The sequence below is a fragment of the Rhipicephalus microplus genome, chromosome 4 (assembly GCF_043290135.1).
Source record: "Rhipicephalus microplus isolate Deutch F79 chromosome 4, USDA_Rmic, whole genome shotgun sequence".
NCBI lineage: Eukaryota > Metazoa > Arthropoda > Arachnida > Ixodida > Ixodidae > Rhipicephalus > Rhipicephalus microplus.
The window spans coordinates 51,804,077-51,948,255 of NC_134703.1; the positions used below are offsets into that span (position 1 = coordinate 51,804,077).

General features: G+C 46.4%; 1 protein-coding gene across 1 annotated transcript; it reads right to left on the reverse strand.

Annotated features, from left to right (window-relative positions):
• Positions 1-7,514: 7,514 nt before the first annotated feature.
• LOC119171963 (uncharacterized) lies at positions 7,515-120,027 on the reverse strand. The gene is made up of 8 exons (XM_037422878.2): positions 119,426-120,027; positions 75,722-76,025; positions 68,146-68,297; positions 67,224-67,356; positions 64,951-65,120; positions 59,275-59,440; positions 31,582-31,665; positions 7,515-10,473 (listed from the first exon to the last, which is right to left on the reverse strand). The coding sequence occupies exons 1-8, from the start codon at positions 119,660-119,662 to the stop codon at positions 10,079-10,081; spliced, it is 1,641 nt and encodes a 546-aa protein (XP_037278775.2). The 5' UTR covers positions 119,663-120,027; the 3' UTR covers positions 7,515-10,078.
• Between the last annotated feature and the right edge of the window lie 24,152 nt (positions 120,028-144,179).

Consider the following 144,179-nt stretch of genomic DNA (forward strand, 5'->3'; position numbering starts at 1 on the left):
GATTTATGTTTATAGAAAAACTCTTCATAGTCTTTGAACGATTCTTGCATAACACCAACCATACGACTTTCTGGCTCTTTACGTGCACTGTAGATTAACGTCGCGCATTTTTTGCGCAAAAAGACCGAAGACGAAAGAAGTATGCCACTCACTGTAGCATGATCACTAGGCCACTCATCGTTCTTGCGTCTTTCTTTGTCCATGTTTCCTATTGTAGAGATATTTCCTATTGTAGATATGTTCCTATTGTAGACACACAGGAATAGAGGTATTTTGTGTAAGTTCCCCGAAATCAGAGTGGCGGCGCTAGAGTTCACTCGCAAAGATTATTTTTCGGGGTGTGCTCATTTCCGCATTGAAAGAAAGGGATCAAAAAAGGAATCTGAAATACTTATCTCTTATCTTACCCTTTAGCACAACACTCGCACACACTCCAAAGACCAAGCAAGAAAAAATGTACGAGTGTTTTGTCCTCATCTCAAGAAATAAAACTGACAAATGTTCAGCTGTGTGCACAGTTCCTTTGTCAAATTGTGAGCGTATCGTGGTTTATCAACACCGGGAATCACCAACCAGTGTGTTTTCCTCCTCCTTTTCTTTGCCTTGTCTGCGTTTTCCACAGAGGGCTGCTGTAGGTCTCCATACGTAACGACCCACATAGTCCGGATTTGATGGTCAAGCAGCGAAACCGCGACAAGGCGCCGAGATTGAAAGCGAACGTCTTCTTGTGGCCAACAGGCCGGCGAGCTGCAAGACCTCCGGGCAGGCGTCATCAGCATGCACGGTGCAGAGCGTGTTTTTTAGTAGACCACAGACCCTCACTCGTTTCCAGCGGGTCCCGCTTTACGACCAAGTTGTAAAAATGGGGAGAAAGGAAAGGCAGCGAACGCGCTTCCGCGATAAGGAAAAGCGACTGTCCCTGCAGAACAAGAACTCAAACAGAAGAATAACAAGTGGAACTTAGCTCTACTGGCCACAGCCGCCACCACCGGAGCAGTGAATTTGTAGAACACGACGGGCCGTTTCTCAGTCTCAGTTTCTTCACGATTCGACAGTAAATCATCGAGGCAACAAGGTGAAGCCGACTACAAAGTACGCCGACGCCGCTTTCACCGAAGGGCGACGGGGAGAAGGCATATATACGCGCCTCTCCGGACGTGCACGGCTGCGTGAACTGACGCACACAGTGTACAGCAGCGACACTATGCGCGCTCACTCGGCTTTCTTCTTATCTCTGCTACGCCAGTGGTCAGTACCGGTCCGCGGCTTCGGGAGTCCGCTCGCGCGGCACTTACGGCGCGACGAAGTAGACCTTGTTTAATGGCCGCATCTGACACTTCTACGCCGAGAATACCAAGTGAGCTCCCAAGCTGCGGGCTCATTGGGAGGTGAGAGCGGGAGGTGGCTGGGACCCTCGACCCTCATGTCTCCACGCCAGCGCATTACAGCATACGATTCCTTTTCATTGCTTTTCCTTGCCTCTCTCTCTGTCGTCCGTACAGTCCCGCACGTTATATACTTATCCAAGACCGAAGAGTTTGAGATAAGGCGCCTAGAGCGCGCTCGTATGCAGCTAAAGTCTATGCGTATACCAGTATACTTTAAGCGGCGCTTAGCGAGAAGTCCATATAGCAACGGCGGCTCAAACGAGAGTATGGCATGCCTTCGCTGTTCAGGCGCTAGTTCGTCAGCGCACCGCAGCGATGCGAATCTTTTTTCTAAGCCACCTACATAGCAAGCAGACTGGTGTTTTCGTTGGCCGGTGGTTGCCCGTGGAACAAGTGCCGGCGAGCGAATTCCTCCTTTTGGCGTTTACGAGGGCTTGCGTGTGGCGAGCATTAAATCACCACAGTGATAGAATGACCCAGCGAAAAAAGAGCGTTTTTTTTTAGTTATTCCGATGAGAAAACACCATACGTCTGGTGAATCCCGATGCAATTGATTGAGTACAGCATCTTTTTTTGTGTAACACGGGCAATACCTCTTGAATGCCGAGAGAACCATTAATGCTTGCTTCTTGTGGGGGCTTCTGAAGTATCGACATCTTCTAAGGCTATAGCATACACTATCATAAGCAGTTCAAATATCAACAGATACGAACAATGAATACATGCACAGCTCTCACTACCTAAACTATACTGACCTGTTTGGTAACATTTTTCTCTTTCATACTAGAATGAGAATAGAACTGAGGCGGGAATAGGAAAAGGGCAGTTACGCCCAAGCTCACAGCCCTTAAACTGACAGCAAAACTCAGTCATGCTCATTCTAAGTACAGGTACGCTATTCTGCAGCGGTGACATTACGTGCGCTGATGAGATAGCGAAACAGCACTTTTCCAAGCATTTTTGACTTGTTGAAATCTTTTGGTTGAAAAAATAAGTTAAGCTTGATTGCTTTTTTTACTACGACATTTATTATGTTGGTGCTAAGTAAAGCTACTTTGGTAGACAGAAGAATTCTGCAGTGTAACCGGATCAAGAGTGGAGGCTTTTCAGGATGACTCAAGGTAACTGCGCCCCTGCGCATTCGGCTCCAGAGCGGTGCGGTTGTCTCATACTGTTCCCATAGTAGAGTACCTAGTACTCTAAATCCTTACCCACTTTTTTCTAAACACAGTTAGTTGTTCAGTTTTGTTAAAATAATTGCGCACAGCCGCGCAAGTTTTCGCCCTGGAGAACCCAGAAATGCGTATCGTTTCACCGGGGCAGTTTATAGCTCTCCCATAGTAGGGCGCGTATATATAGCGCTGTAAAGCGCTGACACTTTCTTTTTCCTACATCGATGCAGTGGAAGATCGTTAAGGCTCTGATGGCAAGGTGAGCACTCTGGATCGGCAATCTTTTTGCTGAACAAACATCTTCGAAACTGTATCGATGGCCCACTGCTCTGGACTAGTATCATATAGAGCACTCTGAATTGTCAACTATTGTTTTTGCCAAACATACAGCTATCAATACGTTATTAACCCTTTTTTCTGCAGCCATGCAGACAATGTCTTTATAAACGTTGCGAGACGGCTGACTGTACGCGATGAGTGCAGTTCACGCGTCAGCTGAGTGCCTTGGAAAGGTTCGTGACACTAAATGTGAGAAGACAAGAACACGAGGCGAAGATGGCTCGCGAGAAGGCGGCGTTAGACAAGAAAATTTTGTCGCTTCGCTTGCATCTTGCGGAGGCTGAGGTACGTTGCGGTAGGCGCGAAGACACAACAATCATAACCGATCGTTCCGAGCCGTCACAAATATGCCCTGTCCAAACGGCGCCTGCACATGAAGAAAAACGGGGTGATTTTATTCATTCGTCTGAACTATCCAAAGTGGTGCGAACAGGACAGCTATCGCCTGTAGATAAGCTGTCCGCACCGAGCACCCTTCCAGCTGGCGACCAGGAGACTAAGAAAGGTCCGGGTGAGCCCTTGAAAGAAAAAGGTAGACCCTGAAGAGAGAAATCGATTATTTTCTCAGCGGAAAAAGACCGAGCACATTAAAGGAAGAGGCAGGACTACCTCTATACAGCTCCATTGAAGGAGCGATAGAATGTCACTGGCACGATAACGGCGAGTGACGAGGAAAAAGTTCTGAGGTTATGGCCGATGTTGATTGTTCACCTTTGGATACTGTAACAGGGGCCACAAGCATGGTCGAAGTCGATGCGCACAACTCCCTCATAGATTCATTGTGAAGTGACCTCTCCCAGTGAACAGGGGAAGAGGAGGTGTTCATTCGGCGAGAAGCAGGGTGGAGGCTGTTCTCCAGCGTCACGTCACGGTCGTGGTTTGCCACGAGTGCCTGGAAGACTTCAAGAAAGGCAGCGGCCTGTTTCGCTTGACCTCAGGCTTCGATGGTCCATGGAGTCAACGGGAGGCTACCGCAGCCACCGGGTCCACTGTCGGGTGTTAGCCCGGTTGCTTGGCTGTCGCCCCTGGTCCGCGCGTCCGAAATAAAGACTGCCTGACTTCGTTGGCCCTGTCTTCGGCACTTATCCGCTCCGTCGTTCCTACATCTGAGCGTTGCCCTGCTCTTCGACTGACTCCTCCGACGACGGCATCTCTGTGCACGCATCTACTCGCCAAAGACATCTCGACACCTCAGTATACTAGCACTCACCAGTGAAACTGTTCCGGTTACGGTTGGACTAGACTTGCTGATGTGTCCACTTAAGGCTCTTTACATAGGTTGTGAAAAGTTTTGTTAACAGTACAACGTGTTGTGTGTCTCATGTTTGTGTGTGGTTTCGATAAAGTGAGGGAAACAGAAAGCAGCCTCGCCGTCTTTCATACGGACGTTTTGGTCAATGACGCAAGGAAATCCGTTTAATTCAAATATTTCAAAGAACACCATCACACTCATAACCTCTCCCATAGTTGTTAGCATAGCACCAGTTTAAGTACTTATTGTACCGCTGTACTGCGGTGATGCAGTAAATTGTATAGTCTCTATCGTAATGCGATAGTGTTACTTGGTTCATTGCGTCACACGCCAAAAAGCCGCAGCACAAAAGATGAACATACACTATGCCTCAAGTCAGAGGGCACGGGCGTAGTTCGGAAATCAAACGTTCAAATGCCAGACATTTACTGGCGATTGAATATATAATGCCAATCTCCCCTGACATAGGCAGAGTAGGCCTGGTTATCTACAGCTATGTGGTGTTTAAGGATGACCTATTAACTTTTTAGGGGTGAAGCTCCTTGTGGTTGAGTCTTGTTCGTTAGCGCTGGTGTTGTGTACCTTAGCCACCGCATGACGAAGATTCTGATGACCGCTAAGAACAAGTGCATTCCGACACATTCTCTTTCTGTTATCACGGTACAGCATACGCGAGGCGCGCACTACGTCATGGCATTGACGATAACACTGATGACGATGAAGATCAAGCGTGTTCAGGCCACACATTCTTTCTGCCAGCGCAGCACATGCAAGGTACCCATTATACGCTATGATGCTGAAGATGATAACGATGATGATTGTGAACAACGACTGGCTAGTTCAGTATATGAAATCTCAAAATGCTCTACGATGCATTTCGTATAATCTCCAAAAACCAACAACCACCAGGAGAACGTACACAGACCTCGTCACAGACCTCGTGCCCAGACGGGCAGAAGCACGGGCGAATGGACGGACGGGTGAACGAATGGACACACGGACGGACTGACGGATGGACGCTTCGCCCCAGTCATCATCATTCACTCCGTGGATAAGCTGTGATTTTTTATTTTTTTTTTTTTGTCGCGGCTGTCGCACTCCAAGCAGTAAATGGCACAGAAAGACCCTTGATGCATGCGGGAGGGACACTTATTCAGCGACGAGGCGTAATCCGCTAACACGATAAGAAGAGGCAAAGCACGTAACTGCGTCTTCTCCGAGCCGAATCATCCAGTATGCCACATTTCACTAACCGCAGAGTTTTCTGCAATATTGCTCCTAAAATCCTGGTTGTGCTGAAACAACCCAATCACTTCTTGTGCCATGATTCTGCACTTGAATTTACCGCGCCAGGATGCTTATACTGCCTCCACCAACCAAGAGTATGGTGTGAGGGAGAAAATGTGAGAGACTTGAGACGCGTTTGTGGAGCCCCGTGCATGTGCGTATATAGCTGGCGCCTTGGGTAGAGCCATTAGAGTTTTCTAAAATTAACTAGACGAGACTCTGGCATTGCAGTCGTTTAGCGGCCATGGGAGGGATGGGTAGTACACGGATTTGCCTAATTTTATACTTGCTGGTGGTAAATCACACTTGTGACTTCGTTTATTTCTGTGTTCCAGTTTTGTTTCGAAGAAAAGAACGAATCCTTTTGCACTCCGTGACCCGATTTGAGAAGGTAAGAATAAAGGAATAAGATGGTGAAGCGCAACCCCTGAACATTTCCTGACTTTTGTTTCGTGAGAAAACAGCTCCAAACCACACGAAAACACATGCAGACAGAAGTACGAAGATTACACAAATCCGTGTACCACCCATCATTCCCATGCTCGATGAAGTGCCGTGCGTTGCAGCTCCCATAGACACAAGCGCCAGAGTTCCCTCTAGTGTACATTTAGGAATCTCTATGGGTAAAGAACCCCATATAGTTTCCAATTAATAAAAATAGAGGAAGCTCTGAAGCTAGAGTCAAAGGGAGCTGCAACATACGGTGCTTCAGTGGGTATGAGAATGATGGGTAGTACACATATTTCTCGTCGTACTTCTGGCTCCGTTTGACATTGCGTGGCTTGAAAGTGCTTTGTCACAAAGCAAAACTAGAAAATGTTCAGCAGTTGCACTTCACCGCCTTAACCATTTAGGCTTATCAATTCAAATCATGCGCGCGTGTTCTGCTGAATGTGCTGTGTTTATCTCTCTTCCTTCTCTCCTCTGTATCTTTCATCTTCCCCATCCCCCTCCCATGCGCAGGGTAGCACATCGGCTGCCTATTGGCTGGTTAACCTCCCTGCCGTTCTTTTCCTCCTATTTTCCTTCCTTCCTTCCAATTGAAATCAGGACACGAACTTTACAGTCGTCTGTTGTTTTATTTTAAACGATATCGAAACACCGCAATAAACAAATACACGTTTGCGTTTGAAGCGCGCAAGCATGAAAAGTTGATTGATTGATTGATTGATTGATTGATTGATTGATTGATTTGTGGGGTTTAACGTCCCAAAACCACCATTTGATTATGAGAGACGCCGTAGTGGAGGGCTCCGTAAATTTTGACCACCTGGGGTTCTTTAACGTGCACCCAAATCTGAGTACACGGGCCTACAACATTTCCGCCTCCATCGGAAATGCAGCCGCCGCAGCCGGAAAGCAAGCATGAAAAGTAAGCAACTTTATGTGCTACTAATCATTTTCATGGTCGCTGGGCAGCACCAGAGTCCCCTCTAGCTAATTTTGGAAAGCTTCATGAATCACCAGGCACATATCATCGTGGACTGAGAGTTCGTGTTTGACTACCAGGTCATCAGAATCAACAAGAACTTTTGTTCAAACTTTGTTGAAATTTATTTAGGCCGTCTTACCAACGTCACTTCCGTGCTGGAAATGATGTCAGTGAAATATTGGTAGACCCCTGCATGAAAGACTCTCGTGTTAAAATAAAATGGCTGCATATCAAGAGTGCCGGAAAATCTAGTGCACTGACTGTTGCATACATTGCACGTTGCCGTGTAGACTTCACCACGAACCTGAGCAAAAGTTGAATTACATGCTGTGCGTCTACGTTTCCTACGAAATCGTTGCCATTTCACTTCTGATGACCGGCTATATCTCATTTAGTGCGTGGCGGGACGCCATTTCTTTGAAGTACGAATAATTAGCGAGTGGTACTTGCAACTGCAAAACATTCATCACTTCTATTTTTAACTGGATACCCGTAAATTTCATCCTAGCACGCTCAACGATGGATGCCGAGCTCATACGATACAGTCATGTAGCAGAAATCACCCATTGGCATTACGGGAAGTCGGCGATGCAGTTAATCAAAACTTAAGACGATATATGATGAACGAACACGTAGCACACTACTGCGTTTTGACTCTGTCGATGTTTATTTCCATCCCAAAAAGTACTAAATACAATGCAACAGGAAGACAAGGCACATAGGTGAATAGACTAGATACTCGTAAACAACTTCTTCGATCTCAGCTTTGAGCGTATGTACACTGTGGAGCACTGAAAGGCATCGTGCAAGACTTGAAGCGGACACTTTGCACGGAACAGGGTGCGTGCCAGACAGAACTGCAGCATTGGCAGGACGGGTTGTCAGCACAACTGTGCGCACACGTCACGACTCGTATTGTTTTTCTTTTCATTGATCAGCTAAGGGTAAACACGCTCAGTTCACATCTGTTTCTGTCACGGAGAAAAATTTGCTCCCCCGTTCCAATCTGTGCTTCTTGCTCTCGGCACTGGTTTTCTTGCTGACGCTTGGATTTTGCACGGGAAAACTTTGTCGCAATGAGGTATGCGCAACGGTACATTTTAATATTGTTCAATGCGCATTCGAGTTGACGAGAGATCGCAAATGCTTGATGGAATACCCCGACTGCATGTTAGATGCCACAAAATTAAAATTAAAATGAGAAAAGCCGACTTGTTGCAGGTATACTTTTAATTGGAGAAGCTCGCCGCCTTCATAAGGTCTTATTAAACCACATTTGTAACACCTGTATTTTTATTTTCACAGCGAAGCAATTTTGCATGTACGCTGTATTTCAGTGGGGTAATTTTGTTAGTTGCTAGACGGGCGAAGATTTCAAAATGACGAAGTCGTTGTAAAGGTGCTGCCACAAAACTATTTTAGTATATGTCGCCTCCGCCTGGTCCGTATGAATACACAGTTTATCTACTAGAACTTGCACAGTACGCCGATAACGTTGAAAGTTCTCATAAAGTGAAGTGAGACGCCGTGGTGTCATTGCGTTGTTATCACAGGAGTTACTACCTCGAGCAATAATCGTTGCCTCTCGATCTACCTTCGAATTGAAAACAAAAAAAAAACGTTTTAAACTAAGAACATTGTAGTTCGAAGTCACCACAAATGTTAGGTGATATCTTCGTCAGAAGACACGTGTTGTAGACACAACGTCTAGATTTAGCATCACAAGCGTAATGGCACTGTAGTTTTTCTCTCGCTTGAAACGTCCATCCTAGCATACACCCTTCTATTGCAGGTGACGGACAAACAAAGAAAGTCGTAGGAACAACGCCTTATTAAACAGAACCTCGTGGGACTCGTCGATGTTTGATTTTCATCTATGTGTCCACCGAAACAAACAATGATGAATTTCACAAGGAATACACAAATATTAGTATTTGATCACGGCAACACCCAGATTACCTGCACTCAAAAAAAATTTCTTTTCATCTTTCGCGCTCATAATGTTATTCAAAAATACTTATTGTATGTGCTGCGTGGCTCTACAAGTAACCTAACTTGTTAAGCTAGCAGAAATATATATACATTACTTCTCTCGAACCGCGTCTCGCGCCTAGTAGCACATTCGCTGTACAAACTAGCATAATATATGTGTTTATAAAAATTAAGTAACATCTGTACGTGTAAGGCATACAATAAGGCACTGATGTGTAAGACATCGTCAAAAATAGTTTTTAATGTCGCGTGTGATAAGTGTAAGTCACAGTAACATATCCTCAATGCTACTTCACTTCATGCGCTATCCTCCACAGAGTTGTTGTTTTACTCATTAAATTGACACGTACTGTCCTTCTCATATTTACGTCAAGAAGAACGTTTTTACGACCCATTTTAGCCCAAGGAAATGCCGCAAAGCAAAACGCACTCTGGTCGTTTCACATTACTATAAACAAAACGCTCGTATTGTAAGAAGGCATCGTCTTGCCAGAAGTATAGATTGTCGAAGACAGCGATATACGTTCTGATCGGCCCCCTTAGTGGTGTGGTTCTTTAAAACACATGGCGCCGTCATGGATGATACTTCGTCCTACGTTTGTTATATTATCACCGGGAATATCAAGCACGCATACGTAGAAAAGATTTTGCACTTCTTCCTGGCGCCCAGGAACCTGTTAGGATAACAACACGGCCTCGCAGCTCCTTTTGACACATTTGTTGGCGAAGTACTAAACACCAATATGTACACAGGCTCTATTTGCATCTCCCGCCAAAGGGGCAGTTACGCCATTATCCAATAATCGTCTTGGCAAACGGGAAACCAGGATAGAAAAAAAGTACTATCAATGGGCTTAACAAGGAATGGCCCTAACTATTATGTCATGTGACCTCATGACCTCCCGAACAGACTTCATTCCACGGATCAAATGCGTACCAGAGGAAACACACATACAAATGTCACTCCAATGGGGAAGAATGGTACAGAACGCGACGCTAAAACTGGTCCCAGTTCGCCGAACACTGAAAGTCCGCAGTGTCGGCCACTACAGAGCACGCACAAGAAGTCTGAGATCACGCCATCTTCTCTTCATTCTCTTTTTCTCATCGGGGACCACTCCAACGGTGTTGATTCGAAGCCACGCGCGATCACAACACGAGTTTGTCACATGTCGGGTCAGTATATCATCGACCAGCCGACACTTCGGGCGTGTCGTCAAGGTGTGAGCATGGACGCGCCTTCCAAGAACTTCATGGTCGGTAAGGAGGGTGGCAGGAAGGCCTGAGCTGACTGCCGGTAGCGCATCATCATCTGGTCCAGCACACCGAACAGAAGCCGTGGTGGCGGAGGCGGCGTGGTGGGTGACGACGCGACCCCCAGGTCAGGGTTCGAACGCGAGCTGCCCTTGCTGTCCTCGTTGGAGTCGAGTGTGGGCGACTTCGGAGGCTCGGCTTCGTAGTGGCCCGTCTTGGCCGATGACGAGAGACCGTTGCCGGCCAGGGTGCCCAGGCATGTCGGGCAGTAGCCGCGTCCCAGAAACCTGCCCGCGCCGCCGGTTGCGCCCACGGAGTAGGACTTGCCGCAGCCCGAACACTTCTCCTGGTGTTCTCCTGGTAAAGGAAGAGATAAGGAAAGAACGCGGTTAATGCAAATAGTAAAAGGTTCTGGCAGGCTAGTTGGCTCATTGCTTTTATTCTTTAGTACATTGTGCGAAAAGATTAGGACACAAGTAAAAAATACACTGGAACATAAGCTCGTTGTGTCCTGCGTGTTTCTTACTTGTGTCTTCATCTCTTCGCACTGTTTCAATAACGTTTAAAACATAAATAGGTTAGCGTAAGCGTATCGTCGTTGTCGTCATTAGAACAATTGCCTCCGCTACGACCAATGCCACCACCACCTTCTTTGATACTATGTCCGAAGCATCCGAAGTCACGACTGGCTGGAGTCTGCACCTACAGAAGAATTTATGAGACATGCACTTTCTTAACAAAAGTCCTTTTCGAGTAAGGCGAAACGCAAGCATTCCGCGTACCCTATGACGTCATTCTGCGTTGCACAGCAGATAGAGTGAGAGCCCTCTACCACGACGTTACTCATAATCGCATAGTGTTTTCAACATTTCCAGATATTATCATCAACAAGAGCCCTGCGTTGTCACAACGGCCATATGATACGCCGCTGAAGCCATGTGGAAACTTCACTGCACCGAATGATACCAGGTTTATCACAACCTGCTGATGACTTCAGACTTCATTTAATTCTGAAATAAAATAGCTTTGAAGGGCACAGCAGGGAGTCATATAATATTGTTCAGTAGTGTGTGCCAAGGTAAAATGACACTTCACTTTTTTTTTTCTTGCTTCATTTCGGAGAGTAGCACCGAGGGTGCTGACTTGGAAAACTCGCACTCGCATTCATCCTGAGCTTGTATCTTTACCTCCGCATAACTTCGGGCAAGACAAAAGCTGGCGGTGAAAGGAAGGAAGACTTCCTGGACATTAACAAAAAGTGCGACACGCGAGGCTTCTAGCGAGAGGCCGCACACAATGAGCGGCGTAGAACGGGAGCAAGAAGAGATAACATCTCGAAAATCTGCGAACTCCTAGAGAGGCGGTGGCAACAAAGGCGGCCATCAGTCAAGGCTTGAACAGCTCGTCGGGTTCGCGAACTCATTTCCCTCCGAGAACCGGTACGCGCTTCAGTAATGGCTCGTGATCACTCTACTGCTACGGCGTTTAGTGTTCGGTCAAATGAAATCACATTGCTTTTCATCGTGCCCAGCGCCAACAACATTTATGTTAATTAGGCGTTATTGCTAATATTAATTACCTCACTAAAAAAGTGATTGATAGAATGAAGCCTTAACACCCTGGCAACATTTTTTTTTTACTTTCAGCTATGATACCTCTACGTTAGTCCAAAGATGGTCTCGCTAACTATTCGGTATATACTTTCCGATATGTTATATCCGGTACGCGGTAAGCGAGCTTATCAGCCTATCACTGTCGGCTTCTCCGCACCCGCCAACACCACGGCATATCGGAGATCTTCTCGGTTTAAAGCCCAACCATTAAATATAGCTTTTCTTTGCCGAAGTGCTCCAATGGCCATATATTTTGTGTGGAGCCTTACGCGTGTTGAATGATAAGGCAAACTGGTTCGGTAAGTTGTCTTGCTGTTTATGTGGCCATTTCGATGCTCTTCAATCTCCGTATGTTGCTAACAAGCAATATGAGAAATATGCGGAAGTTATGTTGGCTGTCACTGAAGCTGAAAAACAGCGCGTGAAGAAGATGGTTCCTACAGACAAAGTGAATTGAAAAAAAAAAAAAATCTGGCGCATTCCTCTTCAATGCTGTGAGAAGCGAAACAGGTAGCTTCCGTGTGCAACCGTCCATCCCCCCTCTGCGCTCGGTATTGTTTTTGTTGATAAAATATACATTTGGGTAGGTTTAGTACCGGGCACTGAAGAAGCATCTACACTTCAAAAAATGATAAAATATAGCGTAACTACGCACAGGTATGCCTATCGCACAACTCATCAGAGAACAGACCAAAGCGGCCGAAGCATTCACTATAAGCGTAATAAATAAAACACGTACACGCACTGGTAAACGTACGGCAAGGAGAAAGTAGGTCAAGCCAGCCGTGAAAGTAAGATGCAGCTTTACTTTACAATAAACTTTAGTTTCCAGTCATGCCTGTTTACTGTGTGTTCTTTGCGGTGTCCGTTGTACTTGCGCTACTCTCCGACATGAATATATTCCAAATCACATAGCACTTTACGTTGCTTCAGCTTATCAACGATTGCTGAGAGACACACCTTGTTTCATGCCTTGGGTAATGAGTGGAGTTTTAACCTGGACCTCACAAATTTATTTTAATAAGTTTACTGTAACCTCACTTTCAGGCTTTAGCTGCATGCCAGGTAAACAGAATAAATAAATAAATAAATAAATAAATAAATAAATGAATAAATATGTGGTAGAATAACGGTGACAATGCTACAAGATGAACACTATGCACGAAATATAAAAACAAAACAAGGAAACGGCACTGTTGAAGCGGGGACGATTGCCTTCTCTTCTGCGCAAGAATGCATGGGCGTCGCGCTATTTCGAAATCACGTTTCTTGCGCGCCACGCTCGTGTGCGCTTAATAGGCGTGCCCAATACTGCGTAGATAGAGAACCAACTGTGCCTCAAAAGACGACTACGACGACGATGACGAAGCCGTGGGCGTATTCCGCGTGCGTTACAGAGCAGGACGAGCCAGCCATTAACCACGGTGGTGAAACGCGCGCGGCGATAGCCTGAGACGTTCGCCCCCTCGACTACGATGTCTCGAACAAGAGCAACGACTGAAGCCAGAGCATCTGAAAAGAACGTAGCCCGCGATGCATTCACGGCGCTACGTGAAGCTGGGGAGAAAGAACGACACCCACGCTCAGTTTTTGCCTTCCTTTGGACGCGTGTAAAGAACCGGCATGAGTGTGCAACGAACACGAAAACAAAACAAATAAAGAAAAGGACAGCAGAACACTTCCGATGAACGAGCATATTGTATACATGGGAAGGAGTATAGTTCTATAGATATACGAAATGGATAAGTCTTGAGGCAGATCTGCCCCGCCACGGTGGTCTAGTGGCTAAGGTACTCGGCTGCTGACCCGCAGGTCGCGGGATCAAATCCCGGCTGTGGCGGCTGCATTTCCGATGGAGGCGGAAATGTTGTAGGCCCGTGTACTCAGATTTGGGTGCACGTTAAAGAACCCCAGGTGGTCAAAATTTCCGGAGCCCTCCACTACGGCGTCTCTCATAATCAAATAGTGGTTTTGGGACGTTAAACCCCACAAATCAAATCAAATCAAATCATTGAGGCAGATCAAAAGAAGTAGAGATAGAGAAAGAAAACAAAAACGATCCTCAGAACGATTCGCCGACCGTTTTTACTCATCTACAATATGCGCTCATTCTATCCGTCCTACTCATTGGTAATATGTTGAGTCTCTTCAGAGTGGAGTGAATCAAGTTGTAAAGCTATGGGGCATAGGGCATAATATTTGCCGTACTTAAACCTCGTGACGCGTTATGCTATAGATGAGAGAGGTAAATGCGTTATTTAGCTTTCAAAATAGTTTTTGGAATGACATCTGCAAATGTATATATACTGTGACCGATGGCCTTTATTTTCTGGCTACTACTATAAAAGTGCTTTCTCCTTTAAAGCTTCTTTTACATGGCATTGTTTCCGTATAAATATCAATAAAATCGACTCACTAGCAATTAAATCGTCGAATATAATTAGCTCAGAATAGTCGATCGTTCATCGAAATATTTCTGTGTTAACAAACCGCCCACTCAAGGTTACAGTGAGAAACATGCAAGGCAAAGGTTATATTGGGATTCGCAGGCACATAGTAAGAGACTGCCATCTAATATAACCGGTACTCGGCTTCTCGCGTGCCTAAAAAACAAAACAAAAAGACACTTGTAGACGTATATCTGCAAACAAAGTTGCAACTATGGCTCAAAGAATCACGAGCCCTGTACATATTAACATGTACATATATGTACATATGTACATATGTCCATATGTCAGATGTGCATATGTATATATGAGCTTATGAACATGGGGCGTCACCGCTGCTGTCTGCAAACAAAGTTGCAACTATGGCTGAAAGAATCACGAGCCCTATATATGTACATATGTCCATATGTCAAATGTGCTTATGTACATATGAGCTTATGAACATCTGGCGTCGCCGCTGTAATGCCCTGTACACACGATCGTGTGGCACGTGTCAACGTCTAGAATGGAGTCACTGCCCATACATTCGCGCATAAGCGACACTCGTGAGGTCAGCGCGCATGACTCTGCGACGAGGTAAGTCTCCAGCTGCTCACCGAGACAAAGACGACGAGGGGGCAAGACACCAAGAAAAGAAAAGGAGGTGAAACCAAAGCAAATATCAGTCCTAGAGTGGGCAATAGCGAGGCTATGCAGGGTACGTACGGTACGCGAGCGGAAGATGACGAAGGCGCGGCGAAGAAACGAAGGCGCGGCGCGAGCGACAGGGCGTGCTGTGGGGAGTGTCGCGCCTGGCGCGTGCGGCTGAGTGGGGAGCGCGCCACGGTACGGCACGCTTCTGGCGGCGGTTACACCCGCGTCCAAATGACGGCGGGGCAACGAGAGAAAATGGCTTCGCCACGGGAAACCACGAGAAGAAATAAACGCCAAGTAAAATGACGAACGGCGAACAAGAGATAAACGAGATTGAACGAGAAGTCGGATGAAAGGGAGAAGAAAAAGAGAGCAGAATTCCTCCGCCCTTACTGCGAGTTCGTCTACGCAGTGCCAGCGCCACGCATTGGCAGTGCGTTCTTTATGTGTACTACTCTCGGTTCGCGGCATGAAAAGAAGAAGAAGAAGGCGAAATCGCGTGTGCGGCGTCGGGCGCGATCTCCCGAGACTGGCTTAAATATACACGTACGCCCTCTCAATTTGTAGTCCGCGCGCGTGCGCACACACTCCCGCCTCGTGCGGGCGACAGCGCTGCGTGCCTTATCGCTTAGTAAGGTGCACGTACAGGCGTAGCCGAAGATACACTGCGCCGACGACGAAGTCGCTTGCCGATTCTCCGGTCGCGCTTACGCGTGCGCGAGAGATATGGGAAAACGTGCGCGCGATTCAAGCCCCTGATGAAATGCTAAGACAAGCGTCACGGCCTGTGCTCTGCTGATGCCGCATGTTTGGACAACTCTGTTTCGTTGGCCGAATCAAGAGAGATAGCTTAAGAGGCAAGCTTTAAAGATTACTCCTGTGATCTGTACGCGATATCGTCACGAGCTCACAGCGCGGCGACACGACGAGTAAATTAGGCGCAGGTGTTGTAACATCTGTCAGCTTTAACCGCTGTATTGAATCTTCACGGCTAGTGCTTATTCGGCTAGTGCGGTCCGTTTATTGCGGCGTGTATTCCGCCATTAAGCTGAGGCGCCCAAGCAAGAGCGACTGCAAAAAAAAAAAAAAATGAAGGAAAGCACAAGTCTGTTCGACTACACTCCACTTCTTAGTCCCGATACAGTGATCCTTACAAGAAGTGAAAAAAAGAGAAAAAGACAAGGTCCTGAACAACACTAATTTATAAAAATTGTGAACTAATAAAACCTCGTTGATGACAAAAATAAAAGGACCAGTACTTATATCATGATAACTTCCTGTTAAACATACTGTACTACCTGCAATTTTTTAAAGGTTCTGCATAAAGATTTTATGCAAAGTATTGTGAGTAGATGTCCTGAAGTTGTTATCACGTGTATTTTCGTAGGCATGCCAATGACGTGGAAGGAAGAAGGAGCAGTCAAGTTTGAGAATAGAGAGCATATCACGCTGGGAGGCTTGCGACGAATGTGGGATATTCAATTCACAATTGAAGCGAACCTACTCAATACAATTTTGTGCTTATTATTATTTCGCTGTTTTGTTTTCTTTTGAGAACGCTTTCACACTGATTCATTGCCAGGGGTGGTGGCATATATGGAATTGAAAAAGAAGATCCAGTAAACTCCCGCAAAAGTGCTTGTATATCTCTCCATTTAGAACGGTTTAATTCACTAAAAACTCCCCCTCTGTAATTTCTCTTTTTTGGTCAACCCTGACTATACCACGCAATGCGAACCACGTCATTCGGTGCCTCATTGGTGGCGGTGGGAATACAAGATAATTATTAATCACTATTCGTTTGCGCCGTCTTCCTCGTCCCGCCAGCTGCAGTAAACCGTTCAAACCACGCATCCGATTAAGTTTTGCTCTGTGGCCACCCAAGTTCGATTGGGAAGCCGGCGCCCAAAGCAGCCTTCTCCAGACCACTCATCAGCATTCCATTAGTACAATCGCTCTATTCTATGCGAGCAGCAGTCGGGAGCGCTCGTCCGTCTTGATATCAGCGGCCGGTTTCGTTATATTGACCGCGAGATACGACAAGCAAGACGAACAGGAGATGCAAATGGCTATGGCAAGGAAAGAGGAGCGGTATTTTAGAGATGTGGACGCTTCTATATCTCGAGTATAGCTCCGTGCTGACCAGTCTCGGACAAACAAATGGGTTGGCTCCTCTGCGCGAAATAGGAATATCTCGTCTACCGTTAAATGCGGATATTGATTGCCTCTTGGATTACGCCGGTACAGCCAGAGTCAGGGTCTCCCCTAGAATCCGTGTGGGACACTCCAATGAGAGGCAGTCGGTCTGGCCGTACGAAAAAAAAAGACAAAAACAAAGATAGAAAAGAGCCTGGCCGATAGAAAATGCAAATATGCCGCTAAAGCCGAATGCGGCGGTCACAGTACGGTAAGTGGCCTCGCTTCCCTTGTTATCGCCTCTTTCTAAGCCGGCGCGAGTTCACTTCGCGGAACATACGCGTCTGTTTCAGTACGGCCGGCAGTAGGCGAAATAATAGACAGGCCCTCCATTCTACACTGGGTGAGCCGATGTTTTGCCCTTCCAACCGGATTATAAATGGCTCACTCCATTCCCAAATGGTGGTGTCGTACCAGTGCGGCAGATCGACTCACAAGTGTAGAAGGGGCCACTAGCCTCGTAGAAAGCAACTTGTCTCGCGAAGGAATCAGAGCCGAGTTGTCTGCAGAGAGCCAGGAGCCGCCATATCTGTATACGGTTCGGCACGAAATGAGAAAAGAAGCCGGCAGCTTGGTTTTCGCCTTTTGGTGACAGAAAATAAAAGAAAGAAACGGGCGCTCGGAATACATGCAAACAAGAAACGGGCGTTCCGCATACAGGAAACAAACCACTGCTGCCGAGAGGTAGCAGAACGGGTTGCCGATTGCTGTCGGCCCCACTCGGCAATTAACGGACCACCGAGCAAAAGTGCTTTCCTGTGTTTCCCGCCTTGGGCAAACCCTCTCGCCACCATTCAGAGCGCCTACAGCGTTCTTTTTTGTTTCTTCTTCTTTCCTTTTCTCTTTACTTCTTTTTTTTATTATAGAGACCGTGCTATTGCTGGTGCTCGTTGGGGAGAATGACCCAGCTGCGCTTAACAAACTGTGTGCTTTGCAACTTCGGGCAGCTAAGCCGCATGCCTTGCTCTTTTCATGGTCAAGGTTTCGCCTTACGTCGTACTTAGCACTTGTGTATTAACTGGTGTAGCCACGTATTAGGCTAGCCTCATTCATATTTATCACCCGGCTTCACACGCACACATTCGGGGCTTTTCCCTGTGAACAAATACTATACGTAGCTTTACCTTGTTATATATATATATATATATATATATATATATATATATATATATATATATATATATATATATATATATATATATATATATATATATATATATATATATATATATATATATATATATATATATATATACATGGGATATGGCACAACGGGAGCGTTGTCAACAAGGATAAATATATTTATTTCCCAACAGTTCCGGGAGGGGTCCTCCCTTCATCAGGGGATGAGTTATACTCATCCCCTGATGAAGGGAGGACCCCTCCCGAAACTGTTGGAAATAAATATATTTATCCTTGTTGACAACGCTCCCGTTGTGCCATATCCCATACCTTCACGAAGACTAACTGGCCCATTGAATTATTACTCCCACTATATATATATATATATATATATATATATATATATATATATATATATATATATATATATATATATATATATATATATATATATATATATATATATATATATATATATATATATATTGCCTTCACCAGTGTGCCTTGAGTTCTCTGTGCGTATGGGTGCACTGAATATTTTTCCCATTTTATTTCAGGTTTTATTGCAAAAGGTAATGGCCAAAATCGATAAACTGATAGCAAGCTTGTTTTCTTTTACGATGGTTTAATATCCTTCAAAAGTGTGTGTGTGTGTGTGTGTGTGTGTGTGTGTGTGTGTGTGTGTGTGTGTGTGTGTGTGTGTGTGTGTGTGTGTGCTTTCGACAGATTAGGAATTTCAGTTGCGTATGCACTTGCACGATCTCTTACAATATTCGTGAACAGAAGAGGTGTGACAAACGCTCCGCGAATTATTAGTGGCTCATTTCGCGGTGAACGTGAAATTAGCCACCCACACAACTCAGTCGCACACACAGCTAGAATCACTTTGACTGTAGTCATCACTTCCAAACAAACCTATCGCCGAATGCATGGCCTCAACTGGGACTTCGTATTGAAGGAACGGCCGCAACTCCACGTTAAAGGCGTGACTAGCAGTGAAGGATCATCTTTTCCTATGATTCCACGTACGCAAGAGGCTCGCTCGGTCAAGCCCGTCGTCAACAGGCTCAGTAAAGTATAGCGAGGAATCGGGCAGCAGTGGCAGAGCCATTTTCGCGGAGCTCCGCGGGAGTTGTGGCATTATAAGCCACCTACGGTATATATACGTTGGTGCAGATAAGCCCGCGCTAGAATCGGCGCACACGCGAAGACGCGGAGGTGAGCAGCGCACAGCCTGATAGAGTCTTTCTTACGAAATGTGATCGATCACTGGGCGTCTCCTTCCTTCTCTCCTTAGAACCGTGGCTGCCCACCTCTGGCCCGCGCTCAAAGAACCACCAAATCGCACCGGTAGCGGGTAGCTCTGTCGCGACGGGGCACGTACACCCGGTTGAGGGGCTACCGCGCAGAGGTGGGCGTGGCCCGTGCGGACACGGTCGCCCCGTCGGGACATGACGGCGATGGCCGCCGCAGTCGCCGAAGCAAGCCCCGCTGACCAGTTGGGGGGCCGAAACGTCCCTCGAGCGGCCGTATTTATGGCCTACTTTCGTAAGCTATCTATGCACGCGGTGCGCACACCGTGGCCACCGAGCTCCGTGATACTCTTATCGATCCTCGTCGCCTGTCCCCAGAGATCCTGTCCCACTTTTTTATAGCCGTGCTCGGCGATGGTTGTTGGTGTAGTCTGTAGTGGCTGCAGGCTACGGTCTGAGGCCATGATAGGAAGCTTTGGCTTCATTTCGCACGTTACGTTTCCGAGCACAGTATACTCGATTAATATTGCATTTTTATTCGGCAGAAGCGTGATGATACGGAGCTCGACGAATTAGAACTGTGAGCCCTGATTTAGGAGTTCCAAGACGTGAAAAAGTATGGAGACGTGGCCGTTTTTAGGGGTTTGAAGGCTAGCACAGTTGAGACGGAAATCGGCAAAACGAAGCAGAGCACGCCAGCAGGTTTACCATCGTCAGTTCTTGAGCCAGAAAGACATGCGAAATGAGCCCCTCCCCCCCCCCCCCCCAAAAAAAAAAAGAAGGATAAGAAAATTGGCAGATCCCACGTACCTGGAAATCGACGTCATGTGAAGCATGTGGAAGCAAGGTGACCGTGTTGCCATTTATTCATTAAGCGACACGTCATAAAATTACGCATGTACAGACATATGTTGAAGAGTTTCAGATGTTTATATAACCAGTTGTTTGCACTTGCGCAACGACGACAACTGGAACATGCGTATTAGCAACACCAGAAGCTGGTATGAAGCGCTGATGCTTGCGAGGATCATTCCTGGACACTGCTACATAAATCAACTTCAGCGCATGGCAACTAACCACAATACGTTAACCCGACGTGACGGCTGTATCAAAGAAGTACATATCTATTGTTTATAACATTTTGTAGGCAGCAGTGCAACCGCTATTGACGTTTCACGAAGATTAGCATCTATTTGAAAAATAGTTCCGAGACCTGGCACAGTTCTGTAGTAATATGCTTCACTGCCCCGCAGAAGGCTTGGGTTCGATTCCAGCTGGGACCCTGACATTTATTCTTTGCATTCATGGGGTCGACGCTACCGATGCCAGGTATTTCTTAACGCTCGCACGTTAACATTGCCCATGTGTGTTCTCGTCGTTCCTGGGTAGACACTAAGTGTCAATCACCTGTGGCATATACCCGCATACCAGTGGCACATATATACCCACCCGAGAGTATGTGCTGCTGTCTGGCGGCAAGTGTTTGACGATGTACGGGACGGGATTGAGACATTATTCATGTCTTGACTAACGCGTCATATTTGTCATACCATCTTACCCTCCCATGCTACTTTTTGTTCTCGACAAGTTAAGAAGGTGACCACGAGAGCACCCAAACGTAAGTGCCTAGATAGATAGATAGATAGATAGATAGATAGATAGATAGATAGATAGATAGATAGATAGATAGATAGATAGATAGATAGATAGATAGATAGATAGATAGATAGATAGATAGATAGATAGATAGATAGATAGATAGATAGATAGATAGATAGATAGATAGATAGATGCAAAGTTGCTGAAGTTCACTAAGAAGTGCTTCGCATTTAAAATTTGCGACGTAAGACACTCTCGATTAAACCTTGACGTTGTTCTTCGTAAAGCTCGCCTTGAGCACTAAAGCTCTAGCTCCGTGATCAAAGGAATTCATATTAGTAAGATAATCACTTTATGTAAGATTGGAGTGAGAGACGTCAGTTGTCGCACCACCGTACGATGTGCATTAAGACTCGCTAATAATATAAGTGCTGTATAATTCATAGATCCACGGTGCCATTAGTACATACTGCCAGCGAGGCAACAGAGGGGCTTGCGTGGTGTTGCAAGAACATCGTTAGAAATGCCGGCATTTTCCTAGTCATTAATTCAACCCAACCAACACGGAAGTAATGGTGTATATGGACATAAGTTAGGTACCGGTTACCTCAGTACAACCATCACGTTTTGAACTGTGACGTAAACAAGGAAATGAAATATGTGCATGAGCTGCGACGTGACGGCATTAGCTTTTATTGCGGATTCATGGAGAGTTATTCGGGTGCCGTTGATAGTGGTTCACGACAGAAATTGTCTGGAATGTCAAGACAGTGAACTTTGCGTGTTAATTGGACAAGAAGTGATTGTAATTAGCGGTTCATTTACATTTGAAAGGTTAAGACGTGCGCTGCTACTCAAGAGAAGTCACGTTCCCACAAAATACGTATTTCGGGTACACTATATGTTTGACTAAGATTTCAGAATAAAAGCAATAATGAGACGTTTGACATTGAAATTTTTCCTGTGTCTTCCACAATTTCGCTTTGCGGTTTTATTTATGCAGAAAATCAGCTCTTGGTTAGACCACAAACCACACACGCTTGCAAAGCGGCGTACTTCTATCAGTCTTAACTATTCTCTGCTTAAAGCCCTACATATAGTCAGGACACTATATACGGAAACTTTCTAGTCTCCTGATTATAGCCAGCTGTTCAAGCGGGAGCTAGTGAATTATAGCAAAACTGAGTAATCCGATCAATTATCCCTGTGATCGCCGTTCCTTGAAACGAACACTTGCGAACATCCTGCGTATATTATTAGCTTCATAAATGAACCGCTAGTACGGTGTTGGAGAGTGCACGGCCTCAAAAGCGTACGACTAAAACGACGAAGCAAGTTCAGTCGGTTACGCCTTACGCATGTCACGTATCTGCGCTGTACTTATAACTGGAGTTGATCGTGTTGTGCCGGATCAAGCGTACCTGTCCTCTGCCCTTAATAGGCGATCTTCCTAATGTCCAAACGAGAGCGGTGCTCCGGGGTCAGTCAATTGGGCCGACTCGCCCAAAGCTGTGCGTTCAGTACCGCGGACTACATGAAGCAGAGGTTATTACAAGCTGAGCGTATCCGGTACTGCAGGCTGAATTCAATGCGCAATTAAGTAGAAGCTGGTCTACATAAAGGCTATGACAACCAAATATTATCGTTAGCCAGAAGGTATTTTAGGTGTCCGTTTGCATGTCTGACCTAAATTTGCAAGACGCCAGCTTAGCGTGGGCATTGTTGACGTCTTTGCGCTTAACGTGCTGAATGCAGATGTCATAACTGAAGCTTTGCGGTGTGGAATACCTTCACGTGAAAGCTTTAAATGAGAAAAGCAGGAAAATTTCATCAGAACATATATCAGTATATTCCTACTGCACCTTAATGACACGCAACATTTGGTAGCGGAACAGAAAGCTGTGCTTCGGCGATTATACCCGTCGCGATACAGTTGATAGACACGTTAAAATAAACCTGTTTGGCGGGTGCTGAATCTATAGCTTGCGCAGGAGAGCACGTTACTTATGTCTTTCCAACGATTCCGTTCCGACTGCAGGTGCCTTCTTTCGCTTCAACTCATCTATTCTCTCGCACGTTGCTCCTTGCTTTGCCGTCTTATACGTCAACATAAATCAGAACAGTTCCCAACACTGAAATGGGGGCGCTAACTTTTTTTCACATGTACGTAAATCAACCTTGCTCTCGTGCAATCTCAACCTAAAACAGCTACGCTCTCATTCCTCGATCTATAGTGCGCCAGCCTCAGTCCCCACTGAAGCATTTGCTATCGCGTCCCGAATCGAGTTGTAATTGAGTTCTTTTTTTACACCCCGCCACCTATAAGACACGGCCGAGCCGTTGCGAAGACACCAGTGCGGTACGTTTAATAGCGAACACATCTCTGCGCTGCTCGCAATTAACACTTGGCGCTAATGAAACGCTATAATAGCCCAAGAAGAACGCAAAATAATCGGCTGACCATGCGTGTGTACTTTATAAATGTACCGTTCACCGCCCACTGTCCTCCAAGCGGCCGAACGGGGCGATGATGACCGTCGGGGTTCCCGCATCACGAGGAAGTCTAATGCCAGCTCCGTTTGTCTCGCCCGGCATGTCTCGAAAGCGCAATGCCCGCGGGCTACACGGGCGGCGAGCACGGTATTGTAGAATAAGAGCAGCAACAAGTTACAATACTTGCACTGCTTACACGCACTCGTTTCTTCAGCAGAGGTGTCCGGCTTTCCCATCTCCGTGCACCCAAATGATGCGAAGGCACGAAACAGTGCCTTGAATGAATCACACTGTCCCGATGTTTAATGTCAGCGTTGTTGCCAACGCTGCTCGATGGTACCGAGCCTGCGCTTCTGTGATTAGAGGCGCAGTGCAGACGGTCACAAGTGGCAGTCGCAGAGGGCGGCCATTGACTGCGCCGTAGTAATCGCTCGCAGAAAATGAAGTGGGATGGAAGCAGATGCGACACCATCCACTTTGCGGAGAATAAATAAACCAAGTACACGAGAGGCGCATATATAGAAATAATGTCACCCGTTAACGCGCGCTAGCAGAATGGACATGCTGTACAATTTCCCTGTCTTTGTGGTCTTCCCTGGCGTCTCCCGATGACTTCATTCTCTAAAAAGACTATGGAGAAGCATTGGGACTGTTCTCCGTGGGCGACTGGTCTAACGTTGACAGATATAAGTGGCGGTGTATGCGGGTTAAGAGCTTCGTGACTGATTGCTTCCTGAGAGATTATCAACTATTTCTGCGGCAGTGAACCATGCCTTATTTGACTGCTTGTACGCTCTAGCAAGGCGTTAACAATCGCTTCTACCATTGCAGCTTCTCTCAATTGTCGTCAGCACATGCGCACTGCTGTGTAATTTCGAACGACTCCCAGTCGATCAAGTGGTCGGTCATGTGAGCGGCAATGCCGTACTGAGGTAAAAAAAATCACTACTTTATGGAATATTTTCGTGGGATTCTGAGTCACTGCTAACGTAGTACCATCGCTCATTGAAAAAGGAACCCCACAGTACTGCCGAAGTTAAAAAGAGCTTACAGTTCATTGCACGAATTGGTTCAGTTCGACCTGCACTGCTTTTCAGTCTCAAAACCAGAAAACCTGTACAAAAGAGTGTGTTATCTTTTGTTTCAGTTGGCTAAGAATGCCCAAAATAACTGACAGAGCTTGACGAAGACATTATGGGAGAAATATTTTATTTCGATTGTTAATCATTTTATTGAATAGTAATAAACACGAAATTACGACAGTTGTTATACCTATTATAATAGTATCTAACCTCGTTGTCGTCGTTTCATCATTACCATTATTATTACTATTGTTAATACAAGGAAAATGCACTTATCGACGCATTGATTGATTTATATGTGGGGTTTAACGTCCCCAAACCACCATATGATTATGAGAGACGCCCACTTATCGACGCAAAGCATACAAAATTTCCTTAGAGTAGCGCGGTTATGCGTATGTAAAAAAAGACAACGACAATAGGCCCTGTAACAATGAAGGCGATGGAATGAGCGAGAAAGTAGACAAATACGACGTTTATGCTAGAGAGATATTCCAGTGTGCTCGGCTGCTGGCCCGAAAGTAGTGAGTTGGATCTTGGGCACGATGATCTCATTTTACGATGGAGGTGATAATGACAAAGGTCCCTTATTTAGATTTAGGCGCGCGTTAAAGAGACTCGGGTTGTCGAAATTTCTGGAGCCTTCCTCTAACGGCGAGCCTCCTAATGCTATCGTGTGTTCGGAAAGTAAAACCCCAGCAATTATTAGAATTATTCGAGCGAAGTCTTTGTATGGCTCACTTCTGGGGAAGTTCAATTTGAGTCTTCCTGCAGCTGCGCAGACGCCATTGCTTTTCCGGCGATCGTACGGCCACCGTTCAACGGTGGCCGTACGCATAAAGCGTGGCCGAGAGAAGATAAAGACCGCGCCATGCGAAAGGTACGCGCGCATGACGCAAAATGTCCTTGAGCGATTCACCGGACGGTGCGATTTACAAAGCTTAGGAAGCGCGGATCGCGTTTATGGCTTCCGAACCAGCAAGCACACGTCATTGGTGGAGGGCCTCCCCCATCGCGTATATGATTCCAGCTGAGGACATTCCAATTTGGCCGATGCGACGACGGCGACACATAGCGTGTGCAGCGATGGGATCAGAAGGAAATAAAAAAGGACGAACAAAAAAAAAATTGTGGCAATCAGCTATATAGGCCCGCTGGTCATTTTTATCGGCAGCTTCTCATCGCCGATTCAAGGCCTTCATTAGAGGCGATACGCGAACTGCTTCTGCTGTATACCCGCGCTCTTCCTTCATATGTCCAGCTGCGTGTTATTGCGTCGCAGCCGCGCCTGCATCGGCCACGCCAGCGGTTTGCCCGAGAATCCTCGGGTGGTGGTTTGTCCCCTCCCTTTGCACACACGCGCAGACGAACACACGCTCTGCGTGGGCTGGGTCGCCGATCATATCTGGACGCCTTTTCCCAAGGCGACGACGAAGACGACGACCATAGGACTGTCTGGCTCGGCGTCGCTCATGCAACGCTCACCCTACCTGCTGTCCGGTAAAACGAAGTGTGTGAGAGAGACTACTCGCTTTTCGGACGCGTTATATCGGAGTGGCCAACATGCGAGGCTCGCACGCGGCCCCCTTCGCGCTTGGGCGAACAGACCGCGGTCGCGCCGCAGCGTGTCGGTGTGTTCCCTCGCCAGTAATTGGGCGCCGCATCTACGACCGCGATGGTGGAACCAGATAGAGACGCGCACACACACACACACGTGCGCGCGCTGTTCGACTGGATTTCCGCGCCAACTGCGTGTAAGGGCTCCTCGTCTCATATAGACGCACAAACACAACCACCACGCCCGCGGGAACACGAGGCGTGAGTAAGAGAGGCAACGCTGCACCTCCGTGTGTATCGTCTTGGGAGAGTATAGTTATACGAGCGTGTTCTTCACGGACAGGCAACGGGAAGTCTTGGCTCGGATCCAAAGTCACTGCCTTGGTAAACAGCCATTGGTTTGGAAACGACGGTGGTGTGATCACGTGCGTACGCGATGCGCGATAAACAGAAATTCGGAAATTGATAAGGCACCCGCTCCTGTTTGCTCCGTTCTACACGACTGACCCCCGTATTCACAAACGCTCCTCGACTCGACCTTCACCCTTCACTTGAAAGAGTTGAGCCCTGCGCCGCACGTCGGCTGAAAATGACGCTGTGGTACTTAAGAATAGCAGCAAATTATCACTGATATGCAGTGACTTGCCCTGCCTAAAGATGGCGCTCCCATCGGCTTTCTCAAGTGAAGGTGGAGCGTTGAGTTAAGGGGCGATCTAGAATACGGTGGTGAGTGACGCGTACACTAAGTGGCGAAGAAAAACCACAGGCAAGTTACTGCCCTCGGGCTAAGAGTCTGAGCCTAGTTCTGCCTATTTTCGTCCTCCATTCAAGGTTACCTCTCCACAGCAGTAGAAGTGGAATACGTTACACGCCTTCAGATTCCTATCCAGCTGACCTTTGTGTGTGGTTTTGGAATTTCCCGGCTTAGCCGGAGCAGTCACCGCCATCTTTTATTCTAATGTTAACCTTGGGAAAAAACTACGGCGTAAAAGGGAGGCAGTGTTGTTTCGCAGACTCCGTACAGAAAAATGTTCTGAAATATGCTGCTTGTCGTTTGCTCGCAATAGCGCAGCTAACTAGTTCGCCAACCTCTGTCTACCATTCCTTCTCGTCAAACTAGGTAGATTGAAGTAGTTAATCGATATATACATGACCCAGTCAGAGCAGCTTGTCTGTTTACATACATATCAAGCTCTTCGCCTAATGCTAAGGTGCTACCTATTGTATGTTTTAACGAATTAAATTGAGAGCCCGATTGCTAATAGCAAGGTTTACAAATGTGACGGGTTGACCGTATAGCCTAGTGTGCATACAGCGCATGCTGTCCCGAACCAGGCAACCTTGAACAAGGTAATAGTTATTTTTTTCTGGTTCATGCGCAAGACCAATCATAGCACGAACATTTGTGCAATTAGTTTGCTTGGAGAGAGTCCAGCTCGTCAAGTGCTTCTGTAGAAAATGAGCTTTCCAATGGTAGAATCTTAATTTTATTCCGCGTTGTGCGCATAGATTACCAGGCGTTGCCTAAGAAAAGGACATGTGCTGCGTTTAGCTGAGTGTCTCTGCAGCTTGTAAAAATAGTTGACATCACAGGCGTTACTCTTAGTTTAGTTTTTTTTTTCGATGAATTCACCAGCACGTAATTCCAGTGTTCAGGCTTGTTACATCACCTTTATCACAAATTTCTCATATGCTTGAAAAATGAGTGCGAAATCAAATGGGAGCGCAGTAGAATTCAGGGTAATAAAACAGCCAGGGTAACGATAAACATTTATTTTCGTGAAAAGTTTGAGAGATTACTGACATACCAGATGTCGCAATGAACCGGGCTTGTTTCAGTTATTCTAGCGCAGAAATGTCGATCTAGATAGCCAAGTGATGTTCTTGTGAGCCAAGCTTGTCAGATAGGCATTATCATTCATTTTTTTTTCTTAGTGCATGTCCCATGCTATACACGTGAAAATCACACACAATGCGACCAGTGTACTACGACGTCACTTCCTTCAAGTCTTTTTGAACTCTCCCAACAACAAGTACAGAAGCAACATCACGCATAGGGATGAACCTAGTGATTATGAACGCTATTAGGCTGTGCATCATTTACATATATTCATGCCCGTATAAGGTCTTTACCCTCTTGTCACCACAGTTTTCGAAGCTCTTTTCCCCGCATTGCGTGGACACCCAGAGGCACATTAAACGAAGGCGAACAGGGATCACTGATCGAGAAATCCACCGCTAATTTCTTTCTTATCGGGTCTTTACTAAATCAGGAGGAGCAATATCTGCACAAGTCTGCAGAAATCTACGGAAGCCGGAAAGTAATGGCGAAATATCTAGCGGCGAGGAAATGAAATCTCACCGTGAGACCGCTCCGGCGCAGACAGGGGACACGATATAATTGTAAAAGAAGAAAACGAAAAGCAGCATTGGGTATAGGAAGCGATGCATTATATAGCAGCGCTTCGGGGACTGACAGCCAAAAACGGCGAATACGCCTGGAATAAAGAAAGTGAAGACGGAGAGAGAACGAACCGGCGGCATTCGGTCGGCCCCTTGTCGCCCATCTGGCGCGGTGGCAATCAGTGCTCGCCCAGTCGCACAGCGTTGCGATGCCGTCGTGCCTCGGCTGCCCCACCCTTGCATTTAGCCCCTCGCGTCGTCGTCCACGCGGGATATAGGCCGAACAGCCGCAGAAGCCGAGATACGGGTCGCGTGGCCAAGCGCGCTCTTGCCTTCGCGTACGTAGACGTATAGCTCCGAGGCACGGCTTCGCACGGGAGCACCGCTACACTGCGCTTATAGCGCGGTGGGAACGGCCCTGTCGAGCCTCAAAGGGGCACTGCTAGAAACCGACTGTGTGTTTGTTGCTTCGGGCCGAAGAGATACGTGAAACACGGACGCGCGCTTTCGGCGACGCTTGCAGGGGCGTGTACGGGAGAGCCAACACAGATGACTATGGCGATGTGGTGCACGTGTATGGTTTGCTCCAGTAGTCGCATTCGTGGCAGTGGTAGTAGTGAGACAAACCGCCTCGCGGACGCACTTCGTATTAAATCGCTGTCTTGCGTTACTACAAATCGCTCCTCGCCCTAGAGCAACGCGAGTTCCTCGAAGTTGCCATACTGAGAACTGTGTCGCATTCGTCGTCGTGACCGCGGAGTGCGGTCGCATGTATGCTTACATGTCAGTGAGAGCGCAGTAAGAAGAGAGCCGGATTCGAACTAGACGCGGATATAGCGATAATGAACAACGTCCCTTTGGTCGCCTGGTGGGGAAGTTAGGTTTAGGGTTGTTCTTGCGAGGATTCAATAGACGAGACAAAACGAAATAAAAGGCGTAAGGCCAAATTGAGCATATAGATTATACGCAAGGCGTCAGTAATGGATGCTAAAAACGTATTTGTATACGGGCGGATGATTTTCATGGGTGTCGCTGTCATGTTAGGCTTGTGTCGCTTCGGTGATGAATCGAAATAAAAAGACGTCATTACCAAACCAATGTGTAATAGGACGCCTTATACTCTCTTTTATGCACCTCCCGCCTCGTGAATGACCCATCACGTTGAGGTTTGCTAGTTAGTTTAACCAACCATAATATCAATCATTGTCACCCTAAAACGACTAGCGCCCAAAGTGATCGGCATGTAAGTAACAGAAAAATATAGAAGAGCAGAAGTATAAGCTAATCTCTAACTGGCTTTCAGGCTGCATATTTGTGCAGTTCACGTTGCCGGACACTTCAGGAAGCTTTTCTTTGACCAAAGAGCTCAATCGAAACGATGTGGGTGATCGGCGAAACATATCGTAAGCCTCTTCGGAAACGAACCTAACGACACGTCAAGCGGCAGGCGTAAAAACGCTCCCAACTCCCGTAACAACCCCCACGAATTGGTCTTGATAGCATACCGTATATATGGCCGCAGAGACAGACTTGGAGAAAAACAGTGGGACTGAGAAAAATAAATAACAAACACGAGTCGAGATTGAGCGTCGTATAACACAAGAAATACTGGGCCACTTTTACTGCAATCCTGGCGACGCTGCTGGACTGGCCGCCCATGCGAACGCCGTAAATGTCAGCGATGGGCCGGACTCCAGGCAGCCGCTGAGGCATTGGGAAGCAACGCGCGGGGCTTTCTTTGCCCCGGCGACAGCATCGGGAGGGTGTTCGGTTCCGATAGACTACGCGCCCAATTTTCACTCTCTCTTTTCTTTGTCGTCTTTACACTTTTTTTCGTGAGCTCTCCTTCGCAATCGTAAACCCGGGTAAAACGTCAGGTGAACTACCTTGCCGTGGATCTCCTCCGAAGGTCGGTGTCTATAGCCTCGAATGACCACCGCAGTTTCGTTCGCAGGGAGCTTATACACGTCGGATAGGCAACTTTCGCCCGCATTTCTCGAAAATCGCTGCACGGCTGCTGATGCGTGAAAACATGGTGCTTTGGAAATTACTTGAATAGGCAAGTATACGCGCATTTCTCGTTCTTTCTTCGCTTCTTTCTTTCTTTCTTTCTTTCTTTCTTTCTTTCTTTCTTTCTTTCTTTCTTTCTTTCTTTCTTTCTTTCTTTCTTTCTCTCTTTTCTTTTTTTTTCAGTAGCTGAGATCCTACGGGCAGGTGGCTGAACTTCTATATACACACACGCACGGGGCTCACGTGTGTATATAGATTTAATAAACTGATGGGTCGCAACAAAGAATATGTTTATATATCACAGTCTACAAGCTTATGCAAGCAAAACTCACTTTGTGCCTTCCTTTTAGTTCTCGTTCTTTCATATGACTTGAAAAGAGCCGACGTAAAAATAGAACTGGCATGTAAAGACGTGGTTTTGGGGGCCTTCGTGGCGAATTTCCACCGACTACAAAATATTAAAGAGCAAGACGCTGACTAAATATGTCCTCTTTTTTTTCTTACTTTTTTATCTACTTACGTGATTCACCGGAGTTGGCTTTACAAATGTGTCGAAATCTAAATTTGAAACTACGATAGAGCGCTAGAAATGCACCAAAACCAATTTTTTTTTGTTAATGTTGCTAAAAAGAACAAGAGTGTATTACAGCTTTCAGGAGTGAGCATTACCAGGAATGATATATTTCTTGGAATCGAAGCTGAGAAGTTAACAAAAATGAACCCAACTATTTTTGAGCCTCTATATTGTGATATAGCTTGTTTTAGTATGTGATTAAAACATTAACCATTAGTCATACTGTTCGTGCGTTTGTGCTATGAAAAGTATATATTATTCCCACAGACGCCCTGGTTTTAGAATTATTTCTGAATTTTCGCTAAAGGTACAGAATGAGAAAGAAATATAGATAAGCGGTCGCGGAAATCAGCAAGACCTCCTGCGGCACATCAAGTGTATATAACTGCATCTGAAACGCGACAGAAGCTTGTTATGATGCAGCCCCATTCGTGCAGGTGTATGAAGACACGCGATAATAATTGTGGGAGCATCACTTCATACCTTCGTGGGTTTTAAGGTGAGCTCGCAGGTTGCAGGCCAAGGCGAACCTCTTTTGGCAGTACTCGCATATGTGCGGCTTATCACCTGCGACAAGTGAAAGGAGGGGAAAGAGAGATAAAAGGAAAACCAAAATGTTTAGTAAGGGAAGTGCAAGCAATCTGCCATGCTTTTTGCGCATTTGCTTCTTGTTGGCTCTCCGTGTTATAAAATCGAAATTTCGTCAGACTCTATGAAAACATGTTAGGATAATCCACACTAACATCTTGGTCATGTGATGTATTTTAGTTGTTGAAATTATTTCACGTTATTTTGTTGAACTAGCTTTCTCAAACCGATACACCTGCGTTCAAAATTTTACTATAGTGTCCTCTTATAAGAGATGCTTGTTTTCATTGACGTGCATGTATATTATTAATTTGCCAAAAACAAAAACACTACGACTATAATTTAGGGACACATATTACCAGCTGATATAACCGGTGTCATTAACGTCATCACATACTTCATCAGTGAGTGAGACACCCGCCTTTCTAGAAACAACTAAATGCTCGTCAGTGCATTGAGTGTCGGACCACTGCGCGATAGAGCTTCGGCGACCGTAGAAAGTCAGAACGGTGGCGTTCTGCGCGCGTCCGCAACAACCGATGCAACGCGTGTGCATAATCACTCCTTCCACGTAGTGCAAAGGTGCTCAGTAAACCGAACATTCTAGGAAACGACAAAATAAAACAAAGAAAAAAAAGATCGACCAAACGCGCACTCCCATTTTGTTTTTAGGTAAAGACTACCGCTCGCAGCCCTGCTCCGCCACGCATCCCCCAAGTCGCCTCTTCCCCGCAACCACCTCACGTACGAAGAGCAATCATCTTCCGCGCTGACAGGCGCAGCCTCGATTCGCCCCAACGCAAAGCGAGCGCGTGTTTGCAGCGCGCGTCCGCCTGTGCCAGCGAATGACGATTCCAGCGCGTTCTGCGTGGGAGGATCGAGAGGCCAAGCGACGACGACCCTGCATGTCGACGGCACGCGCTGATCTTTCGGGTAGCGCCCGGACACACACGCAAATAAGCGGAGATAAAAACAAAGGGAGTGAATTGCAGCGGCGCAGTGGCAAGTCGGTTTCGCGGCCTCACATCGAGGAGGGGGAAACGTGGCGAGCAACGCACCTACAATATACAAATCAACATACAAACGCTGCCTTCGACTGAAGCAGCCCAGCGAACGACTCCGTCTCTCTTATATCTACACGCCTAAAGAGCCACGCGCTGCAGACGCCCCCGTGCGTTGCACGGTGGAACGCCGTGAGTGACGAGTGTGCCGTGCCCGCCGGCATATTCCTCAGAAACAAAAGGCGCGCTCGCCGCAACAGATGGGCGATTTAACCCGTGACGAGTGGCCCGCGCGTACGTGCATGCATGCTGCGGCGAATGTTCGCTACACTTCCGGGGCAGGGAGCCGCGCGCGCCCTACCTGGCACGTGCGTGTCGTCAAGGCAACGAGTGCAGTGTCCCAGAAGACGCGCTATTCTCGCGAGTTGTTATCGATGGTACTGACAGTGAAGAGGATGCTCATCGTCCCGTGGTTAGTCGTCAAAGGGAGGTCTGAATCTTTCAGCAGTCCCTCCCTGGTGGAAATGAAATTCTACGAAATGGATCCTGATTCTACCTTAAACGATGCTTCCTGCTGCAAACCCTAATGTACTTTTCTACACGAGAGTGTGTAAACCGTGCTTGTGTATGTGCCGTGTTAAGACGAGTACTTTTGAACTCACCGAATTCGTGACTGTACAAGTTTATACATGTATACCGTGAACCCTCACTTGAGTGAACCTAATGGGACCTAAGGATACAGTTCACCTAAATGAAAGTTGATTAAACTGATTATTCACTGGAATACGAAACAACATCGTACGCTTCTAAAATAAAGTCAAACATGTGAAATGCAACCTATTTTGAAAAGCATTCTGTGATATTATTTTGAACTGCCGCCCTTTAAGCGCAATATGAGACGAAGCTGCCCAGACAGTCAACGTTTCCGTACACTGGCACGGCTTGTTGCTGTGACACACTGTCGCAACTATCTAATATATTCTACAGCCTCGACAAGAGATAACATAATTTGAAGCTGCCTCAGCCAATACCACTTGGTCACACTCTTGTTAGGCGAGCGCTGGATACAATTTCTAAATCTGATAGCTCGGCATAGGTAATGAAGCGCAAAGGCCTCGCTTTCGTCTCCCGCACGGTCGCTTTGCCGCGGCGCCACTGCATGTTCCGATTAGTATGTTGTACCGTAGCCGATTTATAGGCGATTATAGGCGGCACACATCGGCTACACAAGGGCTGCAGAGAGCAAAACTTCACTGACTTTATGTCCAAAACGAGCCCGGGTCACTGCAGATCAAGTTCATTCAACTCAAATATTCCTTATTGAGAAGTTCGTTTGAACGATTTATGTTTGCATAGAATGCATCGGAAAACAAGCAGAGATTTTCTAAAGGTTCGTTATTCTGAATTATTCGTTGAAAGAACGTTCTTACAACTGAGAGTTTATAGACAGAGGAATTTTTATTCGAACAACCAAGCGAAAACAAATAGCCATCGTTCAGAGCTTGCGACAACTTGCGAGTAGTATAAACGGGACTTGCTCTTTTCGCAGAGCTTTGCGATATTTTGTGTGACTTAAAATGTCTCCTTTTGTTTTCGACGGTCTCAGCCTTCTTCTTAAAGAAAAGTGTAAATGTTGGCTTTCCGTGATTAATAGTTACGACCTTTGATAAGGTGCATCAGCCATCAAACTTAATAAAATTAAACACACCTAGGCTTCCATACGGGAGCCTTGTGGAAGATTGTGAACAAGGCCCTGATATAGGAAAGCTGACGAAAGCTTAATATTCCTAAACTTATATGCACAGGCTGGGTCAGATTGCCGCGTGACTCGGCTAAGTTATAATTGCAACAGTGTTTTTGCTGGGACGGTATACTATTCCATAGTAGAGTACCATACACTATATGGAGTTACACTTTTTCTAAACGCACCTTTTCCTGTTGTCACATATGCGGGAAAACTATGATTTAATTTGAAGCTGCATGTGAGCCGAACTGAGGCGGCGCCACATGCGTTTGCCACACGCTGAAGTATACGTGCGCAGCAGTTGCAAATAGGTGTGTCTATTTTTCCACGTGTGATCAGTAACCTGCTATGGTACCCCGCCACGTGGCTAAGGTGCCCATGGCTGCTAGCGTGCAAGTCGCGGGATCGAATCTAGGCTGCGGCGGTTGTATTTTCAATGGAGGCAAAAATGCTGTTGGCCCGTGTGCTCAGATTTGGGTGCACGGTAAAGAACCCCAAGTGATTGAAATTTCCGTAGCCTCTACGGCATCTCCCATAATCATATAGTGGTTTTGGGGCGTTAAACACCACATATCAATCAATCAACCTGTTAAGGTGTGTTATGGTGCAAGCAACACACGTGATATATGCGTCTACATGTGTGTCAGCTTGTCGTTCGTCCGATGCATTCGTTATCTGACGTGGCTATGGTCACCTGAAATGTGGTTACTAGTTCCCAATAAAAGTCTCTGTGTTGTAACTCTCATGCGTCTCTTGGTTAACGGGTTTCCGTACAACTCTTGACTTCCGCGATAATTGTTGCTGCCGGGCATACTGTGAGTATCATTGCACGCCATTTGTATCGCGGGAAACAATCGACAAGCTTTACTAGGTAGTTTGTTAAAATGCCCAGCAGGCCATGGCGACGTGCCTGCATAAACCCACTATCTTTGTAAAGGCACAATCGCTTAACAAATAAATAATTTTCTCTAGAGACTGCAAATAGTTTACCGGCATTCCAGGCTTTGTTTCATCACCACCACCTTAATGCTCGTCATCAACATCTTCTGTATCTCCTATTTTCTCCCCGCCTCATCATTTCCTAACGCTGATTAGAAGGTCAGAAAAGCGATTCTGGCTGAACTCTCAGCTTTTCTGTCGCAACAAACCTCGCTCTCTCTCTCTCTTTCTCTCTTCTAATCTCAGCCTCACCTCGAGATGTCATACACCCGCTATTTCTTGCGCATTAACGTTCAACAGAATGTCTTCGTAGCCTCCTTCAAACGGAGAAACATTACTCTTACGTGACTAAAACCAGACGGTGGACCATGCTGGCCTTCTCGATTACTATGATGCACCGGAAGGACATGCAGCACAAACAGCGCTATGTAGTAGCGCGCAAGCAACGAAACATCTTTCCCCCACCATGTGCTGGCACCGACTGCCTCCGGTGCCGTAGAGGCACACGTGCGCAAGCCATACGCTGACCAGCGCTTATACGCGTGCCTAACAGCCAGTGGAGCGAAACGACGCCATACTGCTCAGTGCGTTCCGACAGAGCGCGTCCGAGGACAGCGCGAACAACAAACCTGCTCTCATATATATATATATATATATATATATATATATATATATATATATATATATATATATATATATATATATATATATATATATATATATATATATATATGTATATATATATATATATATATATATATATATATATATATATATATATATATATATATATATATATATATATATATATATATATATATATATATATCGCAAGTTGCCAGTAGCATGTGCAAGCAGTAGCAGTATAGCGAGTTGCAACGGTCGGAGCACGCGAGCGCCTCATTTATAGTAATCGGAGGGAAGCGCCGAGAGGTGAGCCGAAGGAGAAGGCGAAAAAATTGCCTCACTGCGCAGCGTGCATCGACGGCGAGAAGATGCGCGAGATGGCAGCGCGGGGAAGAGGAGGCGACAGCCAGGAGCCACCCGTATTACACGCACAAACACGCGCACATGCACGCACGCACGTCCAGTAGCTGAAGGTGGCTACAGGGCCGTGGCGACGCCGCTGGTGGAAATTTCGGCGACCGCCTCGGGAGCGTGGCGGCCGGTCGCCGCAGCGGCTCGTCTACGCTATCGAGGCGACATCTTGGCGACGACCGCCGTGCCCTTACCCTCTTTCCAATACCCCGCACCCGTCTGGACACCAAAACGGCCGTCGATCATCATCGGAGAGGGGGAGGCAGGCCCGAGGCTTGCTCGGACCGAAACGAGACACACCATCCCTCGGCCAGCCGCACTCTTTCGGCCGCAGTCGGTTGTGTCGCATCGCCCGGGGCGTACCTTGTTTTTGTTGTTTTAGAGTCGCAGCAATTAACCGGTGCGGGGATGAAACGCAGAAGAAAACATAAGATGGTCGCGCAGCGCAAAAGGGGATGACGAAGAACAAGCCCTAAGGGGTGGGACGGCCTGGCGAGGGGACACATTTGGCCGGGGCTCTATGGTTATGTCGCGGCCGCGCCCTCTCATCAGGGATGCTCTGCAAAAGGAAGAACGCTCTGGGCAAGGCTTTGGCGGAGAACGCGCACGACGCGCGCTCCAGGACACGCCGTTGTGCAGTCCAAGGGAAGTTTCGTGTCGCTACCTCAATTTTCGTGGCTTCGCGCATCGCGACCCGCCGGGGTGACGCCCAGAGTTCGCAAGCCTGACTGGCGCCGGCACGTGCGTCTTGCGGGAGAGGGCTGACATGGGACCAACGTGCATTATACTGTACTACGTCGTCTGGCGGCCACGCGGTGACCATAGTTCACGTCCGAGTGATAATGGCACGCAGAAACACAGGTGCAAGGTGTGCAGAAAATCCACACCGTAATTTGTAGTCACAAATCGTGTTTACAATTTGTTAGGTTTACTGACACTACACCTAAAAGAAAATCTGTTGGCCATGGCGTAACGATGTTGTGCAATACAGCTGTCATTTTCAAACAAATAGAAAGTTACAGTTAGCTCTAAGTAATATGCTAAGTGCTCTTATGACAGACATGGTGAACACTGTACATAAGCAAGCTTCCAAAAGTTCTCTGACGTTCTTGATTGCTTTAGCAACGTATGTATACAGGCGAAGAAGCAAAGCAGTCCCGCTGCGGTGGTCTAGTGGCTAAGTTACTCGGCTGCCGACCCGCAGGTCGCGGTATCAAGTCCTGGCTGCGGCGGCTGCATTTTCGATGAAGGCGAAAATGCTGTAGGCCCATGTGCTCAGATTTGGGTGCACGTTAAAGAACCCCAGGTGGTCGAAATTTCCGGAGCCCTCCACTACGGCGTCGCTCATAATCATAAGGTGGTTTGGTGACGTTAAACCCCACATATCAATTATCAAGAAGAAAAGTACTTATGTACTATATGTGTTTGTTTGTCTACTTCCACCTAATGTGCCATTAAGTTGTTTTATAGCATAAGGTTTTCTTTAAAGTTTGTCGGATCCTGTAGGCTATCTGTAACCAGATGAATGGATGGATGAAAGAACTTTATTACTGTCGTAACCCAAAACGGGCTAGGACCAGATGCGAAATTTTTTTACTACACTCTTCTTTTAGCAACATAGACGGAAGTGTGTCACCCGGTAGGAAACCAGAAAATAGAAATAATATTAATTGTTGGGGTTTAACGTCCCAAAACCACGATAAGATCACGACGCATGCCATAGTGGAAGTCTCCAGAAATTTTGTCCAGCTAAGGTTCTTTGATGTGCACCCAAGTCTAAGTACACATGTCTCAAGTACTTTGCCTCCATCAAAAATGCAGCCACCGTGGCCGGTAATCAGTCCCGTTCATCATTCGAGTACCATAACCCCTATAGACTACCGTGGCGGTTAAACACTCAAAAGCGAAATACGAGAGAATGGACGAGACCGCTCTGTCTGATTTTTTTTTCATTCTTTTGTTTTTCTTCACATGCGTATAAGGGTAGCCAGCTTTCATAGAAAGCTTGCGCATGGTCTCTCCTTCCTCCTCCTTTCTCTTCTTAAGGTCTTCAATTCTTGTATCAAGGCAAGCTTGTTAGGTTTTGACATCTTTTGCGGCATTGTGGTCTGCGACAGTTCTCGATGTAGAGCACATTACCTGTTTGTAATCGGAGGGAGGGGGGGGGGCAACGTCATTTGGAGCCGCTGCCGTGAAAAGCTTGCCCGTTTTTCGAAAAAAAAAAATTGAAGAAAAAGTTCGAAAAAAAAAAACGTTGAGATGAAACATAGCCTAAGCAACGCAAAATTTACCCCAGACGTACCAGGCAGAAGGTCGCTAATGCCAGGTTATAAAACACTCTTGCGTCGTGCGTGCGCCCTGTACGGCCGTCTCTCACAACCACCTGCGGACACGAGGAACCGAAACCACCTGCGCATTTTCGGACTCGAAGCGAAGGCCGGAGCCAAAGCTGTGCCTGCAGTAGCACGGGATGGAACGCTACGCGGTTGTTGCTGTATACGTGTACACCCGAGAGCGACAATGCTGGCGGACCCTGCAATTTCGGTCCTTCGACCACGTTCGGTCGCCTCCTCCCGGTGCTGAACGCGCGCGCTGAGAGCGCGCGAATTCGACAACGATGACGACGCCGTCGAAGGTCTCGTGCGTTGCAAGGCGAAGCTACCGGGTGCTGCCGCGACGCTCGTCGATAGAGGCGCCTATTTGGCCTCGTCAGAGCCGATCGAGCACCCATTCTGGGGTGGATAGAAAACCACGACGGTTGCGGTCGAGAAAAAAGAAGCAAATGTCAAGCATGTTATTTCTTTGCTTCGAAGAGTGTCCTTTCCCTGTCCGCGTATCGTTGTGCCTGGCAGTCGAGTGCTATAAAAACCATTGTTTCGTGTCCTTTGAGCCACGTCTTAGAGGACACAGTATAGTTCCGCCCACAAGAGGGTTTTGATGCAGCGAGAGAAACAGAGGGAGCACAACAAAACTTTTGGTGGTTATGTTGATAGTCTGACATATACTTTTTCTTTTACACAAAGAAGGAAAACAGCTAGGAGGATGAATCGACAGGAAGTCAGCGGGTGCCAAAGCTTCTGTGCGTCGTTTCAACGCTTACTGAAAACGTGGCTTACACGCACAGATTGCTTGCTAGTTCCTTAATCGCCCCGCCGCGGTGGTCTAGTGGCTAAGGTACTCGGCTGCTGACCCGAAGGACGCGGGATCGAATCCCGGCTGCGGCGGCTGCATTTCCGATGGAGGCGGAAATGTTGTAGGCCCGTGTGCTCAGATATGGGTGCACGTTAAAGAACCCCAGGCGGTCGAAATTTCCGGAGCCCTCCACTAGGGTGTCTCTCATAATTATATGGTGGTTTTGGGACGGTAAACCCGACATATCAATGAGTTTCTTAATCCTTGCATAACACTGGAACTGCATAACACTGGCAAGAACTTTCCCAATTTAGAAGGTAAGCAAGGGCTAACAGGTGTCATATCCTGCTACCGATATACACGAGTTGTGTTTCATGGTCCGCCTTGGCGGATCAATGGCTAATATGCTCGACTGCTGGCCCGAAGGTCACGGGTTCGATCCCCACTGTGGCGGTAACTTTTACATGGAGGCGAAATGGTAGAGGCCCATGTACTGTGCAATGTCAGTTCACGTTAAAGAGCATCTGATGGTCGAAATTTCCAGAGCCCACTACGGCGTCTCCCATCACCATACGGTCGTTTTGGTACGCAAAACCCCAGAGATTTCATGATCGTACTCTGGCTTTTTACCTTTCTGGTTAAGTTTCCCCACAACTCGAAATCACAAGTCCGCAAAGCCAGATGTATATTAACGAGTTGCAGTTATTGTCATTTCCCTGAGTTTAAAACACAGGTGTCAGGCTTTGCACGCTGTCGTGCCCACCCAGCTTCCAACGTATTTTATATAGTTTACCAGTGAAACAGCAGCGAACACTTGTACGTACGCACCGCTTGGTATGTACACTGCAGCTTACTTGTCGTTGCTGAAAGCCCCCTCACAGTGCTGCGAGGCAGCCGAGTTAGCGTGCATTGAAGAATGGGGGTGGTGGGGGTCTAGAAGGAAGACTCGTTTGGGCGCTCTTCTGTAATTTAGTGTGGCTAGACCATGGGTGCTTCGCAAGGAGGCAGCATCTCTTGGAAAGAAACAATGTACGCAGTACTACGCCAACGCCATCGAGAACTCGGCGTTTTACAGCGCTTGGGAAGAAGCGACCAGCAAAACAGACTAAAATGAATAAACAGCAAAAGCGTAAGGGTGAAGTACAACGACGCGCGTGCTGGCGCGTGTAGCGCCAGCGAAATTGTGATACGTCGAGAAGAAAAGAGGAAAGGAAAAGGGAACAATAGACAAACAAGAAAAACGCACCCCGCTCGCTTGATGCCGCAGCAGCGCGTGTAATGATATTCACGCTGCATTGCGCCCTGCGCGCGCGCGCGCAACAGGTTTCAGCTCTTTTGGAGCGCGCGCCTTCCCGTCTCTGCGAGCAGTGGGCGCCACAGACCCGCGTGGCACAAAGCCCTCTGACCCAGTGAGGCGACGTGCAGGACGACGCAGTAAGCATACGAGGTGAACGAGAGGGTCCTTGCATCGACGGTTGCCCGACTCGGGTAATTGCCAGAATGCGTCTCCCTAGCGAGCGAGCGAGCGAGCGAGCGATCAAGCGAGCGCGGCGTTATGTATACGAGCACTTAACTTGTCACGCCGCAATAATGCGCTTTCCGGACCGGCAAAAGGATATGCGCCTTCTCTTATAACACTGACACCGGAGTTGCGAGATAGCATGCGACATTGTGTGGTCGTATACTGGCACAGGTACACAGGCGAGACCCGCGCTGTTCCCGTGCTTCTCAACTCGCTGCCGATCTATGGAAAGGCGTGGAGGCGGGAAAGGGAGGAAAAATTACACAGGGTTTCGAGCAAGGGGGTGACGTTTGATGTCGCTCGTGTAAAGCAGGGCTTCGAAGAGTTGCAACGCCAGGGGCCTCGCTCCCTTCGAACACATTTCCTCGGTGGCATTACGGTGAACTGTATCATTGACTGCGGGTTGACGCTGTTGCCCAGCTGTCTCGCTCGCTGAAGATCAATGCGTGTCGACTGCTTTGCCTTGAGCGAAGAGAGCGCGGAGGAATTCGTTTTTCGTGCACCAGATGCCGCCTTATAGGTTCGCATTGGACTGGACGTTCGGGGGCGAGCACACAAAAGCTCTCCTGTAATCTCGTACCGCCCCAAGGACCTTTGTACTCCACGAAGGAAAACATCAGTTTTGGAATGTGGTGTTTGTTGAATAAGACCAAGCGGCTGCATAGAGCTCTGGAATATGCTTTATAGCAGTGAGTGTTCGAATACCAGGCGATCGACTTGTGTTCATCGGCAAGTTGTTTGCCTCTTTGTAAAGCACTTATATCACTGACCGCGTCATTTCTGGCGCAATAAACCTAACATGTCAGATCATCATGCTCAAAACGCTATATAGATGTTCATCGCTGTTGAGGACTACATTTTGAACAGCGCACCCTCGCTCAGTTGGGGAAGCTATTCGCTTACCGCCGGAAGCGAAGCTGAGAATCTTTCTGCGAACCTGTACTGCGGGTTACGGCTATACGTCTACATTATCGAGCGTAAACAAAGAGAACGACACAAACTTGTATTTTATAACATCGAGAGCAATTGACGAACATTATACATCCTGCTGTTCAACGTAGATGTAAGAGGTCAGCATGAACACCTGTACAAATGTTGAACTCGCATGCAACATGATTCTTTCCTCACTGTCGTCTCGAATGTTTATTTTTATCTTTCGTGAGAAGCAATTATGAAATGCCAACTGTTACGTTGTGTTGTGTCGTGATATCGACGTAATGGGTGTGGCTGTAAACCTCCCTGCCGACATTTTGCCTTGCATTCCCCCCCCCCCCCCATTTGGCACAAAAATGTTTCCATGAGTACTTCGGCACACGTGGACGGAGTAGCATAACAACCAGCGCTTCGAGGAATACGGAACTTGATCACAATCGCATTAGCAATGCCATAGCATTATTAGGTTCACGTAAATACGTGTCACCTCTCCTTTATTATCGCTGTTTTCGTTCCACAATCGGCATTAAGCAACAGTTAGACTGGTGCTGACAAATCTTTTAGAAGTATCCAAGGCAGTCTAGCTGGAACCATACTATTTCCTTTGTATTTTATAAATAAGTTATTTCCTCATACATGCAGGCGATCGATGATTGGCCTCATTTCGGAATGTGCATAACCAGGGTGTAGTAAAACGTTTCCCCGGTCTTTCCTACCAATCTTGGCGTCGAGCCATGATATCCACACCGATATCTTCTCCAAGTTCGGCGAAACTAATATCTGCCCGCATCGGAATTCGCGGAGAGCCCCGACACACCTGGTCTTGTATATATGATGCTCATTAGGCGCTCAACGCCCAACTCGCTATCGTAACTTTCCACCTTGGCTCGCCTCTGCGGCGCTCCAACGTGCTATAACACGTTTATCGAAAACCGCGTGCGCAGCACGAGCGCTTGCTATTGGTAAAAGGCAAAAATCCAATCGAGGACGAGCGCACGATTTTTGCTCATTTAGTGCCGTCGCCACGTGCGCATTGCGCGCCAACGTCGCCCACGCGACGTGCCGGGGTGCGACAGGCACCTTGGTGTCAAAACCGAGGAAATGGCCGCGCCCACTCGACCAAAAAGACGATATAGCGACGGTGTTGCGCGCAGTCGCACGCCCTCGGGCATTCTCGCTTTCGGGGGACGGAAAGAAAAAGAAGGCTTGACAGCGCATGCCTTCCCGTCGGGCTCGCGGGCATAAAGTAATTAGTGACGACGGAGAATTGCCCGCTTTTTTTCTTCAGCTCAGCAGCGGGCGGGCGTTTCACGCTAGCGGTAACGCATCGTCGCCTCCACGTCGAGCCAGATTTCGCTGCGCGAAGCTCGCGCGCTACAGCTTTGCGAAGTCTGCAACGATAAGCACCGACCAACGCCTTTTGCCGTTCGCTTGCTTCTCTGAATTGCCTGCCATTCTCTATGTGCTGCGGGAAACTCGAAAGAGAGAGAAAGGCGTGAGAGATGTTCGACATCTCCGCTACACTCTTCCACAGTATAGTGTTCACGTTACTGCAGCGCTGCCATGCAACCGAATCACCGTGGGCGTATGCAAAGTAGAGACGGGGGGGGGGGGGGGGGTGTAATCATGTATTGGATACGCCAAGTCAGCCTCACAACTTACTGTGTCGCACAAGTTGTGTCATTGTTTGAAACGTTCTGATCATATAGAGTTTTGATGATAATTGCGACCGTGGCAAGAACTAACTTCTCAACTTTACCCTCGGAAAGCCTGGTACCAAAGCTAGGGAATCGTGACCAACACGTCATATCTTCATTTTTTTTTTTGCACGCATTACACCATTTCGGACTTGACCAATAGAGCGGGGTTTGGGTGGTGGGGGGCTGCGGTAAAAGTTTCCCCTCCCCCACTGTTTTTAATGGAGTACTCTCTGCAAGCTTATGCGAGTCACGGAATAACTGCAGGTGTTCCAGCTATTGGCGCCGCCTGGACTCGGCAGTGAATGCCTGCGACAGATTGTCGTCGTATACAGTGGCGACAGAAGCAGTAATCCGCTCAATCCCTTTTATTGGCCGCGCAGCACACGTACCCAGAGCATAGATGGACACGCAGAAAGCCCCGCTAACGGTACCCGAAGCAGAGCGGATGAAGCCAACCTTCGGGATAGAGAGTGGAAGAGGAGGAAGGACTTGTAGCAAGAAGAGAGAGAGAGAGAAGACTGCCAACCGTCGCCGAGAGGCCGGCTATCTTTTCAGATTGCGTCTAATTGCTGCCAATGGGCCATGTACTATATTTGAGTGTTTGGAACGGTAAACTGCCGCACTTTGCAGCGGCGGCTGACGCGTTCCTGCTGATACGGCGGCGGCGGCGGCAAGACACCCGCGGGAATGATGACGACGGTGGCTGAAGCTTTTAAGCCACCACAGCACGAAGGAAGACAATTACACGATGGGCTGTGAGGATAGTGGACGCGTCGTTATCGCCAAACAATCACACGCACTCTAGTTTACAGTCCGTACAGAGTCGTTCATGGTCCTTCTTCGCGGTGAGCCCGTGCACGTCCATGTCCTGCCGGCGTCATTCGAGGGGTCGCTCTTTTATACATGTTTTACGATCTGGGATTAACGAGACGCGACTCTCACGGACTCTAGGCACTCGCACAGACCAGAAGTGCTGAGCACGACTAAAGTTGAGCCGTTTAGGACGATGGCCATCCATCGCCGCGCAGCCGGACTGCACGACTGGTGCGTCAGCACATTTGAGGCCCGCTGTGTGCGCGCGCGGAGTAAAAACGCTGTCGCCAAGTTTGCTGCCTTGGCGCGGTCGCGATTACAAGCGGCGCGAATTGCTGGTCTTAACGACAGGCCTGTTGGGCGTGTATGCAGGCACGGCGGAAGTTTTCGAGCAAGATGTAGGAATCTGTGAGCTCCATTTACACGATGGGACGTAAGTTGTAGAGCTTCATAGATGTTGTATCTAGAAACAAACCTTTTTTTTTTCATTACCTTCGGGCGGAATGCTGCAGTGACGTTAGATACGACGTTAAACATAAGACTTCTAAAAATTCCAGAAAAGATCTAGCAACCAACAGCCTTCCAGAATCATAGAAGTGTGGCAGCTTGGGCTAGTTGGTATGGCATGACGATAGTTATAGCGCGAGAACAAAACGACGACACAGAGACAAGAAGGACACGAAAGACACGAGCGCTCGTGTCTTTCGTGCCCTTCTTGTCTCTGTGTCGTCGTTTTGTTCTCGCGCTATAACTATCGTCATTCCAGTATCAGGCTAGAAAAAAAAAAGTAGCAACGTACTATCACCGAATAGACACGAAAGAAGAGAGGGAGAGAGAAAGGCAGAAAAAAGGCACGGGTTGAAGTTACCATTATCCATCTACGATAAGCGCCCGTGATACGTTGTGATAGAACGCGTGCAAAGAAGGAGTGAAACAGAGACAGCAATAGTTAAATAAATTCGTGTAGAAAAGAACTGCCTGTACTGTTACAAGGTATACCGCGTTAAATAGTAGCCCTCACAAAGACACAATTAGTATTTCAGACGGATGAATATCGTACCCTACACATGTGGAAGAAGAGCGTATGCAAGCTCACAAGAGCACCTTCTGGTAGCCATAGGCCACTGCAGGCTGTGTTTTATGTACACAAAAAAAGATGAATTTTGAATAACAGACTGAATAGAAACAAAATCACAGCATACCGCGAAGCTTATACGCCCTTTTTGTGATTAATATAATCACTTTTAAAGAATTATATAAACTACGCAGAAAAAGATTGCTCAGAACGCAACACGCAAAATAAAAGAACGTGAAAGATCTTACGCTGCTGTAAAGTTTCTTTTTGTTTCATTTTGTGAGATGTTTTTGCTTACAGTATAATGAAAGCATAACGTTTTCTTTCTCTTTGCTTGCCCAAGCTAAGTGTCGGGGTTTGTATGTCTTGCTTTCGCGCGATAATAAAGCACGGTGTCAGTGTCTAGAGCGCATGGTATCTTACCAAAAATGCGCGTCTTCAGCGAAGAACCAGCGCTGCCTGTCCTACCCATCCTCAGAGAGTGACAGAAAGGTCTTGGCAAGGCTAGTCATTACATCTCAAGACATGTCATCTTACGCCGTAACCACAGTTTACTCCTTCTACGATGCGGCGCAGATCTACTCCGTAGGACGACGCTTCAATTTCTCGACTTGAGTTGTCACACTGCGTGAAGAGTGTTCGTGACCCGCTAACTGTAATCTGTGAGCTGACCTGTGCAGGGAATGGTCCTGTCACATTGTCTCACACTGTACTCGTATAATCACGCACAGCTACGGCAAAACTAATAACTTTTAAACTTAGTTGTAGTATATATGGCCGGGATAAAATATTCAGTTAGAGAAAGACAGCCTTGCGAAGCTTCTGTTGCCCCCTTTTGAAGACTTGTAGTTCCCCCTTTCAATAATGAAGAAGTTGTATTAGTTGAATAAATAAGCCACATGCTACAGTGATATCAAGACGCAATAAAAACTCTCATAAATCAAAAGCGTATTTCATGTAGAGTGCCAAACCTATAACAGTTTAAAAACAAAGTTTTTCTGTGACAAATTAAGCCAGTATAATGAAAACATATAGACAGATTGTGCTACATGGGGCCACGGGACAGTGTGTGTAAAACTATTGATCTAGGTACCATTTCGTCGACTTTGTGGAGAAATAAAACGAACTCTCTGAGTACATCCACCGCTTCATTAACTTTATATTCATGTGAGTTCTGCACAATTCCTCAATTTCCTAGGTCTTCCCACCGTGCTCATATAGTTGCGCAAGTGTATACATCATAAATTGCCAAGAAGAATCAAGATTATTTCTCCCACGAATAGAACAGGCCTCTCCTGCTCCTTCTGTTCTCTCCTCCTCTCCTTCTCACTTTCACTCTCTTCATCAGTTCGTTAGTGTTGTCTTGTTTAAAGGCAGGCGATCGACTGAAACATTTTTACATACGCAGTCGAGACAGCGGTAATAGAGAGAGGTTGCGGAATTTTTGAACAATTGTCACAAGTCATTTTACGACTCAGTGCCTCCGAGAAACAGGCGCAATAAACGAACGAAGGCCATCCATTTCAGCAGAAAAGAAAAGCGTGGGTCACTCTTCACGCAGCCCATATATGCGCTGCATGCGAGGGCGAAAGAGATGGGTTTATCCGGCAATGGACGACTTGTCCGCTGCTCAGTCGACCAGTCAGAGGTGCGGTTTCTGCGCGGCAACAGCAGCAATGGTGGCAAGCGCAGCACTCGAATGCTAATAGGGCGAGGCTCCGAGCCGATCTCGACCGCATGTAAGCGCGCCGGCAAAAGGTGTGTCGTTATTAAGGCTGCCGGCCGGCCGGCGCGTAAGGCAGGTAGCGGGTCTCAGCGGTGGCGTGGTGGTGGATAAGGTACTTGGTCATCAACGCAGAAAAAAAAAAGAGCCATTCTTCATCTGGCTCTGTGCTTTGCCTCTTTGAGTCATGCTGCTCTTTTTGCTTATTCGATCAGCTTTGCACCACTTGTTCGTTTTTTTTATCTTGCTTTCTCACTTATTCTCTTGCTGGCTGCCTGGGCTCTCCATCAGAACACGTCCTCGACGAGCAAACGAGTCCGCGCGGGCTACTGAAAATGCACGGGAAGAAAGATTGGTGACGATCGCTTCTGAGCAGTGCCGGCTGCGGAAAAGATTACGAGCTCTCCATTCGCCCGGTGTTCTTGTTTGTTTTTATCTTTGTGTATATTTATTTTCGTAGAACTTCATGAAGACAAATGCGCAGCACGGAAACTGTGGATGGTATTATCGAGCTCTTAAGCATCGTCAGTGATTGGAGGGGTGTGCGAATTAGATCTTAATTTGCATCCTAATGTTGGTTTTATAACAAGGTGGGCTAACATAAGATCTTTCGCAGCTAGAGCATGAGCATTCAGGCTACTTCAAATGCAATGCGTACGCTTTTCTTTGTTTTTTAAATTAATTGGTTGTAAGATGTTGACGCACCAATAAGGCACCAGCTTAGCTATTGAGGGAACAGAAAATACGAACGCATAGAATTTGTAATAGCAGATCAGACAACGATGGTGTACCCAAAAGACAAAATAGAGGTAAAACATTACAACAGAAAGTGACTGATTCCCTCTTGAATGCTTGCTTAGAATATTATAATTTGCTCGTCGAGAGCAATGTTTGTTAGTTTTGGTTTCTCCTTCTTGTCTCAAATTTAGCGTTAGAGGCAACAACGTCGGCAGCTGCTGGAAGCAGCGCATCAGTGCAACAAAAAAGTGGGAAGGAAGGAAGGAAAATGGGAGGAAAAGAACGGCAGGGAGGTTAATCAGCCCATAGGCAGCCGGTTTGCTACCCTGAGCATGGGAGGGGGACGGGGGAGATGAAAGATTTAGAGCAGAGAGGGAAGAGAGATAAACACGGAACGTTAGGCAGCACACGCGCGCTACCCATTTATGTACAATAGAACTATGCACTTCAAAACGCCAGTAGAAAGTGCATGCAGTAGGTGTGCCACTTCGAGCGCGTGTCTGGCTACGGTTATGCGCGCCCACGTGAGACTATTTCGGAGCTCGATCGCGTGATCGCACGCATGCTCGCAAAATCCGGTGCTTCCCGTTTCGGTAGCAGCGAAAGGAAGCGCTCCAAGAACAGTGACCGGCAAAACTGAAATCAAGACGGTTGAAGGAAAAATCACCGTCGGCTGCTTCGCTAGCTTCCCTGCCGTATCCACGCAACATCCACGTCATAAGGCAGACAGCCAGCAGTCCAATAGGATCACAAGTAAAAGGAGCAGACAAGGGGTTTCTGCATGCACCAATGAAAAGAAGAAAAAAAAAAAGCTCCGTGGGGCTGAATATAGTGCTTCAGAACTTTTTTTTCTTTTGTAACTCGCGCTTGTGTGTAAGCGAACGGCTGCTAATTCTTGCGGAACGTGTGGCGTGAGACACGCATACGCCACAACTACCGTCTATCACGCACGTATGGCTTCACGCCCCCAACAGGTGGCTGTTTTACATGTTGCTGCCCATGGACACTCTTCTCTAGGAACTCACACACTTCTGATAAGATTATTTCAACGCCCCATTACGTGCTGACAACATCGGCATGCAACGCTAAGCTTTTGTTCTTTCTGTGGTGTCAGCAGTCAACTTTTCCTAAATATTCGTCTTTTGCAGTTTTGAAAGCAACTTACTCCTTCAAGAATCTTCAACAAACGTGTTGAGTGAGTACGATACAGGTCTCTAATCTATTCTGATAGCTCCCCAGTTTCATCATAGCCTCCCACATCACAAAAAAGGGACTCATTAGCCAACCCTAATCTTTAGGTCGCGCGTGTAAGAAGCCAACCACCAAACGATAGTAGCACCCCCCATATATGTTCTACTTGTAATGACACCAGCGAGTTGCACAGCAGCAAACACGGTATCGAAGGACTTCGGGCCTCTCCGAGTAATTAGTTTGCCGAAGAGTTCCACAGCAATGCGGCGATACGGCGATTGCAAAAGTGCCAGCCTCGAACGAAAGCCCACGTTCGCGTCAAATTTACGCGACACTATTGGAGAATGTCCAGCCCTCACGACACGTGGAAGCGAAGGCGCACCGCGCTTGAGCGAGCGCGCATATAGACGCCGCAGGTGTGGCATATTATCGCGTCTCCGCTCAAGGTTGCCCTTCGCAATCCACCAGCAAGCAGCACGCTGCCCAGAAGAGCGAACAGAGGCCGTTCGTTGCGCATACGGCGCGCTGCGAGGAAGCACTCGAGATATAGGTATGCGAACGCGGGTGTACACACAGGTCCGGACGGCAGCAACCACGCATACCTCGAGATTACTGTGTGCGCACGCCAACCACGACGTCGATTTAAAAGGGTTGGTGAAGGAGACGGTGCACGCGCCCATGCAGTCGGGGAAAATATTGAAAGCCTTCGGAGTCTAATCAGTGAAGGAAGCAAGGAGTGGGGGGCAAAGACAGTGCGATACGCACCCGTAAATTGATTGGTTCGGTGCCGCGCACGCAGCAGCAAATGCGGAATTCGTGTAATGTATGAGCTTCAGATACGTATGCGCCCACGTTATTTCGCTAGAGGCGATATCACAACATTGCGTTATTGCCTGCAACACGGGTATTGCAGTACCGTAACGCCAGATAAGGTCGATTGACCGGGGTATAGTTTGTGCGCGATTCGTACACAGCTGCAAAAACAATTTGACGTCGATTGCGGAACTGGTCTTCATGTTCCCGCTCATTTCAGCCTGTCCACTTGTGCCGTATCTGTGTCCGATTCTGCGAATATGAGGCGGAGGTAATTTGCCTGTCGAAGAACAAAGTGTAATAATTATTTGTGCCACCCTCTTTATTTTTCTTTTGCATTTATGCAACCTTTCTGTTTTATTTCCGGATATATATGAAACATTAACAACCGTGTGTCCCAAGAAAATTGAAGTGACTCCTATTAATCTATAAGCGGCTCCTCCCTACGCCGATGCGCATTTTTCATTTCAGGTCAGCTTATGTGTCCATGCAGTTGCGGACAATGCCCACAAGTACCTTCAGATGTCTGCTCCCTCGTTTTCATCTGCGTCGTCTCATAGCTCCCGAATTATTTGAGTGCTGCATGCACAGCACATCATCATTCTCAGTGTACTGCTTAAATTAAAAAAAAAGAGTATCGTGCCGGCACTTAAATCAACTTTCGAGGGCCTATGCTGTCAACCCACTTTTTTTGTCGGCAGCAGTGGTCTACATAAAGTCAGCGCTTGTCATGGCATAATGGTCTAGATTGATGGGCTAACGTAAGCAGAGCAAGTGCACTTATTTTGCTCACGTGACATCAACGGTGCACAAATACGATGCTATGAGCAACATTAACGCTTTTCTTTTGTCTTCTACCGTTAATGCGACAAACAACGCTAAAACATGGTTGGGGGCGAGTTGGTTTGCATCCATGTATTGTGAGTACGCGCGAACGGACAAGGACGTTGGGGAGAACTGTCGCGGACAGAGTGCGGCTACTTTCAACTGATCTGATCAGTTGAAAGTAGCGCTCTGTCCACGTCAGTTTTCTTCTACGTACTTGCCTGTTTGCGCTTACTCAAAATTCGTGGGTGTCAAACGACCTTCCTCTGTTTTCAGTGAAGCTTCGTTCCTGTATGATGACTTCACGAGGTCGTCATCCTTTCGCGTCAGCCGCTCCTTGGTTTGCCAATTGCTCAGACAATGTGCTCGTCAAAGATGAGCACGACACGATGACTCGCGGTTACGCGCCACTTGTTCCGCGAGTCATTCGTGCATCCCATGCTCGGATTACCAGCAGCAGGACGAAGCGGCGGCGCTCACCCAAGCGGTTCCGCTGTCTCGCCGGTCGCAGCGACTCGCCGCGCGACACACAGACCCAGAGGACGCGCCCCGGCGCCGCCGACGGCGGCGAAGTGACTGGCCGGCCGATTATCAGGCCAGGCCGGCGGTAGCCCTGCGAAGCCGGGTCCACCTATGACCTCAGAGGGTCGCCCGGTGCGAGCGGTCTGGCGCGTACCCTTCTCCTAAGCCTCTCTCCCATTCCTGTAACGCAAAACTGTCCGCCTCGATCAGCTACCGGTCATGCCTGCTCGCGCGCTCGTTCGGCGCCCCGGCTTGAAGAAGTGTAGCGCGAACCGGCTCCTCAGCGAAGCACTGCGTTCGCGAAGGAAGCCAGCGGTCAGCGAGCGAGCTGAGCTGAAGAAAACGCCGCAGCCTCGGGCGACGTCCAAATGGAAAGGTTTCGGCCATGTGGAATCTCGTCGGAGGAAGCTGCGGCCAAAGTGCTGCCGCGCCATGGCTGCAGCAACACCAGCAACGCCAATGCTGACTGCAGCCTCCCCGACCGCCACCGGAGAACTAGCTTTCTTGCTTGCCGGGGAAAGAAGATGGAGTCTGGAGCGGCCAGTCTCAATTTTAGTTTTGCCCTGGTTGTGTTTGCGTGTCCGCGGCGCGGGCGCCGGCGTGGCGTCGGCGCGCGGATAATAGACGGGAGGTGTGGCGATCTGGGCCCCGGAGGAGGGCGGTTGCGTCCGATGGCCCGCGCACGATCCTCCCGGGGCGATCGCGGGGCAATTTGGCGCTCGGCTGCGGTCCTTTCCCGCAGCTCCCGTCGCTCACCTTTCGGGAGGGCCGCCAGGGGTCAACTTTGAAGGGGCGCAACCGCTCCTTGTACTACACGCCGCTGAGGACGCCTCCTCGTTCTTTTGTTTTCTCGCGACTTATCGCTGCTCAAGGGAGAGGGAGGTGCACTTTGCTGCCTTGTTCACCTGTGCGGCATCGTCTCCTCCATGCTTTTGTTTTCACTCGTACTCGGCTTCTGTGCATTTTCGTGGTGGAAGGTGTCTTCCATGTGTTAAACGTTCTCATGGAAAATTCTCAAGAACTCGCGATATCAAGCACCTTGCAGTTTAAGGGACAGGCATGTGGAATGGCATTGCAGCTTGCTTACGCGAATTCTACTCATGTGGTTTCAGAGCCTGGGTAATCGCAAGCGGTAATTAACTGCAATGCCAGAAAAAATATAATAAGCGGACATGCTTTTCTGTAAGTGCGTACTATGCCAGGGTTAGGATATCCTGAACGCTTATTGTGCTATAAGCTGCCAGACTGCGTTAGGAAAAAAAAAACAACCCGATTTTAAGTACTTCCACGTGGACACAGACTGCGGAAATAAGTATAATTGGTGGTACAGACAATCACAATCGCACTTTAACGCCACAATCAATCATGAAAACCATTGCACTTGCTTTCTTCGCTAATGTACTTTGCAGAGCTATGCTTTATTAAGCTTCCCATTTCTCATACATTATAGTTACTTGGCTTGATAATGTTATGAACCGACTTCGAGATCAAAACACCATACTTGTAGGGACTCGGGGGAGGACGGTACGTAGGCACATACCTGAAGAAAAACAGCGCACGAGCATACCTGTGAACAGTTCCGGCCGCTCATACTTGCCGCTGTGCGGGGATATGCTCCTTTCCACTGGAGTGAACGCAGTTCGGCTGTTGGACCTGTTATTTCGCTAATGAATTTGGGCGTACCTGGACTTCCTCTCGAAGCCGTGGAATTTCTATTACACGGTATACGCAGGGCTACTGTGCTGGTTAACGGCCTTTCAAGGTGCATTTCAGAGACAGAATGGTCATGGTGCTTGCAATGTAGCCTCACCCGGAGCCTAGACACTTACAAGAAAAGTTATGTTCATGGTTTGACGGCGGGCATGTTGAGTCGTTATGGCATTGGTAGAGGGCGTCACCTAACAACGCATTTTGTTGGGCCTGTAAGTCCTTCTGTTCTATTACGCGAACGCTTACCGCCGCATAACACATTTTTAAGCAGACTGGATATTCAAGATTAAGAAAAAGGTAATAATTAGCGACATTTAATTAGCTAAACCGGCACTGTAAACCGGCACTGTGAGTGTGACTGACCACTCGAAGTCGGTCAGTCATACTCACTCACTGACTGACTCATTTACTAGCTCAAGTACCAGCCTCGGTCTAACGCCCAATGAATCTGGGTGATGAATAGCCACCGGTGACATCAAGAGAATACTAAGGGGAGAACATGCAAAAAAAAAAAACAATGAAAAGAGAGAAAGTTTCTGAACAAGTGTCTTGTCCCATAAGGCATATACCTCGAAAGAAAGTCCGAGCACCGAAGTGGCAGGGACGGCCTGGAATATCTAAGGCGGTGCGGGGATGTGCGCATCGCGTGACCAGTGCGATGGTGCGAGCCTGCCGCGTGAAATGACCAAGCGCCTAGTATGTACCATTCCTCGCCCGCATCTCGAGCAGCGGCTGAAGAAGAAAAGCTGCCGCGTATTCCCGGTACGCCCCGGCAGTATTAATCCGCTGACAGAGAGCCCCGCCGCGGAAAGCGCAGGGAGAGCTGGATACGCGCCTCGCAGCTCGCGCAGGCACACACGCACCCGACAGAAATGCCGTCCACACAAAAGGCGAGGCAAGGCCAAGGAGCAGCGCGCTCTCACTGTGTGTTTGTGCAAGGGACAAGGCGCGCCGCTCAAACACACACACGTCACAGGATGTTCCGTAGCGACCGGAGGCGCGGCGGTCCGAGTGCGGTGCATAATTCACGTGCGCTCACTCCGCTCAATGCCGAAAATGCCACGAGAAAGAAAGCAATACGTAAATAATAAACAAAAAGATAATAACACGCAACGCCCCGCGAGGTTGAGAGCGCACGTTATGTGTCTACGCGCGCCTGTGTTGTGGACGTGCTTCGAGCCGACGTGTTCGTTCTTTTTATTTATTTATTTTCGTTCCTCGAGATGGCAGCCAAGTGGGCGCGAGGAACAAGCGAACCTTCTACAGAGCCTCTTTCTTCTTCTCAACGCCCTCCGGTGAAGCCCGGCGGTCTTTTTGTGTGTGGCGCTCGCGCTTGAGCACACGCGGCATCATCCCATGAAGAAGGGAAGCCGCATCAGCGGAGCCTATGCGCATCGCGTGCCTACATCCCATAGGTATCGCCGCAACGTCGCCGCGCCCGCCGCCGGAGCCGCCGCTGTCTTCCCGTAATGACCGCAGCGATTCGCGCCGGGTCCGGCCCGCACGCGAGGTCCCGTCGACATGGCAATGCAGGATCGGAGCAGCCACCTCTGATGTATACTGCATGCGAACGTGTGTACACGAGTGCGCGCGCTTTAAAGCGCCCCCACACTCTGGTTCCTATACAAAAGTGACGGCCAGCACATCAATAGGCGTCGGGGCCTCTGAGCTACCTCACAGGGCAGAGAGCATCACGATTCCGTGGCTTGAAACGAGCCATGCATGCGACTGGTTCGGTGCGGGACAGGTGCGAACGTAGCCAAATAAATGTGCGGCGTTGTACACGTGACTATAGGACAGGAAGTATTCGGGGCCCACGTTCCCGAACTTCGGTATAATTATGAAGCACGCTGTTGTAGAGGGCTCCGAAGTTTTAGACCATCCGATGACATCCAACGTGCACATCGTCACGAGGTCTAGACACTGTGACAACCATAGTGACCAGACCTCTACCACTGAGCCTCCGCTCAGTGGTAGAGGTCCGTTGTCCACCGAAAGTTGACCACCGAGACCGGGATGTAGCCCAAGATGTTTGGAGCTGCAGCTGGGCACTGTAAGCACTATACCTCCACAACTGACTAAATAAACCTTTTGGTAAGGACAAGTTGATTCACTGTTGCAATGAATACGGCACGGAACACGAAGGAGAACAGGTGAATGACACACACACACAGACGCGGGCGCCTTTGCTGGTGTTCAAGAACTATTGCAGCTCTTTCCAGTTCCTGTTTTTTTTTTTCAGACACAGTTATTTTTCTTTAGAGAACGGTGTACGTTACAGTCCGCAAGTACCCCTATGTACACTTCGTAAAATACCGTTTTGAGCATCCACTTACCTATAACATAGGTTCTTATTTTTCAACGTTTCTGCGGCCAAGTTAAGAGCTGTGCCTCATTAGAAAATGACTCGCTCGGACCAAGCCCATGCACTATCACCTCATAACGCGTTATTTTCAGCCGCTGCGCCAGAATGAAGCGTCTGTTCCGTACATGTTATATATCGCGAGCGTCAATTATATGCGCGAAATACATATCGATGAAATCTCGGTAACGGAGCGGCGTTATCGAAACATACTTATTTTTCTCCCCAGTTCGTCTTGTCTATCTCTTATCATGCCTATCAGGCTCCTTTTTGTGCAGTCTTTCTTTCACGTTGGTTCGTCTTCCAGGCAAGCCATTTCTCCCGTGAAAGTCGAACACCTTCTTTCCTGGAATTCTACACTTCCTGCAGAGTATAGTCCTACTCATATGATACGGTTTCCTCCGGGTGGGTCTCCCTTTTGAGAACTGCTGCACCGGAGTCGCCCTCCACGCGATCACTGTTCCTTCAACCTCTTTTCTTTTGTCTCGTCCCACTAAGTTTTTCTAAACAAGACAAGTGGCACGCAAACAAGCGGCTCCAGTGGCACGGAATGGAGCGTGTGGATGATACTGCCGCACCTTCGCTTTATCCGAAGTTCTTTTTCTTCTTTCCTTTTTCTTTTAATGGTGCAGGCGTCTTTTATTTCCTTTCTCGCTCGGTTTAACTCCCGTGCGTGTTCTGATTAGTCGTGCTTTCGTGAAGGAAAGTGCCCCGAGGAAAGGCGATAATTGAGCCTCTAAAGTCGGCAGGCTGGAGGGGAAGAAAGGAGGCTCACGTTGTATACCTTCTGCAACACGCGACGCGTGCATCTACGCAGCCTATCCTAACCCTATTCGAAGCCTATTCGAAACCATATCGCGGGCCTCCGAAGTGGAGAGTGCATTTAGTCGGTAACATGCGATAGCTTGCAGCGTGAAAGCCGAACAGTCCAATTTTCCGACACAGCGCGGCGCGGTTGGAGATGCCGAATAATTGAGGCCGCCCGTATTTTTACCTGACGCTGCCAAATATAATGCTGCCACGCAACCACGCTTTGGGTCTTGCGCCTTGTTTTGCCTTTATTTGCTGTATCAGAAGCGGCACTGCTTCTTTTGCTTTTGTTGGTTTTCTCCTCAGTTAGCAGAAAAGCAGTGAGCGTAATCGAATGTATCAACGTGAAGGCATAATGTTAGCGTTCACGAGATGCAGAATAGTGCTTCAGGGGGGTTAAATGTCCATCCACCAATTTGTAACGTTCAGATCTGATGTTTAGAGAATTGTCGAGTATAGCGTAGGAAACTTCACGAATGTCGACTGAATAAAATCCATTGTACTCTTATATGGAAATTCTGAACAGTAATATGGTTGTAAGACATTTACCGTGCAATCAGTGCCACAGGAAATATGGCCGAGACAGGCAGATTGACCCATACAGCTTTCTACGAACAGGCGATACAAAGTGTTACCTAGCCAGACGAATTAAGAGACCTCCGTATGGAAACACACGCAATGACACACATGAGTGGACGCAACACGAAGATGGCGATGCAGTGCTTGTAGCATTATAACCGCGCCACCAACAAGACCCTTGAAGCACATGGTTTGCAGAGCCTATAGAAACGTACACCTCATTTGCGAGCTGCCCAATTACGCGCCACTGGGCCTATATTTCAATCTGCGTGTTCGCGGTCCCTCTTTGCGATATGGACCGTGGCGACTTCCGCCGTCTTCCCGCAGTCACGATTCCAGAGGGCGCCGTGAACGGGATGACAGAGAAGAGCGAGATTTCGGGGCTACCTCTCCGCGTGCGAACGCAGGGCGGCAGCGATACACGCGGGGCTTCGAAAAAAAATCACGCCGCACCCAAAGCCGTAATTCAGGCGTGCGCAGGCATCCATATGGCGCGCCCCGCGTGCAGCGGGAGCAGCGGAAACGCAAAATGGGAAAGCTCGAAGACAACACCTGTCCGCCCTTGTATGGCCAGGCTGCTGCACGCCCGAGTGAACCGAGCCAACGAGCACGCCGGCATAAAAGCTGTCGGTCACTGAGCGACGGTCAGCCAAGCTGCGCGGGGAGGAGGGCTGGGAACGCTTTCTCCGTAGCGCACCGGTGGCACCAGTTTAGAGAGTAATTACCCATCTTCCCCGTAAGGCACGCTACGCGTCAGTAGGCTTCATCATCGTGCCTCGTTTACGGTGTAAGCTTTTGCGCCCGGAGCTGTTCCATTTGCCTGGTCTTTCGCTCCTGTTCCACCTTTTTTTTTTTCGCATTTGTATCGGAACTGCTTTTGATGAAAAGAATTAATTTGTAAGATTAGCGCAAGTAGGGAGCGCGAAGGCTTGAACATTACGACGGCCATCGCAGTAGCGTGCAAAACGAATTATGTTTTGTCTTTGACTGCATCTTATAATAACGTCGTGCGTGCTTGAAAGCTCGAGCATCCCGTGTGCCTTTCAGTATATTAAGTACGATCGAGGGTCACGCATTGTAATACAATGCTTTAAGTGTGACGGAGTGTGAGCATTAGAGGAAATCGCTGCCTTTCGGAGACTGAGTGCCTAGCACTCATTTAAGTGAAAGCAACCATGAATTAAAAAAAAAAAAGAAACTGTGAAAAACAAGCGTGTCTTACGCACTGCTTGTACATGTGGAGGGCAGAGGAGGAGGAAAGTTTGAACGGAAGGACAGGGAGGTTAGCCAGTTCTTAGACCGGCTTGCTACCCTGGTGTGGAAAGGAGTGAGGGAAAAGATGATAAAAAAAGTTGCGAATAGAGAGAGAGAGAGAAATTACCGAAAAAATAGCGACAGAGGAAAGGCAACATCAAAGAGCATTAGACACAGAAGTCTGTTTCTGAGGCCAGTTGTCCGCAAAAAGCGTAGCAGAGCTTTCAAAGCCTTCTGGGCTGAGGACGGGTTCGGCCAATGACGACATATTTTTTCACTATAGTGAGGAGGTCCGTCTTCACAACTTCAATAAGTCTTACACGACCTATTCTTCGTGCGTGCGGCAAAACATACAGTCGTCTCAGATGAGATCTTTTCGGTTACTGGTCACAAGTTTCAGGCGAATTTCCGTACCTTTTTTTTTTCGTGTCTTTCTAGCCACTCGCGTGTAGTTTTGCATTTCCTACGAAGATTTATTACACCTATTTCACGACAAAGCTATATATAGGGAACATTCGGTGATAGTAGTACACATGTTCGCACTGTGAACGTTCCGTGTTTCCTGTAGCGTCAACATTTACTTCGATATCTCGCACGTCTTGCATGCAGCGGCGGGGCTTAGCTATTACGTTGCACTGATAATCGCGAATTCACTCCCTTAAGCGTTCGGCACCGTGCTCGTTTTGACTTCGATGTTGTCGGCGTGTTAAAACTGTATCGTTATATAACTCATACACACTTAAAAAGAAAATAAGCGAAGGAAGAACAATAATCGGACGAAAGCTGAGGCATACAACTTACTGTTTTTCTTAAGTACAGACCCCTAACATAATGTCACCACAGTTTACATTTTATTTATGTATCTTGATGTTAAGTTTGCGTAGTGATCGTACGGTGATTGTCGTAACGCAATAGGGCACGCTGGGCCCGAATAAGAATAGGTGGTTGCTTTCAACTTTATAGTAAACTTCGGACTTTCGGTTGAACGACGATTGGTTTTTGAACTAGCGCTGAAGGGCAGCAAATTTTGGAATTGGACTTCATAGTTTACACCTTAGCGACATTGACATGCATGCATCATTCGATGGCGATTAAAATTGCCCGCCGCAGCTTTTTAACGAGAATAGTGTGCTCTTACATGCATGCTGAATCACATGCTCTTACCGGTGTGTAGGAACAGATGGTTCTTGAGGTTTGTCTGCTTGCTGAAGCCCCGGTTGCAAATGTGGCACTTGAAAGGCCACGAACCACTGTGAACGTACATGTGACTCTTCAGGTCTCCGGGAGTCGGGAAGGACTTGGAACACAACGTGCACTTGTGTGGCTTCTCCTGCGAACACAAAGTACAAACAAAAGGGCCGCAGCGTTGAAGTTCCGTTTATAGTAGATCAGAATGAAGGTTTTTATGAGCACTGCCTTGCTTCTAGGCGGTGCTGCTGTCATGCCTTCATAGTGTTGTGATAAACTGTCTTCTCCTCTGTCAGTCTTTCCCACCCACTTTCCCTTTCACATGTACGTTGTGTCTAACCGGAGATTTCCTCTGGTTAACCTGCCTGTTTCTCTCTAGTATACCTTTCTCTCTCGCTCTTCGAAGTGGCTTCACAGATGTAGCCGTAATATATTTACCCTTTTACAACAAACTGAGCATGTCCTGCTTAGGAACCCCCCCCCCCCTTATTTTGAAATGAAACAAGCACAATGTTATTCACTTAAAAAACACTTAGCACATAAATTCACCTTATTGCGACTGATATAGAAAAATATTTTGTAGTGAAAAAGTAGGGAAACTAGAGTGAAGGGTGTGAAAAATTCATAACAGCAAACTTGTTTAGCTCATACAATAACAGTCGATGTATTATAATCAATGTACTGTGTAATATCGGCTTCAAAATTCAGATAGTCTATTTCCCATTGTTTGCTTTCCAAATTTTGCCAGGCCTGGCGTCGACATGTTTCCACACGTAAAACGCTCACGTCATGTATGATATAGTGCAAGTATCAATTTCAAGCGCAGCTGGTATACACATGAAAAATATGCTAGGGGTTTCAGATACGAGAAACTAGACCATGGAGGTCACTTATGTCTTCACAGGTATGTTCTCAAAGCTTTCCTAACTTTGATAACACTGTTTGGACAAAGTTATACTCTTTTATTGTAAAATTTATTATTTAAGTGTGAATAAACGACAAGCAAAGAATATGCGCTCAAAGCAATATATATTAGTGCCGATTTGCTCGTGCATTTTGTTGGAAGGACGCATCAAATAAACCTACCAACGAATCCCTTAGTTATAGCGTCTTTCTATATGTAGCTTTGCAATTGCGAGGTGTACGTTGTATGCATAGTGTATGAACACCGTGTGCCAATCTGAACAATTATTTCGTCGTTTCCGTTCCCCCCCCCCCCCCCCCCCCATTATGGTAATCTAACAAGCAACAAGAAAAAGAAGGGCATACGTAGATTCCCTAGGATATGTTCTTAATTTTGGTTGGAAAAGTTTCTGTGAGCGTGCTTCATAGCTCCGTTTAACAATTTCAGCACTCATAGGAAGAACAAGTTGATTGTATCTAATAGTGCCGCACGTAGATATACTCAATGTGCACGCACGCCTGTTGGGGAGCTGGATCATTTACGTTGGGGACACAGTGGGAACCTATAGGCAACGTCGAGGGATAATAACAGCCATAAGAGCTATACCGAATATCAGATTGATTGATTGATTGACTGATTGATTGATTTGTGGGGTTTAACGTCCCAAAACCACTATATGATTATGAGAGACGCCGTAGTGGAGGGCTCCGGAAATTTAGACCACCTGGGGTTCTTTAACGTGCACCCAAATCTGAGTACACGGGCCTACAACATTTCCGCCTCCATCGGAAATGCAGCCGCCGCAGCCGGGATTCGAACCCGCGCCCTGCGGGTCAGCAGCCGAGTACCTTAGCCACTAGACCACCGCGGCGGGGCATACCGAATATCAGGTTTTGAACTTAGTACCACAAACAGCGCATGATAGCCCTTATTGTAAAGACCCCTTTGTGGTGTTTACTAAGAGATAACAAGTTAATAAGTATAGTCACATGTGCGCCTATGTCGATCATCTTGTTTGAGCTTCCCCTGACAAGTGACGGAAATAAAAATCGAATAAATGCTCGGCAGCTTTCACTGAATGACAGCTTCGATATCTCATAACACGTCAGCTGGGTATGTTAGCTGATCCACACTTCCTTTACTATTTTCTTTTGTTGTAGCTCTTTTGGCACGCGTAAAAACCCTGTGACCATGCATGCAAGCAGCGGGAAGGCTTTTCACGACCTCCTCGATCTGCTGTCGCGATGCTGCCGACTGAGTGCAGACAGCCCGGTCTCAGTATACTATTACCCCTTCCACGTCTATACGGTGTCAAAGCTTCAAGCGTAACGCAGCCAATAAATTACTAGGAGGTTAACAATAATCACAGTAGAGCAAACACTTTCAACCGTTCCTGTTATTTAGTCTCTTGATCACCGAAACGATCGTGGGGCGCCCGCCAGCACTCGCCAAACCGCGGAAAAATAAAAGAAGGACCCTTCGAAGCGTCGATCAAGTGCGGTCGCCGTAGGTTCGCAGCCGTACATCGGGCGGAGCACCGGCATCAGCGGAGGCGTGGACCAACGTGCCGCGTTCGTTCGCGGTCATCGCAGCTGACACTAGCGGTTAAAAGGCCATGCTCACTCACGGTCAGTGTCCACAGCGTCGCGCTGCCGCTATATAGCTCTCTGAACAGCCAGGAAAGGGCGCATGAGGAGCTCTGAAGCGATAAGAAAGAAAAACATTTTGATCGACCAGCTACCGCGCACCGCTGTACACCGCAGAGTCAGGCGGCCTGGTTGCCCGGGCTTCTCATTTATGTGGCCTGCCTCTTTCCAATCCTCCTCCGTGCCACGCCGAAGGAGACAGATAAGAAACTACTAATTGTATGTCAGGGATCAAGAGAAAACTGCCTTCGAGCGCCTCCGCCCCCTTCTTTCGCGCGGTCGCCCGACATGTCTGCGCGTTCGGCCCAGCGGGAAAGCGCACGTTTCCAATCGCTCCGCCTCCCCTCTTCGAGATGCAGAGTCGCCCTTCCTGGAAACCCAGAGCCCCGTCGCCGCTTGCTGCTACAGTCCCGCGCATGCCTTCTTCTCACGCGCTCGTACTTTATCAGGCGACCGACCACTCACCCAGGAATGTCGTCTTGCGAACCACTTTCCATCTGGCTGCCGCACATACGCGCTGCTTGCGCGCGCGCGCAGACCGTCGGCATGTAATATCGATCACGCGTCCGTTCGGGAGAGGCCCCGCTACGCACGAAGCCATCGCGAGCCTCGCCAGCCAAGCACTGCGCTTCGATCACGATTTTGATGATGACGTCGGCGCGATGCGGCTGTCTTCTCCCGTGCCACGACTACCCCCCTCCCTTTGCTCACATCTACACCTTCCTGCCCACCTCCTCCACCACTCTGGCTCACTATGTTTTTCTTTATTTTATTTCCCGTCCATTCCGAGCGTCTCGCAACCAGGCACTGTGGCGCCTCAAGTGTAGAAGCTAAGGGATCGGGAGGGCGGTCGGTCGGAGCGACGTCTTGTCTGCCACCGGGCACTATCAAGGCCTTGTACAGGCAACCAACCGAAGGCGGTTTGCCAATTTGGGCTATATAGCGCCGATGGGACGGACCGAAGTGCTTTAAAGGGACTGCCGCTTGCCCCACGAAGATGAGGGATTAAAAGGGGATGCTGAAGAGGCTTCGGAAGAGCGGTTCGGAGGAGCAGGAAGGTGATTGTTCTTATAATCCGGCGGTGGCAGGCCGTCGAGCAATTAGGGTCCGCCGTAAAATCTGAGCTAGACCACGCAAATGACTTCCCGTGTGAGAGCATTCCATAGCGGAAAGTGGCGTTGCAAGAGTGCGCTTTTACGTTAAGACGGAGAAAGTATATATGATATACGCAGAACAGTGTTCATCGCGCCATTATTATGCGTTATTAGGTGCTCCCTCTGATGAAGATATTATCTGTGTATACTGTATAGTTTTCTCCCGCACATATAAGGAGCCGTGGCCTAAAGAGAGCGTGTTGTCCATATGATAATCTAATTTTCTTATGTAATACATTTAGCAAGCGATGCCACTCAAGCTTCACCGGGAGGTGAAGAAGGTGGGAAGTTGATTAGATAGTTAACTGAAGAAAAGCTATTTGGGAACTCTAGGGAAGCGCATGAGAGGCGCAAGCTTGGAAATAAAAAGAAGGAAAAAAAGAAAACACATAATAACGTTTGAAAGGCGGCCACGATTACAAAAAGCGGAAACAAGAACCGCAAATAGGACACACCCGGTGGTATACTTTGTCCCATGCTTGGGACTATAATTACGTGCAATAAAAACAAGCAAGGCGTGTTCATGGGCGCCTGGGTGAACGCTTATTTATTTTCTTTTTTAAGTATGCATGCTCTTCGATCGCAAGAGAGTCACCATGTGGCTGTAAATCATGTTTCTCCAACCAACACCAGAAGAAAGCTCACTTCTTGGCTGTCGAAGCCAGGAAGCGAATCGCCACCTGTTGCGCATCATGTATTCGCCACCTTTCACACGCTCTTATGCATGGATGGGAATCCTCCGACAGCAACCCATATTACGTATTTTTCTTCTTCTTTTTTCTTTATTAGGGGCGTGGCAGGAGGTGCCAGATGGTATTCGGGCGCGCCCCTATATGCATGCTTCTTGTATTCTCGTGTTTTTAGACTCGGTGTGGTGTAAACTATCGCGAAGCACTCCAATGGACCCTAAAGGGCTGAAATGTTATAGAACACACATTACTGATCTTATAAAAGGATGCGTATTTTTGTTTATCGTTGTCTTTATTAATCATGCACCATTATAACATTAGGCCACTTGAGTTCTAGATTCGACTCACATCTACGTTGTCTATTATTGCTAGAATCAGCGTACTTGGTAGTGTAGATCGTACATTGCCAATGTCCACCACGATCTTTTTTTGCTTAGCCATTATCACTTTCTTCTGATAGCCTTTATGATCCCTGACTGTATACAGCCATCACCCGATTGAGCTTGGGCCGGGTCTGTGGAAGAACGGCTTTTTAGCACTCCCAGCTATAGTCGGCTTACATTTTGCGTACCTATGGAGGCGCGTCAAGATCGACTTCCTTTTTTGTTAACTTCCTGCCACCATTGAGCTATGCATTCCGGTCTCCGTCGTCTCTCGGCTACCTGTACAAGGATGGAAGCTTCGGACGCTGACTCTTCCACTCTAGCTTTAACTTTCGCTCACTAACGAAATCCATTGCATTGCCCTCTTGCAAAGTAAGAAGCGTCGCGTCCCCTCTGTGAGTTTGGGTAGGATGAAAAGCACTTCATGGATTGCAACATAGCTTGAATTTAGATAGACTAGGTTCATTAAGAAGTCAAACGAACCAGAGCGAAGCAGGCGCTTGAAGGTTGCAATAAAATATTGAACACTTGATCACTTTATACTCACAATATTGCTTTTTTATGTTAATTAAGCTCCTAGGTTTGTCTTCACAAACTTAATACATTCACAAGTACATTCACAAAATGACGTCACAGTATTAAAGCGACTTATCACATTGGATTTGGCCAGTGCGCAATGACTTCTTTATGCCAGTTTTTGCTTGCTCGGACACCTTTCTTTGAATTGACGCGAAATATAAGGACCTCCTGTTAAGTGTCTACGCTTCACTCGATGCAGCATCACATTAGGGTATGCAAACACACGTCTTAAGTACAGCGGCGTTACGGCGCGGCGGTTACGCAAGCGTGTCAGCCTTTTCACATGTTGCCACTCACCTTGGAATGCGTCATGCGATGATAGTAGAGATTGGAGGAAGCTGTAAACCTCTTTCCGCACACGTGACACTGGTGCGGTTTCTCCCCCGAATGAATGCGTCGATGTGTGTTGAGGGAGCTGGATGTGCTGAACCCTTTGCCGCAGACATCGCACACGTGCGGCTTTTCTCCTGCGTCATGGAAAAAGCAAAAGAGAGCAAGCAGAGGAAGGCACTTTAAATTTCTTGCTCATTCACTGAAGAGGACGGCCTGAAATTTCATTCAAGTATTAAATTGACAAGAGCCCACTTGGAAAAGGTCGGACTATATATTTGTCGTGCACTGAAGCTGCTGTGGTTATGCCGCTAAGTGTGATTGCACGAGTTCGAATTGCAGCCGCGGCAGTCGCATTTCTATCGCTGAGGGCGAAATTAAAAAACAAAACAAAACTAAAGCGCGTCTATTTAGATCTGCGTGTGTTATATGGGCAGTAATATTGCACGTGATCAAGTTAATCTTGATCGGTGTGCATTACCCTATAGGGCGTGCGTCGTAATCACATCGTGGTAGAAGCACGTGAAGTACAAAAATTTGATTATGCATTGCTGAGCGAAACTCAAGTGACTTTGAGCTCAACTGTGTTCCTTTCTTTTTCCTGACTCTATCTCTCGACACACACACACACACACACACACACACACACACACACACACACACACACACACACACACACACACACACACACACACACACACACACACACACACACACACATGTTTGGTGGGTACTGTCATACCCACCAAACAAAACCAATGCGTTACGAATGCGAGAAAATAAGTGGCATGACTTCCCCGTCTACGCTCCACCGAATAATATAAGCATCTCCCGCGGGTCTTGACCGGCCATTATTCGCTTTCTCAGATTTTTCTGCGTGATGTTGATACGTGCACATGTCCGTGTAGAAGCGGAGTTGCAAATTCTGCGTACATATAAATATTAAAAAAAAAAGTAAACGCACCAGGGTCTTGAAACCTCCACATGAGTGCCTCGTGATATCACGGCGGACCGGTAAAAACGCTTTAAGCCAAATCGTTCCGCGCGACGCGATAATGCTTTGTGTGTCGCCACGACAGCCGGTTCATTGGCGTCCTGCTTCCTGTCTCGGATGGTGAGGCATTTGCATGGCGTACTAGATTAGCATATTGGCGTTCTCACGTTTCGCACATGGCACACGCTCTCAGTTTATATTCAGCTTACGTAAGGTGGATTTTGTTGTAGTTGTACAGTTACTCTGGGAACCACGGACGTTAAAACAAATCTCCAATCGTACCACTGACGCGGTTGACAGCGAACTCGCATCGAAAACTAAAAATGCGAGTGAAATATTTCACAAAGCATAAAAATGAAGTGCTGACAAGTTGTTTTTCGGCAGAGAAAATTGAAAATCGGTGGAGAAAATTGAAAAGTTTTTGTACTGATTCATTTTCAAAAATATTACTGTATTCTCGCCTTGAAAGCTCTTGATAAGGAATATATTAATTGTTTTTAATCGTATTTAGGCAGATGTTATACTAGTTATGTTGTTCTGCGCAAAGCATGAATTCATGACGACAAGTAGCGTTAGCCTCTATATGCACAGTTTATAAGACAATAATGGAAACAAAAGTGCAAACAGCTTTTCCCTGCTTGGATTAGCCCACAGGCGTTTTCATTATTGCATTTTCAGATGTGCTTTCGTCATTACATCATTTCGAAAGTGTCTGGTTGATTTCCCGAAAGGTGTTAAATTCTTTCTAACAGTAACGATTGAAATATCTTTCCACGAGAAGGGATCGCGCAAGAGAGCCATTCATAGCTTTTGTATGATCCAAAAAGGAAAAAAAAATATTTCTTCAGTTATCGTGTTTATAGGATAAGATGTTTGGAAAAAAGGCAATGACGAAGGTCATCAGCAGATGTAGCACTATGAAATAAATAAGGTATGACACTATCCTCGGTTATATATACACTATAGGCCTTAATACTTAGGTACCTGCTCTTCACATGTGCCGTGAAATTTCTTGCGAATTTATGAGTGCTTGCATAGCCGGTTAGGAGTTTTCCTCCTAGCTTAACTGTTGACATGACCATCTTCACGCAGTCGTACGCGCGTACACCAACATAGCACCGTGGAAGGATCATTAATACAGCTTTGCGTTATACGGTGTCCATAAATATATCTCTATCGGGCACCCATGCGTCGGCTGTGTGGAGTACAAGTGGCTAATTCAAAAACAGCCATGGGTTTCACATACCTGTGTGCGTCCTCATGTGCCTGCGTAAGAGCGATGGTCGATCGAAGGCCTTGCCACAGACTTCGCAGGGAAGCAAGGTTCGCTCGCGACCTTTCTTCACCATCAAATGTCTCGGTGTCTCCATCGGCACCGTCTGCGGAAAGTTTGAGAATAACATATGTCGCTGATTTTAATATAGTAGTCTCGTTTATATATCTAAGTTAGGCTTGTGTGTCTTCAATATTAAGCGAAAATTGCGAAGTAGAGCCTTACGCATTGTGGCTGCCAGGGTTATACAGCGACCTTCACACGCATTATCAACTATTTAAACAAATATTTAGTGGTTACTGGCAATCAATTTTCTCTCAGAATAAATTTTTATTCAAATTGCCTTCAGTTTCACTCTTAATATTCATGTACCAGTCATATTAATTACTGCAGAGAGACCTTTCATGAGTTCTCTGTCCAATGCATAAGTAGAACTCTCAGTGGCGACAAGTACAGCAGACCCTAAACTTTCCTGAGTAATTCAGTCCTCGGAAGTACTTTTCTTTTCTATCCCCTTGAACTTACTTAGGCAGACAAAGAGCCAATTTCTTCAGTCAACAATGAACGCCAAAGCGCTTCATGATTTCAAACTCAATGAAAAATATAAAACGGAGCTAGGAACAACGTTACCCTTTTACATGTTAATAATAATATAGGAAGGTGTACAGATGGTTGTTTCATCGTTTGGTATTTTTTAACCAAACGTTCTACAGGCATAGTTGTGCCTTCTAACGAGGCTAAGAGATTTTGATGACAGAAATATCAAGAGACGAAACGTTCGTGAAATGGGCTCTATGCCTCAGCATACAATATTATTGCCGTTGTATTTTAACGCGTGAAGATGCGCCACATCTCCAGTAAGGTGCAAGGCTTTTTCACTGGAAAAACGTGGTACCTCTTCCGTTGTGGTTCCTTCACTGGAAACTGACCGCCTCTCTTCAGGTTCCGATGGCGGCGTCATTAGGACTCGAGGTAGTTGAGGAGTGACCGGTGATGAGGGTGACACTGGCGCGGCTATTAATGACTGTGACAGGTCCAGGGGTGTATCTGAAATGCACATTGCAAAACAGAAATATATTCTGTTAAAGCTTAAGACTGCCCATGACAGGTGTTAATCTATTTACAGTATACTTCGAAAGAAGTCCGTGTATCTTTTAAATGACAAAAACAAACTAGAAACATCACCGAAGGAGACGAAACGACAGCGAATAAACAAACTAGACAAGCACATTAGTGTGTGTTTCAATGTCGTCGTCATATCCATCATCACGTTGTTGATCATCATGCTTATCATCATCAGCATGATCATCATCATCATCATCATCATGCTTTAAGGGCATTACATATTGTCACCCTTCGCCATGTTTTTGTTACAAGGTCGATCAACCAAGTTGCCCGACGAGTCACACTTCTGCGGGAGCACTACATGCTTTATTCACCGAACGGACGGTGTTTCACAAGTGCTTGTAGTTGTGATACTTATTTTATAGATTGTGGCATAAGACATCGACGATGTAAGTTCTGCTGGGCATTATATATTGCGGCGCCACACCGACAGTGTAGCTTTAATCGAAGGCTCTTGATAAGATACTGTCAATCTCGAAACTCAGAACGCGAACATGGTAATCACCCAAGTGTCTATTACGGACCACGCGTACTGCGAGCAGCCTTTGTCGAGGCTTTGTCGTCAACAGACGACTATTACTGTCGGATAACGAAATTTCGCTCCCTGTCGCCAAACGCCGACAATCTCAGTCAAAGCATTGTAGACCTTGACAGCTTTGCCCATTCTTGAAGCCTACCGGAATGCGAGCGGTATTTCGCCTTGAGCGAGACAGGTGATCAATCCTATACCCAGCTTCCTCCTTGCGACCAGCTCCCTTAAATTATGCCAATTTCCGCGGCCCTTCATCTCGTCTACAACAACGGTCGAGCACACAAAAAGCGTCCCACAGGTTCATTTCACTCCTTTCTAGGCGGATATGGACGTGTCCTCTATACGGGTGGACACTTAGCCGTACGTGCGGAGCTTCACAATGAACCGTAAAGCGAGTTCTTATTCAAGCTAATCCTTCTTCATTAGTACTTTTCTTTTAAACTCACGGCTTAGTCAGCTCGGACAAACGCTAAGGGATCCGATGCTTTGTTCGGATTCCCAGTGCGTACAGACGCTGAACGATCCGTCCATGGTTATGTCCACAAAGCCATACATGAACGGACCAACTCTCACTTCGCCCAGAGATCTAGATACCTCTGCGATCCTTGACTGGGTTTTCAAAAGAAAGACCCAGGTAGCGGCAAGGGCTTTCATCTACCAGATCCCACCCCCCTTCTTTCTTTTTTTCTTTCATCTTCCCCCCTCCCCCGCTTTCGAAAGATCCGCCGCGACGTGCCGCTGACGGTTGCAAGGACTCGCGATGCATTCCAGGCGTTGACACGTCCACCAGTGTAATCAACATGTCAGCTCGCCTTTCGGTATCGCCTGCCTCTGAAACATGATGACCGGGTTATAATTAACGGTATCGAGAGCAACGAATGCATCTGCGTTCGCCTTTTATCCTTCCATTTGGGCGGAAAAGTGGACAAAGCGAAGAGGGCTGAGGCCAGCTATGGGCCGTCGTCGAAAATGAGGGCTTGCTCCTTGACTGGCTTCATTTCGCTCGGCGGGTGACTGCTCAGGGCGATATTTCCTCGCTGACCGTTTGTGATATTTTCTGGCTTCTTACTTCTTATGTTTGATGACGTGCTCCGGTGCGAAACGGTAGGTGTCTCATTACTAATGTCCTCGTTTTAAGTGGACCAAGAAGCCTGCTTGTGAAGTTAACGGGTGCCCGCCACCTATTCGCATGAATGATTGGGCACCCAATTGCAACAGGTTTGCTTCAGCAAGCACACGCCTTGGTGACTTCTGTTTACACTGCACGCTCTGAGGGGTTAAATATGTCATGTTGGCCGTCACGGCTTGCTATTTTTGCAGAACGCGATAGAGGGCGCAAAAATTTCGAAGTGTAAGCGGATGTTTTTTTTTTAATTTTTTTCGGGCACTATGTTTTGTCGTTGTACATGCAAGTGCTGCTTCAGCTTCTATAATACTCATACAGCAAGTAAATATAACATCCCGCATTTCAAAACAGCTTCGTAGAGGATATGTTTTTGCTGTGTCAATCATGAACTATAAGTTAACCTTTTTTTTCCACTCCGATATTTTTATGCTTTCGTATTTGCATCTTCCTGATGAAATAATGTAGTCGGTTACAGGTGTAAGTTCTAGCACACGCGTGATCATAGATATTACGGAAAGAATCAGTTTTTTGAGTACGCACTTATAAGATGAGGTAAGAGTTGGTACACGAAACCATTGCCCAGGGTACATTATACGACTAGGTTTTCGGTTACCTCGCAGGTTCAACATGCTGAATAATAAATGTACTTACATTTCCGCCTTTCGTACCCATACATCATTCGTCAAGTCAATGTAATGTCTACTCACGTTATGCGGATACATAGATATTAAGAATTCATGAGTGAACAGAATCATTAATTTCTCGTGCATAGAAGGTCGCGCAGGACGAGCGTTCTGTCACCGAAGAATGCACTCTATGAAAAAAAAAAGTACAATACACGCACATATGTACATGACACATATGCCTATGTACTGCCACCATGACTGCAACTGGCGTCGTTGATGTTTGTGCCTCGTTTTTTTTTCTTCTCTTTTTTTTTTTTTTGAGCAATATCGGTGATTGCTGCAGGCTGCATGCAGGTTCGGTGGAACTTGTTGCCCTTCATCTCACATTTCTCTCGTTCTCTGTCTCTCTTACTTCCTGTGTATTACAAGCCTGAACCTAATGCCATTTATTTTTCTGTAACTTCATTAGTACCAGCCGTCACTGTTCTTTACAGACTCTTAAAAGTTGTCCATGGAGTGGTTGTACCGTTTCCCGTGTCACGAGAGTAACGTGTGTTTCGCAAGGCTGCATCTTATCTTACAAGCAACAGCGCTTCAAATATGAGGATAAAGGAAAAAGAACCACACTGAAATTGCAACTATATATGTCATCTCGTCCGGGTTTACCTTCTGCTGTCCTTTCAACACAGCTGCTTAAAATAACTTTCAACAGATCGGTGATGTGCTTCAAGCCAAAGAGATGATTAGTATTCGCAGACGTCGCCTATATTATTACGAACTGGTGTGGTTGGATGCTTAAACACAAACCTACAATTATAAATGCCGAGCGAACTAATCTATTAGAGACCTTGAAACACGCAATGATGTATGTTAATATTCGAACGACGTGTATGGCGAGGCCTACAGGTAGTGCTTGGAAGGAAGTGCTAGCTGCATTGTGCATGCGCATTTTATACCACTACTGCATGCATTGCGCAAAGATGACGAGAAAATTATGCAGGGAATACGCGAGGATCGTATCGAGGTGTGTACACCGTGGTAGTTGTTATTGGTTAAGCGACAAGGCCTTTATGTTGCATTGAATATTAACAGGCCGTCTAGAACTAACATTGATTTGATTGATATGCGGTGTTTAACGTCCCAAAACTACCATATGATTATAAAAGTCCACGTAGTGGAGAGCTCCGGAAATTTCGACCGCGTTGGGTTATTTAACGTGCCCCCAAATCCGAGCACATGGGCCTATGCAGCATTTTCACCTCCATTGAAAATGCAGCCGCTGCAAATGGCATTCGATCCCGCGACCTGCGGATCAGCAGCCGAGTATGTGGCGGGGAGCTAGACGTAATAACAAAGAATTTTGGCGAGTATCAAAAAATGCACTTCGTTGCACTGTTTCACTTTCCGCAAAAACATGACTCAAGAAACACGTTAGAGAGAAGAAAAGTACATATTTACTAATTAAGAGCACGATTATCATAACTCAAGCGTATAAATATACCAAAGACCCAGCAGATGTTACGAAAACCTATGTACGATGGTACTTTTTCACTGGTACAGGCCAGATCGTGATTCTGGTGTGCGCCGATGTTGTAGCACAAATATTGAAAAAATATTGAGCGAACTCAAAAACAACTGTCTTCTCACTGCTGAAGAATGAACCACTCAGAGTTAAGATGACGCATGAAGCGTTATTCGAGGAAGACACCGAAGGTAATCGTTGCAATGAAGCCTGTCAACACCTCTGGAAAGTTATTCGAGAAGAATAGGGGAAAACAATGGACAATTCCTCAATGTGCCATTTGATCTCGAGCGTCTGTTTGGATGACAAAGTTTAGTTTTTTTTTTCGATGGGCTGTCTCAATAATCAGGTTGCACCTCCAGAGTCTTATTTGCGATCCTACAAGGTGTTGTCACCAAAGGGATGACTAAACAGGATATTTTTGAAATATTTTCCTGTAGGCCATTTTTTTGTTTTTACTTTTTTTTCTGTGGGGTGTACGGTTTTTCTGAGGCCTCTGAGGCGTACTTCCAAGAACGGCTACATTCGAAGCTACTCTTGTGTGATTCTGAAAGAAACAGAAGAAAGCTTTACTTTCCAGTAGAGATCCCGTGATCTACGTACGTGTTTCTTCATGACTGTGCAGCCATAAAAGTGTAATGCAGAAAAAAATTCTGGGTCCGTATGCATGAGCGACCTCACACCAAAACTGTTTGCAAAAAAATGTTCATTCAGTTCATAGTGCCACCTTATACTATAACAATATTTCTGGAGGAACAAAATGAAGAACTTCGGAATAAAGGTACACATTTGCGGGCTCGACCGCACGTCATCATTGCAAGCATTTGCACTAGGGGATTCTGCATGGTGCAGTATAAACGTTTGCATCAAAATTCACAGTTCAACATCTGTTGAGTAGTCTGACACTAGCTCGACCTAGACCAGGAATGTCTCCTGCAATGTTACGTAAACCTTGATTAGAATACATTACATCAGCGTGGTGGCGCACCGATTCTCGGGAAGCAATGCGGCTTAAACTCTCATGTGTTTGAGTGTACAACTGTTTGGGCTTAAGAGCAAGACTTATTAAACAAGGGTAGTCAGCCGCAGCGGTGTAGCGAGTAAGGTGCTCCGCTGCGGACTCGATTGTAGCGGGTTTGATGCTGGCCACGGTGGTCTAATTATGGCGGAAGCGAAATGCTAGAAGCCCTTGTACTGTGCGATGTTAACGGACGTTAAATAACACCAGGAGATCGAAATTCCTAGAGCACTATACTCTATACGGCATCTGTCATTACCATATTGTGGCTTTGGACGTAAAACCACAATATGAATAATATTATTATTTACACAATATAAAAATTTTTGTTTACACAAGGGTACATTTTAACCTTACTATATGGCAAAATATGCAGTGTCACTCTTGCTTACACTGTTACTTCAATGTACTATGAGGCTACGACAAGCTGGGACAACCTGCAGAGCATTTCAGCATTCGTAGACATAGAGATTTTCTTCACATTGACAGCAATCAGTGTATCCTTACAGTGTATGAGTCAAAAGCCATGAGGTTGTCACTGTACGAAAATTGCCACGTTCATGCATGAAGCTTTCTTAAATGGAAGAAAAAATCTTTTAGTCAAATCCGAAGAACCATTGCAGAAGTTTTTGTTCCACTTGTCTTGAGTTTTTCTTTCTCTTTCTTTTTTTTTATATATAACTTATGCCGCACGAGTTTACACGTGGATGCTACATGTGTGTAGCATGCTTTAGCGTAACAGAAAACCACTTCTTCTTCATCACCCGACTTCAAAAATAAAATACGATAAACAAAAAGGAAAATAAAAAAAGGCGATTCTACTGGTTCTGAGAACTAGGCTGTTCGCTCCGACCATGTGTCCACGCTAAGGGACGTGCCTTCCATCATTCTAACTTTCTTGCATCGCGGACCATCGCAGACCGACCAGCGGGTGGTAGCGGTAAACTAACGTTCTAATTGTTTCAGCAGGAAAAAAGACGCCCTCATATACATATATACCCCATTTCTTGCCTCAGTTTTTTGAGAACATGAACCCAATTTGTCCAAGGTTTCCACGGTTATCACCATTTCTTGTATAGCCTCTCTCGAGCATGCCGCACAAGAAAAGCAAACAAGAAACTGGGTTTGCCGTGGCAGTGCTTAATTTCCAACTTCGCAACCCTGAAAGCACGCTCCGAAGGCGGGCCCGCAACTTGGGCTAAGAAAAGACCTCTCTTTATTCGGCGCGCAGGCCGCGCCGACCTGTGTCTTCGCGGTGTGTGTTGACTGTTAATACAATGAACGGGCGAAATAATTACGAACGGTCATCATTCAAAGCGGACCACTGACGGTCTCGACAGCTCCGGTCGGTTCACCGCGCGCTCTTTGGGGGCGCGCAACACACGCAAGCCAGAGATCCCTCAGGACTTCCGCGATGGCTATTGCAGGATGCCGTATCGACAAGCGGCTCCGCTGCGGAAGCCGATTGGGTGAACCACTTTTCAAAGCTGTTCTTCACTCGGGTAGACTGATAGAAAGGCGGCTTCGCATCGCGAGGGTGAGAGCCAGCAGCTATATAAGCAAGAGAAAGATCAATCACTTCTAGCGCGAGCGCGCGCCTATGAGGTCAAAAGAAGGACCGACCGCAGCACTATATAGCCCTAACAATGGGAGCACTGCTCGACGGTGGCGTCGCCAGAAACGCTGGCCCCTTCGGGCGCTTTCTCTTTTTGGTTGCTCGCGTCTCGGGTGCCAAGAGCCTTTTGGCTCCGTGGAAAACGCGGTGGGTGGAGTCGTCGAGCCCAGACGAGACGTGTGTGTGTGACGTCTTCCACTTCCGTTATTCTCGATGACCACCCTCTTCCTCCTTCATCTATCCCTCTTCCACTTCCTTCCTCCTATAGCAGTCCATCCATTCGTTGCTGTAAGCTTCTATCTTGAATTCGGCTGAAACAATGCAGGCACTCTCGTTCTTTCCAAAGGAGAGGTAACAGACTGTTAGAATGCTTTGGCAAGACTTGTAATTGGGACCTATTGATAAAGACATCCCTTCTCGGGACATCAGTACTACTGCGTTACCGCAATACTACATCGAGTCTTACTTAGTATACCGTGATTCATCGTTTTTGCCACATCACTTAGAGCCCATATATACAGTTGCGGCCTGTGTACTGCTGGCGGACATATCGGGCACCAAATGTTTGAAACTGAACAGTAGAGAATATAAATAAGCCGTATATAGTGCCTGCACTCAGTGTTTGCTCTCAACAGTGAAAAACAGCCGGAGTACCCCAGGAAGTTCTTGGATAATTCAGTGTCATCGATTCCAGGCGGTGAACACTCATGAGCCTGAGAGTACACACGAGGCGAATTTTGTACACCTTATTAGGCCATGATTTTCTTGCCAAACAGACTGATATTGACATCATAACATAGTTTAACTCGTCAAGAAAACGGCATTTCGAGAAATGAAATTCTAGTCAGGGGTTTATGCGCAATATAGAGGGTGAAATCAACAATGCTGATAAGAAATGCAAGCTCACCTTCGAGGATCATGCCCATGGCGCTTCGGTACTGTGCCAACGAGAGGTCCCTGGCCACTACCAACGTCAGGGGCGTCCGATCGACGTCGTCGTCTGCGTCTTCGTAGAAGACAACCAGCTCCGTGTTTGAGGCCACCGTGCGAATCGTTTCGTACACGGGCTCGCCCTTCACGAGTGAACCGAGCAGGTTCACCTCGGCGCTGAACTGAGGCGAGTGTCGAACGAAACGCACCCAGTTGCAGTGTCGAACCTGCCTGGACTTTTCCAGCTGGATTTCGTCGTAGCAGCCGAAGCGATGCCGGATCTGCGAATGAGAACACCAGAGGAACGAGCGAACACGTTAGTTGAAGGCAGACACTTACTCGGACCGTCGGCGATGTCGGCATTTACGAGAGTGATGTAGAAATCATGAACACATGATTACGACCCCATAATATGTCATCACTATCCCACTGACCACCGAAATATCCTACGTCATCAAATAATATTGTCGCATGCTCAAATGTGCGCCATTAACGAAGGCAGGGCAGAACCAGGGATAGAGAGTGAAAAAAAAATTGCAATGCCTCTGATCTTGGAGGCAATGTTAAACCACGTTAAGCGCGGAAAGCTTTCCATGTGAGAGGGAGAAAGATCAGTGCTTCGACTGAGTAGAAAAAAGACGAGAAAATAGCTCTCGCTATCGAGTCTTGAGCGACTGCCTTAGTAACCATGTGAGCTTTCTTTTTCTCTTATTGACTGACTGGTTCAGCCTACAATGCCGCAAAGCGACACCAATGCTGGCTGCCTGTGGCTTGGAGTGGCCTTCACGAACGCATACTCTTATCTAATTGGATTGGCCAGCTCGTCTACATGCACTTACTGCAGCTGCGAAGAAACCATCGCGCACCTTCTGTGTGAGTGCACCCATTTCAACGCGCAAAAACAAGAACTCACTGCAGCTCTAGATAGACTGGATGATCGGTTTTTGTCGGAACAAAGGATTCTGAATCATTCGCCGAGCCTATTCTCAGCCCAGAAAGCTTTGAAAGCTTTGCTGCGCTTTTTGCGGACAACTGGCCTCAGAGACAGACTTTAGTGTCTTATACTCTTTGATGTTGCCTTTCCTCTGTCGAAATTTTTTTTTGTAATTTCTCTGTCTCTTCACAACACTTCTTTTTAACATCTTTTATTCCCCTTACCACTTTCCCCAGCACAGGGTAGCCAGCCGGTCTAAGAACTGGCTAACCTCCCTGTCTTTCCGCTTAAACTTTCTTCCTTCCTCCTTCTTCCTTCCAATGCTGGCTAATGCAACGTATTGCACAGCTTTCTTAAAATTGAATCACCAGAAATTTCTTATAGTACACCTAACTATAATCATATACTATTCAACGTTACGCATCAAACAAAACTCGTTCACCGTTTTATTTGTTGAATGATACTACACTTACACGAACAATTTGTGAGTCCTATGAAAAACTAATTAGTACAGCACATATATAGTTGTTGGTGAGTTGTTTTCTGTTATATATGGGTCACAGATCACTTACACTGCAGTATCAAAAGGCTGGTAAAAACTGTGATACCTGGTGGTTTGATGAGTTGAGATCTATAGTCTTAATTCGTAATATACGAATGTTGAACTGTCGTGGTAGTAAACTCGACATGCTGGATTCTTCAGGCTTTGGAAACGGGACTGCTTTAGGCTCTCCCATAGTCGAGTACTCTGTACTCGAAATCATTAACCACTTTTTCTAAACACATTGCAATGACTGCTGAGGGGTCACGTTTGACTCCGCATACGTGATTCCATGCAGGGTATACATTGTACGAATGGCACAGACGCATACTCCGCATTCAAGTTGTTTCAGAGAGCACCATCGCGGAAATACTTTAACGCATTCCAACAGATATTGATTATAACGGCTGCGCAAAAATTCCCACGAATAGGACAATATAAAAACCTGTTCTTTCGCGCATGCAATTGCAGTTCGAGAATGAAACGCTATCGCGGAGGCATGCAGGCTTACAGTTCCCAACGTGAAGTTTGGGTGACCGACCGTCATGCCTTCATGGCTTCGAGGTGGCAATCAATAAAATAAACTGCGACACGAGTACATAGACGCTTTGGTATTCTAGAAGCCGGCCTGTTATATCCTGTGATAAATTGTGAGCTATACCCGTTCCTGGGCGTGGTTAGGTGACGAACGACCCGACTAACGGTTTATATCATACATTTTCGTTACGACTTCAAATTTGCGCGAGCTTCAAAGAGCGCGAGCTCCCTGTTGAACTTACTGCAGCTGCGTTCGTCAGTACGCGTTAATTACCTCCTCCTTAAAGTGACCTGATAACAAGTGTACACACTAGATCGCTGCTGCTAATGGGGCACATACTACCGTGGGAAGCTCGGTCATTTGTGAGAATGAGGTTAGTGCCGTTTTGCGATCCGGAATAGAATGTGCCTTTGGCCATTAGGTAATTAGCGCCATGAAGCCGTTTCGAAGCCACCTTGAGGCAGTTAAACTTTGGTGCACTCAGAAATGCCTATTTACAAAAAAAAAAAGGCTTCAGAAGCTATCAAATTGCCTTTTTAACATTGGTGAAACGGCGAAGAAGGAAATAATCTTGTGTATTTAGCTTGATATATGACTAGTGGGGATGAGCGATATTATCTGTCGCATATAACTTCAGTGTCACATGGGCTACGCGTGGGGCGATTGAGCCCCATAATCCATAATATTATCCAGTCGTATTAATAGCTGAACGGTGGTTGCTACTGCGTTAAAATGTGAGAATATTACAAGCGCATGCACCTGTTTCATCCTGAAACCACTTTGATGGCACACATTAACTCGTACCATACGAACACTTCAGATAGGCATCGTATGTGCACACATACGCTTGTCTCTGTATAAGCAACATCTCTTTCAATAAATTATAAAGGGGTTCAACTCTGCCCTAACGAAGCTGCAATTCTGCCGGTTTGAATGATCATATGACAGAGCGCTTCCGAACGTTTGAAATCATGTTATCATAACATACGCCGCAGCATGATGATTCGCATAGTGGGGCGTGAAACCTCGCGGAAATTCGATCGGTGTACTTGCACCACTTCTGAAAGCACTTTAAAGTGAAACAATTGATGTAGGGCACCTGACACCCAGCTATACAGACTCCGGATGGATTCCTGCCAAGAAAAAAAACATACAAACTGTTTCATTGCTCGCGGGGCAGTGCAAACTTTGTATATACGAATGCTCGATTGAGGAGGTGTCCGCTTTCTTCGTGAGTTGCCTATGGCAAGCAGTGGTTCCTAGAGAACAATGGGCAAATGAGCCACAGATTCTTCGCGGGTGACGTATATCGGCCAGCTGGCTTTCTCTTTTAGGCGAGCTTAAGGACCGAGGAGAACATTCGAATCTCGTTGCACCGCAGCCATCTTCGCAGGACGACGGTGCCTCACGTGACTGTTACTCGCACTCAGGTAACACTGCACAAGCGTTGTGGCGAACCCTGCGTGCAACGCCCTTTGTGAAGGAAACCGCGAACGCAATTTAAATCATCGCACCGTGTAAATAACCCGCTCGGCTGTACGCATGATTCACGCCGTCTCGCCACATCAGATCGTGAGGCAATCGGCCAGCGCGCGCGCGACCATTGTAATATCGGGTCGTCGCCTTCGCAGCCGCACGCATCCCATGCAAGAAAGATGCCGCTCACGAAGTGCACGCACGCTTTGGCGTCACAGTTCGTGTGTTGACGACGTCATCGTTTTGCTTCGAGCGCGAATGTTGCTTCTCTTCGTCCCCGTATATTTCCATCGCTCCGTTCGCACTGTGCCATCGTCGCGGTAAGAAACCGCGGAAGCTGCGGCAAGAACCTCGATCGGGACGGAGTCGAGATGTGAAAAGATGCGAGCATGTAACGACAAACGAAAAGAGAAAGAACGACCCGTCGGGGCGTATTAAGCGCGGGCGTCTAGCAGCATGCCCGACGCGTTCGTACACAACCGACACGGCCCCTGAGGTCGTGCGGAATAAAATTCGGCTACCGAAATAAAAACGTGCGCGCGGGTATAGGACAGGGGGCACCGACGAGCCAAGAAGAGCAAGAAAATGTAGAGCTCCGCGCAAGATGGACGAGGGGTGGGGGGGTGTGCATAGATGCGAGAGTCGTGAGGGATCGGTCTATGCGAGCCGATCATATGCCATATTGGGCCCGCCACTATCCGCTTTGGGATCGACTTTATGCCACTAAGAGCGCGGTCACGCACACAGCACACGGAAGGAGGCGCCCCTCCCGTCGTGGATGCTGTATCAGCCGTCGAGTGGCGTGCGATGCTGCGCGCTCGCAGTCGACAATGTTTCGAGAACGCTCAGATAGCCACGGGAGTTTATAGCATCGCCTTCTCGTCTACACGTGCGGTGATGCCACAATACGTATGACTATTACGGTGTGTTCGCGACTACCGAATCGTCGAATTTCGTGCATTTTCATTTTCTCTTTTATTTTTTCCTCGCCTTGCTCTGTTTTTTTTTTCTTTTTTTCTTCTTCTCGATTTAGCGCTCGTGTCGGCACGAATTGAACCCGACGTAGCGTGGGAAAGGTACCGCGTTGCGTGAAGTCGTGAACGAAAAAAGAGGTAAAAAGAAGAAGCAAATAATAATAATGAGAAGAAGCTGTGTGTAGTATGACGAGACCTTTGAACATTGGGGTACGACCGACATTTGAAGGAATACGGCTCAACGTAATTGTTCACATGTGTATATGGTGCCTTAGAGAATAGTTAATGGCATAATTTGATTTCACCGGTCGCGTAGACTTCACATTCAGCTTCAGAACCGGACCATGACTATTTCTATGTATTGCGCAGGGTTGAGCACTTTGTAAAATCGAGACACGTTTAGCAGCACTAAAAGAGCTAGAAAAAACACGAATAATGAGATTGACAAAGAAATTAATAATAAGAGGAGATGTGACGTTGATAATGAGCAAAGTGGTCAACAAAAATAAGTGAAAACTGCCGTATGAGTGCGAATATGATCCGCATACTACTTTATTTTGATGCAAGCAGTCGGATGTCTACAATTACTTTATCAGAAGATATATGTTGCTTGATGTCTCGGTTCTCACAGAGGGCGCTTGTTGCAATGCCATTGTTTTACTTGCTTATGCATAACATAGGTGTTTCAATAGCTGTCTTCGAGCTTTTCTGACATTACACAGCATGTTTAACCAATGAAAAATTCCAAAGACAAAGACTGCCGGCAACAAAAAAAGAAAGAGCCTCCCACCCACTCTGTCGCATCATTTTGATCACTTGCATATACAGCTTGCTTGGCATGATGAATACCTCTGGTTCAGGCAGTGTTGCAATGCTCAACTGTACAAGTAACGGTTCAAGACGTCAGCGAAATATACTCTGTGTGTACAATATACGCCCTTGTCGAGATGAACAGATTAGAATATCTCCTACGAAACAACTGCCGAAGTACATACATGCGCAATGAAGTGTCTTTCAAAAGTATAAATGATCGTTGATCATTCCCCGGAACACCAGCCAAATGTCCTCAGATAGCATTAACTTTGATTTTTAATGCTGAAATTTAGTTTTTATTCCTTCCTAACAAATGTATCTTTAATAAGAGCCGATTATCACTATACAGTCCGCATGAGTGAAGCGACCTACCATGATGCGGTCACCGCGACAAGAAGGATTGCAGGCAGGTGTTCATTTCTATGTATACGAGAGGGCTGCTAATGAAGAAATATCCAATTTCACGCTCGCCACTGCTGCAGTATCAACCTTGACAGGCTGGCTGACAAGTCGGCGACGTACGCCCTTGAACAATTCGATGTGAACGGCCGTAGTAAAGCCTCGAGAAACAAGTGTGTTAATTGAGATTCACTCAATGGGTATGCGTTGCCTTTGACGCTGTGACGGCCCCACGCACGTCATTAAGAGCCATCTTTAAGACGTGCCCTTTGCTTTGAAATTCAAGTTGCGCTCGTTTCATGTGTGCGTGCGTGGGTATGTGTGCGTGTGTGTAACACATGGATAAGATTAAGGGCAATAACAAGACCTCCAAATCAATATATCTTACCTGTCAAATGCATAAATATGTTCGGTGCTATCATCACTTTCGGAAAACTCCCAAACTACTTCACTTATTTGTAGTCAATAATTTAGAACGAAATGCTGAATTGGGAGCCCATATGTACGACTGCTTTTTGTTTACCAAGGTTGTATCAAACACGACGCCGTCATCGTATTATTTGACTGGCGTGATAGTTTCGTAATTGTGAAACACACTAAAGCCGTTTAGAAGTACCATAACTTACGTTTTGACCCATATCATCGAATTGTCTTGTCTGTATCGGCACAGTACGCGTTAAAGAACAACAGGTGGTCGATATTACTGGAGCCCTCCACTACATCATCTCTCATAATCATATGGTGGTTTTGAAATGTAAAACCCAGATAATATCAATAATATTGTTACTATTTCCTTCATTGGCAAGCCCAGTGTAGCAATGACAAATTAACAGCACCACATGAATGCAATATAGGGCAGGTACCATGAATTCTCTTTCTCGCAGTTCTTGCAGCCCGTCCGTATTTCTCTTGTCGGTGACAACAATGCCTGCACACTGTACGTTATTTAAGTAGTCAACTTCACGCCAAATTCACAATCACACAGAGGAAGAAAACAATTAGACAGCACGCTCCCAATCTGCCTATGTGTTTTCTTCCTCTGTGTGGTTGTGAATTTGGTGCGAAGTTGACTATTTAATCCAGGCACGCACCAACTGGCCCAAAAGCAAGTTATACTAGTGTAGGTGGAATCTTTGTGATTTGTATCCGAAATTGTACTTTTATACCATATTAGTCGTATCCTCGAGTTCGTCTCAGAACCTTATAGCGACATGCTATTTTTCGTTATGGGTGCGGATACCTAACTTTGGTGTTATACTGGTTGTCCCTCTAAGCGTTAGATGATCCAGAGACGAAAAAAAGAGAACAAAAGGTCACCGTCGCTACAAGAGTTAGAAATCGCGTTTAGCATCTTAAAAGACAGCGATACGATCGCTATCACTCATATGATGTCAATAACGCAAAGACTCGATGAAGCAAACTTTTCTTTTTATGTATACACAACTTACAAAAAATGAAGAAAAATAACAGGTTTCAAAAGGGTCACACTATCCTAATGGAAAGCAGCTCTCATCGCACGACAGTGATTCAAGGTCATGGCCCATCCGTCAGCGGTATGATTAACTGATTCCAAAAGAGCACAATACCCCGCTCTTCAGCAGATATGAACTTCAATGGTCGGATAAGCGTGCGCTTGACCCAAACAAACCGACCGCGAGAAGCACATCACACACATCCGCGTACCGCCTTTCTCCTCTTACGACCTCGCAAATACGTCTATCTAAGCCGCACGCAGGCAGAGTTATTCGACAGCAGCAACATTCTAGACAAGGACGCACCTTCGGAGTGAAAACACACACTGAAAAGGATGCTCAAAAGGCTCCTATATGGTCTCCAAAGCAAAGCCATATAAGCCTCCTAACTCTGACAAGAGGTATATAGGGTGGATTGGACAGCAGGAGGGGGAGAAAGAAGCCTCACTGTGGCGTGAAATATAAAGCGCAAAGGGCGCAGTGACAGCGTCCGCGCGCTCTGTATGGTATATACGGACGTATATATATACCCGAGCGTGTGCGCGACGCACTCTGTAGACGCTAGGTCGCAGTAAGCTGAGGGAGATAAAGAAAGCCATTATCAGCTCGAGCTGCCAGCAGACCACGCGGCCTGCTGGCCCAGCTTTTCATAAATCATAGCCGTCGTCACTGCCGGAGCCGCCGCAGCGGACAGTCGGTCGCGCAAAGCGGGGCGCGATGACCCTGGTTTTAGGGTCTCGGGGTACCACTGCCACCACCATCGGGCCAACAGGGCGTCTTTCTTTCTTTCTTTCTTTCTTTCTTTCTTTCTTTCTTTCTTTCTTTCTTTCTTTCTTTCTTTCTTTCTTTCTTTCTTTCTTTCTTTCTTTCTTTCTTTCTTTCTTTTGCACCCGGTTGCAGCGAAAGTGAAGCCAACTGGACAACTCTGGTTTCCTTCGCGTGTCTGAAAAGGCCGTGCTCAGCGAGAGCTTTATGGCGCTGGTCCGGCAAGGTGCTCCTCGTGTCCGAAAGAGCGGGCCATACCTGCGCGCGTGTTTAGGCAGTGATTAGCGATAAGGAGCGGCCCAAAGCGCAAAACGACGGGGTAAACAGTAGGCCACTGTAAAATGGGTGAATAGCGCACCCACCTCCTCCTGCGGCGGTGCCTGTGGGGCCCTGTTTGTTAGCGTGCCGTTTGTCACGTGTCGATTGCCCTCCATACCTTAGCCTCCCTTCCCTCCACTGTAGAACTGATAAGCAGAAAAACGAAGCGGAGTTAGCGCACTGGAGCGGGCGGGCAAGTACGTGCTGTCCGCACTTCTGAAGTGCGGTTGTGCCGGACAACTTTGGGAAAAAGTGCATCGTTGCAAATAAGAGTACGCACAGAACGCAGTATACGGGCAATCGACACTATTGAGTGCACACGCGTGTCTCGAACACAGTCTTAGTCAGGTGTATGGATAACTGTAATAATGAAAACGTCTAAACCAGCGGTGTTTAGATTAATAAAGCCAGTGAAGAAGTAAGTCAGTATACATTCGGGAAAACATTCGGGTATATACAGTGCAGAAACGTTTGCATTTATGCGTGGGGCAGTGAATTTTTATTTGAAAAAGAAAATAAATATTGATTGTAGTTGATTCTTTCAAGGCAGCGCAAAAAAAGAGATAAGCAATGCGAGAATTATGTACTAAGATTGAACATAACACCGAGTGACCTACAAAAGCGACGCGAAAATTCGCGCACTTGAAGAGTACAGAGTAAGCTCCCCGAACGATTGCAAAAATATAGCACTAATGAAAACTAAACTGAAAACTTGGAGGGCGATACCGGCGTTCTCGCTAATTGGCTCTTAAGGGTCGTCTAAGCACCGTCAACGCAAAGTGCTGCCATTTAACGAGCCGCTGCGCATTTCAAGAGCTGATTGGACATCACTGGGTGGCATGACGGGTCGGTCGGCCGGTAGCCGACCGGGATCGGCCCTATATAAGAACAGTGCACATCACAGACATGCGCCAATTCAGCGAGCAAGCGTGGCTGCCGAGTTCCACGAACCATTACGGCGGACTGCTCGGCAGCTCTGCCTGGCACGCGCCGCTCCCATATATTCGCGGAAAAAAGCTCTAAAACTGAGGAATGCGAGCGCACGCCACTGCACGCCCTTTTCTTTCTGTCGGCTCACTGCTTATTTTCTGCCGTCATCGTATCAGGCGCCTTTCGGCTGAGCAAGTATCTTTGGCTTTCTTCAACGTCAGTTACGCCAGTACCGGCATGACCAGTTGATGTTTAGATGAAACGCACTGGGATCGTCCAATGCCTTGGTGGGTATATCTATAAACGAGGCGATCGAACTGCGGCAGCGATACATAAAGCCCTCATTTTTTTTCTTCTTTTCCTAATTTCGGAGTCAAAATTTTTTTGTCGCTTTCCACTTTTAACTATAGTGATTGTCAAATAGTGAGGCTTGGCTGTAAGCTATACAAGGCCAGCCACGATATGAACATATCTTTTGCAGCTCCAACGGAATCAGCGACAATATAAATGATGAAACAATCTCATATATGGCTTCGAAGTATGTCGATAAAAGATGAAATACGTATCAAGAAAAGTCACACCGTGCAACGTTAAGCTAATATAAAGCTTAGACACATAAAATGTCGTCAGCGATGCGCACTTGCTGTAGATATCACAATATGTAGGTACTAAACGGCCGAATTACACAATAGCAATACGTTACAAAAGACCAACGTGATGCTTATCAGTAAAACTAAAGAAATTCAGCGTGTCTGTCTCACTTATACTGTTCGCAACTATTGGAAAAATCGCAGCGTCAATCGGTTGAAAGTTAAGCTGTGTGAAGACAGATGCAACGATCCGAAACATGCTCCCGTCATCTTCAATCCTCGCATCGCGCATGCTGTCTTCCTGGCTCTTCCAGCCTGTTGTCTTTCGCGTCGAGACACAATCAATGTACCCGTCGTGGCTCTGCACACCCTGTAGAGGTCGTCAATGTACAAGAAGAGCCAGGCGCGGCTTCAGTGACTCGCGAGCGTGCCCACTCACTCTCGCGTGCTCGCGCACGCGATCATGGGCGACGAACGAGGGTTCGCCTTCTAATGGCGCGCCACAAAAGGACCATTACGTGAGCGGCGGCCTCTGGTGTACGATTCGTTAATCACTTTTCAGATGCACCCTCTGAGTCCCTGGACATACACGTAGGCATCGCTGAAGCCTGCCGAATTAGTGAAGGATGCACTGCTCAGGAACTGTGGTGGCTTGGCGTTCGACAACTGTACTCGGCTGCGTCGCTGCCCTGCTCGCCATGCGAGTGAGGATTTCAACGCTTATCGTTCCAAAGCTATCTACATCCAGACCGGAAGGTGAAGAACGCATCCTTCGTATGCTCATCTCCATACGTGACCGGTCGCTCCGCAGGAGTTAATGTAAGCGCGGAACCAAAGGAAACAACGAAACAAGCAAACGAGCAAAGGGAACACGAAATGTAGACACTGCCTAAAGCGGTTTTTCATCCTCTGTTATTCAACGCTGCGTAACTCAACACGAAGGAGATGACCGACAACAGGCGGGCCTCTTCTTCAGGCATGCATGTATGCGCGGACGCCCGTGAATTAATAAAGCCACAAAGTTTGGACGCCGCACCCGGGTTAGCCATCGTCATCAGCATAAGCGCTGGTGAGTTCGTCTTTCCCCCCGACTGCGCGTTAAGTGGCCAGCACGAAGTGTACGGTGCTGAATGCGCAATGAAGTGAACTTACCGACAGTAATTGCAGTATGACGGTGTTATTTCCGCAACAACGGTCATCAGAAGCCGAATGACTATGTATGTAGTCTGGTGAGACAACATGCGCGCGCATATGCAGACGAAGGATACACTCACATATGTTGAGAGCGACAACACGGGGAAAGCAATGAAAAAAAAAAGCTTATTGAAGGTCAGCGAAGGTATGGTTTGCAATATGGTAGCAGATCGTGTATGCACTCGTTTAAAGTAAGTTGGCAATAGAAGGGCAAAAAGGATGATAGAACGTGTGCACACAGCAAACAAAAAACAAAACAGAGGTTAACCAGAGTTCTGAATGGGCCTTGCATACAGCGAAATACAAATGTATGAGTAAAAGAAAAAGAAACATTCATAAACCACGCCCAAAATTTGGCAGTGCGAACAGTCCGGTGCGGGGGTGTAGCGGCTTTATATAGGGTATTCGGCTGCTGACAAGGACACAGGTACGATTCCGGCTGCGGCGGTCACATATTGATGGAGGTGTTGTTCAAGAGGCCCGTCTACTGTGTCATGTTACTGCACGTTAATGAACACCAGTTGGTCAAAATCTGCGGAGTGCACCACCATGGCGTGCCTCACTATCATAACATGGATTTATTATTATTATTATTATTATTATTATTATTATTATTATTATTATTATTATTATTATTATTATTATTATTATTATTATTATTATTATTATTATTATTGCAGTTGTAATAGTCGGGTTTTCCTTATTGAGAATATGTAACGCTGTAGAATGCAGATCGAAACAAGGCAATCGCTATAAAGAAAGTGGAGGCTTCAAGAGATAAAAACTTCGCGAATGGATAAAATTATTTGAGGAAATAAAAAAAAAAATACTGAGACATAGCAACTGCACTGGAGAAAAAGATTTGTTCAAACGTCAGCTCGAATGACACCTCGTTTTCGTGATTTTTTTTCCGCTTTCAGCTATACAATAGAGATTATTTAAACACGACGGCATTTCCCGAAACTAGCCGACTGTACCGCGTAACCGTGCGTAACGAACTGGCCCATTCGGCAGTTAGGCTATAGGCCCCGTGCTTAGTGCAGCAGTAAGGTATAGCACCTCCACCATCCCCCTTTTCCTCTCCAGGAAGTCGCCGCGATTTGCGCAATCGCGGCGATTGTAGTGACCCGCGCGTTTCTCCTCCTCCGAGTCAGTTCTCGGCTCTGGCTGCGTGTCCGGCGGAGGCGAGTGCCGGCGACCGGGGCGAAATAAACCGCGCCGGTCGTGCTGCAACGCTGGCGCGATCATGTGGCGTGGGTAATTGCCCCTTGGTTGACGTCATCGTCCGGCGGTCGCCGAGTCGTGGAGAAAACGAGGCGTGACCTATGCGTGCGCGCTCCTGTGTACCGTGTACAGTGCGCCTCGCGATGCCACCGAGAACAAAGAGGCGAAAAGTACCTGCTCCGTCGCACACGAGTGCACCACGGGAAATTTAAGATTCGTGCTCGTAGCATCTCAGTGCGAAGCGTGTGCTTCTGTTGGTCAGTGTAGTTATATTCTCCCTTTCTTTCTTAACTTCATCTAGTCACCTCCTACTGCTGCCCTGCAGACAGGTCTTTGTTCATAGACAAACTTTGCTAACAGAGTCGAACAGTAAACGTGGGGTTGCCTTACGTTAACAGTCTTTTAGGTGGAAGAAGAATGCAAATGATACATGCGTATATTTAAACTAACTGACTTTAGAGGCAAATACAAAGGACCAATATACTAATATGTTTCAAGGCTGCCTTGGAGAAGACAAGATCTCTTGTCCAAAACGTTGGTTTCAGGGACATTCCGTGCTCAAGAATGTGTCATCTACAGGCTTCTATATTCCCCTGCACTCCTGCTTTGCCCTGGAATAACATCTCATATACTGCGAAGGCACTCTGAATACTAGACAGTAGTAGTTTATACTGTAGCAAAGCGAGACATTTTTTTTTCGTATACATCTCGCGATGTCTGTATTGATTACAATACTACGTCATGTCTGTGTATTTTAGCGCTTTCATTTTCTTTATTTCTATTTATATGCAGTTTTGTGTAGATGCCACTTTCCTCCAACACTTAATCACTAGCCCCGCCGTGGTGGTCTAGTGGCTAAGGTACTCGGCTGCTGACCCGCAGGGCGCGGGATCGAATCCCGGCTGCGGCGGCTGCATTTCCGATGGAGGCGGAAATGTTGTAGGCCCGTGTGCTCAGATTTGGGTGCACGTTAAAGAACCCCAGGTGGTCAAAATTTCCGGAGCCCTTCACTACGGCGTCTCTCATAATCATATGGTGGTTTTGGGACGTTAAGCCCCACATATCAATCAATCAACACTTAATCACTAGTGCCAGAGCTTACAGCAACGTAAACAGAACTAAACAATCCGTACATGAATGCTTGTTTTCTCTGAGAGAGCAAACCAGAGTGGAGGTTATCCGGCGATCATATCAAGGCGGGTTTGTTTACTTCTCACATGAACTCGTCACAGGGATAAAAAAGCCCACTCGAGAAATAAGGTGGCAATTATACAATTACTGCGTCATTAGGCAATTTGAGGATTCAGCGTCTTGTTTCCTCTCAAGCCTGTAATTTACTCGTCTTTGACTATGTAAGCTCACAGGGCTTGTCGCCTTCCAGTCTGACTCGAGGCGTGTATCTCTGCGCGCCGCTCTGTACCAGCGATCGTAAAGATAAGCGGCTCTCCGTGGGTAACGTCTCAATCCGGCTAATGCATATTGCGAGATGGTTGCACAATCTACTGCCGAAACAAAAAAAAAAAAAAAACTTGCCGCCGCGCAAGAAACGTGAGCATTCTCGTTAAAGGAGCGAGCTCATTATATTTTGGTGCAGTAACATATTTCGTTCTCTTCATTTACATTGAAATTTAGTGAGAACATACCTGAGTGCCCAGAAATACGAAACAGTACCATAATAAATTGACGTAGTTGTTCTATCTTAGTAACAATTTTAATTGTCCCCGTGCCTACGTTGGTTTGTATCTTTTCCCTAAATTTCTCTAGGCACTGCAGCATCTATGAAAGAAAGGAACAGATTATTCAATCGTTCTTAGTTTAGGCGTTTTTGCTGTGAAATAAAGATACTAAATACGCTTTTCATTGTCAATATCTTCTGCTGCCTAAAAAATAACACTAGAAACCACGATATCTGTCCCTGTCTTGTTCCAGCTGCAAGCTATCGCACGGCTTCATTGGTTAATTTTTATCAAGATTCTACTGTGACCAACGCTTAGTGCTGATATCAACCCGATAGTTTCTCTTCCTGAAATAATGTGATGCTCTAGTCAGAAGTACAGACTGGTGGATCACCTGGCAGTGCAAAGAATCGCGTGGACGGCAAAAGAGCAAGCTCGAAAGAGCGGCGCTGGTTCCCGCCTTGCTTTTTCGCAATCGATGTGATTATTTAAATGCCGCAAGCATTTCTTGGCGAACTTCACTGATTTTGAGCGTATCTATCTATCTATCTATCTATCTATCTATCTATCTATCTATCTATCTATCTATCTATCTATCTATCTATCTATCTATCTATCTATCTATCTATCTATCTATCTATCTATCTATCTATCTATCTATCTATCTATCTATCTATCTATCTATCTATCTATCTATCTATCTATCTATCTATCTATCTATCTGTCTGTCTGTCTGTCTGTCTGTCTGTCTGTCTGTCTGTCTGTCTGTCTGTCTGTCTGTCTGTCTATCTATCTATCTATCTATCTATCTATCTATCTATCTATCTATCTATCTATCTATCTATCTATCTATCTATCTATCTATCTATCTATCTATCTATCTATCTATCTATCTATCTATCTATCTATCTATCTATCTATCTATCTATCTATCTATCTATCTATCTATCTATCTATCTATCTATCTATCTAACCGCTTACGTTTGTGCGCTCTCGTGGTCACCCCCTTAGCTTGGCGTGAATTGAAATTAGCATCGGAGGGTAAGATAGATTGACGAATATGACGCCCTGGTCAAGACATGTATAATGTCACAATCCCATCGCATACATCGCCAAACACTTCCCGCCAGACAGTGGCACTTAGCCACGGGTAGGTATGTGCCGCCGGTATGCGGGTATGTGCTACAGGTTATAGACTCTTGGTATTTCACAAGGAACGACGAGAACACACATAGGCAACTTTAACGCGTGAGCGTTAAGCAATACCCGACATCGGTAACGTCAACCCCACGAAAGCTAGAATAAATGTCAGTGTTAACAAAAACCTGACATGGCCAGCGTTGACCCCCCGACGAATACAAACAATGAATTTTTCAGGCTCCCAGCAGGAACCGTATACCCAAGCATTCTGCGTGGCTGTCAAGCATCAAGTTCTACCACAAACTTATGTACCAGGTCTCCGAACTGCTATTCAAATAGACGCTAATCATCGTGAAACGTCAATAGTAGTTGCAGTGGTGCCTACGCAATTTTATAAATATTAAATATGTACTCCTTTGATACAGCCATCACGTCGGATTGACGTTCATTGTGGTGAGGTGCCATGCGCTAAAGTTGACTTATGTAGGAGTGTCCATGGCCAGCGTCTTCGCGAGCATCAGCACTTAATATCATTGATTGATTGATTTGTGGGGTTTAACGTCCCAAAACCACCATATGATTATGAGAGACGCCGTAGTGTAGGGCTCCGGAGATTTCGACCACCTGGGGTTCTTTAACGTCCACCCAAATCTGAGCACACGGGCCTCGACATTCCCGCCTCCATCGGAAATGCAGCCGCCGCAGCCGGGATTTGAACCCGCGACCTGCGGGTCAGCAGCCGAGTACCTTAGCCACTATACCACCGCGGCGGGGCAGCGCTTAATATCAGCTTCTGGTGTTTTTACTACACATGTTCCAGTTGACATCGTTGCGCGAAGGTGCAAACTACTTGTTATATAAACATCTGCAACTCTTCACCGTATGTCTGTGCATGCAACATTTGTACATATATTTAGCGTCATTTCATGACGTGTACCTCAATAAAAAACTGCAACATGGTCACCTTTCCTCCGCATGATTCGCATAACATCAATTTCTACAATTGCCAGGTACGTGGTATCTGCCGAATTTTTGCGCGCTATTGCGGGAATGATACTGCATGGCAACCAACTTCCAGTTTTGTTTTGTTTTTCTATCTGGAGCCGATTAACGGGGCGAACCACACGACACATAAGTGGGAAGGTAAGGGCACCGAGCCTTGCAAGAATAACTAAGTAGAAGCAAGCCATTATAAGACTCAAATATAAACATTTGCCCCGCACTTGTGCGATGATTTCCAATCCTTGTCGCATATATTTATAGCTGTGGCCTCATTTTCGCGGGCGAAAGAAGAAAAAACGTCTCCAACGAGCAATTAGTGGCGGACCCTGCGATGCTTTGATGCATTAAGAAACGGGCGTGTCCTGATACACATACGCCGCGCCGCGTCCCCAAGAGTCCCGCTGAGGCACCATTAGGGCCGCAAGGACATGCATCGGCATTCTTTTTTTCCGGTATTGAACCACTTCTCCGCTATAGCGAGATGCAATCGTCTCTACTTGCTCGCATTCTTTTGTCTGTATTTTCTTTCATGATACCTCCAGCTACCGTTCTTGTATCGCCACGCTGCCCTCGCAATGGACCACCTCTGGGCCAGGGTGCGAGAAAAAAACAAGAGACATGCGTGGTGTCGTGCCCAACGCTCCTTCTCGCGTGAATCCGGACTGCTTTTCTCCCTGCGCTGCGTATTTGCTACCGCGTGCGCCCGCGAGGGGTCCAAATCAGAGTGGAAATTACGGTGCCGCCTCGAAGGGAAGGCGATGCCACAGGTTGCTCCCGCTGGGCACGCAACGAGCGTCATCTGAGGACCAGGTTGTAGTAACGCCTCGAGACGTTCAGATGAAGATGCCGGCACTCTCATGTATAGCTGCGAATGCTGTGATAGCGAAGAAAGAGAAATAGAAATAAAAACGTTAAAAAAACAAGAAAGAGAAAGAAAAAAAGAAAAGAAAGAAATGAGTTGGGAAGCTATAGGTCAGCGAGACATGAAAATGTACCACTCGGTCCACGCAAAAAGTAGATTTGATGGTGAGAGACCATTCAAACGAAGTCACCGACCACCCAGACAGAGCTGGACGTTGTCGCTACGGTAATGGACGAAGTGCGTGCAGGGGAGCATATGTACGCCCGTAAATCTACTCATGTGTATCACGTGGCGCTGCGAGACTAAAGACGAATACCGCTCCGCAGTGGTAAGATGTCTTCTCCATTCTTGTTTTCTTCTGACGTGAGCATTGCTACAGTTTGTAAAGAACAACTCGCCTTAGTAGTCAATTGTACATAGTTTGTGGGCACGCACTGCACCAGCACACAAGTTCAGGCCCATAGCACTTCATGTCTCTTTCTTCCTCCTTTTCACCTTTTATTATGTTTCTCCCAGAAGAAATTTGGACACCGGACTAGGAACTGGTTATGCTTCTTGGCTTTTCTGCCTACGGCTTCTTGTTCTATTATTCTTTCTCATATCCGTACTTTGTCATGAAGGCAAACGCGCAGTCTACACTATTGAGTACGAATGTGCGAAAATTGTCAAGTCCGCGGCACGGATTTAGGGTTATACGGTATACGCCCCAAATAAATGTCCGTTAGCAAGGAAAAGCCATAAGGAAAGACGCTGGATAACGGCTCGTGCTACTCTGATCGGCCACTTGATATCCCACCAAGGCACCACGGGCCAAGTGCTGAATCGGACATAAAACCAACGGACTAACAAGCCGAAGGTGCCATGATTATTTGCTGCCGAGGTTTTACTGCCGTTCCGGATAAGCTGCGAAAAACTACGATAGTTTGCACGTCACCCACTTCTTTTCTTTAGGGGAATGAGCCTGTATTACTGAGACTAGAGCTGCAGTTTTAAGCCAGAGGAACGGTCTATTCCAGACGTCTTTTTTGGCAGTAATCAGTAACCGATAACGTCTGCGAAAATAACGTGAGTTTGGTCTTCGCGATGTATACACGCGACGTCTTGTGTCCTGCTTTAAAAAAATTGCTATTGCTGTTTCTTGTTATTTGATTTTCGCAAATGGCGTGCCTGCTCCTTACAAAGGCTTCAAACGCGAATGAGCGTCAATAAAAATAGTAGTCCCCAAGACACGCCCTTTTTGAATGATCAAGTTTTCTCATGAACAAATAAAAATTTTAGTTCAGAAGCGCGTTCATTGTCGTCACTGAAATATACCTCCTCGAAAAATATCGCCCCCACGCAACACTATCGGCAAAGACTTCAAAAGTACTAGTGTTAGTAGCTCTCGCCTTTCTCCTATAGGGCGACGCTAATACCGGCTCTTTGTCAACTCGCCCTTCCGAGTACCGACATCATATACATCTATGCACTTGACCTTGCGTCTGCTTAGAAACAAGCGTGAAACTATGCTTCGCACTATATATGGTTCGAAGAACAATCGTTTGCTGAGTGCCGCATTGGAGGCCACGGGCGTCAGTTGACAATGGCAGGTTATGCATATGTAGACCTGGAGTTGAGTTACTTGGATATTGGAGATGCATCGTACAGGGTGCATAAAAGGCATTCGAACGCGTGCTCTCGTGCTATCGCGCACGTAGTGTTACTAACAGGTTACAATGGGCTGAGAGATCATATGGCATCTGTCCCATTTTAGACTCCTTTTGCTCTTGAACATTTGACTCGCGCAATGCTTACAGGTTATTTCAAGGACAACGTCTCACGCCAATTTTTTACCTATGTCTTGTCGAGGGAGCTTACACCAACTAGCCCAACTTGCTGTCTCGCTATATTTGTGTCCAAAGACATTAATGATGGCTGAGTTGATCGAGATAAAAGCACTTGCGGATATTCGGCAAATAGCGTACAAAGAAAAGTCATGAGCCAAAACTCTGAAGAACCCGGTAAATATTTAACGGCATGACGTACATCATACAATTAATTACCACGAACAACCACCAACAATGAGACCTAAGCATGTTGTTGGCGGATTGAGGCTGCTGAAACGATGAGTGCACGCTTTCGGTGAATTACACTAAGTTATGCTTATCCAAGAAGCACCATAGTATTTGTGAAAATTGACGGAATACTTAAGGCTGCCTGTACCATCTACAGAAGTCTACAGAACAATACTGTAACGCCCCTCTGCGCGGTGTAAAGTCGCCGTCCGCACTACGTAATATCCGCGTTCAAGTTCGACAGCGCACGGCTCCCGCAGAGGACCGACGGGGAGGGGGGGGGGGTGCGTGCGTAGACGTTCGGAAACGGAGATGAACAGCGCGACAAGGTGGCCATCGTAGACGTATTTGCACGTATTCTCCGAAAGGTCACAATTTCTACGGGCCTCAGATGGCGCCGGCAAGTGCAAACTTCGCCGCCATGGAGGTTAAACATTGTTGGTCGCAAAGTGGCTTCTATCGATTCGCGGCTCTTTTGTGCGATGCCGCTGCCCACTACCCCACGTCCTACAGAGCTTTCCGCGGGCACCCCTCGCGATCCTCCACCTGTGACCATCTTTGACTCCCCTGGCAACGATGGAAAGGCCCGAGTGCGTGCCTCTGCTGGCGGCGGCGAAGGCGGCATGCATCTTCGAATCAGTCTGACATTGCACTCGGCTGTTTCGTCTTCGAGGCTTGTCAAGGCGGCGGCAATGGAATGACGCCATCGTCGGCTCTCCTTTCTCCGCGTCAGACTGCGCGAACGGTACGGGAGCGTGGATGATTCAAAGATTACCTTGCTCTGCGTGCTCGCCGCTCTTCCTTTTTCCGTTCCCCGGCATTGTGCTCCGCCGGCCCGGTGCACCCAAACAAGTGGAACGAAAGCTCGCGCCGGACTACCTGGAATGAGGGCTTAGGTTTCCCAAATTGAGCGCGGCCTCTTGTTCAAGGGCGCGTTGCCACAATTTCGTTGCATTTTTTTCTTTGTCTGCGGTTATTTTTCCATTACACACGCGCGTTTGTTCCGTTGCCCCTCCTTTGTCCCCCCCCCCCCCCCCAAGGACACGTCTGTGGCAGACGTAAGTATTCAGAAATATGCAATTAAGCAACGAACAACAAGAAGAAAAAAGAATAACTGCGTCATTTGCCGGGCTGCTACAACGAAAGAGTGTTGGAACGTCAATCTAACGAGCACTGTTCGAAACGGCAACAACGAAGTCCATTTCATGACATCAAGCCAGAGCACTGCTAACCGAATATATTTTTGTGTAGGATTTCGCTTCTGCGTACATAGTCGGATTTGAGGAGACTGAGCTACACAGATAAATTACCGCCGCCCATTCAAGGTGGATTCACCTGTTGCGTTCTCGTATTGTGGGCTGTGTATCGCTTGCCTTGTACGCCTGCGGCACGGGCGGTATTGGTTTCCATCGCGCAAAGACAATTTAAGAAGAAATAAGAATGACGAGTTCGTATTTCTCTCTCTTCATACGTTATTCGTCTTCCCCCGCTGGCCTCGTCCGGTTTCAACAAGTGTGTTTTGAGGCGGCCCGCGGGACTCGCCTTCTTTGCCCTCTCCGAAAGTATACCGTCTCTCATTTCTCCGCTCCGCTGTATCGCGCCGGGCAGAAAATCATTCTGTCCCTTTGTCAGTTGCATGCCTTCACCTTTGGCTGGCTCGCCAGTCAGCGATGTGCGCGAAGCGTTTTGTTTCGAGCCACGACTCACAGACAAAGCGTGTGCTTATTTTTCTCTCGCCCACCGCGAACTCGCAACCATTTCCGTCGATGCCTTTCTCGCGGGCCGGGCAGGTATCGAACAAGTAACCTCGCCCCCCTGCGAGGCTTTCCAGGGGTCGTCGGCTCGGTTTCCAACTGTGTCCATACAATATGCGCCGCAGCAAACGCTGTGTACACAAGCTCGAGCATGCGCTCGCCAATATGGCAACGACGCCGGCAGCGCTCTTTTTGAAATGTGGTTTCTCATTGAAACGAGAAAGTGGTTCGCGCCGAGCCATCGTTTCGTGTCCGCGCGTGTATATATGCGACTGCTGGCAGTTACACGGTATTGGGGCGTGTTCCCAACGAGCTTCGCGAAGAATGCCCGCGGGAGACGTATGTACGTTGGTGGCATGGGTTTGTAATTGCTTTGCGCGCGAGCGGGGGCAATCGAGAGCGGTGGGCGCGAGCGAGCACGACGAAAATAAAGAATGCCACCGCTCGCGGTCCGTATGGTGTGTGCCCCGTAAAGAAATATGGCTCCTTGTTAATTGGGAACTATGGGGAGCGCCGTGGCGATCCGTTCGCCGTTGCGCGCGACTATATAATATACGTTTGTTCCGAAGACGCTCTTCTCGGAGTCGAAGCAATTGTAATTGGCTTCCTGTTTTTTTTTTTTTTTTTACTGCCCACTCTTTCTCGGTTCGGTTCGCGTCTTCCTCTTATACTTATGTGAAAAACGACGCGACGCAAAGCGCTTCACAGATGACGTACACTGTATAGTTTTGTGAAATATGTGAGTGCAACCAAGTGGGGACATGACGCGCGTATAAAATACTGATATGTATATCAACTAGCGGTGAACGCAGTTGCTCTAGGTATATTGAAGGAATCTTTTCGTGCCGAGTAACAGTAGTGTTTTTAACGACTTCGGCTTATGGTCAGGCTACCTTAAAGTCGGGAACCGAAACGAATTCTAAAGATTCCTTAAGGTGCAGAGATTTGTTGAGGTCATTTTTTTTTTATTTATACACGAATAGACGTATTCAGTTCCTTGGGAAAGAAATGCTTGCTGCATCTGTGCTGCACGCGATTGGTGACGGCGTAGCGGGGGACGGCGTAAACAACACGAAGAAATAAGCAAATTACGTAGTGCTTCGACTTCGACATTCCGCGCGTACGTTACACCGACGGCGCTGCGCGGATGTCGCGACGAGTGTCACCTGCCCTTCATCCGTGTCCTCCCCTGTAGAGCGCGACAATTCCAGTAGTGTTCCCGCGAGCGGTGATGAATACTGTCGACGTCGATGGCTCTCCCCATGCCATCCGCTCGCTACTTTCTCGCGGTGTCAGGCGCGAGCCAGCGTCCCATTGTTTGCGCCGGTCTTGATTTAGTTCGTCGTTCGCGCCCTCTCTCCCTACGGGAATTGCTGTTGCCGGGCGTGTGGCTTCTGCATATATATACTGCGCAGAAGCCAGCATTCGAGGTGACGACAGGAATGGCGTCGAGCTTGTGGGCACGTCGCGCGGCAGCGCTGGGCGAGAGGGAAAGTGAACAATGACGAAACACCAGGAGAGGGTGAGCCGCGCGCGACGACGGCAGAAAGGAACGCTGCAGGCTCCGCTCTATCTCGCGGGCGTGTATGGCACTTGACTTCATGACGGATCTCTGTTGCGCTCGCGAAGGGCACCTGCGTCCGTCGCGGGAGCGTCGTCATGCCCCGTGGTGACGGAATCGCGAATGCATGGAATGGCGCTCACCACGTTTGCCGCGCTCGGTATGCAACCGCGAGACGCCCGCTCGATATGCCTGGTGCCGGTGGCAGAAATGCCCAGAATGGCACCAGTGCTTGTGGACTTCGTATATGGCAATCGGTTTACCTTCTGTTGCGCGCGAAACACACAACTTGACGTCGCTACCGATGGCACGCGCTTCGAATCGGCGTTCTTCAGGGGTCGGCTCAGAGATATTTTGCGAGGATCAAATTACGCCTGGCGCATTCAATAAACAATCGCTGCGAGATGCGCCCGCGCTTTGTTTCACGAAGTTGAATATATCATGAAAAAGAGACAAGTAACCGAAGCGAAAGGAATGCTGCCGTTTCTTTACAGCTATCGCTGAAAGAGAAGGCGTTATATAGCGCAGTATAAAACTTACACAAGAAATAAAATGTCGCATTTTCATGAGCGCATGAAACAGAACTTGCGTTTTTGGAGAGAGGAACTGTGGTGGTGCTGTGGAGGGAGAAGTATATTTTTGAAAGTGGGGGTTTGCTTCTTTCCGCAGCCGCCACTTAGCAACATTAGTAATGACTGTTTCTTGTCATGCTTAGCCATCCTTGCTGAAATAAACGAGCCAGAAACGGGAGCTTAAGGAGGCTTCTTTGTGAAACAGCGGTAGCTGCTGATAACAAGCTAGAAAGCTATATACTGCCTTGCCCCATGCATAAGTTTTTCTCCAGGACACCTACTGACAAAGCCCATGCACATGCGCCATGCCTTTTCATATAAGCAGACACCAGCCAGCTGTGATGTCCAAGATATCACCAAACAAGTCGGCTATAGCCTGTGCGAAACACTATATATATTTATGAGGGGAAAGCTTTTGAATGGTGCATAAAGAAGTTAAGCGGATATTTCAGCTCGGAAATCCATAGGCCTGCATGCGTTATTTCTCTGAGGATGTAAAAATGTACGTGTTTGATAAACTGAAGGTGTTGATCACTGACTGACCGGCCATAATGTGATTACCAAGCACTGATGTGTAGGACACACGCATACTGCAGCTGCGGACTGAAAACTTAGCGCTGCTTTTGTACCAGCACTATTCCATGGAGCTAAATGCGCCTCTCTTGATCCTCATCATTGTATTTTGTCGTTCCGACGTAGAGTAAAGTGGTTCTACTCGTCCCAGAAGGTAAGGTACAAACGGCTTCAAAGTGAAGTGCCACGAGTCGGGCTCTACAAAAAGTCAGTGCCAATAAACACCTGCAGTGAAACGCGACCTCACTATTTGGGGCGTAAATGCTATGGTACAATACAATCGTCAAGCAGACACGGACGATTAAAGAAAAAAAACGACACAACTTCAACAGCTCGCGGGAATGGCGGAACAAACAGCGCCCACTGACACGAGAAATGTTTGCTCTAGCGGAGAGATTTCAGGAGCTCAGCCTGTTCTCGTAGATCTGCACGCACGCAAGAGTTCGTCCACGGCGACGCGTATGCATAGAGCAGCATCACGGCCTCCGCTGCATCAAGCACACCAGAAACGCGGCGCCGTTGGCAGGCGAGCATGCTTATTTCGACCCTGAATGGGCTCCGCAAACATGATCCCGTCGGCAGCGGCCGCTGGGCACTTTGCCCTGTCTGAACCACCGCTGCAGCACGGCGCGTGCTGGCCGTGTGGACAGCGTCGATCGTGTGTCCCGACCCGCCGACACGTTTGAAGCGTGTGTATAGTACAACTGTAAGGCAAGCTATTGAACGCGTCCGAGGGCATATGTACAAAGGGTCTCCAAACCGAAAGCCGGAGGGGGGCCCCTGTCGTCGCTTTCCTGTCGCTATTGCCGCCAGCTCCTCTCCCACTTCTGCCGTCACCTTCCAACAAACGTCGATTCACTTTGCGCCCTCTTCTTGTTCTCAGTTTGCTTCAGAGCTACGTTTTCATTATTTTTCGCTGCCCATCTGCACGAGTGGTGGCAGATCTCTCCACATACCGGACGCCATCAAACCGAAACGCGCAGGTGTCGATAATTCCGTCATGCATGCACGTGTATCCCCTCCCCAACTCATCCTTCTCTCCCTCTATGGGCATGCAGAACAAGCGCGCGACGAGCTTATACTCGCAAGGCTCGCGCGCGACTGGTGCGGCATGCGCCCTCTCGACAGCTCCTTGACGGCCGCGGGTGTTGCGTCAACAGCGGTGCTAGCTTATAGCTTGACCGGACGGCGGCATAGACCGTCCGCGCATTGCGAGCTCAAAGGCCGCGCGGGCAGTTACCCATATTGGCTATTGTGTTCGCGAGCGCTTGTTTCCGCGCGAGAAGCGGGCAGATAGAAAACGCGGGAGGCCCTCTCTGAGTTGTTTGACCTGAGAAAGAAGCTACAATTGGCGCGGCGGGGCAGCGCGACTGGGCGAGCGTTTCGTGCATACGCGTGTGCGGTTTTTCGGTACACGCTGTGGGCCGACGGCGCGACAGGCGCGCGGGAACGCCACTTGCGTAGGCGCCATCGAAGGCTGCGGACGTTGGTATCTGTACAACGAACAACATGGACAGAAGGGAGGCGGATAACATACCCAATCGCGTTCCCTCGCTATAAGGTGCCCACCGTCTGGCCGACGGGTGTGGGCGAGCTCGGGAGTTACGTGTTCGCATTCACGACGGGTGGTGGTCTCCGTGGTGGCGACGCTGACCAAACGCCGACGCGTTGAAGCTTCGGTTCACGCACGTGCTGCGCCGTCACTTACTGACGCATGTTATCGGCTTCTCGCCTTCCCGATGTCTCTCATCGCGTTTTCTTACTCTGTTTGATCACACTACAGAAGGGAGCTTAAGCTGCAGCCCCGACATAATGGAGTGGTTTTTTTACTTTTTATTCTTCGCTTCGTCGTCTCAGGTTAGGTTATTGCACAGTCAGTGCAGCGTATGCAGTCCGCGCGCTTCATTTACCCGACCAAAGATATTTCATTCGAGTTATTTATCTCTCTTTACTTGCATCAAGTGGTGTGGGCTATTACCCTGCTCGTGTTCGATTCAAACACTAATGTTGAAAGAAAGAAAAAGTACGTTCTGAACCTAATACTGCAGCGTTAAACCCGAACGGGTCAGGCGCTCTGTGTGGGAGTCACTGCGGAGAAAAACCAGCTAGTAAAACGAGGCCTAACTCCGAAGTTGTGCGCTGTCCTCAGCAGGGAACCCCGTATATCGTATACCAGAAAAAGCAAAAATAATTCCATGCTTAATTTTTATGTTAGGTGAGTGTGGAGGTATTTTATAATGTTCACGGAAAAAGATTGAAAGCACGCGTCATGCAATGCGATGTTCTCAACTGTGGTCTTATGTAGGGAGCACACAAATTACCACTATGTCAAAAACATGGCGTTGTTTATAGAATGCTTATGTGTTTTCTTTAAATAGCTCCCATTCAAAACAGCGGGGTCAGATAGCGGGTTCGTATGAGATGACAGTAGAATAACCGTAAGCACGTGAGATTCATTACTCAGCAAGCGTGTGAGTAAAATGTCCGCACATATATCCAAACAACCGCTGACCGTTTAGTACCTGTTGCGAGGTTATAGCACGTTCGCTTGATGTTGACTCATCACTTCATGATTCTCTTTGTCGTTGTTTCTTATCTTGGGACTTGCTTCTAAAATTAATGCAAAAGACCAGAGGACATTGCAACTTCGCTATACCGTAATGAACGCGACTATCATTTTCCTCTTCTGTGGTTACTGACACAGAACGTCCAACAATATACGCAGTAGACTATAAAGACTGCGAAAAGGTCATTTGTGGAAAGCAAAGTATTACTATATACTGTATGCTGTGTACTAGATCGCTTTGGTGTAGCAAGTTTTCGTAACTTCTTTTTCACCTGCATTTTCCGCGTGAGTATATGGATATGATCGTAGTCAGAGAAAATATTTTAAATAAGAGGCGGCGAATGCAAGTTGTTGCCCTTCGTACAGTCTAAAAAAAGTGTATTTTGATTCTATTTTGAGAGTATAGTGGCTTGCCATGCACATGAGTCTTTTTAAGAATTTTAAAAAGCCACATAAAGTTTTTCGGGGCTCATTGTACTCTCTTCTGAGAGTCGTGTGACCCCAAGAGAGTTAACGCAGTCCAATTAAAGGTTGTCATATACGTGAAAAGTCACTACCAAAAAGGATCTACACATACTCCTTTCTTTTATTCGGAGTATTGTCAGAACTTCTAAACTTGTTTTAACTGCAATAATTGCCTGCCAGGTAAACTTGCCCTACCAACTAGGAGAACTTCGCAAGCTTTAGTGAAATTCAGTGTGCGGGAATATCATAAATAGAGAAGTATCTTTAAAACGTGCTTATTTCCTCATGACGGGGTAAAACCCCCAAAAAAGAGAGATATAGAGAGACAGAAATGAAAAGGAAATGCAGGAATGTTAACCAAGCTTTAACTCGGTTGGCTACTCTATACACTACAACCCCCAGAGAATTACCATGCCGCTCGAAGTTACTTGTACCACAGAAGTGTCGACACACAATTACACCAAATTCATTTTAATACAGCCGTTAGAAAAGACGTTAATTTCAGAAGAAGTAGACGAGCGGGCTCTTTCTTTTCTCAGCTTGTGGGCAATAAAATATACTCGCGGCGATCAGGATTACAATATGTTGAACATCTGCAATCCCACAACCAGCTTTTGAAAGAGGGAAAATTTCATTATAGTTCATTGGGCCTTCACATTGACCTCTCATTTTGGCTTCGCAATTACTACTTCAGATTTCAGCAACAGCGCTGTTCCCAATTATGTAGAACGTAGAGCATTCAAAGTAATGACAGGCAAGCCTTAAATAATCTCGTATTCTCTTTATGAAAAGCTCCGAGATAAAATAGCGTACGTCATTTAAGCCTCACAAATTCGCAGCGTTAAGGCTATTGTCAGTTGCGAGGCTTTCTTACTGATATATATATATATATATATATATATATATATATATATATATATATTCAATTTGGTCTAATATCTTTCCCTATACTTTCCTTGGCATTATTGTCGGTTAGATCTCATTAATATCGTGTAAAAACACGGAAAAACGAGCTTAACACTTCTTTCCTTAATTCATTACCGAGGGTTTCGTACTGGCAGACTTAGTGCCTTTAGGTTGTATACGAGAGACTATTGGTCAGCTGCCGACTCGTAACAAGTTCACGTGCTACGTGACGCCAAACAGGCTCAAAAGAGTGTGCCACACTCGCCGTCATGGCTGCTGGTGGCGCGCTGACTGACACTCCCACGTTTAATTCACATATAAACCCCCAGAAAAGTGGCTGGGGGATAGCTTTCGTGGTAGCTCAGTGGTGGAGCATCGAACGCGTCATTCAAAGGTCGCAGGTTTAAATCCTGCCCACGGCAAGTTATCTTTTCACCCACTTTTCTTCATATTTACATTACAATTTGGTCTAATATCTTCCCCTATACTTTCCTTGGCAATATTGTCTGTTAGATCTCATTAATATTGTGTAAAAACACGGAAAAACAAGCCCTTAGGTTTACATTTCTTTCCTTAATATATATATATATATATATATATATATATATATATATATATATATATATATATATATATATATATATATATATATATATTTCTTGGAAGTCTTCCTGGATTCCGGTCGAGTTATAAGTCACCAGAAGAAGCGAACGAGCAAATGAAAAACGATGCTGTCCCCGGCCGTAACGTTGGCAATAACGCATCGTTTTTCGTTTGCTCGTTCGTCGTTCGCTTCTTCTGGTGACTTATATAAATATATATATATATATATATATATATATATATATATATATATATATATGTGGACACCATACTTCAATTATTCTTTTATTGCTTTCCCTAATAACAAGAGTGCTGCCTCCCTTGCCGCGGCGTGGTATGGTTACAATTTATCACAAAATCGTCACGCCGTCACTGACGCATGCACGCATATGCACCACATCATCGACCGATCACAGCGGGCCCTTGCAAGTGAAGCGGCGCGCGCAGTCGAGTGCCCTTGAATCTTTCATTTTTTTATTTTTCTAGCTCACATTTCTTGCGTAAGCGTGACGTATACACGAGGTGCACCAAGGACGAAACACGAAACGCACACCCCTAGCAATCAAGGCAAGAAAACGCGCTTTGAAAATTGCCCCGCGTCAGATAACTACCCGGCGTACTTCGCATTCGGCAAAGTATCCAGTCTATATATTCTATATGCATTCGTGCCGGCGGCAACAATAGCTTTCTGGTCAGGTATGGCGTGTAACAAAGGAGGGTGCCGCGAAACGTTCGCGCGTGCATCCGAATAAAGTATCGCAAAAGCATAAAAGATAACCAATGAAGCATAGATAATAAGCGCAGGTTCCGATATGGGGTGGCGATTACGGGACTTCGGTGGACGGGTATACTTGCACGCCACGGATATACATGCAAACGTATACGCGCGCACTAGGCGCACGCACGCTTGTGATTACGCCGTACACTTGAGCGCGCCAGTGTATTGAGCTGTCAAAGTGCCGTGATTCTGTTGATACTCTTACGGGAGTGCATTATTCCATCAACTGGAGAAACGACACCTACGGCACGGGCCTAAAATGCGCCGAGTTCACACGTATACTCCAAACGAAGCACAAGGAAAAAAAATGTTTTTTTATTATGAACACAACCGAGTTCCACCGCTTCAGATCCATTGGTTGCTCCCAGACAACATACGGCTACACGCGCAACGCCGCAAGACGTGCAATAAGAGATGAACAATCGCAACATGGGCAACAAGTGCCGCGCAGGTTGACCGCCAGTACTGATAATTTAAGCTGCTAATACTCATGTCACTTTTGGCATCATTGAACAAGTGCAAACAAATGGTTTGATAAGCATCGGCAATTGTTCAGCATACGCCTGTACGTGTGACGTTTTTACATATATTTAAAATAGTTTTGCAACGTCTCGCTCAATAAAAACAAATTACAACATGATCACCTTCCCTCCGCACTTTTCGCATAACCTCGATTCCCAAGGAACGTGGGATATGCCAAATTTGTATTTTAATTATGTGGATTGATGTTCTTATGAATAGCGCGTATATAAAGCAATGAGCTGTCACAATCTCCATGTAACCAGCTACCAGTTCTACCGACACCAAAACTATCGTACAGTTGTAAAACATGTATAAGGCACATGAATATACACATATAATGTACGTATATAATGTAATTGCCGTATATACAAAGTTTTGATATATGTGTAGCACCCATAACATTTCCGTAACTGCGTCATTGTGATGCCCAACGTACAACAACAAAAATCCAGCCATCGAGTCCAATTGAAATCCGATCAAAAGTCATCTAACATTGAAAAAAATTCTTCTTTAAGTAGAGTGTCGTGACACGTGTTCAGGCCTCGTATACATATGTCATAAATTAAAATCAAGCTGCAATGTTCAGTGTCAAGTCTGTAACACGCGTCAAAAATCATTGTCCTAACCCAATCGTTGTGTAATGTTACAATAAATATGATGTACTGACATTTATTATGAGCGCAACAAATATTTTATTAAGCTATGCACCAAATGGCCAAACGTCACACTCTGCTGAAAATGTTCAGACAAAATGTATTTACTCATACATGAACACTGCAAAATGCCCTCTGCCGTTGCGGTTTTCCCAGGACATGTATACAGTGCAGCTTAGAAAAAGTATTCCTCACCATGGTGAGTTTTCAATTTTCTTTTAGCAGTTAGAAAGAACCGCGATTAAGATCAAGAAACGTATAGCTACTGTGATATGTCTTGACAGGAAAAATACGATTTTTTAAAAAGCAGCGAGAGATGTCTGGTGTAAGGCAAAATGCTTTTAGCCATGAGTTACGATACTGTAGAAATATTACACTTGAAACGTCGTACGCGTTGACACAAAATAAATGGGCACACTAAGAATCAAGTAGAACATCTTGCTGAGATCAGGGTCCAACACAAAACTTTAATAGCGCATTTGTTTATAACTTTGATAGCATAAACGGACATGCCATTGTTCCCGAGTTTAATTGACGTCGTCTATTCCATAAAAGCGATGCATAAAGCGAAAAAACTGCCTCGCTATATTCATTCTTTGCGTGAAAGGATAAACCTTGTCCGTGGTATTCTGTCTTGCGAAGCCAGCTTTTAGAAGAGACTATGATGAAACGAGCCTCTTCTGACATGAAAGCATCGTCCGAAATAGTTGAAAGGGCCGACGGATTGCAGACAAAGAGAGCGGGTGAGCTGCGGGCATTGCGAAGGAGAGATAGTTAAATGCAGAGGGGCAAACTTGCGTGCGCGCGCACTGACGTAAAACATCGAGAGCGAATTTCGGTTTACACCGCCACGGGAAAGCTGCCCCATTCGTCATAGTCCTTTCCTTCTTCATTCTCTCTCTCTTCTCTCCACCACCTCTCAGCCACCACATCGGTCTCGACGACAGTTGAGGCGATGCCCCAGCCACCGGTCGCCTCATCCCACGTGGGATGCGTGTTTTGTAATGCGCTGTCTTGGTGGCGCTCTCGTGGCTGTAGGAGAGTTCATCGGCGGCATTAACCCTGTCACTGCTTTGCCCGCCTCATTCGCCCGTGGTTCCCAGCTCGAAATGGCTCCAAGCCGCGGAAAGCAAAACAACCAGAAAAGAAGCGAGACAGTGAAAGAGATGAGTATGAGAGAGACAGAGAGCAAGAAAAGATGGCGGCAAAGTGGCGAGGAACGAGTGAGGGACCTGGTGTGTACGATGGGACCGCGTCCCCGCCCATTGCCGGCTCGGATAATTAGTTGAGGGACGGAGACGGGTGGAGAAGCGGCTGGCTTCCTGAGCTCCTTTGTGAGCTACCGAACGCGCCTGCGGTTTTCGCGCTCGCCTGCCTCGCAAGGCGCGCTCGTATATTCGCGGCGCGTCGCACGTACCGCCTTGAAATAGAAAAAAAAAAGAAATAGCAGCAAGAGGGAGAGAAAAACGCGAAATTGAACACGCATGGAAGAAAACAATCAAGCTTGGGTGTTCTTTACCTCCGGTAGCATGGATGCAGCTGGTCTATTATGTTCTATCTCTTAGTGCGTGTACCAAAGGCGGAGGAGGAGCGCGAACTATTGTGTGCTCAGCTCTCTCGCAGATGACACATGGTAGTTCGTTTCATTATTTTTGTCGTCTTTTAGAATGTGAAGTCGTGCACGACAGTTTATTACTTCATTTTTGTCGGAGGGAGTGGGTTGAGTTGGAGAAGAAGCATATATATGAGAGTTCTCATAGCCGCTCATATACATGTTGGAACATTAGACATCGTGGGAACCGAAAAGGTATACGACCTATTGTTCCGGCGCCTGGAGCCTATTAATCAAAGAAATTAGCTGCACAGGCATCATGACGCGTGGAAGCGCTTGCGAATATGGGATGCAGTTGGAAAGAATCGTGCAGCCTGAAATACTATACCCTCGGCTCTTTTTCGATGGCTTATATACGAATCTCTCGTCAATCAAAGGTCGAATTATGACTTAGCGCATCGCGTGGCGCGGTGCTGACGAGTGCACAAGTACACCGATATCTGTGACATCTGCAGATATTCACTGATATCCGTGACAACTGATATCTGCAAATATGCACCAACTTGCCCAGCAAGGAATTCTTCTAAACTACAATAGAAACGAGACACTAGTTTGGAAGTTGGAATGTTAGATCTCATGAGAAATTTCGCAGTGGATATTCGCAGTCGAATAATTGTGTCTCTAGGTTCGCTTCACATTGCAGTTGAAACCTCAACTGCAAGCGGGTACAACGTTGGGCTAGTTGGTGTTTTATGGTTTGAAGGGAACGACAACGCGTAAAACAAGAATAAAGACAGAACGAACGCCAACGCGAACGCTGACTTATGTTTTTCCTTCATTGCACGAAGGTAACATACTTAGAAACAGAAACAGCCTGACCTGCATGCATGACACCACATATTGAAATCTGAACAAAGATGATGGAAATAGTTTTTTATTTTTAAAGTCCTGATTGAAATCTCTACGCTAATCTACGCCTTCTAACCGGCCATTTAGAGAAGTTAACACACAGCGGTGACTACTGAAGTAACTCATTTATTTCTAATTCACTTACGAACAGCTTTCTTGTGCATTTCACTCGGTTTACCTCTTCCAAACACTGCCACAGTTTTCTTGTCACGTTAAATTGCATGGTCCTCCTTTCGCATGAACGCACTCCACTCACTCATCGCTGCAGGTAATAGCTGCACATACGATACTTAACGGCTCGGCACAAGCGAACGGAGCAAACTCCTAGTAGCTCGCGCTGGGCCTGCCGTCTTTGAGGTACAGATAGACAGGAGGGTGCGGAACCCTGCGCGGTGCTCCCACCTTCCCCACGCAGGATTGCCCAATAAAGTTCATTTCTCTCTCTCTCTTAATCGTACCTTAGTTTTCTTGCTCCCTGACGAAGAGGGTCAAAATCGCTACGCTAATCTACGCCTTCTACATACACGATCTCACTTTCTCACAAATATAGAGCCCACGCTGATTCATGCAAAAACCATTTTCTTTTTTTTTTATTTTGTACAGATAATGCCTTTTCTATAAAACGCGCTGTTTCAGGACGATGTCTGCTGAAAACATTATACATCCGTGAAAGTCTGGTGCATGGGCACGGCGCAGGCGACACATTTCAGGGTAAACTTTCTTTTGTCCTGTTTTCATTCATTCCCCCTTCCTCCTCATTTTACGTTCTGTCGTTCACTTCAAACTACCACAACTAAACTAGATGCATGTTACTGCCATTTGCGTGTGTATATGACGGTAAGCGAGAAGGAACAATCGTTCAGTGAGTGAAATCAGCGATTATAATAATTGTTGAAGTTTAACGTCTCCAAACTACCGGCCAGGCTGGCTGGTAGTTTTTGCCAAACAAGATGGCTGACCAGCATCTCGCGCAATTAAGTGCTTCACACACAGTCACCTTCCTCAGCTTCGGTGAACCCCACGCTTGCTATGTCCATGACGCACCGTACACGATTATGGGAGACGTCGTATAGTGAAGAGCTCCGAAAATTCCAGCCACCTGGGGTTCTTTAACGTATACGTGCATCTAAATCTGAGAACACCGGGCCTCAAGGATTTTCGCTTCCATCAAAAATACGGTCACCGCGGCTGGGATTCGATCGCGTGACCTGGGAGTCATGCAGCCGAGTGCCTTATCCACAAGACAACCACGGCCGGTGTGAAATTAGTGATGAGCCCTGAGATAGTTTGATACCGTCAGGTGTTAATTATGTGGCTAATCAGGTAATGAACATATACCTATTAGGAGACCTGAGCACAGTTTATTTATGAAACCACGAAGAACCTGAGAAGCACCTGAATGGCATAATACGTGATTTCATCATTCAGGCCTTTAGTTTTTTTTTTTTGCAAAGTCAACTGTGCTGAATGTAAAACCCCGAAAATTTTCAAATTTGAGCAACATTAACGAAAAAACATATTGTGTTACCTGCAAGTTGGGCCTTCCTTCCAGTGTGTCTGATTATATATCGTGAGGGATTTGTTTTCACCTAATAGCGTTCATCAAAGTGGCCCCACTTCACTACTCCATAGGCACAACTGAATTTATAACATACACGTTATAAATCTTAGCAATCATCTCATAGATAACTAAACATTGCTAAGCGTAACTTGTTTCCTTATAAATTGCGTCGCCGGATCTCTTCAAGAACGAAATAGCTTTATCGTTCACGCATGCCCCTCCCATCGCATTGCTTTTCTCTTAATTCCAATCTCTTCAATCGTATCGCGTTTCTCGTTTGACGCATGCATGAGATCAGCGGCGTAGAGACGGCTCATTTTACGCCCACGGTTTCTGCTATTTTTCTCCCACCTTTAGATTTTCACGCGTGTATCTATACAGAAAGCTGTCGCGCTATCGAGCCTGTGTCACGCGCCTTCTTCGACAACGACGTCGTTACTTCGAAATGCTGTCATCGGAGGTGGACAACTGACGTTTGGACATTCGAGAGAAGGCTGAGCGAGGTGACGAAAGGGTGCGGTGTCACTGTCGAAGCGTCATCGCGTCGCCACCGCCCTGCAAAGCGAACCCTTTCGCATGTCAGTGGATTTACTGAACACAAGGTGCATGCTTTTGTGAACGCACATCACACTTGTCCATATAGGAAGCAGCAGTCTGCGATGTGGTGACACTTCGAGAATCGCGGGCGTAGTACGGGTGCCGTGCCACACCTTTCAGGCGCCTGAAGCTTCTGTGTATAACTTGTACTCTATGCCCGAACGCCCCGCCACGGTGGTCTAGTGGCTAAGGTACTCGGCTGCTGACCCGCAGGGCACGGGTTCGAATCCCGGCTGCGGCGGCTGCATTTCCGATGGAGGCGGAAATCTTGTAGGCCCGTGTGCTCAGATTTGGGTGCACGTTAAAGAACCCCAGGTGGTCTAAATTTCCGGAGCCCTCCACTACGGCGTCTCTCATAATCATATAGTGGTTTTGAGACGTTAAACCCCACATATCAAATCAATCACTCTATGCCCGAACGTTATTCAAGTCGTTTTTTTTGTATAGCTGCTTGTTTTACATGCTTGAGCCAGAAGTGTGCGCGAGCGAGGGTGGCTGCTGCTCCAGCGCCTCACGCGTTTCTACAGCTTGGCCCGTGCGCCGAATGGCCTTCCGCGAGGCGCACGTGTCTTGGTGACTTGTCGGTCGCTGTAGATTTACTTGATTAACGGGCGCTCTGCGCGCGCCCGTGCGCGCTACTGTGGTTTATGCGGCTGCCAGCTGAAAGTTTTGGCTGCTGGCAGCACGATATGAGCCGCTTTAGCCTATAGCCATGTGGCTTATCTTGCTCCAGTTTCACTTAAAAGAAAAAAGTTTAGCGATTAAGATCTAGCCGTGTAATGTATGAGGTGATTGCTTTTGTGGCATTGGAAATAATATTAAAAGTTACTCATTTAGACTCGGCTTATGCAGCGGCCTGGGTACGTTTGATTTTATCTTACATATATGATTGTCCGGGTACTAATTTTGTATTGGTATACGACGAAAAAAAAAGAAGCTGCTGCAAAGTGATATTATGCACTCATCTAGCCGTTGGTTAGGCGCTTTTTCTTTTCATGCGCCGGTGCAACCTTTCAGTAACATATTGATGGCGGAATATTTTTGTCCTGTGGAGGAAATAATGGTGTATGGTGATAACTATAGATGCTTTTATCTCTTGTTGACGATTAACCCCAGTTCATTCGCTTGCAGAATGAACACTTAGACCTGTATGCTGTTTTGTTTTGTTTTTATTGCGTAGCTGAAACAAACCGTCGTTTTTGATGAAGGGAAGCTGGCGATTTAATTTTGCAGTTCACCTGTAAGGTACAAGCCTTGTGGCCGAAGTGCTACTGTGGTTCGAACTCAGAAAATTTAAAGGACGCTACCATAGGCGCCGAGTCAGCTGCCCGTTACGTGCTATAGTTTGCGCTCAAATAGATCTTAGTAACGTTTTTCCATACCATACCCTCTAGAATGTCTATAGCGACACAAGTTGTACGACGCTGGCCTGCAGAGCGTGCTCACATTTTCGCAAAGCGTTTTCATATGTGTGTATGTGTGTGTGTGTTTGTGGTGTGTGTTAAGAAATTCACAAATCGGCGAGGCTTTGTTGAAATATATTTTAACGGCTAATTCACTATAAATATACTCGCAGTGTTTATTTTTATTATTTCAACATCCAATTTGACGAAAAGGATAAAACCCTGAGAGCCCTTTAAATTTACGCTTTAATTGATTGATTGATTGATTGATATGTGGTGTGTAACATCCTAAAACCACCATATGATTATGAGAGGCCCCGTATAGTGGAAGGTTCCGGAAATTTCGACCACCTGGGGTTTTTTAAGGTGAACCCAAATCTGAGCACACGGGCCTACAGTATTTTGGCCTCCATCGAAAATGCAACCGCAGCAGCCGGGATGCGATCCCGCGACCTGCGGTTCAGCAGCCAAGTAGCTTAGCCGCTAGACCACCGCGGCGGGGTGCGCTAGATTTGTGGATCTTGGCATATATTTTAATCAATACAGCCCACCCTAATAGTTATTCCCATATATTTATGGCGTCTCACCAATCTTCTATCAGCACGCATGTTATAGTTCAGTTTCATGTAGACCTGAGGATACGCGAAAGCTGCTTAATTTCAATATTGCGAAGATAACAAGGACGTTCATTTCGTACGAGATAATAATTTTGAGCACTTTAACATACATGAGTTTCTTGTATTCATGTTCCAATAGGTTTTCTGATAATATGCTTGTATGCGCTGTGTTAATTATTTCAAACCGTCAAAAACGCGAATTATGTGAACTGCTCAGAATTACTTTATTGCGCTTTATGCATGTACCCTTCAAAAATATTTGAATGGTACTCTCTATCAATCGATTCATTGAAGTATTTTATGGATATCTGAGAATCAAAGAAAGGACCATCAGCCCGCGCCGTTTATGTGATCCTGAAACTTGCTATGACGCGTAGCCAATTCGCACATACAAACAAGTACGTGTGATTGACAAACAAGGTTTCTTAAATATGTATCACATTTCAGCATTTCAGAAATGCCTAAATCGACTCTGTGATTTTGTTATGTAAGAAAAAATGGCATGACTTGATAATTATATTCCTTAATCCCTAGTGAAGTGAACGTCAGCAGCATGTAATGTACCATATTTGTTTTGCACTTATGTTTTATGAGGCTTGGAACACTTAGTGTTGTTTGTGCGTTTTGCAGAATCTATGCGCCCATTCCACAGCTTTTGGCACAACGAATGTGTGTGTTTTTGTGTTGCCAATAACTTTGCAGTTGTATTTATTGACAACACTTAAAAGGAGAAGTCCGCATTCCATTATAACATAGTAACGTCCAGCCCTTCGTATCTGTGTAGTGTAATGTAGTGAGATTTACTTAATGAGATTCCTTCTTAGGTGCGTCAATTTACGAATAGGAAGAATTTATTAACGTGTTACGAGCAAGAATGGCAAAAAGAAATAAACGAGTGATACTCAATGGTATAGGTGCCCCATGTGTCAATTTCTGTTGCCTTCCCACATGTAACGTTCTGTATATTTTTTACTATACAAGCGATTGCAACTTTTTAAAGGCTTCAAGTTTTTCGCGCCTTGAAAAGTCGCTAAAATTTTGAAAGAGCCTAAGAGAACTTTATTGCATTGTTTTCAGTTAACGTTCCGGCCAGAGGTGTAAATATATATTCATTATGCAGACAATTATTGCGTGACGCAGGTGAGTCAACAGCTTTTTTTGTTTTTCCAATGAATCTGTTGTCTTGTACATAAAAGAAACAAGCCAAAGTCGTGATTTGCATGCTTATAACAGCATAATAGGCCTCATGTGTTTGATTCCCTTGCTTAATTTTGCATGACTGACGCTACCTTCATAGTTTCAGATGTCTGCTATGGCTTTGTTTAAATTTATTAGGTGTTGTAGATAATGAATATTAGTATAATGAGAAAAAATATCCCACGCAACAGCTCTTGAGTCACCAAAAAAAGTGAGAAATAATGGCTGAGGAAGTTTTCCTATTGCCAAATCGGTCGTGTTCGTCTACACTGTATTATAGAATACAGTGTAAATCGCAATGGCTGCATTATACGTCTGCTGAGAAAGCTTTTCTGAGATTTCGTCTTGTTCTATGAGCGACCGCACTGCACACTTATTAAAATAAGTAAATATTGCAGTATTTTGATTATTTTTAGAAAAATATACTATATAGCGTGGTCTCCTATATGGTAACAATTGTACTAGATATTTTTTAATGCCACTAACTTAATTTGACTGTTGTGCTGACGAAAAAGCAACCCGTACGTTTCCAGACTGTGCAAAGGTGGTGATGTTTCGTGACGTATGTATGCGAAAAACGCTCAACCGTGAGACGTTTATATTAAGCTACCACAAAGGCTCGAAACTATGGTTCTGTTGCATACCATACCATAGTGAATATTTAGTGCATGGTTATAGAATTAACAAGTCAGTAAAACGCAAGTGAAGGGGTGATAACTGTATTTGTAACAAAAGTGTTCATCGCTAATTATGATAGATATTGAATGAATGTTGGCTGCACGGGTTCTAATCTTATCGTCAGAGGGCGTTTTTAACCCTTGGAGGATTGTTAGCACTGTAACAGTGCAGAAAAATCAAGACAACTTATGAGTATGTTGTCTTAAATCTGTTGAAGGGAGCGTCAAACTTTTTCCGATTTAACCTGTGTTGCGAGTTTCAGAAATATAAGGGGCGTTATAAAAATAGATCCGCAAAGTGAGGAAGTCGAAAGTGTTTGCTCTCAGTGCCCGTCCGTTGTCGCGTTTTCAACCCGTTGGTGTAGATTCGTTGTTAATCTGTGTCAGTCATTGTCATGTCGTATAGCTCACGTACTGTTATCTGATTTTTTTAATGTCTCAGAACGCTCTTAATCACAATATACATACTTTTGATTTACTTTTCGTTTTTTCTTTAAGTAGAACACTTGTTGAAATTTAAAGTTATGTTACCAATGATATAAAAATTAAGGATGAATTAGGGTTTATGAAAATATAAAATTTATTTCAGTTTGCAAGATCAATGCTTTTCAAGGGCGGTGTAAGAGTAACGCCGTTTAGGCTCTCAATAATTACGCAGCAAATACTAAGCTTTATCCCGCAAAGTCTGCTTCCCGTGAACCTCACGCAATAGTGAAAAGTAATTCCTCATACTGAGTTTTTATGAAATGTGTAGAAAATATTCAGAAGTAAAAAAAAAAATGCGGTATTTGCTCCCTGCGTTCCGTATAGCTTTTTCTGTAGCGGCAAGCATCTTAAGATGGTTAATGACATGATTTGGAACATAAATTACGAAAGTAAGATATTTAACTCTCTAATTAGTAGCGTTAAGTTGGTATGTCAACAGAGAAAGTCAAAGTTCCTCATCGCAGCTTTGAGATCTACAGAGAAAGCAACCTCTAGTAATTATTGTGGCGTAACGAAATTCAACCAAATGCAATGGAGATAACCGTTGTGAGAAATCGCATGGGAAATCGTAAGAATACTGTCCTCAAGGCTTCGGTGTGCGTTCAATACCTGGAACAGTCGGTGTAAGAAAATATCAAGAGAAAAAAAAACTTGAAGCCTTGCTGAGCGAAGGCATAGTTCCCCCATATGCTCATGTTTTTTTTTTTTTTTGAACGAGTTGCTATGTAAGGAAAACAATATAGAACGCTTAGAAAGTATGAAAAAAAGGGGGGGGGGGAGGAATGAGTTGTTGGTAGAGCTCGGATGGTAATTTGAGGATGCTTTAGGGAGGAAAAGTGAATTCAGCTATGTGCAGACGCTTGAGGGCGTTCCTGTGGTGGCCTGTGAAGACGCCCGATGTATGACGTAATGCTTTGCTTACGACTGAAGCAAGTGTATGCTCGTCCGATTATATTTGCTCTGTGCACTTGAGGCACACATTAGACGTTGTGTAGTTAGAGATTTGACTGCCTCTTGGTATTTACAGGAAGTGCAGCATTTGTTTTCCATAAATTGTGACAGTCCATAGCGTACGTCATCGAATTCTTTCCGCCAGACGTGTGGCCAATACCCGCAGTGGGTATGTGTCACATGTGATTGACAGTTTATATCTACCCAAAAACGGCGAGAATAGACTCTGGTAAATTTAACGCGAGAGCATTAAGAAACGTTTTCCCGAAACGAACCCTGATAAGATGCGAAATGTTGCGCACGAACGTGATCGGCGTTTTTGACTTGTATCTCATTGGCTTCGTTGGTCTTCGGCTGCCGACGCTTGCGTTCGGCTTCCCTGCTCGGGCCTCGTCGGTGTTGCAGGCGCTACATCGCCATTCGCGAACGCAATCGGCTCTGCTAACCCTGGCAAGGCCAGGGGCGGCCAGGTTAAATCAAAATGCTTCGGTGCATGCATGTTTGGACGGGCGAAGAAGCCTCGCTTTCCTGCGTACTCTCCATCGCCGATTAACGAGCCTAAAGAAAGTTCACGCAGTGTGAGCTCAAACGTTGTGAGCGGTGTAAAGGATGAATGGGAGAGAGGGAACACGAGGCAAGCGCGCGGCAGGTGAAAGAGAGAGTGACGTCACCACGCATTGTAGGGAAGGCGTGACCTACTTGGCACCGCCCCAACACCTGCGGTGAGGAAAGCGCAGTGCGGTGCGTTGGCACGGAGAGACGGAGGGACAGTGTTACGCAGGCTAGTCGCGAAGAGCTGCTTTGCATCTAAAATGAAACAAGATATATTCTGAGAGTATAAGTAAACATTGTGCGTGCGCTGAAGCTGCGACTATATGCGTAAAGACACAGCTCTTGTGCGAGTGCTTGTAAAGGAACAACGTATCACTAGTTAGCAGGTTGATAACGACATCCATTCAAACAAAATGCAAAGCAAATTAGCGATAAATTGTCTATAAATAACATGCATGACTCAGTTTGATATTACTATTTGCTGCCTTGTTCACAGGCTTCGGCAAATAAACAGTTTATGAATTGTGTGCAGATCACCGCTTTTCCTTTGCGCTGATTCTTGATTAACAATTTGTTGTACGAATATCTTTGTTAGCGGGTGCATATTGGGATGAGTGCAATTACGCCAATAAGAGAGAAAACCTTGTCTTAAACTCAAGAGATAAGTACTAATATTTATTTTTTAAGTAACTGATATATGATACGTATGTATATCAGGAAGTGCCATAAAATTTACAAATAGTGTGCAGAACGGTACTGGGGGGGTTAGCATGGGGGAAGAAATACAAGAGTGCCAGTGTACCTCGATGCAGGTGCTCGTTAAAGAACACAGTGTGAGTAAAATTAATTCACATTCTCACTATATGCAGCTTACCTGATGATAAGAAAATAGTTTTGTAAGACCCCAGAACGACCTCAATAAATCCACTACATGTGTTAAAATAGCCACACAAAATGTGTGTATACTATTTAGATGGGCTTATGTATAGCTAAATTGCTTGAGAGAAAATGCTGCTTTTGGGATACAGAAAACCCCGAATGTGGCACATACTTGTAAAATAGAACCTGTTAGCTGATGCATTTATGCTCTCAAGAATAAAGCAAGAAGGAAAGTTCTGCGATATAACTGGAAACGTACTATGGCCAGAAATAGAAAGGTTTCATTTTCGCATTAGCTTTGATTTAAAGCTATAGCCCCGTAAGAAACACCTATCAACAATATTAACAATAATCAACAGCGATGATGTGCAGCTATCATGAACGAAGGTCGTCATGCATGAGCATTCTTCTCAATGTGTGACAAGGTCTTTCGAAGGTATACTCTCCAGATTTCACGTTCACATTTCTTGCCACATGAGCGATGAAACATCATGTAGGATGCGTTAAGGACTCTGTTGTATTATGCATGCGCAAAGACAGAGTGTGGTGACCAAGTAAAAACAAAATGTTGCATACTTTGTCATCATTTATACTTGGGACATCCTCGTGGCACTACATGTGTTGAATGGTGATATGTGGACACACACACATATATAGAGCGCAGCATAAATATATTAGTGTCATTTTAGTTATTCATGAGGCTATAAGGGAAGGGGAAAACGAAAGTGTTCATGATCTCTTTGATCTTTTAAGGATTTGTTCTCCTGTCATAGACATCGATTAGTTTACTGTGAAATTTACTATAGCACTGGGTTATGTGTGGTTCTCTAAACTACGGCTATAAGAATTGTTGCAGCAGCTGCTATAAATACATTAAAAAAGTATTGTGACATGTTTGGGACATTTTAACGATCCTACCACGAGTTCTCGTTCTTGCGTTATAAGCCCTCACTATTGCTCTGTGGTGGAATATGAGTGAAAGGGCGGGCAAATTCGACTCCATTCGTTTCGCTTCGGCACCACGCAGCAGTAGACAGCCACAGGTGTTGCAAAAATACTAAACATTTATTCGGCTCACAGTGTGTCCTTTTTGCACCTGAACGATGAAGGATGTAGTTATCACTTGTGCAGTTGACACAATCATTGTACTCTGGAAAATGTCAAGAATTTATGTGAAGCTGTTCACGCTTTGTATTAAAAACAACGACTTACAGTACAAAGTGCTGTAACATAGCATAAAATTATGTGTTTAGACAAAGTGTTCAATAATTTAGAGTAGTTGGTACTCTATCCGATGCGAGAGCAATAAGCCACCCGTGGGTGCCGCACTTGATGAGTCCTTGTTCACAAAAATTACGCCGTGAACGAGTTCACGAGAGTAAGCGGGGGGAACACCAATATCAAAGGACATTTTCATGAGAATCGCCCCACAGAATGGCATTCAAAAAGTTAAATGTATTGGTGTGTTTAGAAGAAGTCTTTAACGATTTTCAGTAGTTGGTACTGTACTATCAAAGAGCTGAAAGTCGTCCCACGCAAACTGACGGTTCCATCTTAGTTCGGCGGCCGCATATGTGTGTTTAGAAAAAGTTAACGATTTAGAGTACCTGGTACTCTACTATGGGAGAGCAAAAAAGCGTTCCCGTGGGCCCCACCCACAACGTGTTCGCATATCGTCGGAAATTCTATTGAGGTCCTAGGCAAGAGTTCGGTTAAGCGTGGCGCCTCCGGCTGGCTTAGAAATTTGAGCCGCGCCACAAAAGCACCAGTGATGTCACACGAATAAGAGCATTTATAATCCCCTCCACCAGCTGCAAAACCTGATCTTGAATAAGTTAAGAACTTTCATTTGTATATAAAAAAAGACCTGTATAACGAATACAAAGGAAGAAAAGAAATGATTGCGCAACTTACTGGTTTTAGGAGAAAAAAATTTTCCACTTACAAATCAGAATCACATAATTGGTTACAGCAGTGTGTTATCTGAATTAGTTAAAATATACCAATCCGATCACAAGTCTGTAAAGAAAGCTTAGCTGACCATGTTTTGCTAACATTTCTGGAGCATCAGTGTGACCTGTTTATAATAGTAACGCCTGCCAACTAATAGCGTTTTCCCCATGTTGTTTTCTCGTCAACTGGGTAGTTGCAAGGAGTGTTTAAACCTCTTTCGGTAGTTGTCAGGACTGTCACCATAAGATTGTCAATCTCGTCAACCAATTAGCCATGCGTATGAACTTCTAAAGTTTCAATATTTCGCAATGGAAACCCGTGCATACGAACGCAGGCAACACGTAACTAACGCCGACTGCAACGCGAAACCGCTCGCAGCCGTCGCGCGAAAACCACGTGCATGTGTACCGCGGCGGCAGCGGCATTGGAGCGAGTGACGGTGCCGCGATTACGAAAACAAGCGATTCGGTGAAGGGAGCGAACGACACTCACGTCTCTCTGGTCGAGCGTGCCGAACACCTCAAGCTTGTCCAGGCGGACGGTTCCTTGAAAGGGCAGGAACCTCGTGCCGCGGGAGATGCGACTGTTGCTCCACACGGCCGCGGTCACTTCCTTGGCGGGCGGTCGATCGCCGGACGAAGTCGTCGAGTCGTTGGTCGTTGTCGTCGACGTCGTGCGGTCACCGATCACGAGACTGAGCTCCTTCGGGATGAGCACGTACGTCTCCATCGTTCTCCGGATGAAGGCCACACACTACCACTTTTTCGTCTTCCGATGAAACCGATGATGAGGCAGAGGACGGATGTCGTGAACGAGATGTCGGGCACTCAGAGAAATGAAACAGAGCGCGAGACGGTGGTCCAACACTCCACTAACACAGCAGCGTGACGCTGTAGCGACAGCAGCAGCGGAAGCGTAGCAGGGGCGGCCGCATCACGAGAAGAGCGGCCGAAGCAACGACGGGGAGGTTGCTCGTAATCCCACTGCTTCCCGACGGTGTCGTCTCATGCCGGTCTCCGACGGCGTGTAATCTGGCTCGAGTGAAAGTTGGCGTCTCTCGACTGCCGAGGACAGGTGGCAACGGTAAGGAACTCTGCCGAGCCGGTGTTGGTGCCGGCGCGGGGGGCAAGGGGAACGGAAGACCGGCCCTTGCGAGAGAACGGAGGCGTACCGGGGAGGCGCTCCGAGGTCGTTAAAGGTACGCCGGCCCACCTGCCAACACTCTCTATTGGCCGGCCGCTCACCGGCGCCAACGAATCCAGGCGCGAGCCAGGTAAGCCGCGCAGCACGCTGCGCCATGCGGCCGCCATTGGCCTTCGTTGCGGTGAAGCCACCGCACCGGGTGCCATTAGGGGAGATCCCGCGCGTTCTCTTGGAGCGGTTGCAAAGATGGACTGCTAGAGGAAGTGCGGAAAGAACAATAATAAACAAAAGGTATTGGATGCCTGTTTTGTTTTTCCGGTGTTGTCAGCCGGTGGAGGTGAAACTTGCTTGCGCTGCCGCGTTCGTATGGAAAACGTCCGAATACTCCTTTCCCGCTGTCGAAAGCGCACGAGCAGTCAGTCCCTTGGCTCGCCGTTGTTGCGGAAGTGTGTTCTTTCCTCGACACTCGCTGCACGCTTCCTGGCTTCGGTTTCACGACGTTGGAACTGAGCCAGTGTACGACGCCTTCCGAGCAAATCAAACAAGCAAAGTTTACGCATGCGCAACGAAGCGTGCGTTATTAGAGAAGATGAACGCGTGTGACGGGCGTTAATCTGCTTCTATTTTTGCATAGGGTACCATGTTTCCGAAGTTATGAATTCTTTTTCTGAATAAGTATACGCGCTGTAATTTTGCAAAGAGCTGAAATGCGTTAACAGGGCAGGGGTCAATTGAAAAAGCTCCGAATAGGTTTGAGATACACTGGGATTCTTATTGAATTGAATTTATAACACGATGAACAGATTTACTCTCTGCGTTCTCTCGCACATGAATGTGCTGCACGGCTGCTGGTACATCAATGCACGCTGATTGATTGATATGTGGGGTTTAACGTCCCAAAACCACCATATGATTATGAGAGACGCCGTAGTGGAGGGCTCCGGAAATTTCGACCACCTGGGGTTCTTTAACGTGCACCCAAATCTGAGGACACGGGCCTACAACATTTCCGCCTCCATCGGAAATGCAGCCGCCGCAGCCGGGATTCGAACCCGCGACCTGCGGGTCTGTAGCCGAGTACCTTAGCCACTATACCACCGCGGCGGGGCTCAATGCACGCTGCTAGCTGCAATTATATTGTAATAACAGCACGCGTGCTCATATTTTAATTTGGTGTAGCACATGCATCAGAAAATCGAAAGAGAAGATGTCTTGTGCACTTGTCCAGAGAGCCAATATTTAGCCACCACCAGTGCACTTTATGGGCTGCTCTGTACAGTGGCCGCGGAGTCGAACGATGTGGGGGGTGCACGGTATTTGCCAATTTATTCATATGTATATCCAGTCTGCTAATGGGTAAATGTTCTTACTAGCTATCGCGTGTAAGAAACATCAAAGAAAGTTACGCGAGAAGCATTCCCATTGAGCTTTATTCAAGTTCTTTGATTTTATTAGAATGTTGTCCGGCAGCGCGAAACGCTGACGAATGAAGGCGACACAGGCAATGTCGAAATTTTCTAAAACAACAGCTTTGCACTGGAAGTTATAGAATATTGTACAATTTCACAGTGTGCACTGAACAAAGCTAGGGGGGGGGGTGATTGGCTTGTGGGGTCGTAACTATACCACCTCTATGACTGCCCCGTGGACATTGGCACCAAGGATCCAGAGTACACTTTCAAGGGATTTGTAAACATTGTAATTTTATCTCCACAGGTGTCTTGAGGTCAAAATATTCTTATTTCCTCTATAGACATTTTCTGCATTCACATAATATTAAAGAGCGCTAACTGCATGCTCTTCGGCTCTGCGTTCAATTCGTGTGGAGCAGGTTTACAAGAAAAAACATGCTCTGACAGGTTGCTATAGCCTATTCTCTTTTCTTTTATTGCCTCGGAATCATCAAAACAAGCTGTTGCTCTTTTCAATTTATTCTGATCCTGAACGAACACATAAGAGTGGAAGTTTACTATAATAAAGAATTGCATATGGTCAACTCCACCCCAGGCTTATGTGGCATTCGATTGCATTAGACATAAAAATGTGTTACATATAGCAGCTTTACACAAAGCAGATAACACAATCGGCTAAATAAGCATGCATGCAGTGTTCTGTACACATATATGTAAACAACAAGAGTTCATATATAGTGTTGGTTATAACGTTTAAAACTTTATTATGCAATTCACACAGAAATAAATATTGTAAGCTGATTTACATACATTCAAAAGATACCTGGATCACCTGTACTATATAGCCAACAGAATAGAAGGTCTTAAATGCCTTATTGAAATAATATTGTTAATAACTATAGTCGGTCATATTTAATACCACATTTGATGGCATTAAAGTCACGACGACGACAGTTTCACAATAATTATGTTCGTTTGGCCCAGAATGTTCTACTGTCTTCAAAGTCGAGGTCATAAAATGCATTTCATAGAAGTAACAAGCGTTTTGATGTACATGTGCATGTCTTTAGCGCTGAGGCATATGAAATTCTCCAGAGAGAAAGTGAGGATGAGTATATAAAAACTGTTTCTGAACACCTAACGGGGCATACAGAAATGACTGTACTGCTAACAATTTATTCTGGATAGCAAGCGAATGTAGCCTAGCTTCTGTATACAAGACCTTGGATGTCACAAATTGTGGAAGAAATTATCTCTAAGCTTGTTTCTCGAGGACTACACTGCAGGAGGATGCAGCTTATAAGCAGAAGCTCTATCGTATAAGATGCACCTATGTAGTTCAAGCACTGGGCGAACATACTTTAAGTGCAAGCGTCTTATTTATTTCCTCTTCCTCCTCCACGGTCTCTGCTTTGCCTTTTGCGGGATTTCCCAACCGTCCACCAGTTGCATGTTTCCGGTACGTATTCTCTCCCTCTTGTTTCTCTCTTCTTGTGTATCTGTGTAACCAAATGTATTAATAAAAAAATTGGCAGATTCCACGTACAGTAGGAATCGATGATATGCGAAGTACGAATGAGAAATGTTGAAATGTCTCTTTAACATGAGCACGAAGTTACGAGCTGGAGGTAAGCGATGCCGTACATGACTTCCGTGTCATGATCATGTTTGGATGTGTCGTTTACCTTCGTCATCCATTCACGTCACGTGATACCAAATTTAGTGCATGTGGAGCTAGGGAAGCGGCCGCCAGCACGCTATGAGCGTGGTATGTTGTCACGTTCTTACATGATGCGCGTGTCAGGATTATCATGTTTGCACCAGTCATACATCTCGTCATCCATTGACGTCACGTAAGACCAAATTCGGTATATGTGGAGCTAGAAAAAACGGCCACGAGCGCATCATGAAGGGCCCAATATACTCCAATGTAGCGTTGACGCACGCGCACGCTGACCACAGCGAGGCTACGTTAGCAAAACGCGACCATTCTACATAGTCTGACGCCAGGCGCGCCCAGCGTCCGTCGGCATGGCCCGACGGCAACCGGCGCGAAATGCGACATGCTGCATTTCGCGCCGAATTGTTATCCAGACAACACTGCGTCTCCCTCTTTTCGTGACGGAGGAACGCCGGACGTGCTGAAACGTGCATGCGTCTAAGCAACGCAGCGCAGCGCGCGCCTGCGAGTATATATGGCAGGACCGGAGCCTGGCGTATCAACGCCGGCGTGGCGCGACGAAATGAACGCCGGCGAGCACGCGCACCGCGTCAAATTGAAATGTATTGGCGCATTGACTGTGGCATGTAGTCATGTTCTCAGATGACACGCATCTCATGATTATCATGTTTGCACCAAGCAGTCACATACCTCCGTCATTCATTGGCATCACGTAACACCAAATATGACATATCTGAAGTTAGCGAACTGGCCGCGAGCACATCATGAGCGTAGCATGTAGTCATGCTGTTACATGACACGCATCTCATGTTTATCATGTTTGCACCAGTATCATACCTTCGTCATCCATTCAGGTCCCGTAATACTATATTTGGTATAGGTGTAGCTAGCGAAACGGCCGCCAGCGCATCATGAGCGTGGCATGTAGTCATGTTGTTATATGACACGCATCTCATGATCATCATTTTTGCACCAGTCACATACCATCGCCATTCATTCACCTACTGTAACACCGAATTCGGTATATGTGACGCTAGCGAAATTGCCGCGAGCGCATGATGAGCGTGGCATGTAGTGATATTGTTACATGGCACGCATATCGTAATTTTCGTATAAGGGTCTGTCACTTGTGTTCACCATGCAATCATGCCTTATATACCATTCCAGTTTTGCAACATGCCATGTGAACGAAACCAGCGCAAGAGCTGCAAGACCATAACTGTAAAGGATGACATTCATTACATACATGTTATGATTTTCATGTTATGACTAGTCAAATATGTTCTTCACACAGTCATGTTATGCCATACCAAGTTTGATATCGATACCGTAATCTAAACGGCCAGGACAGCTAAAAGTCGTATGCGGCGAGATAAATAGATAGATACGCTGAAAGTCGCCGAAGTTCGCTATTAAATGCTTCGCATTTAAAATAATAATAATAATAATAATAATAATAATAATAATAATAATAATAATAATAATAATAATAATAATAATAATAATAATAATAATAATAATAATAATAATAATAATACCTTTTGTTCACATTCATATCAAATACAAAAAATGGGCCTGTCTAAGTCTCGACGACTTGTGCGACTATAGGCCCGGCAGAGCAGGCTTCAGCGATGTGATTACAAGGTCACAAAAACTATCTTTATTTCTTTTTGCCAACGAACAGACTAAAATTGGCACAATTGCGTTTTTATAGACAGTAAATAAAAAAATAAACAAAAGAGGGACACAGGGCATACGTGAAATACAAGTAGACCATAACCATGTGCTTTTACAGCTCAGAGAGTAATTTCTTTAAGTGTTTTTTTAGAACTAATTAAAAAAAACAAAAAAAACTCTTCGGGTATAGTTTATTGAAAATTTTTGGAATATATACACTTCTGCACGCTTCTCCGTGTCTGGTAGAAAAACGGGGTATACCGTAAAACGCTGTTTTTGTGCTGTTAGGGGTCGACGTGCAACATATGACATTTTAAGGTCATCACACCAGTTGTATTTCAGAACAACTGTTTTAATAAAGGAATCCTGAAACATACGATAACCTAAATCACAAAAAATAGTACTGGCGTCTGCTTACTACCATAACCTTTACTAAAATATTTCGAAGCAAACTATATATGCGTGTTTTCCAGCGCTCTGCACAAAATGCGAAAGCAGCAATAATATATCTTACTGCACTATATGCTAGCGAATGAACTATTCATATTAAAAGAAAAGCGGCGCACAAAAAGACGGAGACAAAGAAGAGAACCACACACAGCGCTGCACTCACAACTGAAAGTTTAATCCGAGCAACAAGAATTTAAAAAGTAAAAGCCGCGCATGACAAGTGAGGTACAACGAGATTAAATGATACGCTCATCAATAAAAGTGAACTCTTTTTTGTGCAAAGTAACCGAGGTCTGGCTTACTCTAGCATCACGTGACTTGTTAATATGATAGGTTGCAGACACCTCACGGGTGAATTGATCGTGGTGCTTAAATATAATAACAGTGTTAGACAGATCAGGTGTGCACCCACACGTGGCACAATGCGAAGCCAAATGGGAAGGCGTGCCGTTATGCAAAGAGAGATAGTGCTCCCGCAACCTTTTATTAACACAGCGGCCCGTCTGTCTCACATAATGAAGACCACAAGATAAAGGAATGCGGTACACCACCCCCACAGCACAAGGCACATACTTATTTCTATGGTTTACGGCACAATTCTTTACATCTGGCTTGTCCTTCTTGTCTAGCTGATTTGACACCAATGCACATATCTTTCCCAATTTATTGGGTGCCCTAAAAACCACATCAACTCCGTAGCGGGAACCAACATTTTTTAACCCATGTGCCAGTTTATGCATATAAGGAATTGCTGCGAACTTCATTTTTTCCCGATTGATTTTCCTAGCTGCACGTACTTTTAAACCACCAATTAACTTATCGCAAACAGCGATAAAAGGACGTGCAGCTAGGAAAATCAATCGGGAAAAAATGAAGTTCGCAGCAATTCCTTATATGCATAAACTGGCACATGGGTTAAAAAATGTTGGTTCCCGCTACGGAGTTGATGTGGCTTTAGGGCACCCAATAAATTGGGAAAGATATGTGCATTGGTGTCAAATCAGCTAGACAAGAAGGACAAGCCAGATGTAAAGAATTGTGCCGTAAACCATAGAAATAAGTATGTGCCTTGTGCTGTGGGGGTGGTGTACCGCATTCCTTTATCTTGTGGTCTTTATTATGTGGGACAGACGGGCCGCTGTGTTAATAAAAGGTTGCGGGAGCACTATCTCTCTTTGCATAACGGCACGCCTTCCCATTTGGCTTCGCATTGTGCCACGTGTGGGTGCACACCTGATCTGTCTAACACTGTTATTATTTTTAAGCACCACGATCAATTCACCCGTGAGGTGTCTGCAACCTATCATATTAACAAGTCACGTGATGCTTGCGTAAGCCAGACCTCGGTTACTTTGCACAAAAAAGAGTTCACTTTTATTGATGAGCGTATCATTTAATCTCGTTGTACCTCACTTGTCATGCGCGGCTTTTACTTTTTAAATTCTTGTTACTTGGATTAAACTTTCAGTTATGAGTGCAGCGCTGTGTGTAGTTATCTTCTTTGTCTCCGTCTTTTTCGCGCGCCGCTTTTCTTTTAATATGAATATACACCAACTCGCCCAACTTTCTATTCTGTTACGAATGAACTATCCCTTTTTTAATTAATGGAGGCACCAAGCTTTTTATGTTGAAAAGCAGGCATGCCACGCTTCTCAGCTTGGAACATATAAATGCCATGTGATGCTGCCAAGACATATCACTATGTAAAATTACTCCTAAGTATCTGAGCGTCTCAACATTTTTTTGCAGAGCAGTTCCATGAATTGCAACGCTTGGTGTAAAGAAAAATCGGTATATCCGTTTTTCGTTTAGCAGTTCGCTTCAAACCATAGAATTACACTATGAATTGAACTCTGAAGAGCATTAATCGCTCCTTCATAACGTATACGTGACGTGTTAATAGCCCCGTATCCCCTGCATACTGGTACACATTGGCTTTACAAATTCCAGAGAGAAAAGCATTCATAAATAAATTTAATAGCAACAGTGAAAACACCTATTCTTTGTGGAACACATCTCGCCCATCTCAGAGTTTTTCTGGACTTTTTGCTTCAGTTGTGGGGTGCATTGCCCCGCACGTTTCGGTAATGGATGTACAACCTCACGAGGCAAAGTCTGACTCCGGTTCGACCGCGGCCACTACCTCGAGGAAGCGAGGAAACATATCCAGTGAGAGCGATGACACTGAGCTGTACTCCGCATCTTGCGACGAGTCCTCAAACGACGGCTTTCAACCTGTCCTGCACCGCAAGGCGAAGCGACGGATCGTCAATCCGTCGTCGGTGTCAAGTACGGCCACCGTGAAAACGGTACCCCAGCGATGGCTCCATTCCACCCTGTTCGTGAATGCTACCGAAAGTATGTCAGTTCTGAACAAGCAAGCGCTTTCACTCTATTCTGATAACACTATGCCGAACGAGATCAAAGACGTACGGCTAAATACAAGAAGACACACCCTGGCTGTCGCTGTGCTGCCCCCGAGTGCGCTGAGCACGCTGCAACAAGTAACAAAACTGGGAAACATTGCAGTTAGGTCCATCATACCAGCCGATGATGCAATGACATCAGGAGTCGTTTACAATATAAACATGGAAATCCCAAACACAGACCTTACAATACTTATAAAACCAGCGAGTCAAGACAACGCCATTGCCTGCGTTGGACGTCTTGGTAACACACGTTGTGTGAGAGTATAACGTTCAAAGGTGACTGCCTTCCCGCATACGTGACGGTTAACCACTTTCGTCAACAAGTTCAATCATTTATTCCTAAACCTGTGCAATGCTTCAACTGTCAGAAGATCGGTCATGTAAAAGGTGTTTGCAGGGGCTCCGCAGCGTGCTCCCGGTGCGCCAAACCACACAGGGAAGACAACTGTAGCGCAACCACACTGAAGTGTCCTAACTGTAAGGGTGCCCACAAGGCTTCTTCCAAAGAATGTCCGCACATAAAGAAAGAATGTTCTATTTTGAAGCAAATAGTGCGAGACAGCTCAACCCACAAAGAAGCCGCAGAAAAAATCGGGTGAAGATGATGTCGCCGTCGAAGGTCTTCACTTCGAACAGCGCCAACTTCAGGCAGTAAGTCCACCCTTCAGGAAAAATCACCAGCTGCAGTTTTCAGTACGGCAAACGCAGACGTTGAAAAAAAAAAGCAAATGGGCAGCCCAGTCTCTACAGAAGAGTGGCCGCCACTTACGCGTACACAACGTGCAGAAGAACCCAAGCAGAAGCCGTCTTCTTCAGAGCAATCTGCTGTGATGGAGGATTTGCGGAACACAGATCAGCAAGTGATAGTTCTTCTGCGACCCTTAATTAACGCCGTTTGCTTGTTGTTAAGCAACAAGCACACAACGTCAGCTAGAAGTGCATTGCAATTACTGGAGGCTTTGAGTCCAGTACTCGCAGCACTTGAGTAAATAATGGCTCAACAGCTACTGTCTTTCAGGGAAGAGGTCCGAAAAGCAGCGATTCTTCAATGGAATGGCCGGGGACTGAGATCATGCGCCGCCAACTTACGTCAGTTCGGGTACACCAATAAGTTTCCTATCACTGTCATCTGCGAGCCAAATTTGCCGAACGTAATCCGACTTTCTGGTTATGAGTCATTCATGTCGTCTACAACTGCGGACAATAGCAAAGTTCTGATGTTTATTCACTGTCACCTCACCTACATTCATCATCTGGTGTCACCTCACGACGACAATCAATATAGAGGTATAACAGTGAAGAAGAGACTTACCGTCACGGTTGTGAGTGCCTACCTCTCTCCGTCAAGCCGCTTCGACCATACAAGACATGCATGCAAGGCATCCTGTCAGCAACTCCTCATTCATGCATTATGATCGGCGACATCAACGCTCATTATACAATCTGGGGAAGTTCAAAGACCAATGCTAAAGGGAGAAAGTTGGTGTCCTTCGCCTTCAACAACGAACTCTCTTGCTAAATGACGGTAGTCCAACGTTTCTGCGTGGCTCAAAGTATAGCAGCCGCCTTGACCTGGCCTTTGTCTCACGAGGCCTCGTCAGGCATGCTGAGTGGTTTCCAGGCACAGAAACGCATGGAAGTGATCACATTTCCACTTACGTCAAAATTGAAGGATTGCATGCTAAGATACGTGATATCGTTCAGAGAGTGGACTGCATGGTTGAAATTTCAGTCTCGCATAGAAGAGCAATGTCAATCAAACAGATCCCTTCACATAGAGGAAATAATCAAAAGCCCAATACACAACACTACGTCTACTCTCACATGCTCTCTCCTTGTAACGGAATTTGACATCGAGTTAGAACGACTTAGAGCAATCCGACGGCGTGCTGAACGAAGATACCGACGCATGGAGGCAATAGAAGACTTAAGGATAGCTCAACGTATACAGAAGAAGATTCAGCGCCGGATAGATAACCTCGAGTCACAACGTTAGACTGCTTTTTGTGAGTCGCTTGACCCACGAAAGTCTTTATCATAATTGTGGAAAACGGTACGAGGTCTTTGCACAAAACCAATTCTGTGGTCACAATTCAGGGCACTGGCACTTTCTGAACAGCGATGTGACATTGTCAGGACAGAAGACTTTTGTGCCAGATTATCTGGGCCACTCGCAGTGTCCAAAAGCCTATGGCCCTCGACTGTTCACAAACACTGGTTTCCCGCAAGGATATGCATTTTTCCATCGTTGAACTCAGAGAAGCACTAGCTTTGTGTGAACACACGTCAGCACCAGGGCCCGATAGAATTTCTTATAGGGCCTTGTGTCATCTGGGTGAACGCACGAGAGTCCTGCTCCTTGAGCTGTACAACAAATCCTGGCAAGATGGGACGCTTCCGACGAGCTGGAAGACAAGTCACCTTGTTCCACTACTGCAGCCAGGCAAAACACCGTTGAAGCTCTCATCCTATCACCCGATCACAATGGCCAGTTGTGTGGGTAAAGTTATGGAGAAGATTATCTTGGGACGCCTGGAGGGGTACTTGGAATGCAGCAACATCCAACGAAATGCCATGGCGGGATTTCAGCGTGGTCGATCATCGATCGACAACGTAGTCGACCTGGTCACTTACGTCTAACGTGCACGAGAAAGGCCGTAAGCGTTTCTGCTCGTCAATGGGGCGAATGACAACGTTACGCATGAAGCAGTTTTTACCGCTCTTGAATATGTAGGAGTAGGTGGTCAGATGTATCGTTGGATACGTTATTTGGCAATGCAATCCTTCTTTGTGAGCAATGAAAATGCCCAAACCTCTCCTCATTACAGCCAACGTAGCGTCCCCCAGGGTGGTGTACTCAGCCCTGTGCTGTTCAATCTTACGCTAATTTCTCTCACTGAGCATCGGTCAAGCACCGTCAGGCTATCGATGTGCAGATGATATCTGCGTTTGGGCATCGGCTGTAACACGCCTACAGTTGCGAGCGAGAATTCAAAAAGCTGCCACTGAAACATTACTTTACTTCCGAAATCGAGGCTTGAAAATTTCTTCCGAGAAATACGTCCCCGTAGCTTTTAAACGCAAGCCTAGAATAAGTACACCATGAGCATCAATGGTCGAACTGTACCATACGTTCGATTGCACAAGTTTTTGGGCGTTATAATTGACAGGAGTTTATCATGAAGCAATTACGTTTCGTACATGAAAAAATGGTTATTAGACATCTGTAATCTGCTGAAGCTCTTTGCAGGGAAGACTTAGAGAATGTCACCCAGTACAATGCTACAGCTGTACAGGGTACTTTTCTCGGTTTTCTGCGGTACAGCTTACCGGCATTGACCAATTTAAGCAAAACAAGCCTACGAACGTTACAGAGTGTTCAGTCCCAGGCACTCCGGATTTCCCTCGGCTTGCCTCGTAATGCGTCGACAATGGCTTCTATAGCAATCACCTGTGACCACCTCATCACGGCACATATTGACCTTGAGACACTCAGGACATATATAAGGCATATTGCTCAGCCACTATGCCACCACCTAGCCTCTTTACCAGCAGACAGACCACGTTCGTCCTTTTCCCAAATGGTAACCACATATCGCGACTCTTTGCCAACATGCTTCACACCCACCGCCAGGCCTTCGACTCCTCCGTGGTGACTGACTCAGGCTAACATCAGGCTAACTATACTACTGCATCCCGAAAAAAAAGCAGACATGTCGTCACCTGCTCTTAGGCAGCTTGCTCTGCTCCTGTTATACGACACGTCTCAAGGCTGTATACACGTATACACCGATGGCTCTGTTCTACAAAAGAGATAACGGAATCATTTGTTATACCAATAAAACACTTAACAAGAAAATTCAAGACCTCCCACCTTACGACATCAACGGGAGCGGAGCTCACAGCTCTTCGTGCTGCATTGCAATTCATCAGCGACCAACAGCCACAAAAATGGACAATTTTCAGTGACTCAAAAGCGGCACTGCAATCCCTTCTATCACCTTTATGCCACAGCCCGTATGAACAATTGGTATTTGAGATTGCAAAAAAGACCCATCATTTCATTGAGAAAGGACATAAAATATAGCCTGTCAATGGCTTCAAGTCATTGTGGAATAATTGGCAGTGAACGGGCCGATCGAGCTGCCCGTTCTGCCCATACTTAATGTGATCAAATATAGATTCCACTCTCCAGAACTGAGGCTGAACGGAAACTCCGCATGCTTGATCGCAAGTGCTCCACGTCACAATGGACGAGTCACATTTCACCCATGCACGATTATGTACCTTAGACCCAACTCTCAGCCTTTGAATTCCTCCAGAACTTCGCCAATGAGACGCCACTATGCTGTGCAGATTTTGGTTGGGTGTCACATTTACCAATGCGTACGAGTTCCACAGAAGAATGGCAGACACTGCTGTATGCGACCATTGCGGCAGTGACGAAACAACTGGGCACATTATGTGTGAATGTCCACAACACTGCTCGCAGAGGCGGTCACTCTGCAACGCACTAGACGAACTGTACAGCCAGATTCATTCGAAAGAATCCTGCGCTACCGACAGGACTTTATGTCTCAGAAGTCCGTGAAGGCGCTCCTGCATGCTCTTCTTGCGTTCAACCGGCCTCTCCAAATGACTGTGATCGGAACGCTCTGCATATGTGTGTATGCAATATTTTTATGGAATATATTATATCTCTCTCTGTCCTCTTTCGGACCCTCATTTCCCCACTCGTGTACAGGGTAGCAAACCAGTTCTTCTATAGGTTAACCTCCCTGTCTCTTCCTTTTGTTTATTTCTCTCTCTCTCTCTCCATTTCTTATTACTCTCCTACATTCTTTAACAACCTGTGACCTCTCGCGTAAGTAGGTATAGAACACATTAAAAAAAGGCCCCCTGAAGCCCAAACGAACTAGCTCTTCTAACGAAATGGTATGGTTGACAGCTTCCTACGCTTTTGCTGAGTCTAAAAACAAAACACAACAGAAGAGATTTTTGTCTAGAGTCGAATATATTTCATCGTTGTACTCTTCTAATAACATTACAGTGCTGCAATTAGCAACAAAACCACATTGCTGGTGTATTGTAGCGAAAAAAATGGCAGCATATCCATGGAGTGAATGATAGAGAGTGGGGCGAAGAATTCGTCCGTCCATTCGTTCTTGCTTCCGTCCGTTCATGCGTCCATCAGTGTGACCGTCCAGGCGTCCATCAGCCCGTCCGTGCGTGCGTCTGTTCGTGCGTCCGTCCCTGCGTTCGTCCATGCAGCTGCCCCTGCGTCCGTTCATGCGTCCATCCATGCATCTGTCTATGTGTCCGTTCGTCAATCTATTCAACACTCCAAGTACCAACATCTCGCACCTTTTCATCATATATTCCCCATATAGAAGCACCGCCATCCAGCGGACATTCCAAGGACTAAACGAGAGGTGGCATACGCACACTTTCTTATGGCTTGCGCTTCGGGTCCACTTCCCACCTTTAACGACCTCGAGTTCATGGTATATACTATATATATATATATATAGTTCACTGTATTCATGGCACTGCGGCCGAACGCTCGCTAAACCTTTCGAAAACCAAGGAGGTTACGCCCAGCGAGTATGACGTAGCAAACTTTTTCAGTCAGATAGTGCTCAATGTACATGCCAATGGCTGCTAATGGGAAATGAGAGGCGGAGAATTCGGCTTTTACTTTCTTACGGCTTGCGCTTCGTATCCACTTCCCATTTTTAACCACCTCGAGTTCATTCATGGTATATACAAGTTCATTGTATTCATGGCACTGCGGCTTAACGCTCGCCAAACCTTTCTAAAGCTAAGGAGGTTACACCCGGCGAGTATAACGTAGCAACCCTTTCTTTTCAGATAGTGCTCAATGTACATGCCAATGGCTGCTAATGTTGATCGCAGCCTGCGTTTTAACTAAAAGCCGAATGCTCCTGTCTCTCATTCCCCATCAGCAGCCATTGACATGTTCATTGAGCCCTATTTCGCACAGAAGAAGTCTCTCACTGGCACCACCTTGGAGGTCAAAATGTTATACTTCTTACATACTACGGGGGACGAACGGGTGCCGTTATAAGGAGCTTCGCCACTAAATGTAGAACACCAATTGTTCTGCTTGTGAAAGCCGAGGGACCAAGAGAAGCTCTTTAAAGGTGGTAAAATGATCGCAGCTACCTTGTAGAGAGTAGCGGGGATGGGATATAAACAGGAACACACTGTGGTGAGAACCAAACATAAATTTCAATAAAACGACCCTTTTTGACGAATGTATGTAATCACCAATATAAAGTACATTAAATTTCCTCCCTCTCTCTGCAACACTTTTTGAGCATGGTCAGAAAACGCTGGCGATCGGTAGTAGAGGCTCCCGGGAACACACAAGCCACATATTATATCGCAACACGTGGCGTGGAATACACAATACTATATACAAGTCAGCTAAGGATTGCAGTCTCTTCTCTCAACAAATGACGAAAGAAGCTCAAAAATCACTCGCAGAATGCCATATATTTCAGCCATTGGCTGATTTGAACATTGCCCGCTCGGTTGAAACGAGGGAGGTTTTAAAAAGAAAATGCCGGAGTGGAAATTATTGCCCATAAGTGAAGCTATGCCTATACCGTAAGACAGCGGCTGAAGATGGCGATTGCGGCAGCGATGCTACTAGGGCCATGATCGTTGAATTAAAGATCAACCGAGTGATCTTTAGTTCTCTGCCCACTCATCATCATTCACTTCGTGCATATGCGGTGATTTTCTTGCGAACTTTTGATGGATATGAAAGAAGTGCGCTTGCATCAGCCGAGCTTGGACTTTCATGCGCATGCACGAATTTTCCCCCTCCTGCCGATAGCGCCAGTGACTGGAACGCATCGTTCAAATATTCTAGTGCGCAGTGTTCTCGTTTTTTTTTATTATTGCAAAAGCAATGACGAAACGAGTGGAGCAGCCCTACTGGATGAACACTTACGCCGGAAATTGAGCGACGGCCAAGTGAAAACTGTTCAACCAGATCATTGCCGAAGTGAACGCTGTGGTTATCCGGGAACATCGTGCGGCTATCCAAATAATTGCGGATGATTTGGGCATCAGCACTTTTCCTGCATATTTCATCATGACAGAAGATAGATGGATGGGTGGAAAGTCCTTTATTGAAAAAAAAAAGGGGGGGGGGGCACAGGACTTCTGTGGGGACAAGCAGGCCTTCGTAACTACACTATATACTAGTTCACGGTGTCACGGGTTCTACACTTATTGTAAACACAATCCCTAGTACTGAGGTGGTACAGGGTCAGTACTGTGGTTTGTCGGATCCCCTAAACCACTATGATCAGGCCGCTCTGACTTTCATATTGGGCAAATAATAACTGCATGTCCGGGTTCGTAAGGAGCACCTTATGATAATTTGTGGATTGCAAATCTTGTATGGCCATTCGCCCTTTTTCAAATGTGAAACAATGCCATAGTAAGTGGTAAAGGTCTACGTGGCACCGCAGCCCGCAGTGATTGCACGTCACTGTCGCAATGTACGGTTGTCGCCATTTTGCTAAAGGGAACGGTGTGTGTGCAGAATTTGCATATACTTTATTAATGAAGTCTTCTTGGGGGCGTGAAGTGGACATTTACTGGAAAATAGGACTGGTGGGGTAACCTGTGCAATGCGTTTTTTACTGGCATGACGCAGGGTCGTGCGTACGTAGTGCATTGTGGCTGCCGAGGGAGCCATTTGATTTAAGAGTTCATACGGGTTTACCCTTAGAGGTGGGGGCAGAGAAAGATTGGTCGACCTATATACCTGCGGAAGCAGCAGCGGCGTGTGCCGCCATATTGCTCCCGGGCACACCCGTATGCCCCGGCGTCCAGACAATTTCTATCGGCCTATCGGCTTTTTCATGTCTACGAATGATGCTTTGAATAGCAGCAGGTGTAGAATCCTTTGACGTTGGGCGAAATATTTCCGAGTAGGCAGCGTGCGAGTCGATAAAGACACGAAGGGGTTTCTGTATAATGTATGGGAGGCTTGCAGTCGCTCCCCATATGGCAAGTAGTTCGGCATGCATAGGGTTAGCGTTCGGTAGATGGCACCTGAAGGCCCCAGTGTACTCGGTGGTCTGCGCACAGATCCATGCTATACATGCTTTCCCATCGGAAAGAGCAGCGTCCGTGTATATGTCGATGGTATCTAAGCTCATTTTCCTTAGGTTTGCGTGGCAAGAAACTGGTGGGCAGTATCAGACGATATATGGGACGACGGAACAGTAGAGAGGCTATTGGAGTGTTCCATGTGGGTAAGAACTGATTAAGAAGAGGTGCATCATCATGTCGCTCACAATCCCAGGCCAGAAGGCGACGACCTTGCGGCGTGTTTTCCAAGCGGATGTGGTGTCGAGTGTGGGCTTCATGGATGACGTCTTGCAGAGGGGGTGAGCCACCTGCGCTTTCAAGGGCGGATATCTTAGTGTGTTTAGGGAACCCTCTGATGGTACGGAGAGTAGCCCGATGAAGACGTTCCAAATTTTCGATGTCCGTTGAAGAGAACGTGTATCGGTGCGCCGTACAAAATCTTTCTAATGGCCGTAGCTCTTGAGAGAGTGCGACATGCTTGTTGTCGTGCACCTCCGTAATTATTGGACAGACGACGTATCATATCTAACGTGGCTGGCCATGTCTGGCGCAGTCCACGTACCCACTTTTGTGGGCTGTTGCAGCTTGCTATTGGTAAGCCTAAAACATTTATTTGTCCGTTTTTTGATTGTATAGTGTGTGATCCCATATGGAGTGAGATGCACATTTTCGGGCTGTTGTGATTCTTGCTGTCTATATGCTTATATAAGTTCTGTCTTGTGTAGAGAAAGTAGCAGGCCTACTTCCTCAAGAGTGAACTCTAAACTAAGGAGGGTTGCCTGCAGCTTGGTCTGCATTGATTCTTTGTCAGCATAATCCACTGCCTCTGTCCATATAGTAATATCATCTGTGTAGATGGCAAATCTAGCCGTGGTGTCCCGTTCAAGGTTTTCTGCTACCCTACTCATGGCCAGATTGAACTGCGTCGGTCTTAAAATAGATCCCTGCGGAACACCTCTGTCCAAGTAGTAATTATTGGGGTTCCATCCTGGTGATGCAGCGCTTAAGCGAATGGGCTGAGCTGCAAGCAAATTTTGAATCCATGTCTGCGCACGCTGACTTAGGTAGTGCTTAGGTAGTTCTTCAAGAATGGCAATATGGTGAACATTATCGAACGCTTTCTGCACTTCGATAGCAAGTAAGTAGTCAGGTAACATCTCTTATGAGGTATGATTGATAACGCGCCGTAGCAGCCAAAAGCAGTCATGGTGCCCAGGTTAGGACGAAAACCCGCCTGGGCTGAATGGTATCCCGGCTGGGTTATCTCGACGTAATGGGTCATGCGTGGGTGAATCATGCGTTCAATGAGCTTACAGAGAGTAGACGTTAAGGATATTGGCCGGAGGTTCTTGCAGAGGGTCTTATATTTTCCATGTTTCGGAATACGATAAATGAGAGACAGCTTAAGGTTCTCCGGAACATTTCCTAAGGTTCAGAGTTCATTGATTACCACCAAAAGTGCGTCCTGGGCTTTATCTCTGAGGTTGCGGAGTTCTTGACATGTGATTCGGTCGTGGCCAAAGTGCCGATCGAGGACGCCCGTGTTTGATAGCTGCTAGTGTAGAAAACAGATTAAAGATGGAGCTCGGAGGCGAGGAAGAAGAAGTAGCCAGGGGCACGCTCTACATATATTTTTTCCTGTTCTGTCAACAATAAACCGAAGACGTATCGGTTCTGCGGTCTCTCTGGTCCTTCTGAAACATGGTGCCGTGACCAGGAGTGTTCTGAAGACAGACGCACAGACTTCAACCCCATTCGCAACAACGGGTTGAAGAACGAAGCAGACGCGTCTGGCTCAAGGACGAACCGTCGAGAGAGGGACCACGACCGACGACTGTTGGCGACGCACGTAAACAGGCAAGAGCTCTTTCAACACGCTTTAAGCATGAATGAAGAGGTCCTATCGAAGAAGCGGAAGACGCTTCGAGCAAATGTGATGACGCTTACGAGCGAAATCGATAAGAAGATAGAAGATGACGCCGATCGAGCGCAACTTATGATGCTTCTGAACCAGATGAAGAGCGTGTCACAGACGCTAAGACAAGTTAACGAACAGATAGAACCGTTCATTGAAGAAGACGACGCGGAGGCAGAATTTGAAAGAGTTTTGCATTATGAGATGAAGATCGTCGCTGCAACGACAAAAATAGAGGAGCGATTACGCGAGTTAGAACAAGCGACGCAACTGACTACGAGAATAGTCACAGAACAGGCGAGTTCAGTGCAAGGTTTTAACCAAATCTTGGAGACGCAAGAGCTTGTCAAGTTGCCACGTCTTGAGATGATCAAGTTTGATGGGAAAAAAACAGCATGGCCAAGGTTTTGGCATCAGTTCGAGACATCGGTGCATAACAGAGTGAACATGTCGAAGAATAAAAAATTTAATTACCTTCTGGCGTCTCTGAGCGGGGAGGCTGTGTCCCTCATAGAAGGTTTGCAGTTTTCTCATCAGAATTACGAGCATGCAGTCGCTCTTTTGAAAGAAACCTTCGGACGAGAAGATAATTTAAAAGAGAATTACATAAAAGAGTTTGCAAATTTGGAAGCAGTGAAGAGTCCTAAAGATGTAGATGGGTTGAAGAAACTCTTCCAAAAGTTGCAAGTGAACACACGAGCACTGCAGCCGTTAGGAGTGGAAATGGATAGTTACGCCACAGTGATAGCTCCTGTTGTAAAAGCTGCGCTACCGGTGGATATGAGGATTGAGATGAAGTTGAAGGAGTTAAAGAAAGGTGACAACAGACCAGAAAATATGGAATCGGACTCAGCGTCAAGAGGCAGCACGAGCAGTTTGAAAGAAATTATGGAGTTTTTAAACATATATATACGCAGCAGAGAAGAAACTAGAGAGGAAAAATACGACGTTACCCAGTCACCGCACAGTGTGAGGCGAACTAGAACATCTGCGCTTCAAAGCACCCCGGTGAAAAAATGCATCTTTTGTGAGATGACTGGACACTACACGGAATATTGCAGAAGAAGCATTAGTATGCAACAGAAGAAAGGAGCCTTGCAACGCGAACGAAGGTGCTTCAGATGCACCAGACCTCACCACACGGCGAAGATATGCCGCGCTAACGTACGCTGCAAAACATGCAAGGGAAGGCACGCGACATCCATGTGTCGACCACGTACGCCTGCAGGAAAGTCAGCACAGCAGCAAAGCGGTAATGATGTTGAGCAAGTGCGTAAAAGCGCGCAACCTGACCGGTTAGACACTAGCAAGTCCTACAACATGCACGCACAGCAGTCTGATGAACACAAGTGCATACTACTGCAGACAGCCTTTTCGTGGACGGAGGGAGAAGACAGCGGGTGCACGGATTCTGCTGGACAACGGGAGTCAGAGAACATTCATCCTCAAAAGATTGTCAAGAAAACTAGCGTGCAAGGTAAAAAGATGCGAAAGGATTACTGTAGGATCATTTGGAGGAGGAGAGATGGAACTAGACATGAAAATCGTTGAGGTCAGCGTGAGGAAGGATCCCACATCAGAGCCAGTCACGATTGAGGCACTGGAGATAGAAGTTATATCCTGTGACGTGCTACCATCGCCACCGTCGACAATACACGAAAGAGCAAGATCGACGGGAATTCGTTTGGCTGATGACAACGACAAGAAGAACAAAGAACGAAAAAATATGGAAACTTCTATATTAATTGGAGCATATTATTACTGGACTGTAGTCACTGGTCGCATTTGCGAGATTCATCCAAAAGTAATGGCAATAGAAACAATATTGGGATGGACGGTCCAAGGTCCTGTAGGACTTCATTGTGCGCCGATGAAATCATCGACGGTTATGGTAATCAAGGTCAGTGCCAATTCGGACACGACTATGGATGAACTGCAGCGATTCTGGGACTTGGAAAACATGGGCAGCAAGGAAGAACCAGCAACAAAGATGAGTGATGAACATGTGCTAGACTAAGTCCGACAAACAACGGAGTTCGAGGCAGGAAGATACCAAGTGCGGCTACCATGGAAGGAAAACGTGACATTGGACGACAACAACACCATTGCAAAGAAGAGGCTTATCCAGGTGACCAAAAAATTATGCAAGGATAAAGATGAACTCCTAGCCTATGACAAAGCTATTCGAGAGTACTTTGAGCAAGAAATAGCAGAAAACGTCGAAGAAGATGCTGGATCCGATATACAGAACAAATTTGTATACTACGTGCCGCATCAAACAGTAATTAAGAAGGACCGAACAATGACAAAAATTCGGATCGTCTTTGACGCATCGTCAAGCCAGAATCCAGGTGAATCCTTGAATGACAACTTGGAAAAGGGGCCAAACCTAAACCCCGACATCACAAGCTTGCTGATGAACTTTCCACATCACAAGATCGCTATGTCAACCGACGTGAAAAAAGCATTCTTGCAGATCAAGATACATGAAAATGACCGAGACGCACTGCGATTCATGTGGCGGGAAAGAATACCCAGCGAAGATATGCCAACCCTGAAGATAAAAACATGGAGGATGACGAGGGTTACTTTCGGAACTACACCAAGTAGCTTCCTTCTAGCGGCCACGATTCATCGACATTTGGATATATTCGAAGAAAAATATCCTGCAGTTGTGGCGCAACTCCGGAAAGGAATCTACGTCGATGACGTTTTACTAGGAGCCGATGAATACTCGACATCGACAAAGATATACAAAGAAGCACGAGATATTTTTCGCTATGCGGGAATGAATTTAAGAAAATGGATTTCAAATGACGCCGAGATAAGAAAACTCTTTGATGAAGAAGGAGAGGATCTGGATCGAGGGATAAGAAAAGAGGGACAAATCAAGATTTTGGGACTGAAATGGAATTTCGTAGACGACGTGTTGAGCTTTCCCGACACTACATGGCGAAATGACAAGGACATGAGACAACTCTCAAAAAGACAGGTTTTGCAGGACACGGCAAAGCTATATGACCCTTTAGGTTTCTTGACCCCATTTTCAGTCAGAGCAAAAATATTGCTGCAAAAAATTTGGATGGATAAACTGAAATGGGATAACCCGTTACCAAGCCAGCATAGATCAGCTTGGAAGAACTGGTCGGAGGAGCTTCAGCACTTAGATGACTTCACCGTTAACAGATGCTATGACAACAGACAAGCTGAAGTGAAAGCATCGACTCTACACGTGTTCTCTGATGCGAGTCCAATGGCATATTGAGCAGCAGCATACATTGTAACAAAATACTCCGATGGAAGCAATGAAGCCAATTTAATCATTGCAAAGGGTAGAGTCACTCCAACCAAAAAGATCACACTAGCGAGATTGGAGTTGTTGGCGGCCACAATATCAATCAGAATGGCCAGTCATATAACTGAGAATTTCATCAGGAAACTGAAGAATGTGAAATTCTGGACTGACTCTCAAATTGTGTTATACTGGATAAAGTCAAACAAGACGAAAGATCTGTTTGTTCGCAACCGCGCAGCAGAAATTAAGAGCAAGTCCAATGAGAGTCAATGGGGTTATGTTAAAGGTGATGAAAATCTTGCGGATTTGATGACAAGGGGGATGAAGATGAAACGTTTGCTGGACAGTGAATTATGGTGGAAAGGCCCCACGTGGATCAAGGATGAAGAAGAACTACGGACTGTGGTTGTTGAAGCAGAAGGAGTACTTAACAACCGGCCTCTTACTTATGTGTATGACGATCCTAACGAGCCACAACCCATCACACCGGCGGACGTTATAGGAGGCAGGCAAGCCATGAACAAGCCGGGAGAAAACAGACTCGAAGAATACAGTTTGCTGAATCACTGGAGTGCAAGAAAACGGGCAATGATAACATGGTGGACCAGATGGAAAAAGGAGTACCTGAGGGAGCTTAAGTGTGCCAGCAGAAAAACAGAGCGTCACACAAATGTACAAGAAGGAGATGTACTTCTGCTTGGAGAAGCGCGAAAAAGAACTCAGTGGAAACTCTGCAAGGTCGAAAAGATTCTCCCAGGCAAGGATGGACTAGCGAGAACATGCTTGCTTCGTACACCTGAAGGAAAATTAGTCAAGAGGCCGATTCAACTCTTGTATTCGCTCGAAGGTTGCTTCGGTTGAATCTGGCCGGCGGGAAGATGTAGAAAACAGATTGAAGATGGAGCTCGGAGGCGAGGAAGAAGAAGTAGCCAGGGGCACGCTCTACATATATTTTTTCCTGTTCTGTCAACAATCAACCGAAGACGTATCGGTTCTGCGGTCTCTCTGGTCCTTCTGAAACAGCTAGCATATTTCCCACGCTGAATGGGCGATCGACATTCGGATCAGGTTGCGTTATGGTTCAGGCTTTCGGAAATGCAGGGGAAGTGAGTGAAGCGTGAGGAAAGAAAGTGGTAATAACTTTGTCTTCTACAACTGATGGATCTGCTTTGAGGAATAGCTCGGCCAGAAGAGGGTTGCCCTCTCCTTTCCCGCTTAGGCTACGAAAAATGTGCCATAGACCTTGGAGGCCCGGTACACGGCCAAGGCGTTCACAGGTGGATTGCCAGGCTTCAATTTGAAGTTGGAGCTGATATTCATTGATAAGCTTGAATAGGCGTTTAGTTTTCACGAGGTCGAAGTGTCGTTTGCAGTGCGAGCGGTATCTTCTGACTACATAGTCTATTGTTCTCCATGAATTGCCTAAATGGTTATCCATCGGTTGAGTATGGCCTTCGCATGGCACTTTTTCACATGCCAGCTCACGGGCCTGTTAAACAATGTCCAGAAGGCCCTCATCTGTCGAGAAGGATCCAGTAACATTACTACAAAAAGTAATCCAATTAGTCATTGTTGTTGTTGTTTTGATTCGGAAGCGTTTTCAATGAAGTGCCACGAATATCGGGAGATGATCACTGTTCCATGATTGGCTGGAGACTGTCCAGTGCCTAAAAATTGGGGGCTGGCGAGGGTTAGATCTGGGGTCATGTCTTTCTGCTCTCTATGTAGTCCTATTCTTGTAGGGGTGTCGGGGGTGGTACAAATTTGTACAGAAGAAAGTTGAATAGCGTCGTAAAGCTATTTTCTGCATTTATTCAGCTTTGGCGCTCTCCAGGCAGGATAATGAGCATTAAAATCACCTTCAATGAGCAGAGGAAGGTTCTTAGGTGCTTGCTTAAGCGTCTCCAGCCATGTGTATGGTCCAACTAAAATATTTCCTGGGCGAAAATACGCAGACACGGTCATGAAGGGCTTTTGGCCAGGAGGACGAATTTTAACAGCTACTATTTCGGGAGCATTGTAACTGAGATCAGGAAGGTCCAATTGAGTGGCCGGGCAGCCATTACGCACCAGAAGCGCTGCCTGGCCTTTGGGAAGCTGCCACTTAGGATTGATGGCTGGAGTTTGAAAAGCACGGTAACCAGGAAGCGAGCACGTGCCGTGCATCTTCTGGGGAAGAAAGAACAAGGGGTGATGCTTTTGAACATAATTACGAATGGTGGAGCGCATTTGGTTAAAACTACGACAATTACACTCCACACCCTGAGCGAGAGCTCATAAGGAAGGCCCTGGTTTGCGGCGCTTATTGTCATCAGCGAGGACATTGCGCTGCACTTCATCAAACATATTTTGAAACCAAGTTTGCACAGTATCGAGGGCTTGTGTTAGAGTGTTAACCATCTCCGACGGTATCGCACGCTTCAGCTTATTAGATTCCTTAGCCCGCTCCCGTCGCAGGCGCCCAATATTGTCAAGTATATAGGTGGAGCCCTTGTCCGTGAGCGGTTTAGAACTACGTGACGGAGAACGGGTCTTTTTTTATTTTAAGACCGACTGCAGCTTGGTGTTGGGGACCGATTGCCTTTCTTTTGGTCCAGCATGAGATCTCGAAGTCTCCAATTTTCCTACCGTAATACCTGTATTTCTTGGCGAAAGCTGTTGATAAGCTGAGTCAGATCGGAAGAAGCGGCTGTTTGAGCCCAGGTAATGACTCTCAAAATAGTACTGATATACGATACTTATGACTTTTTGTTTACCGAGATAAATGATCATGTTCAGAACCTTAGAAAGAATAATTCTGAGGCTCAGGTAACTCTTAGTGCTTTAATATAATAGCAGACAGTCTCACTTTCGTTATTGGAAGTCGTACAGTGTTGTGAAGTCATTAGTTCTGACCCAAAAAGAGATAATGTAGGAGAAACATGGTGGCGTTTTGCCACTAAATCCGGTTCGCTGGATTTAAATTTATCGTTGATATGAGGGCTGGTGTAGCAACATGTCCGGAGCGCACTAACAATCGGCAGAATCATTTACGATGGTTTCAAAGTCCCGGAATCGTATTTGACGCCGTGGATACGCTTTCAAAAATATCTTCAGAATCGGCTCCTA

Bases quoted from the DNA above. Each gene is read 5' to 3' on its own strand.
- LOC119171963 (XM_037422878.2), bottom strand. From the start codon at position 119,662: ATGGAGACGTACGTGCTCATCCCGAAGGAGCTCAGTCTCGTGATCGGT. The intron at 67,357-68,145 runs GTACCACGTTTT...AACTTTCCGCAG, and splicing joins AAGGAACCACAACGGAAGAG to ACGGTGCCGATGGAGACACC. The intron at 10,474-31,581 runs GTATGAAGTGAT...TTCCTTTACCAG, and splicing joins TCACCTTAAAACCCACGAAG to GAGAACACCAGGAGAAGTGT.